This window comes from Scophthalmus maximus, chromosome 16, assembly GCF_022379125.1.
Source record: "Scophthalmus maximus strain ysfricsl-2021 chromosome 16, ASM2237912v1, whole genome shotgun sequence".
Taxonomy (NCBI): domain Eukaryota; kingdom Metazoa; phylum Chordata; class Actinopteri; order Pleuronectiformes; family Scophthalmidae; genus Scophthalmus; species Scophthalmus maximus.
In genome coordinates, this window is record NC_061530.1 from 6,418,367 (window position 1) to 6,560,000 (window position 141,634).

The following is a 141,634-nucleotide window of genomic DNA, read 5'->3' on the forward strand; positions in this document are numbered from 1 at the left end:
ATACAGAGCTTAGACTATTTACTGGCCGCCATTATATGCTCATATGACAGTCCCTTTAGCACACCTAAAGGAAATCTGCACAGTCTCAGGATGTTGACGATTAACCCAACAGGGGTGTGTTCTCTGACGAGGAACCGGTCATTAAAGCAAAGCCAGGCAGATCTCTTTTCATATTGACATGGCATCCACCTAGAATGTTTGGAAATGCCGGCATCTTACGAGGGTGGAATCGCAACTTGCAAAACAAATTTGCACTCTAATCCTCCACGTGCTTCTCCTGCGGGGTGCGGAGGAATCAATTGGCAACGCCAGCGATTCTGAGCAATTTCTTCGCCTGCCCAATCTAAACTTCGGTTTAGATTTCTTCTAGAAAAACGGTACCGTATACGTCCTGTCAGTGGTGCAAGAAGTGCTCTGGTCCTGTAGCACTTTAAGTTCCAGAATGAATACTATAGTGTAAAAGTATCGCATTGCAAGTTCCAGTCAAAGCATTAAATCAGGAAAAAGTAACGGCAATATGTAGTTGATACTGACGCATCAATGTATAAGAGGCGTTTCAATGTTGTAGCGTCTTAGTCCTTTGGTACCTCCTACTGCAAAGAGTCATGGGGTGTTTCATGGAAAACGAAATATTCTTTCTTTATATATATATATATATCTTTGGACATGAAACCATCAAAGACGATCAGCGGTGAAATCAATAGTCGTTGAAACTATTAACGACTCATACGTTTTTTTGGCTTCGAATCAGTTGGATTAACCTTAAATTATGTTTTATAGTAAAGCTTATCATGTTATTTTAATGGAAAATTTTAAGTAGCTAGTAATTGCACCTGTAGAAAAAACACAAGTTGAAGTTTAAAATGCAAGTACTTAAGCTCAAATACCTCAGAATTCTACAGTAGTATTTAAATGTCAATGCTATGGATTCAAACTGATTTCACAGTAGCTCCCCAGTGCTATGAGGTCAGATTCGTAAGAACATAAACACACTGTAGTTATTTATGAGCATCTAAAACTGTCTCGGCCTTAACAACACCTCTGTGTACATAACAAGTCTTTGACAAAGAAGGGAGGAGGAATCATTTAAGGATAAAAAACACGAGCCATTTCCTTCTCCAGACCTTTGAGTCAGACAGAATTGCACGTGATTATGCGTTTTGGGACTTTAAGCAGCTGCCGCAGCTCTGAACCACGGTATACGTTTGGCTTGTTCTTTGACTCGGCTCGTTCCTTCACATGACATCAAAGTCCGTGATACAGCCCACCAGAGTGATTCCTACACACACAAACACACTCCCATACTGTAACTGCTGTCCGTAAACATGTACAGTGTTCACAAACACGTCCGCCTTAAAAAATAAACAAAAGACCGGCTGGATGAGGCCCTCGGATGAAACGTGACGGCTCATTCTGACACGATGAGTGTGACACATCACAAACAGCTCTCCACCTGTCTTCACAGCCGTGATGTCACATGGTCACACCCCCGGATTACAGAGACTATTAACCTCCACCTTCGAAAAACCAGAAGGGATCCATAGTTCACAGCACATGACCTCCGGGCTTTATGTTGCCTCTCACACACAGACGGCAACAGTCAATTCTTTTTTTTTTGCCTGCCTACTTCGACTTGCTCTCATGACACGAGTGGGATGACTCCGAGCATGTGACCGTCACCCTTATCTGCTCCCCAGTGGCAAAGTCTGCGACGGGTTAAATATATAAAAAAAAATTTTTAAAACAAGTAAATAAATAAGTCTGCTATCCACAGATCATGTTCAACTGTAGTTTATTTTATTAAAAAGACCAGGGTGCAAATATGAAATTAAAAAAAATAAAGACAAGCATATAATTTTTAAGCATTTAATACAAACTTAACAATATAAACTATTTCAGTCCCTCTTGACATGTAAGACACTGACTCAAAATACTTTGTTATACCGTATTTTTTATCAAGTATTGCACAATGTAGGTACAAAATTAATATTCATACGATTACATTTTGTCCATAGTATAGCAAAATCCTTTAACCTCTTAAACAGAAAATACAATTCATCTTTCAGAAAAAGCAAATATTCCTACACTTTGAATCCCACCGCTAAGGAATACTCAGTACATAATCTTTAGAATATTTGATGTATTTTTTCTTTTAAAGATGGATTTCATTAACAATTATCTTTAAAAAAAGAAAAAAATAAGGAAAAGCTGCTGCAGCCATCACAGATCACTGGAGTAGTAAAAAGATATAAATGCAACACCATGTCATAGAAACAATATATACTCTGATATCTTACAAACTCTGTACTAAATTAAATTATACCATTAGAAAAAGACCAAGTAACCCCACTTAGTAGTGCCAATTCATAAAAACCAGCCTTGTCTTACCACCTTCAAAATACTCTAAGAGGCCAAAACTTGAAGCTTGTGTTGTCTCTTTTTTTTTTTTCTTCTTTTTTTTTGTATTTTTCTCAACATAGTAAAAAAATTTGTGCTTGGTTGGCAAAAAGGAAAAAGAAAAACAATGATGCATGTTGAATTGAAGTAACCAAGCTTGGATGTGTTTGTACAACAAGCGGTCAGTAGAAACAAACTCAAGGGGGCACGGTGAAAACACCCTTGGGCACATGCGCTTGACGGACTAGCCACTACCCTTGAAAGTCCAGTTTCTAAGTGTGTGCGTTTTGTTTTTCCTTCTCTTTGAGCCACCATCATTCATAAATAACATCGCGAGGACGATGAGTTTAGTTAGCCATGACCGGCTGGAATTGCTGGTTAGAATACTGCATGTTGCTCAGACTGAAGTTGAGGCCGTCCATGAGGGACTTGTCGTTGAGGCTTCCGTAGGCTGCAAACATGTCAAAGGCATTGTTGTACGGCAGAGGGCCGAGCCCAAGGGAGCCCTCCCCGGGGAACACGGCCCCGGGGCTGGCCTGGGCCTGGAGGCTGGGGAACACAAACTCCTTTGCGTTAGGAGAAAGAGCAGAAGCCTTCTGTTGTTGTTGTTGTTGCTGCTGCTGCTGCTGCTGCTGCTGCTGCTGGCCCAGCCCGTACAGTGAGTGCATGGAGGTGGAGATGGCTTTCTGCTTCAGTAGGGTGTTGACATTCAGACCCAGGTTATTGGTAGGGGAGCTGCGGGCCGCCTTGCTGCTGCCACTGTTGCTGTTGTTACAGCGGCCACTGCTCTTCATCTTGGTGGAGCCGAATTTGGTGGCGGCAAAGGTGGCAGTGGTGAAGGTTAAGGGTTGGGTGGAACGTGGCATGAAGGAGGGGCTCACAGCAGCAGACTGCCCGAAGGGAGGGGAGGGGGAGCTCGACTCGGAGGACGCCCCGACAGGGTCACTGATTGGCATGAAGACCTGGGCCTCGGGGTTAAAGCTGTTCTTGATCTCCTTGTCCAGCTCGGACCCATTCTCGTTGTTATCGTCCACATATAGCACCTTGACAGGCCCCTTCTCCCCGATCTGGTAGGAAACTTCGAACGGGTCGATCCACACACTAAGGTCCTGAGGGAGATTATTCCGGACGTCGTCGATGTCCAGTCCGCTCTCTTTGGCTGCCAGCTCCACCACGGGGTCCACCTTCTCCCCTACGTGGATGCACCTGAACCCCGAGCCTTTGTATGGCTTATCCGGATACCAGTGGCCTTCATACTTCTTCTTCAGCTGCCTCTCGAGCTCTTCGCCAAAGATATTCACACGCCGCCGTGGGAGCTTGTTGTACAAGTAGGAAATAATAAAGTTGAGTGCTACTTGAATTTCAAGCTGCATAGCTGCTTCGGTGGCGAGGACGGTTCTTTTTTTTCCCCCTTCACAGAGTCGCTTTTTGTGAGCGCCGCAAAGAGCTCCGAGGCAGCAGCGGTCGGCGCGGCGAAAAGGAACTCCGAGTGTACTTGTCGCCAGAGCGAATATCCTTCCTGCAGCAGGGTCAGAGTCAAGGTCCTGAAACGCAAGAGAGAAAAGAGCACCGTCACTCAGGGGCCTCACACAAAATCAGAAGCAAACACATGAAATGCATCTGTAACAACTCTGTCCGCCGCCCTCCCTGCACACAGCAGGCCTGCATCTCAACTGCACTATATCAACGGCTATAAATAAACACAGGCCACTGACTCAGAGGCGGTGTCAGCGGTGTGTGAGTGTGTGTGTGTGTGCGCGCGCGTGCGTGCGCGCGACAGATAAACGCCACCACGGTTGACCTCTGCGGAGGGCGACGGGTCGGTTAGCGGGGGTCAACGGTCACGAGGATCGCTGATTCGCTCGTTGGCACGGGGACATGTCGAGACAAGCCTCCCGTCGACGTAAGGCGTTGTTGGATGGGGTTTTTTTTGTTTTTTTCTCATCTAACCGAGGCTATTCCCGTGCACCAGCGGAGCTACAAGTTGGGCTCGCGTCGACAGTTGCTGTTACATAGTCACCATTCAAAAGTCTAAACTAAGCAGTTTTCTACGACCATCATAAGACATAAGACACAACAAACGGGAAAACAAGGATCCGCCTTCCTCGGCGCGTCGGGGGTTGACAGCGCCGAGCGACCGGCCGTCAGCTGGCCGAGTCAATGGAGGGTGTGCACGGCCGACGTAGCGAGCTAGCTGTCGCCTAGATTGCCACGCGCCGTTAGAATGTTTAGCCCGACCAGCTGCTCATCGGCGTCGGCCTCACCGTGACATCGTCAACGGACGACGACACACGGGCAACGTCGCTGTCGCCGTTTGAGGGCAACGGGGGGGGGGTAATATCGGACCGACGACCGCGTCGATCGATTGCAAGCTGCGTAGCGTTTTTAATCAGCTAGGTGGCAACGAGCCTGTACATTTCCCACGGCGAGACCGACGTTCGGTGACGCGAAGTCGAGTGTCGCGATTCTGAGATTCGTCTGGCGTGAGAGCGACAGAAGCACGATGCACGGCCGTTTCAGGTCTTCCGAAGACCTGGCGTCGTAGCGACGTTGTCTACTTACATGGGAGTCCGCGGCAGAGGTCCTCCTCGCGCCGACCGGGGTCCGCTCCTGCAAACGCCGCACTTGTCGGGTTTCGAAAGGTAATACAAAATGATGTCCGCCGACGTTGTGCGACTCTCCAGTGCTCCAGGCGACGTTTGCTTCTGTGTGTGTTGGGGGGGGGGGGGTAGTCGAATTACAGGATACCGAGCCGACTCCCCACAGCCTGGGAGTTTTTTACAACTCTGCCCTTTAAAACTTGGACCGGTTTGTTTTTATAGTGGTCCTCCGCCACGGACACGGAGGAGGTGGTGATGCGGCTCGCAGAGGTCAACACCCAGTAGCGTGTTTCCATTGGCCGCGCGCCGCCTCGTCATCGACAACCACCCCGGACCGCCGCTGTGATTGGACCGTTTTGGCCTCAATCAAACCGCAGCGTTCTATTTACGGTAGTGGTTTTTCTTTCATGTGCTTCGGACTATTTTATTCGAGCAGCTTTGAGCTACAGCATCATTTTAGAACCTTGTCTCGGGGAAAGCACGATTCCTGTCATAATAATAATAATAATAATAATAATAATAATAATAATAAAAATAATAATAATAATGAAAAGTTCTAACACCTATATGTTTGAAATGTGAAAGACTGACTTTTGTACATGTATGATTTACACAAAGCCAATAAGCTCCTCTGCATTCAGAGGCTGTGCCTCAATGCCTGAAACCTATGACGACACAAGGAGTCTATTGTCATGACAATGCTCAGGGGTGTGTGCGTAACGATTGTTGCCAACACTGAAATCAACCACGTTCGGCTCAGCCATTCCCACCACATGGTTAAAACTGAGCCAGATAGTCACTGTGGCGGAGGGACACACCTGTCACTGGCTGTGTTTGGTGCTCCCCAGCAATGACATTTTGATGTTCTCCGAGCCAGCTGGAGCTGTGTGTCCAAACCCACCAGCCCTCCCTTACTGACGGTGCTGTTTTATGATACAGCACAATGTCAACCTCTTTTCAACCCACACGAAGGGAAGCTCATAATTTGCCATCTGTGTAGGTGTTGACGCTCTCCTCCCGCTGCGTACCCGCGACGAAATTATTTCCATTATAAGGTCTGTGGACTGTGAAACCGAATAGCCGCAGGATGATCCCTGTAGCTGCTTGCAGATGCCTGTGTGCTGGCTACTTGTTTTCGACAGCTTTACAGTGCAGGGCTTAAGCTCTTCCCTGTCAGGCCTAAGGTCTTTGACTCCACCAGCCTGTTCTTACCTCACATGGGCTCTTGCACAGCGTGTTTGCACAATAAATACAATGCCACATGAATTATACAGTTGGGAGGGAGGCGGCAGGCAGGCTGTACTTTGGAGGAGGGAGGGGGCTTAGACAATTAAGTATTTTTTCCCGACTCAAAAAAAACACTTGAATGCTGTCTGTCATGTCTGTAAATGTAAAATTTGAGAGCTGATTTACAAGAGAGCTCCCAGCTATACGCACAGGCTCTCTAGAAAGAATGGCGAGGAGTCAATATAATTGCGTAGGCACATGTGATTGGTGTGGATCAATAATAATTCATTTAGATAGTCAGTTGTCAGAACTATGGTCTTCACTGAATCATGCAAAAAAAGACACATTGCTCTCTTTCTTCGCTCAGTTAAAAAGAATACTGCTCCATAGCACATTTTTCATTACGGTTAACCTCAGAGTGACAGTTTGTTATATATCCTCTGTGAGAACATTTTCTTTAAAAGGATGTAAGGAGTACAAAGACTATCACAGAGGGAGGCTTTCCTCAATCATTCTTGTCTCTTTCAGTTTGTTTGGTTTATTCAGACGATCACTCCTAAGTCTGCAGATCCCCGAAAAACAAGAGCTGTGGTGTATACATTTCAACCGCCATGTGTACGCATCATGGAGGTTTACTGGGGTTTATCACAATACCTCAGTTGATGTTTAGCTCGGAAGCACATCCCAGTGCCGTAAACAGAGTGCAATAAAATGTAGTCAGATCATAGCTGGAGGGCTGCAGGATGCTGCGGACGCAATGGAGAGCTCTTCCAACGTCCAGATTGAGTCTCAGCAGGCGTGAGAGATGAGTCCCCCCTGCCACCGAGGAGCTTGTGTGATGGATGACCCGTGTACAAACTAAACACACCGTGGGGGCCTTGGAGACATACCAGGGCAGCCAGAGCAGGGCGCCCCCCCCCCTCACAGTGCAGGAAATGTGTGACTATGACCAAATGTTCAGACATGTTTCAGTTTGCACCAGACGGCATCTCTATTAAAGAGGAAATACGTTTTCCCCAGCCCTGTAAGAAATACCACAAGCAGGTCCAGATGCTTTCGGGACTCATTCTCCCATTGTGTATACTTGGTAAGTGAGTATTAGTCTTGGCTGTGGTCAGGTGGAACAATCGGCCCACTCCGCGCCGAACAATGAGCTGTTTGTTATTGTCCACCGCAGTATGGACCCCGGTGCGTGGCGAAAGTTTCCCCTCGCCGTTGTGAGCCTGTCTGTGTGCGACCTGGAGGTAAACACAGCTAATGAAGTGAGATGTTTTAGCATGACTCATGCAAATTTTTCAGTGAAGTCAGTCCACATAGACATTTTTTTTCCCCCTCTCTTCACAAAGCTGTGAAATCCTCTCCTCTTCTAGTCGCACACAAGCGCTGTTAATTCCCAGATGTGCTCTGTGGATTTGAATCTAATATGTGTAGCATCACATGCTCAATACTGGGGAAGAAATGAAATGTAGGAGGAGAGGAGATAATAAGAAAATGTGCCACACTGTGTTTGCCTACCACCAGGAAAAGAATGGGAGGAAAAAGGGCTGCTGATTTATATGGAAACTGGGTTTCCGTACACTGAATTAATAGAACAGGCACAAAAGCCTTGCTTATGTGAACCTGCAGCATAATGAAAGCTGTCACGGGCTGCATTCATTTTATCTGGTTATTTGGCCAACGCCGAGAGAGCTCGGACAGATTTATTAGATCCCATTCTTTCCAGCGGACTTCAAAGCTCAAGCAGCGTTTGGATACAACGACTTCACCCTTTCATTTCTCACCATGTGGCCTTTCTTGGTATCTTGAGCTCCAAATTTTCACCTGAAGGATAAAAGCAAATGCATTTTTTTTTTATTATCCTCTCCAATTTCAGGTTATGGTGACTGTCTGGGCAGGCTGCTCACTGCCTTAGAATTCAAGATAAAGGCCAAAATAAAACAGGCTGCTGTAACAAATTACAGATTCTCAGCTTTCCTGTAATTCTTCATTAAACCCTGGGTCCCTTTGAAGACAGATTGATTATCTTTATTCATTTTATCTCAACATTTTGTGACCTCTAGCCAAGTGCAGTTGCATAAATCTTTATGTACAGTAACAACAACCGGAGCATGTTGGCCGCCATCAATGTTTTCATATTCACAGTGGATCACATGACTGTGCATATGTAAAAGGGGACACTCGCAGAGAATCCTCACCTGTCCTTCCGGTTGCCCTGCAGCTCATTGAAAGACACTATATGTAGTAAATGTTTAGGGTGTATATGAGTGAAAGTAAATGTGAAGATAGTATCTTGCCTTATTTCTATTGACATAACACCTTGTGGGAATTACGGGTGCAACGGTTATCATTCTTTTTTTTCTGTAAAAAGAATTAGGATTAAACCACACATGTATTCCCTTATTCCACTTGATGGCATAATGGGATTATAACCCTGTCAGTCATCTCAGATTCATCTTCAGCAACATGTAGTCCCTGAACTGCAGCATCTGGGGCCACTTCCCCAGGTCGTCCTCTCATTAAGGGAGTTATGCTGCCGAGAACATGTTAATAATGCAGCTCATTTCGTTGGCGCAAACACTGTTTGCTCTAGCGTATCGTTATGTTTCTTATTTTCAGTTTTTCCTCATTATTATTTTCACTTTTGACTCATTCTTTGGTTCGGATTTGAGCAATAAGAAACAACTTCATTAGGTTGCAGAAATCCTACAGGAGCTATCCCATGATTGCCAGATTAAATGGTTATCCACATTTGCCGTCTCTACAAACAATCACATTGCAATCTTTCGCATATTAGTTAGGTCGACTTAAAGGGGCAGTACGCGATTGTAAAGCAATACACGTTTTGTAAAAAATTAGCGAATATTTCCTCACGGGGTGCTGGCTGTCGCTTCTGTGTGAGCGGTGGGGGGAAAAAATCCAGGTTTTCGGGTTGCACCAACAACACTGCGAGAGTAATTTGTAAACATCACGCGTCTATACCTTAAGAAATCTGCTAGCGGGTGGCATTGCAGGGGGGTTTTCAGGGATTTTGTCCAAGGGGTTAGTGTGTCGGTCTCAAATACAGGAGGGTGTGGGTTTGCAGCCCGGCCAGAGCAATGAAATCACAACAACAACGAAGCTTTCTCCAAAATGGCTTACTGCCCCTTTAACATGTTCTTGGTTATGGAAGGTAGAGGCATCATAACATTATCCCCATTGAGGTGTGGCATCTTGTGTTCCCACCTCACTTTTTTTCCTAAAAAGCTCTAAAAAAGCTAGGGGGGGCTCTTTTTCCTGCCTTCGCTCAAGTTAAGCCAGCCCTAAGCACACAATTTATTTTCTGTTCACAAACACAGTGAGTGGAAGATAACATGAAACTCAGCAAGCAATTCTATTAAGTTCTCGCTCCATATCGGTGCAGTTTGTAGAAGTACCGGGGTCTCACAACCCTCTGTCAGCTTTTACAAGATTGATTTATTTTCTATGTAACATTACAGCGAAACACACAAGGTTACTCCTCAGCACAGATATCTGCTGTAACTCCATCCGTAAAAAGAAGTTCTGTGCATCAATCATTTACCAGCCGACTTAATGTGATCCTGCGTGGAACAGAAGTTTTACTGCTGTGTTATTGAAATAGAGTCTTAGCCAGGGGAAGAGGAGGAGGTGCTCAATTAGTATTCATAGCGGCCCTGCAGTGATAGCAATCTAAGATTACTCTGCTCACTGGAATTTATAGCTTCGTGCGCACATGCACAAGCCCCTGCTTTTTACTCCTCCGTCAAATTCCAAGGAATGATGGCCTTTAAACACTTTGCCGTGGCGATGAAAGCGGCAGGAAAGTGAATTATCCGCGGCACGTGTGAACTGCTTACACAAGAAAATAATTTGAAAGTGAAAGAAAAATGAGTCTTTACTCCGGCACACAACCGTCTTCTTGAGCCTGGTGTGCGCGGTATTACGCGCTGCTCCTCTCGAGTTGTTTACAAATGCTGCGGCGGGCAGAGAGAAGCCAGGGGGGCTCTGTTTTTCACACCAGCACAAGGAATGTCATTAAAATAAGCAGTGGTAATATTTACCGCCCCCTCCCCCCCCAACACACGCGCTCATACCTGCATGCACACTCAAACACAGACATTTTCCTGTTAGTTTTGAGCCCGAGCTTTCTTGCCATACATTTACAGAGGGGATGAAGTGGTGTTCATGTGGAATAATGAACGTATTCATGCCGTGTAGCACCCAGCGCCTTCATATTTGAGCGGGGGTTACAGGGCGGTGACCCCTGGAAAGATTCATGTCAAGCAATCTGGTGGAGCAGGAATGTTTGCACAATAGGGGATCAGCTGTGCTCCTCCGTTTTAAAATACCATTCTGCTCTACTGTTTGGATTCATGTTCAATTCAATTCAAGTTTATTTGTCATATGTACAGTACAACACAGGGTTACACTGGGCAATGAAATACTTAGTACGAGGCCCGCAGCAGTTCCGTAGTTCAAACAAAATAAAATAATAATAATAAGGGCAAGCAAGAGAAATAATAAGTGGCATTCAACACAGTAGAAGCACGACAGTGACAGTAGGTAAGGATGTCCCTTGGCATTAATTGAAAATAAAGTTTTGGTGCAAAGCGTCAATAGTATACGTGTCAATAGTATAACGAGTCCAGGGATCAATGTTGTATTGTCTGTGATGAATCTTATCAGTGTCTAGGTGCTGGGTTCAGCTTGCTGGTTGAGAAGCCTGATGGCTTGGGGGTAGAAGCTGTCTTTGAGTCTAGTGGACGGCGCCTGTATGCTGCGGTAGCGTCTCCCAAACGGCAGCAGTGAGAACAGACCAGAGCCTGGGTGGCTGCGGTCCTTGGTGATTTTCCATGCTTTCTTAAGGCATCGTGTGTGATAGATGCCTTGCACGGAGGGGATCTGGCGACCGATGATGCGTCTGCTGTCTTCACCACACTCTGGAGGGCCTTGCGGTCCGCAGCAGTGCAGCTGCCATACCAGGCAGTGATGCAGCCAGAGAGTACACTTTCGATGGTGCATCGATAAAGGTTTGTGAGTGTTCTCACCACCTGGGGGCGTTCCGTCAGGGAGGGGGGTATCCCCAGGACACTGTGCTTGGGGATGAGTATGGCGGGCACGATAGTGTGAATGCTGAGCTGTAGTCTATGAACAGCATTCTAACGGATGAATTCCCTTTCTCCAGGTGAGAGAGGACAGTGTGCGCTGTCAGGGCTATTGCATTGTCGTGGACCTGTTGGGGTGGTATGCAAATTGAAGAGGGTCTATGGTTCCAGGGAGGATGGAGCAGATGTGTGTTTTGACTAGCCGCTCGAAGCTCTTCATAATGATGGAGGTCAGTGCTACGGGGCGATAGTCATTCAGGCAGGTGACAGTGTTTTTCTTGGGCACAGGTATGATTGTGGCCTGTTTGAAGCAGATGGGGACTATTGCTTCTTCCAGTGAGAGGTTGAATATGTAGGTGAAAACCTCCGCTAGCTGGTCGGCGCACCCTCTGAGGACACGGCCTAGAATGCCATCTGGCCCTGGGGACCTCCGTGGGTTTACCTTCTTGAAGGTTCTCCTCACTTCATCTACCATAAGGACTGGGGTGCAGTCGTCCTGGTCCTCAGCTGGTCTCACAGTAGGGGTGTTGTTGCTGTTTACCTCAAACCGTGCGTAGAGGGTGTTCAGCTCCCCCGGAAGAGAAAGGGCAGGCTGGGTGGCTCTGTTGTTTTCCTTTTTAAAGTCTGTGATGGCCTGTAGTCCATTCCACATGCTTCTGGGGTCAGAGTTGTGGTAGTTGGACTCCAGCTTGTCTTTTTAATCCCTCTTTGCATTGTTGATGGCTTTCCGTAGGTCATATCTGGCCTTCCTCAAGTTCTCTGGGTCCCCGGAGTTAAAGGCAGAGGACCTTGCTTTAAGCTTGTCCCTGACACTGCCACTTACCCAGGGCTTTTGATTGGGGAAGGATTTAGCATAGACCGTGGGAACTAACTCCTCAGTGCATTTTGTAATTAGGGAAATCACAGCATTTGTGAGTTTGTTGCAGTCCCCCTCAGCATCATTAATGAGCATTTGCCACTCTACTCCGTCAAAGCAGACTTGTAGATTTGCAATTGCATCATCGTTGCAACGCTGAACTGCCCGTAAAACCGTTTTTTCTTGTTTCAGTCGCTGTCTGTATTGCATTGAGTGTATTGTTGGGGATTATCTTAAGCATGCCGGGTGTGCTGTGTCATGAATCAGCCTACAGAACAGAACTAAGAGTCGAATTAAGCTTCATAACGGGCATGGCATGGAGACAAGATGACTCCCATGTTTTTGCGGTTCTCCCACATTGGATGGCACGCTGCAGGTCAAAAGCTGTGCCCTTGCAGAAATTCAATTATATGCTGAAATGAAGAGCCGGTGCTTGTGGATAGAACAGGTTTGAGCGAAAGCCAGCCATTGCAGTAGGAATGTGTCACATTTCCATTAATACTGAATGCAGTTTGCTACAGTAGGCAGGCTGTCCCTGTCATTGTGATTTGCACCATCCCCCCTACTACACTGCACTTCGATTTTGTCTATAACCTTATAATAACTGGATTTATGTTGTCTCCCCTCGTCTGTGTGGGTGAGATCCATCTCTGGCCAGTGCATCAGATGATATCAGATCATGCAAAACAGCATGCATCATCGTCACACATTAACAGAAACATTAGCACATGCGCGCTCAAAGACGTCCTCAGATAATGGCTTTCTCACATGAACTCCCATCGGAGTGTATGCACAGGCAGAATTTGCCTCTAATAAGGCGCCTTCAATCCCGTTTGCCAGAAATGATGTCAATGTAGTCATGGAAACTGCTCTTACACATTGCCCCATGCTCTTCCACAGTTAGAGTAGCAATTGAGTGCTATTTTTCTGACAAATGTCAGGCCTCATCCCTTAAATTGGAATGAGGTATTTTTTTGGCAGTTGCTAGTTGAAAAAACAGAGGAAGGCAAAGACAAATGTTATGGGGAGGAGAAAGAGGTTAATCCCTTGCTTCCTTGTGCCTTCATAAACAGCTGACCGGGATGGGGAAACAGGATGAGAAGGAATAATGAGCCAGAAGTCATGATCGATCATGTGTGGAGAGAGTAATGATGAGTGCTGCTTGGTAATTCACACTGTATATGTATTTAAAAAACGCCCTAGTGGGAACTCACGAGGCAATTGCTTTGTGTTGAACATTCAGTGAATCACTCAGGTCCAGTGACGCAGAATTTTGATGGAGATGAATGTGCGCGGCGTTTGGCGTGTGCCGTCTGTAGCCTCGCCTCCGCCAGCAGCAGCCGTCAGTGTGCTCGGGTTCAGAGAGCTGACACAGTGCTGTTGGGGTAACAAGAGGAGGTGGAGCCATATTTCGCTGATGGATGTCCTTTGATAGAAAAGGAGAAAGGCGATAGGCTGGTGCAAAAAAAGAGCGTGAGAACACAAAAAAGAGCCGCGGTGCAGAAAAACAAGTGTTCCAGGGGCCGCTGTACTATATGCAACTGCATCAGCAGCTCAATGCTGTAATCTCCAGGGAAGGGGAGAAGGAGAGTAATTGTGACATTGCTCTTTGGCTGGGAATTGCTACTCATTGCAATTCGCCCCAGCAATCAGAAAACGCTGGGGGTGAATAGTCAACACGGTCAATTTCAGTCAATTCAGTCGGTTTGGATGATAAATGGAAGCGGCAACACCGAACTGCAACACACCTGAATAATAAAGGAAAGGATTTCCTCTTGAGTTCCCCCCTGATGTCATTGAGAATGAATTATACGGTTCATACGGCAAACGTGTGTTTGTAGTATAGACAGCATGACTTTGGGTCACAGATGATTTATGTAATGCATGTTTTGTCCCTTTAGTCAAACTGTTATGCAAATGTTTTGCTTATAGAATTAATAGTATATTTTTCCTCTTTGTGGTATCCTGCCATAGGTTTTATTAGCTTAAGTGTTTGAGAAAGATTTTCATCGCAGTCAGTTTCTACTGAGGGAACCGTCTCTGAAAATGGTTTTCTGGAAACTGTTGATGGTGTGTTCTGTCATTCGTCAGTGCTCCCAGCACTGAAGGATAAATGACAGTCACCTCAACTGTACCGGGGAGGTGGCGGATGTGTCAGAGATGGAAATGTCAAAACCTGGATACATACAATTTTAACTATCTGCATGAGTAGATACCAGCACAGGTTGAAGGAAAATATACTATTCTAATATTCTAACATTTCTCACAAACAATAAGTAGGAAGATAAAAAACAGCAACACACCTTGTGTTAGTGTGTGTGTGTGTGTGTGTGTGTGTCTGTGTGTGTGTTTGTGTATGTGTGTGTGTGTGTGAGTGTGTGAGTGTGTGTGTGTACGTGTGTGTGTGTGTGTGCGTGTGTGTGTGCAGTAAATATAGCCGGGGTAGGGACGCGATAAGCCTAGCTTAGACTTAGAAACAAGCAGGAACAGCTCTCTTCCACATTCAAAAATATAAATGCCCAAACCTCCCAAAGCACAGAAATTAACACATTTTATCTTGTTTGTTTATTCTGTTATCAAAAAATGACAGTTTATGGATGGGGTGCAGAGCTACGTGCTACCTAGCTTGTTCACCCAACTTCCAGTGGTTATGCTAATAGGATACCGCCACGTCAGCGCTATAATTTTTCTTCACTAATTCCTGGAAAGAAAAAGAAATCAGTCCACTTCACATGGAGTTATTTGGCAAAAGGCTAAATTTAGAAATTAACCTATGTTATTTGTAGTTTGTGTAGTTTGTAAAGATTTAAAGTGGTTAGCTTGTAATCACTAGCCTACTTACAGCAGGCGGTTTAGATCAAAAAACCTACTTCAATGCTAATCATCAGCCTGATAGCGTGTTATTTTTTGTTAATTATTTCCATTAGTATACTTTATATTATTGTTTCATCACCTTTAGTAAAAAAAATCAATAACAATCCCTCCCCTGTTACAACGCTGTAGTAAAAAGGATTCTGAGGTGGTGGCTTGTTGACCACGTTGCGAACAGTTTGTGAGTGTGATAAGCCTCTATCGATCTGAAGTTTGAAACTTAGTGGGCTGGTTCCCCCTCCTCCTTTATTCCTCACAATCCAAAACCCAACGTTGTTTGTCCCTTTGTTACGCCACCTCCTCTGCGTACAATAGAAAAAGACCACACAAGGCTACAACAATGTGGCTGAGCAGGGTCCGGCCCCACAAAGCTGCTGCTGTTGGGAATTATCCACTGCCTGCTGGGACGCAGAGACATACACTGAGACGTTGGGAAAGTCCTACGTCCTGGGCATTGATGTATGATTTGTAGTAATTACTACTATGCCTTAGAACTCCAATCATTTGTATTTGGTTTTCCCATAAAACTTCTTTAAAATCTGCTATCTAGAGAGCTAAGTGTTGTTTTTCCGTTTATATTCTACTACAAATTACATTGGCCAAAATGTAAATAAAGATTAAAACCCTAATCGTCGACAAGGACGCTACTCATTTCGGCTGTGTAACTGCATATTACAAGTTGTGTCTGTCAAAGACATTCGACGACAGTAAACACAGCGAAGCGAATGTGTAAACTACACGCACATTTGAGTGTTTAGTGGTTGCCTCGGTTTACAGTAAATAAGTGCATTTGTGCCATGTTCAGCCCCGTGCGAATAACCTTCTCCCGTCCTCGCAGGCATTTACCTAACGCAGTGTTTGCCGTCTGCCATGATGCCAGGCGGTGTCTGCGGAGAGACTCCCGCAGCCCCGAACCCAGGATCAGGCCAGGAAAGAGACGACATAATGGGAGGAATGTCACAGGGAAGTGGTGAGTGGTTCCACGTCCGTGTGAAAATCCATTAATCACAAATTTGCCCTGATCAAAATGAGAGGTCAAAGAAAGAACCCAAACAGGCCTCCCCATGGTTCCTCCCCCACCTCCGACCGTTTCTCCTTCCATTCTTTCCCATTTCTTCAAGCTCTTGTGTAAGCTCTTTCTTCTTTGCATTTAGCTCTGTAATGTTTGCCCCTTTCCCCTGGGACAGTTTGCTCTTCTTATCTGTATTATTTTTTTTTTTTTTCTCCATGAAATGTTCTATTTTTTTCTCCTCTCTGCACTCGCAGTGTGAGTGGCTGTAAGTCTGGAGCAACGCCAGTACAAACAGCTTGGGCAAACCTGCTCTCAGAGCAATGTCCATAACAACATTTCTCCCCTGCTAGCTCACATGGGTGTGTGTGTGTGTGTGTGTGTGTGTGTGTGTGCGAGTGCAATGCAGTCACATGACAAAGTCCAGAATTAGTCTATCACATATAAGTCTTCAAATTTATTCGAACAGGGCAGCTTTGAGTGACCATATGAACATAGACACACACATTTTACCTTTTTACTTTGTGTTTCTTGCCACCGGATGAATGCAAGTCCTGTATCGCCTCTCCTTGGCTTGGCCAGGAGTGTATGGAGTTTTTATCAGAGCTTTCTTTTTTAAATACCTTCTGCAGATGGAAGTGAGGTTTATGTATGATCATTAAAGTTGCAAAGCGAACGCAATGTTCTGACAGATGCTTAAATCAAAACTCTTCCTACACTGGTCCCCCTAAACTGAGCTGGATTAAAAGAAAAATCAAAATTCAAACATCTCTAATCTGGATTTTGGTTGATTCATTACTGATACTAGGCCCACTTCACTGGTCAATATTTGGTTAATGCTAGAATAACTAAACAACAATATACAATGGAATGTCTCTTCAAGGGGATATTTGCAGTGTAGTTACAAAAGCTCAGATGTTGGCACACTCAATTCATGGATAGAAATACATGAATGTGGCTCCCCCCCCCCCCCCCACCTCCACCAAGAGTGAGTGATCATGTCAAACTCTCTGACTTGGGAGGCGGAGGAAGGGAGAGAGAAAAGAGGAAGTGAGCCGGACGGTCACATCACACCCTCAACAACACGCAATTTGATTATTATTTTCAATAAGATACTCACAGCTTTCTTCTGCGGCTCTGAAGTCAAGAGCCTGACTTGTGAATTCTGCACCGCTTGACCATAAGTTTTCCTGACGTGCCAAACTGGAGGCAAACTCAACCCACGGGCTGCGAGAAGAAGCTTCCCATGTTACGTCTTGTTCCAAAGCAGCTAAAGCCAACTCTAATCTAATATTCAAAATTAATTTGGGGGAAACTGACCTGACGAACACAACGGCTGCTCCCTGACACTGTCTCATCGGGAACAGTGGGCAGCTTATGCAAGCGGAGCTCCCCTTTCAACGGCAGCTGTTATCGAATGCTAATTCACAATCCATCCTTGTGTTTGTGTATCCATGTATTCACTGTCGGAACGGAGCGTAAAGTGGGCACAGGATCATAACTGTGTGCAGCCACTGGTGCCATGCCTGGGTTCAGGGGGGAGTTGTCCCCTCCAGCCGAGTTGCCACAATGCAGTATTGCCCGTCTGTAGTTGCTGATGCGAGCTTTCCTGTGATCCATTTTCACCTCAGAAATGATCAAATATGGAGGGGTTGCAGAGAGGAATCAATAATGTGTTCCTATTGGGAATCAGTCTGTGATGAGAGAGGGTTTGGATTTCACCGGGCCAGACCAGGGTGAAACTCCAGCCCAGGCCCAGTCTCTGTGGGCATGAGGCTGAATAGGGAGTATTCATGGAAGATGCCCTCTCTTTGTCTTTTCTTCTCTGTGCCACATTAACTCTCTGTTGCCTGGGGCGGATCCCAGAACTAGTTTGAAGTTGAGTGCAGAAATCCTTCGAATTCGTCGCCTCAACTCGGAAATTCGTGAGCCGTTGCACCCAAAAGTGAAGAGGGCCGTTATTTACACGAGAGCCTGAAAAGAGGGATCCAAGTGATTTATCATTTCCTTCAAAACCAAATTTTTCTTATTTTTCCTTTTAACTTCACCAGCTCCTGAGGAAAATATCCCCTTAAATATCTCCCAGCAGCTAAATACACAACCATGTTCACCAGCTAGTACCCAGCTATGACTTATTTCATTATTCACTCACCCCTTTTTCATTGTTAATAAAGAAAAATCTATTAGAGCAGCTTTTACAAAGCAGTCTTAATTGTATGTACTTTATGACCTCAAGTGTTTCACTGAAAGCATATGAAAAAAGGCTCTATAAAAAAAAAACTGTCTTCATAACTGAGTATAGAACGCACACTTATCACGTGTGCGTGAGGGAGCATTTGTGTGTGTGTGTTTGTGTGTGTGTGTGTGTGTGTTTGTGTACAGGACTGTCTGTGTGGGACAGTGGCTACATACTGAGCCCCTGTTTAGTTTCCACCCTGTGCTCAGTTTCACTCTATTTCAGTGTTGGATAATTAATCATGCATTATTGAGAGACAGGACTAGAGTGTAATAGCCTTCACTGCAGTCCTAGCACAGTAAAGAACCAGGTCTAAATGAATGTGCGTGCGTGTGTGTGTGTGTGTGTGTGTGTGTGAGTGTGTGTGTGTGTGTGTGCGTGCGTGCGCGTGCGTGTCGCTCAAGGTCAAGCAAACAGCAACTGTCTGAGCATCTTTGATTTTTCCTGGCTGTGTTCATCTGTTTAAAGACGAGTTCGCCCCAAAACCCCATTTAGATTTTGCGACGTTTCAGCCATCAACCAGTGTCCATCACGCCGCTGCCTGCCTGGCATACTGTGGCTTTTCTATTCCACTCTAACATATTCTATTCGATCCCCAGTGCAATGTGTTTTACAGTCTTCTTGCACACACAGATTTGCTTCTATGTCTGACGTGCACTGACTGAAGACCGAGCTCTCGAATCCTTCCTCGCCGCTATATTCCAGTGGGACTCTGGTTTGTCCACAGTTAACCAGTTAGTTGGGACGAGCAGCCTGGCAGCGCCACGGGTCACCTGCACTTTCCGCTTCACGCGCCTTCCTTCGCCTCCCTTTCGCTCTCTCTGCAGACACCGGGACAGACAGACTGACAGACTGACCATTCCTCGTCTCCCCCTGTAGATGACTTGGGCCAGAGCACACGACCAGACAGAGCTACACCCCTGGCTCCCCTCCCCTCTTCTCTGCCTCACACATAGAAATGCTGCCTCTCTCTTTCGCTTTCTCTCTGCACACACACATACACACACACACACACACACACACATGGGTTCTTGCCAAGATGAAGACCTTGCTTCAAGGGTTTAATCAGAAGCAAAGGGACTCTCGTCTGCAGGCAGTCGCTCTGAGAAATAACACACAAGCCGAGTGGCGGCGAGGTGCAGCAGCCCACTTTGCAATCAGACAGCATTTTGACTACCAATCAAACATGAGGCGGAAAATCGGAATTTAACTGAAGTGATGCTGTGGGGAGCCATCTGCCCATTGATTAGCAGGACACCACGGACATCACCAGTCTCCTCTTGGACACGACATGCACATTACGAACAACACCGGTCCTGATGTAAGACTGCCACAGCATGTTAAGGGTTGCAGAGTTTTTCTTCCCATTTTTGTATCAGAGTAGCAAGTTCACAGTCGGTCCCAGATGCACACTGGCGAGAGTTTCGGTGAGTTTTTCCAGTGAAATAACAAGAGTTTGTTGAAATGATCAAATCATTTCATCACACCTAAAGGTATCAGCGTGCTTCAATGACTGCTCTCCGTGACGAACCCGCACAGTGCTACTGAGCACTTTTTTCGCATCATTGTTTTGATTTTCACTGTGTTTCCCATTTGCTATTTTAACACATTCAAAATTGAGTTTATAAGGTGGACTTACTAAAATAGGTTTAGAGGCAGCAATACAAAGTACATCCAGAGCTCACGTATGACTCTCATATGATCATTCTGGGTTATTATAACTTCTGTCATTCTGATCATATTTCTTAAATCAATCCGTAATAATGAGTTTGTATTCGTTAATTGCTGAGATCTGGGGATGTGGCAGCACCAATACAAAGGCGTTCAATAGAGCAAAGAAACAAGGGCAGGTAAAGGTTGTGCACAAACCTTTACCTGCTTGAAGGAGAAGATGGAGACAGTTAACATCCGTAAACGGTTTGCAGACCAGCTTCCTTGGTAAACATCGCATTTACAATATAGGACAAACACGGTTTCTTAATCAAGCAGTCACAATACCTACCTGTCGTTATTAAATGTCATAACAAGATACGACCCCAACATCTCTGCATTCATGCCGATGCACCACACTGGTCGTACACACCCCTACGCAGCTGTAGTCGCAGTCCGCACTATCAGTCCTCCACAACAAGTTGAAATAATCTGGCTAAACTGTTCTGTCTTGGTTAAAACCTGTCTGCTCGTGTTTCTTGCCCCATCAAACCTAGTCGTTGTAGTCATTTTGCAGAATCCCCACATCTCAGCATTGACTTTGTTGAGCACAATCTTCTCCAAACTGTCACAAATGGAGGCCACGTTGACACATAATTAACCGCAAGTCATCCTAAACCAGCGTTAAACGTTTGCTTTCCGAGCTGTGTTAAATGTCCTCACTGGTCTCACATGGAAAACTTCTCGGTTTGGAAAAAATCCGCTGACCTTTGACCTCCGTGCAGCACATGATATCGTAGCTCTAATCCCAGGCTGGTTTTTCTCCCCCCCCCCCCCCCTTGTGTACATTTTTTCGCCTCTGAATCTGAGGTCAGAATAGTATTTAGAGAAACGTTGTCACCTGACCTGTCAGCATGACGGCCCGTTGAGGGCACGCAGCCCCGCTCAGCTCTGGATAATCTGCATTCAGGAGCCAAAACGGAAAAAAGTCGAGCACTCCCACACACACACAGAGAGCATCTCAGCTCGCCTATAGGTCAGGCTCCAGTTACATGAGAGGTGAGCTCACTCAACGGTATTCCTGCCTCGCTGCTCTTCATCAGAGGAAGTGGTCAAACAGATCACTGACGGAGGGAGTGACCCAGAAAACGTGAGTGGACTAACAAACAAGCGCGTTTGACACGACGCGAGCGTGTAACCCAATACGTGGTTGGTTATTTTGCAGGGGGACTAACTGTCACCTCTGCTCTCAAGCGGAGGAGATCCGTCATTCGAAAGGGAGCTTGTGTAGGCACCGACATATTGCTCAATTCCATTCCAGAGCATGATTGAGATGTTTTCCAATAGCCCCAGAAAGATGGAGAATGCTGATGATGACCAGACTATTCTTGCAAGTGACCACTTGGGTTACAGCGCAAGATACCGTCAACTGACTGCTCACGTGCAAACATCAGGCAGCGCCAACCTCAACCAGTCACTTGAGCTCCTCACGAGACTGTAAAAGATATTTTACAACGACGTGGGCAATAAAGCCGTTCAAGTCGGAGGCCCGACTGGTAATCGTTCCCATAGAGCTGTGGGCAATGCTTCAGACATTAATGAGAATATGATTGATCACATGGGGCGTAATTGAAATTGATTAATCATTTGGGAGTTGGAACTTAATCTCTCCAGTCTCCAGGAGTTATAGAGGTTATGAGCAGACAGCAGTGGGATTCTGCATTATCAATGCGTGCCGTAGGCAGCCAAACGGGCCAAACAGGGCAGACTGTGCTCTGCCCTGGTTTTATGTGGGGGTTTTTTTGTGGTTTTATTAAAAAGGAGCGAGCGCTGAGGTATTCGTCGACATCAGTGAATTGTACCTACAGGGTACATTTCATCCGATGGAGACCATGCACTCTGAGGACAGAGCCGTGGCCATTATTGGAAGTCAAACGTTGCGTGATTCGCCGTCACGTGCCACAACTTGAAGATTTGCGTGATAAATATTAACAGGCAGATATGTAGAAAAAAAACAAAACATCCCATCTGGCACATCTGGCTCAGGCTACACACTCTGACAGGAAGTGGATTAGAGAACCTTTTGGCCCCACAGAGAAAAAATCTGTAATCTGCACATGCACAGATCTCATGGAGACCTCCAGTCACTCGAGGAGAAAGGAAGGAGGCGGCCCGCTGTTGAGGAGACTCAGCCGGAGAGCACGGCTCCGGCAAAGACTTGGGTTTATTTAACACGTTGACTATCAGATACGGGACTCACGTGCAGCAGGTATCGCCCCACAGCAGTTAGCTCCAGTTTCACGACATCAAGTGAGAGCACACCATGACCATATGTCACCTGTGTGCAAAGCGTAATGGCGGGGCGGTGATGTGAAATGTCCTCTCGGATTGTTTGAGCATGCATTTTGCATTTTAGAGTTGCTGCGTTGCCTCGGTCCCAGTCTCCTGGCACAGGATCGCACCGGGGCTAAAATAAACCATTTGAAAGCTCTGAGGCTTATAGCCCTTCTGTCGCGCACATATTAGGTGGGCAGAGGAAGCTCGACTTTTAAAGATAATTCCTTTCCAATTTGGCCGCAGCCAAAACCTCTTACCTAAATGAAAAAAATATTTTGAGGGAGGCTGAGATAGTGAGATAAACTATGGAACAGGCAGAGGCAGGGGGAGGTTATGCAGTTCTTATATTGCGATTTGCAGAGCGGATGTTAAGCATTACTTGTTTGTACTCTTATTGCCCTTTAAGGGGATCATTTGGGTTTATTACAAGTCAGGTTCTATGTCTTATTTTTGTTATTTGAAACATACTCAGAAAAGTAACAAGAAGATGGTGTGAATGCATTTACTTAACAGGCTACCAAACACTTGACTGTTACAGTGGTATCATAGCAGCAGGGGTATGTTTTTACAAACAGTAAGTATTTGGCAAAAACCTTGTTTAAAAATTCCAAAACAGCATGGTTGATGTCATTTTGTAGTTTCTTTTAATAGGCCACAAATGAAATATTAATGTTGAGATCCAGACAGAAATTAGGACCATCATCACCCAACAAGCCCAGGTGCACATCACACAACACAAAGCTGTGGTCTTAGTTTTCCTTCCACACATTATTTTGACATAACTGCAATGGGGCCCACATTTCCGAAATCAACTGTCTCTCTGTCTCTCCCTCTCAAAACTCACTGTGACGCTTATTTTTGTCATTTCCCTGCAGCATGTTCCTCAAAAACAACGAATCCCTCCCCACATCCACCCTCGTGTCCCAGTTTGTCTCTTCTGCTTCGTTTTAGCCCCAGACTTCCGCTTCACACTCTGCACATGCGATCCAAAGATTCACCTGATGGCTCAATGTCCTATAGGGCCCTTTAGTTTTTCAAACCTCCGCTCCCTATACTGTATTTGATCCGTACTTCCAATAGCACACTTAGTCACAAGGAAACTTGACCTTTTTTTATCAACTGGATAAGTTCTGCAGGCCCCAAGGTCAGGAAATGACTTTGAAAACATGCATTTTCAAATAATACTGTGCCCAGTCTTGGTTATTATTACAAATTTCATTTCAATGCAATACTGCTGTCCCTATTAAAAAAAACACCCTCCTACAATCACGCAGCATGAGCAGTCAAGCATGGGGCTCATTAGCTCCTCAGGTAATAAAATTAGCAGGAATGATTATCCTTTTCAGTTACTTCAAGTCTCCTGGAAACAAGCTTCACAGTCTCAACATCTATTAATTGCGCGACAACAGCAACACCGTTCATGAGCTAGTATAGTTTTTTCCGTGTCTTCCGTATGCCAACCGTGCAAATTGGGCCGTATGCTTCGAATGCAGCACTTGTCAGATGATTAAATAGTCTGAACGCGGGCCCCCTTCCACCCACACCTCTTTTTTTACGGAGCTGTGTTGAATGTCTCTCTCTGGCTATCTTTTTCCTCAACTCATTTTTGTCACTTTTCATTTGTCCAACCAAGTTCTTTGGACGTATGTGCGGTTATCCCAATTTTTAAAACAGTAATAACCGAGTCCTTCTCTGTGATGTAGACATTTGGAACGGCTAGAAAACCGCTTTTGCCTGGCCGTACACTTTGTGTGACCCAACTATTTTCCAGCAGCCCCAGGCCTTATCACTGAATCCGCCCTAATGGCATGAAGTGTATTTTTATGCTTCGGGTTTATTTTCTTCGGTCTTAACATTTATAAAGACTATAATTGTATTATAGTATATAATAATTGCATTGCGTCATCGAGTATGTTGTTTTTGAGTCTCCAAAGTTGACGAAATCCGCAGTTCAGTCGTGACGTGCAGAAGTTTTGTCAGACTTTCTCGAAGCTGCACACATCAGCGATGTTGAAAGTGCGCAGCCTCTGCCGAGTCTGTTTTCATCAATCATTTTTGCGAGGTTTCCAATTTCAAGTTTCATCCGCTGGTGCCGAAAAAGGGTATCGAGACAGGGCGAGGCGGGCGGAGAGGGAGGAGGCGGGAGAGCGGGAGCAGCTGTAGATACGCAGGGTGAGCTGAGGTTTGTTTGCAATATATGGTGTGGCTTCGGGACGAGCAAGGCGAGTAAGCAGCACTCGTCCAGTTCGAGACATCAATTAAAATGGAAGCATTATCGCTCCCTTAAATAAACAACAGCGTTCTGTCCCGTGAATTAGGATGGAATATTGCCCATTTAAATGCATCTTATTATTTACTGCTATGAACAGGCTAATCGTCTCTATGACTTCAAGCCTTGGCACCAACCATTTCTTTCATTTTTTGTGGGTGTGGCATGCCCATGTCTTGTTGATATTTAAGGTCGGGCCTACGTCCATTGTTTGGACATATGTGCATGGGCATTGAGTATAATTCTGGGAGCTTTTTCTTTTAGGTAACTGGCGATAGCTAGGTACAGATGAGTTCGCTTGTCACTCTTGCCCTTGAGTCAGCTTCCACCGGTCTGATTGTAATAGTCAATCTATTGCATGCATTATCATGCACAAAGGCAGATGCATGTTGAAACTGTACTTGAGATTATCTCCTTGAATCGGTATGAGTCGTCTTTCTAATCACTAAATGTGTGATGAGGAAGGGTGAGGTTGTAAGGAAAGCTGTCCCACATATTTATTCAGGCAGCACAAAATCGTGGAGCAGTACAAGAACAGATTTGCTTCTGCTGCTGTCGTGAAAAGGAAAAGTTTTAGTTTGGTCTTTGCCTGTCTGTAAATGTCACCGCACGCCATTGGTTTACAACGTTCTGACATTTCTGTTTCAATGACATTTCTTTTTTTAAATGTGGAATTTCCCTCCGACCATATATGTAATTTTGAAAAGCTGCTTGAATTAAAAGACGCAGGCGGCGGCTTTGTTGCAGGATGTTGGAGGAACATCGGAGAGCACAGAAAGAGACAACACGCAGCCCAGTGTATTCCAGGCACAGCCGTCAGAATTACTCTTCAACCCTCCGTGGTTTTACCTACAGTGTCGCTAATTAAATCCAGTCAGTCTCTCATTGCCACCTCCAAATGCCAGAAGTAGATATTTGCTGGTTAATGGTTTGAGAAGCAAAGCGCTACCGGGCTCCCTGGAAGCTGTAGGTGAAAGTCTGTCTCATCCCGGATGGTTCGCAACACAGCCTGATTCGGGCTGACAGCCTTCCGTGGAAGTGGTCTGGGGGAAGAAGAAAAAAAAAGAGTGCAGCATCAAGGTGAATCGCAAATGTGACATGGCCCTGTAAAGATAAGTAAATGATAAAATGGCAATATTCCCTTTTCCCCCAGCCTGTCTGTGAAGGCCACACTGTAATTGGACGAGCAGGAGGCATTTGAAGAAACTTCAAGTGGAAATGTGCAGGGTGACTTCAGGGAGACGTCGACTGTCGTTTTATGTCTGTCAGCAACAGACAGAACAAAGGCTGCTCATTTAAAGCATTGGAAATTTTGTGCGGCAGTTCTGTCGTCACCTGTCAAAAGAAATGAAACCAGCTTCTGTACACAGTATGTAAACAGTTTTAATGCACAATGGGAACACTGACCCATTCGTCAAGTCTTAATGAGGAGCATTGTGTGTTTTCAGGATCATTCCCACTATTCACATTACTGCTTAGTCCAAAAAAAAAAGAGAATTTTAGCTTCAGTAACGTCACATTTCAAACTACAGATACTAAACCAAAGCTTTTGTCCAGGGACCGTTAAAATCAGTCATCAGTTCCCCACTCGATTTTAAAAACCTGATTTATCTGATTTCGGGAAAGTAAAGTGTCATGCAGAAGTTAATAAAGCAAGGGACCAGCTCGGTACCAACAAGCTCTGGACTAACAAGAGAGTCCAGCAGAGCAGACCGGCAGCAGCTGATGCTAACTAAAGTTGAGCGCCCCGAGAAGAATGACCTGCTCAAAGAGCAAAAGGTGAAACGGATGACATCCAAGAGGAAATCGCCAGTAATGGCCTACAAACACAAAGGGGGAAAAAAAAAAGAATCACTGCGTCCTCCACTGCAGTTACACGCTCAGCAAAGTGCAACAAGCAATAGTTACAGCCAAAAGGAAACACTCCAGTGTTATGAAAGGAAACACAATTTTCCCCACTAAGGAAACAGGAATCCGCAGTTGCTCTGATTGATGAAGTGCACCTCATTTTGTAAAGCTTTTATTCAATTCCAGGATATCCATAATGGGCAACGTCCACCCTTCATTCTTGCCTTTGTATCACGCTCTGTGATCAAGCAACCAACGTGCTCGGATCAGAAGTCACTTTGATTTGACCATGGGGTCAAAAATTTTGTCTTCAAGGTTCCATATTTTAAAACTAACATCCGTACCATTTATGTGCATCTTACCACTTCTGTAATGGGGCTAACGGTTGATCGGATTTTGCCTCAGTTTTCTGAGGAGGTCACCTGGATTTTGCTATATTTATCTATATGCATAGATATATACACCAAGCAACAGTGACTCAGGTGACATCACTCAATTCCATCATTCTTTGGTTCTTCTTCCAAGACCTGTTTTTACAATTTATCCTAAGAGGAACGTGACCGCCTGTACCAAATGTCTTAGCAATCTATCAAATAGTTTTCAAGACATTTCAGGACATGTAGATACGCCCTCTAGCACGAGTGAAGGGGGAATTAATAACATTTTACTGAACCCAGGTTTGAATAAATAGCTAAAGATTTAAAATGAGTCAGTAGCAGGACATTTATTCTTTAAATCACAAGCCTAACACCATCCAGATTGCGCAGTTTGGGAGGAATGACCCAGTAATTCCTCACCTCGCTGACGCAGTATCTTGGAAGATCCCTAAAAGTGGGTCACGGTCATTTTTAGAGTCACAGATGTTCGCCTGACGTCTGACCTTGGGGTGTATGTCCCAGTCACTCTGATCTCTACCAAGCCATAAATCACATTATGTTGGAAACACGAAACGCCGACCGCACAGTGGGCTCTCTCTGCATGCGCACATTCGTTCACACACACACACACACACACACACACACACACACTCAAGAAAAAAAACGTGTGAACCTGGATAGGTGACCCTTTCACGTTTGCCCGTGAACTCTCCGAAAATGGAAAACATACCACTTGAGCGGCCACGGGTGGAAAAAAGCACGTTGCGGAGAAGAAAAAAAAATGGTGATGACTGTCGAGCACGGTAACTCTCTGCCGAACCAATTCACAGAACAAGGACTCCCACACAAACAAACACGAGTGTTCAGCCTCTCGCGAATCCCCTCGCGCTCAAATGGATAAATGGGTAAATGGAGCCCAGCCGTGCTTTCAACGTGTCCTCTGCCTTCCATCCCTCCCCGGCCTCCCCCTGCTTCTCTCTTTCTTGTAATATTAGGGGAGGAAAGCAACCTGGATGAAGGGCAAAAAAGAAAACTGTTGCTAGTCTCAATGAGGAGAGCGTGTGCATCACAGGCGTTTGTGCTCTGGTGACGTGGCCGTGCGAGGACACGATTTGACAACGTTCTGCTCCCACTCTCAACAATGCTGAGAGCATTTATTTGGCGTAAACCTCTCAGGGATCGGTGGAGCGAGGGGGGGGGGGGGGGGGTGCAAGGGAAAAAAGAGGTAGCTCTGTAAATGAGTACATAAATCATCTGAATGAGACACGAGTCAGTAAGCAGAATTATGCTCTGAATATTACCATCAGCAATTTAGCATGGTCACTGGTTGCGGGGCCTCTACTGTACTGTACATGAGTTAGAGAGATGGAGAAAGAAGTCGATTTTTTTATATCGCCCTGTGGCCAAATTACCTCTTAAATGGTAATACTGCTGACATATTTGTCATTAGCGTGGCTTTAAGACGGAGCCAGTGGGGGTTTATAGCAACATTGCAGCTGAAATGAAAGTCTGTACATAGTTTTAGAAAATCTCTAAGTGTATGATTCAACTTATGTCCATGGTCTTGTGGTAAAAATCCCACAAATCACATGTGTAAGCAGTATTGAATCGCAATACTTATAGAGGTGCAAAACTTCAGATTGTGTAAAGGACCACGTGACTTGGGTGTCATGGGCGTAGCTATGGTAGGAAAAGCCATTGTGGATGAAGGAGTAGTAATTGTTGCTCTGTAATTTCTGCCATCAACGATCTCTGAGTTATGTTGCTGGGTCACCATATCTCAGCCAATTTGTTAATGGTTATCACAACCAAAGTGATGGACGAAGTCAAGAAAATGAGATCCACGTTACCAATAAACGTGGTCCAATAAACCTGAGTTATCCTTTAGAGAACATCAGATAAAGACGCAAGGAAGAGGGATCAGTGAAATGAAGAGCAGATCGAGGCAGAATATGTGTGCCTGTGCAGTCTGCTTTTCTGTGTGGAAGGGTTATTCAGTCAACCATGTCTGACCCTGAGCAACTGTCCACACCAGATACAAGTCCTCTCCCCCTGTCAGCCAGTGTAATCCTCAGCCAGTGGGGAGAGTAGGATACCAGGCTCGCCCCGGCGTCATAACTTTGTGACCTGGAACTTTTTGATTGACCTCGGGGGATTTGGGATTAAAGTGGGGGGATAATGTGTGCTGGGAGGGCTGAGGAGGAGGTGTGTGTGTGTTGTGTGTGTGTGTGTGGGGGGGGGGGGGGGGGGGGGGGGGGGTGATGTGGGTGTTAAGGTAATCCTGCTGGAATCTGTATTTAAAGCCCGGGTGGATTCGCGATCATGGCCAAGCAGTGATGGACAGACAGAGAGAGATGATTGCGGCCATGTGAAAATATTAAGTCAGAAGTTATGTAAGAGATGCACGGACATGCACGCCATCCCACTATCACTGTCTCTCGCTCACTTTTTCTCCCTCCCTCTCTCTCTCTCACACTCCTACATGTGCAGGGTATGCAGGACCTGAAGCGCAGAGGGAGGTTAATATATTATGACCGATCACCATTCCAACCTACACGTAGACCTCAAATAGATGCAGGACTTCGGGCATGTGAATGTTCCAAGAAACACTGCCGAGTGGATGCTATGAACCCTGGAAAGTTTTTATCGCATGGCCACGCTGTGCATAAAATCTTTGCGGAAATATCGAACGAATTATTGTCTTGCCACGTGTAAATGATTTGATCAGTACACCTCAATGAAAACTGGGACTGGAACGGTGTGCATTATAAAAAGCAAGGACGAGTAAGGCTGCAGCTCTAGAATCTCTATTTTTGGCCATAACTCGCACTGTCCATTGTGACCTGCACCAATAGATTATTTACAAGGAGTGCAAACAAACAGATGAGTGTCCTGCAAAACAAGTCGGTTCAAGAAAGTCACAAGGTTTTCTTTTTGAATGCGAAAGTCTTTTTTTATTATTATTATTAACCCAATTACAAGTCTCGTCAACCCCTATTTAGATAAGGTTATTAATCTTGTTTGAAGGTAAATCAAGGTGGCCTTCTAATAAGGAAATGAAATCAGTTTTTCAGTCGGAGCTCCTAGGAAACAGGTCTGAAGAGTGGACATTTTGTTTGTCCCACTATTATTCCCGAAGATTTGTGAAGAGAAAACTTGTTCCAATAATCATCAAAGCTGCTCCTATCAGCAGTCTTATATCGTAAACATGAGTTGCACAGCAATGTCTACGTGACTGATCTCTTCTAACATTAGCAGGCATTAGCCACCATAATACATTTTGGTCTTAACTCATTGTTTTCACTACATTTATGCCCGTCGTCCACACAAGTTTCCAAGCATTAGCGTGGATTGTTGTCAGTCCGCTCCAGCTCCCTAGACACAAACAGCTTAGCAAGCATGAGGGGAGACAAAATAGATCGGTGGAAACGGCTTCCTAGTTGTTTGTAGGGGCCCACCATCTCTCCCATAATCTAATCTAACTCAAACTAACTACAAGGTACTCACGGCTTTAAGTTGGACTACTGACTACTGTACATGTGAGATAGTGCTCGTCAGCAGCCTAGTGTAGGGGAGAGGGGGTTACATGCCACTTAGCATGGCGGCCTAGTGACGCTCTGAGCCGCTTACACAAGTCTATAAGCGAGCTTGTGAGGACGGACACGGACACACACACACACACACACACCCAAGGATTAGGTGTCGTCACATCAATTGGCAACCGTCACGCTGGCTAGAATGTGGACAGAGTTTCCTGTGGCTCAAATTAGGCAAGGAAATGATGAAGGGAGGTCGGGTAGGGCCGGCTGAAAGGTCAACGCTGCGAGAGAGGACCTCACAAATAGACATCATACACACACACTCATACTTTCTCTCTCTCTCTCTCACACACACACACACACAGAGAGAGAGAGACTGTGCATTCTAAACAAGTAGGCTATCTGTTCTTCCCTTGCTTTCACCCCTGTGGGGTCAAATCAAAATAAGGGGGCGACACGCACACACAAGCTGTCTAATCTTATCTTTGGTTTTTCAATCATGGGCTTCAATGATGTCACCACGTTAATAAACTTTGCAAAGAAAGGCCCCTGTCTGAGCTGATAGGAGATTGATTGCAGCCTTTGTCCCGCGTCTCTTTACAATACTCACAATATCCGCTTGTGTATTCAGCAGCAGCGCCCCTTTCTTCACTCTCTGTCTTTGACCAAGGTGAAACATGACTTGATGGGATTTTCGGTCCGTTTTCAGTGTCCAGTGTCGATGGAGGGACACTCGGCACTACGAATGCTGTGCAAGCTGGTGGAATTCAGCCTCAAACTCCATATCAGGAGAAAAAGGGGAAATCGACGCTGCACTTTCCACATCTCTGTGATTTACTGCATTCACCTTTGGGTGCTACTGTAGAGTCATTATGTCATTGGCTAAGAACCTGCTCAAGAAATAGCTCACGTCACCCTCTTTTTGCAGAAAAATGACTCTTGTCTATTCACTCCACTTTTCCCCTCTCACATAAATCTCCATCATCTGTCTCGTCTCACGCATAGTTCTGTCATGATCGTTCTCATGGAAATGTTTTCGAGCGCTCAAGCCACGACCCGTGCCGTTTCCTTGTAAGGTTGCTGCACTTGGAATTAAATCCCATTCAATGTTGCATTCAATCCAAGCATAATAGAATTAGCTTATCAGTTTGAATTTGCTTTTTTTCACAGTTGTTTGTTCATGGGAAAGGGAGGGGGGGGGGGGGGGGGTTGTCTGGGTTTAGCTGTACCGAAGAGTCAGATTATGAACCTCAAACTGGGCAAAGTGGGCAATTGCCCCATGATTCAAGAACCTCAGTGGCTTGAAGGCCCCAGGGTCATAGTCTGGAAATATGTTCGTGGTAATTTAGTGCAGATGTGTTTCATAAGTGTGTATAGATCACTAAAGCACAATAGGAAATGGTGGCAGCCTTACAGGAAGACATCTTCTTCAGGCCCTGTATTGTAGACGGGCCAGAGTAAAAATGTTGTGCTTGGTCATTGCGAGGTGGAAATCTGGATTCTGGAACAAAGAATGTCAGGGGACAAACAGGGGACAAACTCCCATAGAACATTTATTTTTAAATTCTTTTTTTAATCACGGTTGAGATAGAGGAAGGAAAGGCAGATAGTGATGGATATGATAGGTCCCTGTCAAGTTCACCTCTCTCTGTAAAAGAAGAACTCTTCTCCCATAACTGTTTTAGGGCAGTGATGGACAGATGGTTCATCCAATCACCTGTCAGTAATTCTTTGAAAGCACCTGACCTTTTGAAAAAAAATTGCAACAAACTATTCCCAGATGGTTGTGTGCAAACCATCTGGCGTATCATGAGCTACCAGGATAAGCCCAAATCAATCTTTTAATGCAGTTTTGATTGTTTTTGAAAGATCAGATGCAAGATGGCAGTGACTTCTTACAGTATAAGACGTGTAACTAACAGCACTGCCATCAAATCAGGCCAATCATGATGGATTATGCATATGGCAGAATGTGAAGGTTCACCGTGGAAAAACCTGATAGCTCCGCTAGAAACAACATGAACTGTGGCTGACTGCGCGGTCTGTTTTGCCCCTGTTTTCTCTGACCTGCAATATAAACAGAGCGGTTGTCGGAGGCGGGGCGCCTCCCCGGTGCCAGAGGGCGGGAGGTAGGGATGCGGCAGCAGTCTGCCGACTCCTGGAGGACCAGTGTGGGTCCATCTCCTCTCTTAATTAATGCCATCCCTGAGACCCAGCCGGCTAATAACTGACCCCGCGATCGCCGCGGACTGGAGACGCCGCTGAGCACGAGCAGATGGAGGGGGAGTGGGAACCCCTCTGCTCCGCAGCCAGGCAGAACAGCCAGCGCTCAACTAGGCCTCTTTTGACCATCTGGACTCGTAGGCAAAGCGCAGATCATTCACACACACACACACACATTTTATTTTTGCAATAACACAGGTCATGCTACACCCTGTTTCCAGTCACAGCTGATTTGCAAGAAAATCTATCATCATCATCATCACCACCTCCATTAGAGACGCACAGTAAATATGCTGCTGTGTACTCAACAAAACAAAGGGCCGGTATCAGTGTCAGACCTTTTGGTCCGCTGTGCCGTACATGGCCGTTCAGATAAAATGGCATCCAAGTACTGCAAATAGCAGTGCACTACTGTAAATACACACAGCTTTATCCTCGCGAGTCCACGTAACTGCTTTGGCGTTTCCCTTTCTGCGAACATATGGGCCGATTAGGATCAATGGCAGATATGGGCCAGTATTAGCACAGACACTAACACGGCTAATCGCTCTAACTTTCTAAGATGTTCCCGTCTCTACTGTGGACAGACACCACACACACACACACACACACACACACACACACACACACACACACAAGCTGACCTCAATCCTCCATCTCTAGGCCTGTGGATCCAAGGGCACAGGTTTTCATTTCAAGGTGCTCTTGATCAAAGTCTGGCGAGCACATCGCAACCGACACAAGGTGGGTTTTATGGTCGACCGGTGCCCTTTCCAGCCCTTCGGGTCTTTGGCAAGATTGAGACAAAAAGAGAGACATTTCGTCGAGGAGAGTCTGCGTTCAGGTGAAATGCGAAATGCTGCAAGGTTTCTGAAACCCTGCTCCGAAGGTTTCTCGTCTCCGTCAAAGCACGCTGTTCAGAATATTTTACAAAATATAAAGTGTGGGAGGCAAAAATGTCTTCTTAGCCTGTACATTTTAAATGTACATCTACATCTGAAATTATTTTTGTAATATGTTAATATTATGAATAAACACAGGACACAAGTAGTCTTATTTTAAATTGTTCCTCAAATTTGCCCTCCCACACATATGTACGTATGTACTCACAAAATACGTGAAATAGATACAAGGATAAACTGGTTGATACTAGTTCCACATGCCTTTAATCACAATAACAGCAGCAATGGAGTTTACAAATGGCGTATACTATGTTAAAAGATTTTCACCTGGATTTTTGGTCACTTTCACCATTTGTATTCACACCAAAGTAACAACAGTGTAACTTCTCCGAGCGGGACTTCAAAACTCTGTGTTTAATCCCCTGCTTGTCGTGCTTAACCTTTGATCAAACTGTCAAAATGATTCATGGGAACCTGCCGATCGGAGACAAGATTTTTATTCGCCGTTCATCACACCCGAGGAATCCGCGCTTCGCCATTTCGATCTGACGGTCAAGGTGGCACAAATCCTCCAATTCACCATGTTCACCTGTCAACCCTCAAACTGTGGATGTGCTGGGCGTTGCAGGCAGGGTTGAGCGTATTTGTAATATGTTGGGGTTTCCCCCCCCCCCTCTAGTCTCCGTGGAAACTGCCAGAACTCATCTGCATGCACGTGGTTATGCCATTAGACTCCGCAAACACATTGACCATCGGCAGACACTTGCGCGGCTCCGAATACGCTCATGAAAGTGCAAAAACATGCAGGCGGCAGCTGCGCGGCACTGACAACAACAACGGAAAAAAAGCGCGGCCGCCATCTCTCCGTTGCATCGCACTGAGCAGCCGCTGCAGACTGGACAGAACAACATGGAACAGCAGCTCAGAGTCAATGCAGATAAGTCCCATTAACCTTTGTAGGCTCTCTGTCTCTGCCTCTCTTTCTGTATCCCCGGGTCCACGCCGTCCTTCGCAGTCTTTCCATCCCTCTCGTGAATGTTTGATGGAGCTGCCAGCTGCTCTCTAAGTCTGAGGGCAGCACGTGTTCTTGTTCACAAACACAGGCCCCGGCATTGTTGTTTTTTTATTTTTTTCTTTAGCCCTCAGCAGACTTGAAAAACAACAGCGGCACGCATGTGTCTCTGTGATGGTGAAAGAAAAGGAAATGGAAGAAGGCACTTCAATGATAAGGGTGCTGTTGGGGCTTGGGAGCGCGAGGCAGCCAATGACAGTGCTGTTTTAGATGTATAGGAAAGTCATTGTTTTTAGGCCAAATGCAGCAAACAGCAGCATCTCAGCCATTTCAAAAATCTTTCCGCAGATGAAAGTGTGGGCGACTCTCCCTCCCACACGAAATGCCCTGACTTTTTTTGTGTACGGACATTTTCTGCAGCCTTTCTCTCCTATTGTTGGAGGGTTTTTTGTCTGCGTGCTGCATTCTTGATCATAAATTCCTGAGTGGCTTTTTTCCAATACAAGTCAAGTGAGGAGGTGGACACACACACACACACATACACACGCACAAACATTTCTAATGTGCGTCAGGGAGCTCGGATACATAAAAAAAAAAGACCAAAACAGTTCTCTCACTCTTTTTTTCAAACCCGGCACACGCACGCACACTCCGCGAGGGCTCCCACCTATCCGGACACCCTGAGGTTTCTCTCGAAGAGCCATATGTCTCCTCGGCGTCGCCACAGCAACAATCTCACGACCATCGTGCACTTCTCTCTTTACATGCAAATGAGGCCGAGATCTAGAGTGCTGGCCTTCAGACGGACAGGAGAGACCGACCAGCTGCCTGATGGGTGCACGCTTATACGGGTTAACAATTGAGCAGATTGAGAAGTGCCCAATACTTCTATACTTTTTATTTGAAAGATTTATATCATTTAGAATAGAATTATACCCTTACACAGTCAGTTATTGTACTTTGCAAATTATATGTATGCGTTTTTATGGATCGGTTTATTATTAGCAAGTTCAATGAAATGATAATTAATTAAAAATATGGCAGAATGGAGATCTTATCAGCCACCAATTCAAAATTTCAATTGTATGATTGTATCAACTGAAGAGGCTAGATGTGGTCGGAATCTAAAATAAAAATGGAGGTATTTGACCTCTGGGACCTTTGCAAACCACTGACCTATTAAATTTTGCCTATTAAATTCAGCAAATAGCCATTTTTTTGATAGTAAGTGTCGGGGATTCTCACACCATGATTAGTACAAACTGACAAAATAGTTCCACTTTTGGACAGATATATAATCATATCATCTGCAAACATTTGAAAACAAGCTCCGTGACATAAGTCATTCGCATATATAAATCAAAGAAAACCAACCCTGCGTGTTTCTTGTTTTAGTCTCTAAGAAAGACAATTTCTCATCTGACTGATCACGGTTAGAAAAGAAGGAAATTTGTAAGACTTTACCATTTGTCCCTAAAGCTGCTCTCTGCACCCATGGACATTGAGCTATATAAATGTAACATATCTCATTGTTCCGTTTAGTTCTCTCACACGAGCTGCTTCAGAAATGTATAAATGCTGAAAAATCTCCAGCATGGAAAAAGGCTCCTCGATTTCATTTACATAAAGGGTCATTGGACACTGACATCAGCTCCCTGATCAGTACAGGAGGTCAGTTATTCTCATTTTTTGAAAGCAAGACAGGGGCCGTTGCCAAAATGCGGAGCCAAGACGAAAAGTGATGCAATGACTGCTTCAACAAATAATATTGCTTTTGAAAGGATTAAACTAGTCCAAGGTTAGGTATTACTTTTACAAGTAATACAACTCAAGCTTGTATGAATTCAGCTCTCAGGTTCAATGGACTCTCTGCTCACCCAGGAGCTTTTGTCTGCTCTTCTGTCCTCCTCATGTGAACCAACACTGACCAACATGCAGACAGAACTGGGTCACGGTGAACCCGAGGTTGGTGTCTCTCATTACTTTACCTCCAGAGTCAAGGCCTCGAGGCCTCGGATGAGGTTTGAAACTTCAAACTTTGGCTCCGGTGGCTATCAATCACTGTCAGGAGAGCTGGTTGTCAGAGTGGCTCCGGACCAAATGCTGAATTTGAGTCCAGTGTCCTTATTGTGGGCTATACACGTTCTGTCAGTGATGGAACCTACTTGTGTTTCAATGCCTCAAAACTAGTACTGGAGGTTATTGGTTTCACTACTTTCACCTCTAACAAAGTGAAGCAGAGCTGTTCCCACTCACCTCACAGTTACTGATCCAACAAATACAGTAAAGGTACATTCTCAGAGCCTCAGTGACTGGGAAGGGAAGTTGCCATAAAAACGGAGCGGAACCGCAAAAGTCCGTAGGTTCAACTTTCAAGAGGAGTGTTGAGGAATTTTTGTCTATCCTCCCTGAGAAACTCTTCAGATGATCAGTCTTCTCAGGCACCAAGCAAGGTCATCTCATCTGTGTCAAGCCCAAACAATCATTGAGCAGCGGAAGTCTCTCTCAAGGTGTCATCGTTGCGGGGAGATGACGACATTGCTCAAAACTAAATACACTACAGAGACCGGAGATGGGCAGACCATCTTGGGACGCCGAACACTGTGAACCTGTTGATCTGTGTAGAGAACCGGAAGTCTCCTCAATATTGAGCTCTCGTGACAAATACTTCTGCTCAATACAACCACGCTTTCCGTCTTCCTGAATCAGCATCCACTCCATCAATTATTCCATTTCAAGGAGAACATGCAGTTTGCCTACACTGCAGCACGTACCTGCCCTAACATTCCTTGAAAGTGAGGATCAATTCAATTCACGAACTATCCCAGGAAGAAATCCTTCGCCCGCACAACAACAGACGTCCATTCTTGGTGACCAATATCCGGGTCGCAACACAGTGTATATTTAGAACGTTTTATTTTTGCTTCCACTTTGGTCCAGTATTGTCACTGGCACAGCCAGTCGGTTCATTTTGGACAGTTTTTTCCACCAAGCATGTAATATCCCGTGCGTCACCGTCGATTCATCTCACATGATCTCCCAAAACGGGGATCGAATTGGATTCGTCAGTTCTTTGAGAAAGTTCCCCCATTGTTGTCCTGATGTAATCTTTCAAACGGATCCCGAGTGCCACATTCCTCTCTGCCAGAAGACTAAATAATACTGATGAAGCGAACGAGAACGCGTCTCTCCAGAAATTCTTTTCCACCTCCACGACATTTCATAAACAAATTTGAAAGATGGAAAGCGAAATCCTTCCATTCCACCATGTTGTTGCAAGGATCGGGCCTGTTTTCATGCCGTTTCAGTGGTGCACCTATAGTACTGACCCAATGTCCCCCTGTCACCAGCTTTGTAGACTTTGTGGAAAGAAAGCAACACACACATCCTTTCATTTTGAATAGCCTACTTTAGCCACCTACACTTGATTTCTTCCCCACATCTCTGCTGTTAACCTGAATAATGTCAGGCTATTATTCATACCCGTTTAATGGAACAAGAAGTTGATCTTCATTACAGGAAAATAGGGATGTGTCTCCTTAGCCACTGAATGTATATTGTACAATACTGTATGTCATGCAAACATATACTGTTTTCTTTTTTCCCCTCGCCTTTCTCTTCTTTTGGCCTTTTCATCGATATTTACCTTTTTTTGCTGCCTTTTCCATTGAAACGAGAGAGAGAGGAAGCTGGCGTTAGTCTGACTGACTCTGCCGGCATCGAAATGCAGCTTACGCACGTTGCAAGAGTGAAGGTGACACCTGTTCTGACGGGAGCACGGGGAGTTGATCAAACTGAAAGTGTTTGCTAGACAGTCCATTTGATAATGAGTGTTTTTGTATTATTACCATTGCCATGACATCATAAATCACAGACGACATTTCAAGCTCTCTCGGGGCAGCTGAGGCCCTCTTTGGGCCCCCCTCCCGAGCAGATGCCAAATTCGCTCGTGTGTTCGGTCGGCTCTGGTTAATCCAGTTGTCAGCAGGACTCCACGCTGTACTTCAAGTACGAGCTTCCCCTGTTGAATCGGAGGCGGCTCGCGGTGACTAGCCTCGCACTGTCCCTGCCTCCGCTCATTCTCTCACAGATTCGGAGACGGCCTCTCGCTCGGCTCCCTGCAGCTACACTCAACATCACATTTCAAGCACCTTTTCCCCGTCCAACAACAGACATTCATGGAGGACAGAGACTGCACACTTGGCCTTTCGCGAGGCCAGACGTTGGGCCGTGCCGAAAGGTTACCTCATATCACCTTTCAAAATGCCGCGCACAAGATGACGCGCACAGAAGATTTATCCAAAAGGTTTCACGTTTTCATTTTTTCTCAGGAAAAACACATTTCTTTTGACCTTGCGACTGCAGCTGCCGATGCAGTTGTAAATGGGAACAAATGGGAAACTGTTAGTTTGGCAGTAATCCCAAACTCACATAGCTCAAATAGTATCTGAGGGGGTTAATTCCAAATGTAACATAACTTGTGTGACAAAGCACACAGGCCTGTCTCACATGATATCTCAAAGCCAGTTTAAGCCGTTTCACGCCACGTGCTCGGAGATTAGATGGATTTGATTCAAAACAAATAGACAGGGAGTTTAGATGTACTGGACAGGAATTTGGTTTTAGTTTGAAATGATCACTTTGACCTGCTGATGATCGACGACCCTGCCCTCTCGGTAAATCGTTGTTTGGTTCTGTCGAGCTATGTCTGGCACAGCTCATAATGCAGCCCAATAACAGTGGCAGATTGACCTGAATTTACTTCAGTAATGAAATAAATGATTCCTATGAAGAGGCAGACCAGAAGAAAATGGCTTCTCATTCCTGGTGGTCAACAAGTTGTTGGAGTTGAACACCATCCTCCAAACTCTAACTGTAACTGCCGAGGATCTCTCTTACTAGAGCAACACCTCAGCATACGGAGACGTCCATTGCTTTACAGGCCTGCGGTGATAACGGAGGCTACGGTTGGATGATTGACACTTGTGGGAGGGGCTTAGAAATCAGTACTGATCTTCTGATTGACCGATCAAATGTCTACCCCAATATTCTATGAGCCACCGAAGGAGAATCAACAAGGACACGGGAAGCAGTGGGCAGGAGGGCAAAGGGCCAGACGCACGCACACGCACACACACACACACACAAACTCACACACACACACACACACACACACACACACACACTGGATGGGAGGACAGGATCCAGGCTCTACAGGGCCGAGGTAAGGAGAGAGCTTGTTTTCCTTCTCTTCTTTCCCACCTTCCTGCACGGCAGTGCTCCCTGCAGGCCACCGCCGCGCCTCAGTGTGAGGGCAACGACCATGAACGCCACACACCACACTCGGAGGGCCCCTCAAGGCGCTGCGCGCCATACAAAGCAGGAAGTGGAGCAGCGGATTTCATTTTTTTTCACCGTGAAGTCATAAGTGCTCCAAAGCTGGGGCGTTATGAAGGGCATCCGCCATGGGTTCGCCGCAAACCAGGCCGCTGCCTCGGCTGTGTGGCTCTGGGACAGCCCTGCATCAGAGAACAGCTCGGCACGGGGGACGGCATGAGGGGTTTCAAATGAGTGGATGTATCAGGGGCTGTGTGCTGCACTAGTCAGCCCAAGGCCCTGCAGTGTTCAGTGCATCTGTCACCGTACAAACGCATATGATGTGATAATACTGACTTTGGTAGATTCATACAGAAGTGCTGAGCGACGGTTGTGTTCGCCCTCTGTGTGTGTGTGTGTGTGTGTGTGTTATAACTTGCAGCCAAAAATTCTCCCCAAGGATTAGACTCAATAGAATGATATTCATGGTCTAATGTGGCAGAAAATGAAAACGAGAGTGGGAGAAGCTCATTTTTGCTAATCAAAGTAACTTGGGCGGATGTAATATTTTTGTGTTTCACAGTGATGGGCCACATCACCACGAGACGCCACGATAGCACTTTGTGCAGCTGAGGGGTTTAGTGCAGCTCTTGTGCATTGAGGATGTGTGCGTGAAAGTTAGAAAGAGTGGAAAAAAGTGCGTGGGAGAGGCTGTAAATCATAACATTTTAAGGTTAACTATTAGGCAAGTAGTTCTAGGTATGGTAGATAAGTCTCCAGGAAATGAGTGTATGTCATTGAATTGTCCTCTAAAGTCATGGAAGCAAGGCTGTGTGTGTGTGTGTGTGTGTCTGCAGGCTGTGTTAGACCCCATTGAGCCCAGTGCTTTTGGGAGGGATGAGGTGACTCAGCTCACCCACCGGCTCTGCTTCTCAAAATATATCTCTTTCTCTTTCCCTTTCTCACCTTTCTTCCTGTCTGGTCATCCCGTCTCATCAGCAGAATTTCCACATGGCGTCACCACAGTTCCATCTCATAACGATAACTGTCTGTACTTCCTGAGAAGGCTGGGGTCCTTCAACATCTGCAAAAAACTGTTGCAGATGTTTTACCAGTCTGTGGTGGCACAGCGTCCTCTTTTATGCCGTGGCCTGCTGGCGAGGAAGCAGCAAGAAGAGGCACGCCGGTCGACTGGACAGACTGGTGAGGAGGGCTGGCTCAGTGGTGACCGTGGCAGAAAGAAAGGACCCCGGACAAACTGCTGTCCATACTGGACAACGCCAACCACCCACTGCACAACACCGTCACCAGGCAGAGGAGTGTGTTCGGTGGCCGACTGCTGTCCCAGTCCAGCTCCACCAACAGTCCCCCTGGCCATCAGACTGTACAACAGCTCCTAGTCAAGGCAGGGAGGACAATAGAATAGGAGACTTTGTTTCTACCTCCATTTGCACTGTTCCCGCTAGTGTTTTTTTTAGTTTAATATTTAATTTTGTTTTTTTTATTTCATGTAGGATTGACGTATGTTTAATGTATGTATGTTCTTAAATGCTGTTGGATGCCTGAATTTCCCTCGGGATGAATAAAGTATCTCTCTATCTCTCTATCTTGTGTGTGATGGACAGTGAGAGAGACAACAGGCCGACAGACGAGCAGCAGCGAGGGCAGAGGATGGAGCGAATGCTAAGACTCATTCATCCTGACAGTGTACATGGAACCAGTCAGGGGAGCGAAAAGACAGAGGGGGGACAGACTCCACCACACACACACACACACACACACACACACACACACACACACACACACACACACACACACACACACACACACACACACACACACACACACACACACACACACACACACACACACACACACACACACCGGGGGGTGTTACAGGTAGCCATTTAGCCGTCTCTTGTAGCCACAATACTGGCCGTTTAACCAGGACACCAGATGAGCCAATGCGGAGGTGCCTAAAGCCAGTATTCTCTGGAATGACCAGCAGAGGGCGACTCCACTTGTTCCAAAAAGAAGTCAGGTTCTATAGAAGTCTATGACAAAATGACTCTACTTCTCATTTGATTTATAACGTCAGTAAACATTTGACTGTGGGGTTTATGGTTCAGTCTCTAGTTTCAAGTCTTATTCAATACAGCAAGATGTTCATTTTGTAAATGATGTTGTCATTTAGAGTAAAATAGATGATAAAGCACCGTATGCATTGAGGGCATGGATATAGCGTGATTGACAGCTAGTACCATCCAATCGGCGCTTGGTTCCTATGTCTGGTTCCAAAATAAAAGCAGACAAGATGGCACTGGTCTAAATGTTAAACTCAAGGCTTCAAAACGGCACTCCGTGAAACCAACGGGTGACGTCGCGTCGGGTTGCCGCTTGGTCTCTGAAGGGAGGATTGGGCTGCGGTCGAATTGTCCTTCCTATCTACTATTCCCATCTGCTATTCCTTGACCTCAGTGGAAAACGTCATGAGGTCAAGGAAACGTGTAAAAGAGGACTGAGAGGACTTAGGAAAAGCCGACAGCGCTGCCCAAAGAATCCGACTCGACTTTCACTGAACGACGTCATCACGCGACGGCGGATGATGTTGATGTGCGTCTGCGGTGGCGAAACTGGTGAAGATGGACCACAAAAAAACGCGGCGGCTCCATCCACCATGTTTCAACCTGCAGAGGTCTGATCACACAACCTGAGTGCAGGGCGTTAACCCCGAGGCTCCTCATTTCCGCAGGACATATCCCCCTTGTCACGCAGTGGGTTCTATTAATTACACAGGGAAGATCTATAATGAAAAAGTCTGTCATTAAAGAAAATACCATCTGGCATTAATCCTGATTTAACGGGGCCTTCCGTCTCCGTCTCCGTCTCTCATGGGATTTACAATATGTTGTTGTTGTTGATTCCTCTCTAACAATTCTTTCATTTACCTCTCCGCTCCTTTGTCTTTTCCGGCATGCTGTCACATCCGAGCACTGTGTTGCAGTCACCATATTTTGCCGTTTCTTGGTCATTTATATACGTCATGTTCATATTTTTAAGTTTATATATGTTTTGTACATTTTTTAATTTATATGTTTATTTGTTTGTTTATAGAATAATAAAGGATCTATCTATCGATATTTGTACTTTTTCATTCCCTTTCATTTGTTAATTGTTTTAATTCCGCTAACGTATGATGAGATGCTAAAACTGTGCATTTTCTTTTGTTCTCTTAATCTCATGTGTTCCAATTTACAGTTTCCTATTAGATGTCCTTGACATAAGAGGACCTTACTGAAGCTCTTATTATTGACTATAATGAAAAAAAACATCCATATGTGCACCTAATCTGCCTAATCTGCCATTTCAATAATATATAGAAGTACATGAATGTCTGTCCATTATCTTGTCTGTGACAAATATATTTCATTTCTTTTAGTTTGGCAGAAAATATTTCTGCTGCCACCGTGTGATTCGTCCTCCAGCATTATCTTCCTGTTTTCATCAGAGACACTTACAGTATCTTGTGGAAAAGAGCTGCAGGGCATTCAGACCAAAATCCATTCATTGACAACATATTAACATTTACAGCTTTAGATCCACATGCTCAGAGAAACTGCGGGGGACCTTAATGAAGAGAATACAATATTAACTCGCCGATATGGGTTAGTCATTCATTTCCGTGAACTAAAGGACAATTTCAGAGTTTATGTCTCTGTCCTTGGTTTAACTGCTTGAGATCGCCGGATTAGATTTTGTGCTTTTAACGAACTATTTCGACATAAAAACATTTGGTTCCTTGCAGCGAGTTACATGTGAAAAACAACTGTATACTGTATATAAATAGGTTTTTGAGCTGCCTCCAATTATCAAGACATATTGTAAAGTTCAACAAACTGCCCTGCCCCGCAGTGCTAAGCACATGAGCTACTGAACAGTCAAAATGTGCTTCTTGTGTTTGTGTTATGGATTTGTTTGCGAAAGTGCATTGCTAACAGTTTTTCGGAGGAGGTGTTAAAAACCAAGTGGGAGCCATCATCCCCGCCAGGAATCCTTAATATTACAAGTCGGAGAGCAACATGTACAGTTTATCCCTCTAGTGATGTGATGTAGACGCAACATGAGTGACTCATTTGACAAGCGAAATTTGAGTGTATTTAAAAAAAAAAAAACTTGCATGTGTAAGACGGATAAAATTTCTGTTCATATTTCGCTGTTAATATTGTTAGAAGGTACAATGGCAAACAAGAAAATTGAAAAGAAATGGTGGTGAATTCATATTAAATCGTTCAACGGTCGGGGAATAAACGGCAAACTGTAATGTTTTGCTATAGCAGCCAACATGGCCGCTTAGAATGAAGGAGACTTACCAATATGAAATGCTGCAAAATGCCGTGACAGGAAAGGAGAGAAAAGGTACATTTGAAAAATGACAAAGCGCTTGAGAGATTCTCCCCTTTGTCTTTGCCTCTGGCTCTTGGCTGATAAAGGAGAAATGAGCGTGCATAGTCAGTGTCTCTGTATGCATATGCAATGAGAGAGAGAGAGAGAGAGTGTGTGTGTGTGTGTGTGTGTGTGTGTGTGTGTGTGTGTGTGTGTGTGTGTGTGTGTGTGTGTGTGTGTGTGTGTGTGTGTGTGTGTGTGTGTGTGTGTGTAGGCCTGACGAAGCACCACGAAGGACCATATGTGCCCACACAACATACAAAAAAAATATGCATTTGTTTGATATTGGAGGTTAATGGAGGCAAACTGGAGAATTTTATGATTCTTGAAAGGCTTCTAATACTCCGTCAACTCAAGTCTGAGTGTTCTAAGACACACGCACACATGTACACACATAAAAGACAAAGAGAGAGAGAAACATTTGGTGACAATGACTGTCAAAGGAAGGGAGATCTCACATCATGTGATGAAGACATGAAATGACAAAAAGGAAAGGGGGGGGGGCGGCAAAGGGATGAGAAATGATTAGAGGACAGAAAATAGATGATGTGTGTGTGTGTGTGTGTCAGAAGGGCGTGCACCAGGGAAGACGGTGTCAAGCCAGCTGAGATGACAACAGAGTAGACGAGGGCTGTGACATGGAACACAGATGAGAGGCTGCAAAAACACAAACTCAAAGGTGTGCGTTACTTTCCTCCTCTAGAGAGACTGTGTGTGTGTGTGTGTGTGTGTGTGTGTGTTACTCATGATTCATGCTGAAATAGTTGGACCATAACAAATACGAGGGGAGGGTGAATTCCAGTGAATGCATTTACCGTCTTGTGGTGAAAACGAGGAATTGAGCAGAGTCAGCATCCACCTCATTACACACACGCCCCCCCCCCCCCCCCCACACACACACACACACACTTTCAGCATGTTCTTTGCACGATGTTACTGTAAACAGACATTTGCTGTGGTATTAGTGGATGAACCCTCTCACAACCCCGGAGCCCCCATCTGGCAGTCTTACACAACTGCAGAGCACACTGTAAAGTGCTACTGTTAGTTTGATTATGCAAAAAGTAGAGAGAACCCCCCCCCCAGTATAATCACCTTTTCTCAGATTACACACAACAGTTTGGTTTACCAAAAGGAGTTCAGATTCAGAAGTTGAAGCCGCGCACACAGGGAAATGTAGAAAGTTTGATGTATAACAAACGAAAGTTACAGCGGGGGGGGGGGGGGGGGGGGGGGGGGTTCTTGGTGAGGAGCAGTGACCTCCATAAAACCACATCTCTTTCCTTCGTATGAATTAAAACAAACGAGATACATGTTTAGTAGACAAATGTAGCTGCAGGCTAGAATGCAGCGCAACCCTCTGCAGCCCTGTTGCATTGTGGGTGATGTAAAAACATGTTTTTGTCAAGGAAGAAAGAAGAATGTATCTCATTTGTTTTAACAGCTGGTACAGCTTAGTGGGTTACACCGCCGACTCTGGTACAGAGGGTCGGGGATTGGATTCCAGGTCGTCTCAGCGTGGGCCCTTAGGCAAGGCCCTCAATGCTACCTGCCTCGATGTCTGTAAGTCTCTATGTAAGTCAAAAGAAACGACAAAATGAATTCAATGTGATGTATTTCCATAAAGAATAATTAGAATTTAAAAACCAAAAAACAATAACCCCGTTTCTGATGCACTGCTTTTGGTGTGGTTTTGATTTGCTTTGAATGTCCAAATCTGACAAATGTTACAGAAGTGCCAGTAGGTCGTGACTGGTATCACTGAGGGGGCCCTTTACTTGTATTTGTGCTAGTGTTCACTTTCTTTTACCACTTGAAAACTATATATCTTATGGGACAGCTGGGCCCTAATCCTGTTGGTTAAAACTTGAAAAATGTCATCTCTTGGAAAAACCCTCTACTGAGAGATGCACAGTTGTCAACTGACACCATCCCCGCTGTCGTGCAGATTGCCACCACAATCACCAGGCATGAAGTTCCTGTGTTCACTAGTTATTACTTAACCTCCTACTCCACCGCCGAGGCTGTGATCCATGACAGCCAGGCGTCCTCCTAAGAGCCTGAGAGGCGATTACAGCCTCTCCATCCGTCTCTCAGCCCGCTGAGCACCGGTCCAGCCTCATTCAGAGGGCTGAGACCGAGGCCTTGAATAGAACGGACGGACCAATGGCGTGCAGGGGAGTGCCCGTGTCCTTCCAATGAAGTCCCCAGGACAAAAACAGTAGAACGTTGTAGTTCAAGTACGCCACCTAGTGTTGGTAGCGTAATGAAACCAGTTATTCCATAGCAAAAGAACAAATAAAACAAGCTGTAACAACTTGTGAACAGTTCAAATATTGTTCAACTACCTTTATATTGGCTGCCTGACCTTGTTGAATCTTTAATTTATGAGATTTATGAGCAAACAAATGGCGAAAGTGCGATGCATTTAAATCCACGTGTTGACTGCAATACTGTGCAGACACTTTGACACAAATAACATTTTAAAACTACGTCAAATTTGATGTAGTGGTTAGCACTGCTGCTTCACTACAAAAGGATTGTGGGTCTGAACCTGCCCAGCCCCCGGGACAGGGGCCTGTCTGTGTGGATGTTTGCCTGTTCTCCCTGAGCCTGTGCGGACGTCTTCCCCCGGTCCAAACACGTGGTCGATCATCATAGACAGATTGAGTTTTAACACTGATGAAACCGGAGGTAAAAGTTAACTAGTCTACCCGGAACCAAACGGCTCTGGAGGTTGGCGACACATTGCCATGGTAACTTGAGGCAAACCTGGTTTAACTGGTAAAGTTGCTTTATGAAACACACATGGGCAGAGGTAGCACCTTAACCCATAGGACATTTTATGTCCCAGCAGGAAAATCACAGGTGTAAATAAAATGAGTGATGTTTGAGATGCTTCAGTTTTTTTTCTTCCTGTGATGACAAGTCAAATTATCCTGTGAAAAAAAAGTCCCATTTGTTTTACTGAATTTCATATCAACCATGAAGGCCACCGTGCTTTACGTGTTTCCACAGAGGTTCACCTCCAGAAGTGCATCACAAATTTACCACGCCGACAAAAAAAGTAGCCCACAAAAAGTTGCTTTAATTGAATGTTAAAAAATAAGTAAGGCTATAGATGCTGTAGAAGTACAAGATGGTGTGTGTGTGTGTGTGTGTGTGTACCTGCCAAGTCAAAGACGAGCGGAAGCAGATGAGACACGACACAGAGCTGCAGTCGCCCGCATGTTGTGATGGGGTGAAGTTACCATTTCATCGCCTAAGAGTTCAGTTTGTTCTTGTCCTGCACTGGGGAGGGAAACTGACTCTGTCCATGTCTGTGGTACAGACTGCAGGGTGGAACCCCCCACACTCCTCTGTGCTCACAGATGTAGTGCATAGCTGAGTACGGGCTGAGTACGTCACCCCTTACAAAACAAATTCATCATTCCAACAGCATCAACAACTGTTGTCAAAACAATAAACCCAAGCCATTTTTCATGGTTCGTACATATATAATCATATATATATATATTCTCATATTCAATGTACAAAGATACATTCTGAATTGCAAAGGCTCAATCATTGTAAATAAATACTGAAATGGCTAAACTGCAATTAATATTTCTCCTCTCCTGGAGAGAAAAGACACACATGCATGCATGCATGCGCACACACACACACACACACACACACACACACACACACACACACACACACACACACACACACACACACACACACACACACACACACACACACACACACACACACACACACACACACACACACACACACACACACACACACACACACACACACACACGATGAGGACGGGCCTCGATGTTACTGTCCAATACAAAGAGGACAAAACAACGGACATACCAGTGCAGTGTGCTGGTACACAAAAGCCAGAAATACAGTCTCAAATGAAAAGGGACAGTCTAAAAGATGGGGGGAAAAAATAAAATAACATAAAAATAGAATTAAAACAGTTTGCCATTAGGAGGGGGTATTACCGAGAGTTTCAGACAAACATTGTCATCAAAAGAGAGGGCAGAGGGTCATGTCAAAAACTAAAATGTTTGAGATTTGACCTCTAAATGGGGGGGGGGGGGGGTGTTATGTAACCGTCAGTGTGACTGCTCGTTTTATCCGCTCATAGCAACAGGTGCAACACATTCTCTTCTCACGCCCTGAAAATATTTTAATTTCCCCAATAAGAAAGTCTTAAAAAATATATCTCATCTATACACTGGGATTTCGGTTACAAAAACAATCTTGCATCCTTTTATCTACATGGACAGACAGGCGACGATGCTGGAAGGCGGACTTCCTGAGCAGACACCGTTATCGTTTCAGCGTGTGGCGATCTGTTGATCTCCGGTTCTTTAACCTTTGGTAGCAAACGTTACATTCTTTCAAGAAAAATAAATACTTTTGTCACACCTGAAAAACGCCCGTGATCTCAGGCCTTTCAAACCCTCCACACCTGAGGCATGATTTAAGGAGCTGCTGGGTAGACAGAGAGCAGAGGGGCGATAGCATCCTAATGTGTAATATTGGATTACATATTAACATATATGAAGGGGGGGGGGGGGGGGGTAGAGTCTGTAGTGGTTAACAAATATGATACAGCAGCAGCCGCCTTTCCTTTCAGAATTAAGGATTTTGTCAATGGAGATGATGTTACGGGAAAAGTCAGGGGACCACGATGGGGATGAGATTGTACGTATTTTTTCCGTAAAAGCGACAGTCCGCTCTGTGACTCAAACGCAATGGTGATCCACGAGAGGCTTCCAAGATTACAACATCTTGGATATTGAGCTAAATACTCGTCCATCCAAAGATGTCTGGCGATTGATAAAATTTCTTGTCTTGCATACAATCAAAAGCCAAGTGCTCAAAGGATTAAAAAAACAAAAATCAACATGATATAATGATCAGAGATGAGATTCACCAACAATCCCAGATGATTGGCTTCCACAGACGATTGCCCCAGTCTTACATTATTAAAGGGCAACAAGTGAACTGATGGGTGATTAACTTTTGTTTTGAACAACTGAGTCCAGCATCAGCTCGCAGTAACTGGAGGGAACCTGGAAATGTCAGCCAGAAAAACTGGGTAAATGTCATGATCAAATGCAACAAAAGCAAAGTATTGGTTGTATAGTCAAAAACGGATTTACCCTAAAATAATATTAAAAGACAGATTGATATTTAAATCCTTAAAAAAACAAAAAACAGAAAGCAAGTAATAATAAAACCCATGACATGCAGTTTGTGTGAAAATATTTGCACTGCTCCACTCTCCACTCTGGTTTACCAAGCAGTTTTTGATTGTTTCATACTTATTGTTCAGGTCTGAGGAGGAGAAAAACAAAAGTGCTGATTAAACCCGCGGCTGCAGAGGTCGGTCGTCCCCCCGAGCCCCTCCTCCTTGGCTGTAGGTTCAAGACGAAAAGGCAAGTTGGGTCTCAGGGTTCAAAGGTCAGACTTTTAGTCCTCATTGACTTGCCACACGATGAGGTGGCTGCGCTCGGCCTTAGCCACCAGTTTCCTAGGGGGCTCCTCTCCTTCCTCTGCCTCGCCGTCCTCGTCACCTGAAGACACACGGAGACGGCACGTTCTCTCAATCTACTGCAGCAACAAAGACTTTCTTTTCCTTTTTTTCATGTCATAAACTCACCCATTCTAAAGTCTATGTAACCTTCTCCTCCACTCATCACCAACATAGACTTGGTGCCGTCCTGACATGAGGCATCTGTTGCCCTGTCTGCTCCTGCCTCCTCTCCACAGGATGCAGATGGAACTGAATGACCTGCGTGCACAGAGACACAAACTGTGAAGAACACCAAACCAAGTCTGCACACTGAATCTCAATTGAGCTGTTAGGCTCACTAGTTTTTAATCTACAGTCAACATTAGGAGGAGCACAGCAGGGCGAGTGTAAATCTTTTTAATAATGTCACATTACATTACATTCGTTCCATGTTCAGTAGAGGATGGATTTGATGTGTTGAAATGTCTTATGTCACATCCGGAGAGTTTGAAAGCAGAGTAAGCACATGACATTGGAGGGCATTTATCAACAAGCAGTGTTTTTAGTTTACCTGGGACAGCTGTGAAGAACTTGACTGCATCCCGGTGACCATGGAAACAGAGTTGAGCGTGAGCCATGGAGCAGTACGGGACAAATGTGCCGGCCGTCACTTTGTCACCACTGTCGTCACCGTAGACGCGGACTACACTTCCTGGATGGCTTCCTGCTGCCTTGGCTGCCTTGTTGGCTGCTGATGGAACAGTGAGCGAGAGCGAGACAAGAGTCTTCACCTCAAAAACAATGTGACGTACACAAGATGATTCGCTTTCATGAATTATACTGTTATTGTTTCACATGTGTGATATTATGTTGAAAATATTAGATTTCAATGACATTTCCACTCACTAACACAATAGATTATAGACTATTTTATTAGAATTACAATTGTTTACCTCCCTACCAACGAAAAACGTTTTTAAATGTCATTCACATAAAAAAGATTTACAGAGGTTTTTCATTCAGGGCTCAGGACTAAAGGGGTAAAAAACTAAAAACTAAAAAAATACACACACACACACACACACACACATATATATATATATATATAAAAAGACCAAAACGAATGCATTACCAAGGACTGTGTCCCCTTAATAGTAATAACTCAATGTAATAAATGTCCCAGCTCTTGAACTTACTCTCTGTTAGGGGGATGGAGATGATGACTCCGTTTCCAGTGCCGATCCATAGACGATTACACGACACCGTGAGAGCTGTGATCCGCACAAACGAGAAGCCGAGTTTTCCCGTACCTGAGAATCACATTCCAAAAAACAAATCTGAATAAGACACAGTCTAAACCCCAGAGGAGAGATGATTGCAGACGCCTCGGTAACGGACAGAGTGAACTGACCGAGCATCTTGCTGACGTAGGGCTCGATGTCGACGTCCTGGAGGTGCTGGTTGGTGTGAGCGTGGAACAGCCGGAGAGTGGAGTCCAGCCTGATGGACACCCAGATCCCATCGCCTTCCCAGGCCAGCTGACGTACCTGACTATCCTTACGAGGGTGGGCATCGAAAGACTTCTGCAGAGGACAGAAAACAGATGCGCGCAGTGTTCAGGAAAAGTAAAAGAAGGACTCCTGACGTCATGCAGCTTAAGCCAAGTTCAGACACAACACGGCTTTCAAAGTGGTCGGATCGCTGTGGGGGAATCTCGCTTTCATACCGCACAACAGACTGGCAACAGGGAGTCACACACTACACGTTCTTTCACCGGGAGAAATCCCTGACTAGTATGTCTGGTCTGCAAAAAACAGAGAAAAGCCTCGTTGTCTGACCTCCCCTTGAGCTTGACTCTCCTTGCAGCTGATTTGGAAATTTCTGTATGTATTAGAAGGACACATTTGCAGATTCTTTCACGTATCCACAAATCTGATTATGCGCACACACGGACTGAGATAGAGTTACACAACTCTCCACGCACACATTAACGTTACAATATGCGACAATATTGGCTCGATATGTGAACGTTCTAATGTGTCCGAATGATCCTCCTCTGTGTCATCCTACTCACAGATGACGCCTTTTTTCAGATCTCACCACATCCTGCTCTGTGATCGGCTGGAGTTGTCGCCAAATCAGACTAGATTTCCAGCCGGCGGCGAGCCTCTCAAATCACGTCTTTGAAGAGTTCACACATAGCGACTGCCGATTGAGCGCCGATTTGGGGCTTTTGTCAGCGAGTTGCAGAGAGTGGAAAATCGGGTCATGTGAACTAAGCTTAGAATTTTAAACAGTAGACATTTTTCATGGCAGACATTATATGAAAGCAGGAACAGCACACGTGTAATCAACAGCATTGATGACGGCCGTACTCCAGTTGGGCCAGAAAGTTTCCTGACAGGTTTCCTGCAAGCTCTTCATGGAACAGTGCTATTGTTAATGTTGGTAGTTGCAGTTGTGTTTTCCTGCGGTCACACAAAATGTCTGCTGTGAAAGAGTTTGATAAAGTTCTATATGACAAAATTAGTTTTAGTTTTTTATCTTTTCTACTTAGCCTTAGTGTATAAAACACATCAAACATCAACCCTTAAAGTAAGGGAGACATCTGACTTTACCTCAATCTTCATGGCTTTGGGCTGCACCACATAGATCTTGTTCCTGTAGCCACACCACACCTTGTCGTGCACCACAGTCATGCAGCGGATGGAGTGGTGTGGTCTTCCCAAGTCTAACAGGTGGTAGTTGGTCAGGTCCCACTGGCCATCTGATGGAAACAAACAGGGTTATACTGATGGATTTATCTCACATGAGTTTATTTTATACACTCACGTCCACTCACCCACTCCTCTGTGGAATATGGCTAAAGTGCCATCCGCGAGGCCGACCAGAACGCGCCCTTTCACGTGTCTGTGGGACAGAAACAAGTGTTATTAGAAATCAGAGGTTGATAATGAAGTAATGGCCCACATGTATAAAGCGCAGTGTACTCACACTATTCCGAGCACAGAGTCCTTCAGCTTTATGGAGTGGAGACACTTTTTCCACTGGGCCACAGAGGAGTGAACGTATAAGCTAGAATCAGAAAAAAAAACTTTCTCAGTCATCAGAATTCTTGAATGGCCAGTTACAGAAATGTGTTGTGCAAAAAAAAAAGATATATATCACACTCACCATCCATTCTGTGACCCCAGCCACATGGTGGGCAGCACACTGCTCATCTTCTGAGCCTCCTCCCTCATCAGGTCCTGCTCCTCTACAGTGGGGTTCGAACTGACTCCATCTTTCAACAGATCGCTCTCCCTGGTCAGAGGCAACATCATATCTATTACTATTAGTTTGATTCGTCTCTTCAGTACTGCTTTATACGCACAGTCAATTGAAGTTTTTTCCCCAAGGAAACATTTTGTACCCCCCGCGGATAAAAATAATTCAGCAGGGGTGGGGATATGAAGACTAGAAGGGGGGAAATCCCACGCAGACACCTGAGAATCGGAGGAGAAATCTGGTCTAGAACCTTGGTCGGTACAGGTTTTTGGCCCAGATAATCCAGTACTGTGAGAGATTTACAGAGCCTTTCTTAAACCTACTGCCCACAGACTCATCAGGGTTACCCTGATGATTATCAACCATGTTTGATATGTGGGATTTAAAATAAGGATGATCATGTCAGTACTTTCCGAGCGAAACCAATGAGAGAGACAAGTCGAGCAGGTTGCTAGTTATACTTATTTTTTGCTATTTTCCACCACAGACACTAGAGTTTTTCTTTTGTTCTGTACCGGATTCAGTGCTGTAGCACAAAAGTCTGGCTTGAAGGTTTAACGCAGTGAAGTAATATTCTATTACCACAAACATTTACATGTGCTTCATGAACAAACAGTAGATGGTTTAACTATTATTTGATGGTGATACTCAGTGGATATTATAGTTGGACAGACTGAACTGTGTTGACATGGTGCTGGACACTGGGTCTCCTGATGTTACCTCTGAGAGTAGTTGGCCGGCGCCTCTGCTGTCGGCTGGGCTCCCAGTGGATCGGTGAAGACATGCTCGGTGTAGACTCCCTTCAGGGCTTCTCTGTGGTCGGAGGGCCCTGCGCTGGCCTCCGTTGCCTCGGTGGCTTCCTCTGCCGCTCTGGATTCTGCAGAGAAGATCATCTCTCAGCAAACTGGGTCGACTCGTATTTGTGTTTGATTTTACGGCTCGTTTTGTCACTGTGGGTGCGAACATCTTACCAGCTTCTCCATCGTTTCCAGGACTGTCTGCTCTCTGTGGAACAGCTGCTGATCCTTCGGCTGCACAGCCCACGACGGTGATGCCTCCGAGGACGCCGTCGCCACCTGCGGAGCTGCTGTCGGTTGCCGATGAGCTGCCATCTCCCACTGGTCCTGCCTCAGAGTTTGTCGGTACTTCCTCCCCAGCTGGGTAGTCAGTCTCTCTTGCACCTTGATAAAAACATTCAAAAAAGCAAATTAAAAAAAAGAGAGCAAACCATCTCTTCTTCTATGTGGACTTGGTAGCACGCCTCGCATGCACATGCTGAATATCCATCCATTAACCTGGCACACTGGCGATGCAGAGGACGTGGGAGTCACAAACAAAAAAGCTCTCCAGGATGTTTCCAGGTTGGTTGGCATCAATGACAACAGCTTTAGTGTTGGACTGGGTGCTGGTACAGATCCACACCAGCGACGATAACTCCTCCTGCTGCCGCAACTCCTTCTGCTGCTCCTGCAACAAAAATTATATGTGGGGGGAGGGGGGGACTTTTGTTAACTCGTTGACGTGAAAGAATTAGAAAGTACGTCAATGTGTGTTTTCAATGTTCCAGTATGATGGATTCATTTCGGTCACGATGTAAACGCTGTAGTGAAATGAGCTGGAGCTGTGTGTGCATACCTTCAGGTCTTGATCTAGTTGGTCCAGGCTGCTCTGAGACCCCGTCTTCTTTTTAGGGCTCTCGGGTCCAGACACGTCACTGTAGAACACACTGGCTCCTACGATCGAACCTCCGTCTCTGGTTTTACCTCCGGAGAGATTCACACCGGCAGCACACCACAGCTGAAGCACAGACACCAAGCAGTCAAGAGATACGCAACATAGCTGAGACATATTCGCAGCTAAGACAAAAAAAATAACTATTATTACATGCAACTCAATTATTAGGATTGTTAAAAAACTGGCAATTTAAAAATATTAATTTAGTAATAACGCTGGCAAGATATTTTGTATGGAGCGGAATTACCTTCATAGAAGCATCTTTCTCATCCAGCGGTCTGAGGTAGACGGGAACAGGCAGATTCTTCATCTTACTCTCTGCCTGGCCTCCATTGGCCTGCACAGTCAAACCACAGCACCACAGTATGACATCTTATTTCTCTCACAGCTCTCATGACACTGCAATTCTACAATAATAGCATCATGTCCTTACCTTGTACTTCTTGGGCAGGCTCCAGCCGTACGCCTGCACTCTGCCGTCCTCCTTCTGGACGTGGGCCTTGACCTGCTGGTACTGCGCCCTCTTCTGCTCCCGCCTGGACACCACGTTATCAGCTGCCACTCTGCGGGACAGAACCACAGCTTGTTGACAAAAGAGGTCTCTTCTAGGGAAGCTAAGGTTACCATAGAAACCTTCGAGAGTTGAAAACTGTCATAAAAACAAAGCTCAATTCAGGTGTCTGGTGGTAATTATCATGCAGTGACTACTTTCATCAAAGGTTATGTCAACATTGTTCTAGATTCCAGGAAATAATTTCAATTAAACAACCAACTCAAACCTGGTGATACAGATTGAGTTACTGAATCTGCTTTCACTCCTGTAGTTTGGTTCATTCGGTCCAGACCACGGAAAAGAATAATAACAAAAGGATAGTGTTGCCTTTTAGTTCAGGTCGAACATCCTCACTGCTTCTAATGTTGTCCAGAGTCACAAACAAATAACTTTACAGGAGCATTACTTGTCAAGTCACTGTAACTGGACCTTGTACAACATGTCATATTCAAACAGGGACAAACTGAAAAATGTATTGTGCACCATAATATTATAATAACTGTATGGCCAATGTGTTTTACTCGCTTTTTAAGGGGGAACTGCTCAAAATGCACAGAATAGAACATGAGCTCAACACAGATCAGTTTTGACTTCCAGCAATCATGTGCTGACCTGCATACTTGTGACCATATTCACCAGATGATAAGCATAAATATTAGTGAGGCTGTAGAGGCATTACTGGTCATGAGACTGCCTTCTTAACAAATGGATTTAACAGTAACAGACTTTGGATTTATGCTAAAACCACATGTCTGGACTGATATGCGCTGGACAGTTCCAGACTCTGAGAAAGTACAGCAGTCGGATTTAAAACATTGAAGCATTAATATGTGTTTACATCAAGCCCTGTTCATTTATCAGTTTAGTATATTTAATTGGAAGAAACAATTAAAAGATATTAAATCTAAATGAAAATCCTAACTTCTGTTAAGAAGTCTGATGCCCAGATAGTTGATGAGGGCTTTTATTCCATTTTCAGATGTTTTTGATCTTCTTCGCAAAAAAGAATGGAAAGTGCTACAGTGTACACCGGTGATGACGTGACATATTCCCATCATCATCTCCGCTGCGTGACTTACTCCTCGTTGAGGAAATCGAAGGCCTTGCTTTTGTCGCTGGGCAGCTGCTGCAGGGTGCTGCTCCTCTTCTTGACGGACGGCTGAATCTGAGAGGTGGGCGCATTGTACTTGACGTTCACCGGGGCCTCGGTCGCCGGCTTCTTGGCGGCGGCGCCCGACGAGCTGAACAAACGGCTGAAACTGGAGGTGTAAGGGCGGGGAAGTGGGAAGGAAGAGGACAAAGAAGCACACACACAGAACGTATAGAGGGGTGGACACAAGCAGTAGCTCCAGCAGCAAAAGGCAGAGTCTAACATTTACGGGGTGAAAAGACTCATTCCCCCAATCTAACACGCCATGCCAGCTTTCATACAGGTAGCACACTCGTATGCATTTTCACATTAACTCGTCAACCTCATTGACCCGTCACCAGCACCAAAGCATCAGGGCAGGGTATGCAGGGGTTAATGTTGTACACCGACCAGGACATTAGTCAACAACAAAGAGCAAAAATATCCTGGCAAAAAACCCCACTGTCATTTCTTTCAAACTGTCTTTGTACAGTGAGAAAAAGTTTTACAAGTAGCAACAGATGTTTACCATAATTCTCTTAAATACTACTAAACAGCAGAGAGAGAGAATTATTATAGAAGTTGCTGTATTTCACCCGCCCCATTTGCCTTCTCTCCCATTACTAAAGCAACCCTGCCAACACACCTCCTGCGCACAGAAATCACAACGCCAGGCAGAATATAGAGGGACACACAGACACAGGGCAGAGGAGACAGTGGATTTATCAGATTGTGTTTCTTCGATGTGTAAATCAACTTCTTTACCAAATAATTGTCCTCTGAACCAAAACCAAAGTCATTCCTGGTGAAACTCAACAGAGGAGAGCCTGGATTTAATGAAAAAATCGTGCACTGTCCCAACCTCCGCTCCCTCAAGATTTCCTTTTAACATTTAAAAAAGATTCAAAGAATACTGAGGCAGCAAAGCAGCTCAGATCTGAGATCAGAGCCACCGTTTTCCCGACTGGCTCTCCTCTGTTGTGAGTTTGTTGTCAGACGCAGTGTCTATCACTGTTAATGTGTCAGAGATTTACCTACATCCCGGAGAACACTGTAATCACTCTGAGGTCGATAGTAACGGAGGAAAAGAAAAGAGGAGCTTACAACTGCCAGAGGCTGGACTTCTTCTTCTCCGGAAGAGCTGGATTCTCCTTGGAAGCCCTGAGAGACAAAACTCAGTTTGAATCACATGTAGTGTTTAAGCCGGGGTTTCATAGTCAACTCCTCCACTTCTACTTAAAGCCTCACACGGCCTCTTAAATTTGGGGGAATTTGTGATCAGTTTACAAACCTCCACTTCTCTGGGTTTCTTCTGTCTTACCGGATCATTTCTGTCCATCTGACCGCCTCCTGCAGCTCCATCAGCCGCTCCTTGTACTGGTTCCTCTCCATCAGGACCCTGGCCATCTCCACCCGGGTGAAGCGCTTCTTCTGCGCGGTGGGCACATCGCTCTGTGGGCACAACGCGACAGCACGCCCCCCGTGAGTGTGCAGACAATACATGACACATACTATATCGGCTATGAGTATAAGCAGACAAGAAATATCAAGGACTCACATCATCCTCATTGTCATTCTTCACTTTCTGTTTGGCTTCCTCCAGCTCTGCTCGAATCCTGCAAGAGAGCACGTCACAGCATATTTTCAACATGCACGTCGACGAAGCAAATCCAATATTCAAGAGCAGAGGGTGAAGAGTTCGGTGCGCTCACTTCTTGAGTTCTTCCTCCAGGTCTTTGTTCTTCTCCTCAAGTTTGGCCTTGGCCTGAGTGACGGCGTCCAGCTCTCCTCGAAGGACGTCCTTCTCACAGGACAGCTCGTCCACGTGCGCTATCAGGTCATTTTTTACCACGTTCAAAGCATTTCTGGATATACATACACACATGCAGGTCAACATGTATTCAAACAGAGGGTGGCAGCACCATTCCTGTTTGTCAGACATGGAACAGAAATTTATTTGTTGTTCACTTTAGCTCATTATCAGAATCAATCTTTAGAATTAAAGGGGCAGTAAGCGATTTTGGAGAGAGCTTGTTTCTCTCTTTGTTGTTGTTGTGATCTTCCTGCTCCGGCAGAGCCGCGAAGTTGCAGCGCCACCCGCTAGCACGTCTTTTAAAGTGTCGACGAATAATGTTTACAAACTGTACTCGCAGTGTTGTGTGTTGCCGTCCGCACCATTTTTGGGGTTTTGATTCACAAAACCGGATTTTTTTTGACGCCGCACACACAAGAGCCACAGCTAGTGTACAGTGAGGAAATATTCGCAGATTTTTACAAAACGTGTATTGCTTTTGAATCGCTTACTGCCCCTTTCATGTGCACATTTATCAATCAAATCAGGAAAACAGACAACAAGTGCAAACTGACTGAACGTGACAATAAGTGTATCATCAAAAATACAGCAAATCAAGTTTATATGTTATTAATAGAAGAGGCAACTGCTGGTTTTTGCAATGCAACCTGATACGAACCGCTAATGTGGCAATGATGATGTAGTAACTTATTTTCCATCAACTGTCTTCGTCTCTTTACACACACATGGGACAGAGATTGTTTTAGAAAAAAAAGAAGAGGAAAGTCTTGACTAACTTGGTCTCCATCAGCTGGGTGTTCTCATGGATAAGATGTTCCACTTCCCGACCCATACCTGCGAAATGGTCATGAAATCACAATTAATCGTGTGAATAGAAAAAAAAAAATCACGTCTACACAGAAGTGTTAGCTTTTCCACACACTAACATACTGGTCTTTCATTCTTACCTAGAAAGTTGTAATCTGAGAGTGATGCAAAGGGTGATGCAAACGAGAAGGAGGTTTATGAGACTCAATAAAACATTCAGTGTTCCTGTGTGTTGAATAGTTTCAGTAGAACACCTCTAGCCTATGGCAACACTGCCCTCACAGCACTAATCACCGTCTAAGCTGTTCTATCCACCAGAAAGGTCACAGAGGCACAGAGACGGAAACAAACTACGAGAACAAGGAGCTGGTGAATCTGAAGACATTAAACTGATACACACCCGAAAACTCATCTGCAAGGAAGGTGAAGTCGGACAGCCAAAGAAAAGACAATTCAGAGAATACGACAGGAGGGAGAAGATGATTTGTAAAAGAAGACAATAGGATCATGAGAAGTTGTGAGAGAGTTGATGGTCTTACCCAGCAGGTCGGCTCCTTCGTCCATGTCGCCTATGAGGTCGTTTCCTGCAGATGACAGTTCCTCGAACAGAGAGTCGGTGTTACGGTCGAATGCCAGATTCTCCACGCCGCCTTTATTTGGTGTGCTGCATGGACACATGAGGCAGGAGGTGGCGAGAGAGAGGAATAACGTTTACCATGGTGAAAAAGGTGGCACTAATCATTTTGGCTTTTTTAGGGGTTGTCAATAAAACTTTAAAGATTTGCATTGACAGTAGTAATGAATGGACACAGAAGGATGAGACAGGTCAGAAAGAATTAAGTGACTCTAAAAGCAGTGACGTCCCTGGAATGGAGAGAGGCAAGACGATATTTGTTCAAATCAGAGAAGAGCACCGATTCAGAGAGTCTTTCCTGGAAGGCTAGATCATTTTCTACACTTGTGTAAAGAACAAAAAGTTTGGACCCTTTCCTTCCCAATATGTCACACAAAGTGGCCCGTGCTAGGTACAGTATGCCAATGGCTCTGTGCGACATGTAAACACAATACCCTGTGTATGAATAAGACGTACAGACTGAAAAAAAAAACACATTTCACCTGCATTAGATTTAACTAGATTTTGCTGCAGTGGTCTTAATATAACAATCAACAAAGGAAGGTTGTAGGAGGAGAATGCATCAGATCTTTATGGGATTTGTTGAGGAATACCTGCCTGCCTCTGTCCTTCAACAATAACTTCAGATCTAATCACCGGTCATTTACCTTGTTCCTCTGCAGCCATCAAGATCCATGTCTAGTTCAGGGGTGGACTCTATGATAGCCTGCACCTCAGACTTCTCCAGGTTGTCTGCTCCATCTGGTACAACCAACACAGATCAAGAGATTTGTTTCAAATGGAGGAAAAAAAGCAAAACCTTGGTACAAAATGATTTGATTACAATGAGGTCTTAACATGATGGACAAGGTGTTGCAGTACTGACCTTCACCATCCAGAGATGTAACCGCTGCCTCCTGACTGTCATGTCCGCGCTGACCCTGCTGTCCGTCCTGCACCTCTGCGATGTTTTTGTTGCCGTCTGGCTTTCCAGTGCTCCAATCAAGGTTCTTGTTGAGTCCGTCCGAAGGAGTGTTTACAGACTCCGTGGCCACATCTGAAGCAGCAGTAATCAGAGGCGTGGCAGAGGCCGAGCCACCAGCCTGACTAGATGCAGGACTCATGCTGGTGGACGCGATGTCGCGAGGAGATAGTGGTGTGTGTCTGGAGGTGGGGGTGTTTGACTTAGAGGTGCCATCCTGAGAGGATCCTCCGCCTTGTGAAGCTGCTGGAGCTCCACTTCTGGAGACACTTCCTTGGCTGCTTGGGGAATTGGGTTTGGAGCCTCGTCGGTTCACACCGCCCAATTCATCCTTGGGATGAAGGAAGAGGTGGGGAGGGAGGAGAGAGTCGGGGCAACAAATGAAATAAAAGCATATAGCTATGATCTTCATGATGTCACATTTGTGTATTATATGTTTGTATAATTTAAAGCTGTAAAACTAGCTTTAAGTATACTGCACACACACTAAACACAGTTTAATCAAGTCAAAAAATGAGCACAAAACACACAATTGAATTTCCTTAAATAAAATTAGGAAAGATTAACAGACGTGTGCACCTTGCCATGCAGCTCGATCCTAAACAAACAAAAACACAAAGTGCAAAGTGGAAAGTCAACCTGCTCCGCATTCAGACAATCAGATGTGTCAGGAGCGAGTTCATAACTAGTGGCTCGCCATAATCTAATTTTGTCCCGCCACAGGTTCTCTCTCTCTCCAATATGCTCTACTTCTCTTCAAGACCCAATTTGACTTTAACCATCTTTACGTAGATCATATTCCAGTCCGGTGATTATATTGTATACTTCCCTTCAGTGAAAACATTTTTGCTGCTGCAATGATCAAATGTCCACTCATGTTTTTTTTCCGGTCACATTTACTTGGCCAAGAAATCCACCTTTGTAATAAATGTATCAGCAAGTCCAGAGTTAACTGGGCCAAATGAAAACCAGCTTGTTGGTTCTCACTGGTCAAAGTTAGGCCCATTGAAACCAAACTTACATCTTGATGCAGGTACCATGATGCTCCAGCCTCTTCACAAGTCATACTATACTCATTCTGGCAATGTGCATCAACATTTAAAACAACTGACTTCAGTTTTCAGACTTACTGTTCAGGAGAAGCTAAGAGAGCCACTGGCCCGTCTCTCTCTGTAAAAACTGCCATTTTAAAATACGAGGGCAGCTGAAGTAACGGAGATGGCAGGTCAGCTGCATGCAGTTTCACTGACAGTGTGTTAGCATCATTTCACATAATCACACAAACCAAAATCTGCACCACAACGACTACAGACGGTAGAGCACAAAACTGTGTTAGTTTGGTGCACAGCAGCGTAACAGTTTCCTCGTGGGAGACGGGTCTACCTGTTGCTGATTGGCCTCCTCGTCAGGCAGTTTCTCCTGCGAACTTTCACCTTCCACTCTGATTGGGGAGAACTGTTCCTCAAAACGAGGGATGTTAAAGACCTTGCTGAATAATGTTTCTTAATTTTCCATTCATTGAGTCAGTTATGAGAAAATAATAAATCCAAGCAAGTGGATGTGCTGTAGATTACTTAGGTATGTAGGTGAAAATAATAACACTAAAAGGCAATTCTGAGACTTTTAAAATAGCAAGGACATGTTGTTTTCCATTAAAACTGACAAAAACAAAGCTGTGAGAATGGTCCGTTAAGTAGTGAGCAGTACGTATGGCTTCCTCTGTCCTTAGGCAGAACAGCCTGATTCTCCAACCTTGTATTGTTTTGGTCTGTTAACACCAGTGGCATCACTCTTGTAAATAGCAGAGAGACTAATACATATAATCAGTGAGGAGAACACAACAGCTTCCACAGAGATCTTCTGTCATCTTGAAAAACAGACGGGGAGGGGGGGGGGTTATACTGAAGCATTCAAAGACACCATTACATTACAGAATGGCTCCTTCTCGTCGGTGTTGTTTGTTCCTCAGATGTATTCCCTGTTCCCTCTCTGAGCCGACCTCGTCTCCCCTCTCTGCACCGATGGGAGTATTCCCTTTCTCTCCTTTTGTCTGCGTGCTACCGTCACCCTATTGTTGCTATAGTAGCACTGAGCAGCCAATTGGGGCTAAGCTTCCCTCCTCTGCTACTCTTTTATTCTGTCTCTTCTCTAACCAATCCAAAAAACATCCACACACATACACATGCTCCCCCACATGGTGCGAGGGTGGGAATAGCCAACTGTAAATCTTTGGAAACTGTCAAGTCAGAGGACAAAACACAAAGGCACTGCTGTGTGTCTGTACCGAGGGTGTCTGGTGAAACTGTGCGTTTGTGTAGAAGCTGAGTGAGAAGGGTGCTCCGAACTGCCACACCTTTATTTTACCCCAGTAGTGTGTGACGTCGAAGAAACCACCACTACTTTGACAACCAGTCAGAAAACAATACCACAAAAGTTTTAATAATGTGGGTTCAGATAAACCTGACACCATACTAGTGTAACAACAAATGAATCCTAATCAGTGTGATCATTAATATTCATGATGGAGCCTTGCTTGCAGCATGGTTTCCAACAGCAACAAAGTGAAGAGCCTCTGTGCTTTCCACCAACCCTCGAGGTTAAAGCCAGGCCCCAGAATGGTACCACTTCCCCTGCTTCCTGGGCTCCAAGCCACCCAACACACACACACACTCACACTCACACACTCACACACTCACACACACACACACACACAGACACACACACACACACACCTAAAATTCTTGACACACTGAACAATCCTTTCTCTCTGAATAGAAATGTACTCTATCTTTTGTGTTTGCTGGCATGGAGATTTGTATTTTGTTTCCACAACTTCTTTTTAGTGAACTGGGGATGATGTCACCCATCTGATCCGTGGGAAATTCTACAAGCCAACTTCTGACAGTAACTTTACAATTTGTCACTGCTGACAAAGAGAGGCCGTTCTTTCAAAAGTACTAGTTGTGTGTCATACCTTGAGGCTGGTGTTGGACCGTGGGTGGCTGAGGTTGTTGAATCTCCACGGTTCGGACGGGGTGTCCACGGGTACCCTCTGGAGGTCAGGGGTCATACCTTCAGTGCCAGGAAGTTGGAATATTCCCATGGAGATGGGACGCTCCTTCCTGGAAACAGAAAGAAAAAGGAGGTATGGGTCAAACAAAAACAATTGTGGATTTCGATAGGAAGGAACATTAGTGTTTGGGAGACGGACTCATTGGTCACAGAGCAAAATTACCCATGAGTACCCAGACATTGAAATGAGGGTTGTAGGTAAGGGTCTAAATAGCGTCATCAAAGTAGTGTAAGGTATGGACACGTTTCACACTATATAATGCATGTTGGACATTTTGTCATAATGTAACCAAGTGGCAAACCACCATGACGTCACCCACTGGTTTGTACACTGCCGTTTTGAAGCCTCGAGTTTGGTATTTTGACCAGTGCCATCTTGTTTCTTTGAAACCAGAAGTAAGCATATTTGGAGGAGGGGGTGGGAAAACAAATGAAACTAGCGACTGAGACCATAAACTCCTCAGGAAAATGTTGAGAGAAGTAACAGTTGTGGTCTCCGTTTTAGAACCGTTACACCCCTAGTGAGATGATGGAGCTTTTGCTGACACCTACTTCACTAAGCCTGAAGTCAGTTACATAAACAAGACTTCAGGCTACAGGTTCTAAATTTTAATTTTGCTTTTGCTAAATTAAATGGCTGTTGTCAATCTTTTTTAGGTGCCATTTTCCAGCGCAGTGGTCAGCATCATGAAATCAGTTAAACAAAGCAGAACAAATAGTGAGACAAGAGTCTTCACTGAAAGGTGTCGACTCCCTTGAGACACTGTTTGGCACTGAGGTGGTGGGAAGAGAAATAAAGCTGGTTGCCTCATAAACTCCATTACCTCCCACTTATTATTAGCTTAGCCAATACCAAATCCATCTAGAGACGGATTCTGTGATGTTCGTTATTAGAGGGAGGTCATTTGAAGGACATCACACAGAGGTGGGTGAGAATAAAGACCTGTTGCCATCTCCAGCTCATGTATGAAAACTCACTTGATGGCTCGCTGTATCGTGGAGGTGATTAAATTCACACGTCCATTCAACATCAACTATGAGCATCGAAAGAGCATTAATATCCACAAACACAACAACGACACCTTGTAATAAAAACACTGCACCCTCCACTGCACCAGAGCGGGTACACAGCAGCAGTTACTCTCACTACATTGATTAGGGATGACAAAAATATTGTACAGTGCAAGAAGAACATGGCCGCCACAGTGAAAACCGCAGGTGGCAGGCACTGATGAAAAGCAGCCGGCCCGAACAAAAAACAATGGACACACCACCATGTTGAGTGGCAAGGGTCAAATGCAGGCCACTGATGCTGACCAATGCTGCCTTCTGGCTCTGCAGAGAGGCACAATAGGAGGCTCAGAGTTAAGTTTGCCATGAAAAGATTATTTCTATTGTATATATGATCATCAGCAGTAATACACTTTGTTGGAATGGACACATCGCGAGCAGTGTGGTCTAGATGTGCCAACAACACCAGTATCTCTTGACCTACATTTAGTGTGCAGTCTCATACTGTCTGACTATATCACACCCACATGGCAGCAGACTGCATGGCTACAAATTGGCAGCGGATACAAAGAAAGTAAAAAATAAAAAATGAAGCTACACCCATTTCACACACCTACGCACGAAAAAATAAGACACTCACACACACAAACACACACACGTTGTACCTGCTTGGTCTGGGTAAGGAGGGTAAGGAGGGCAGGGCAGGTAAGCCGCCGGTAGAGACAGAGTAGTGAACCAGCAGCAGCACTGACAGAGAGACCAGTACAGCAGAGTTGATGACCACCGCTCCGCCAACAAAGCCAAAAACAAACAGCAGCATACGCCCGGGGCTCATGGCCCCCCCAGATGATGTCCCAGTGTGCCTCGCCGGGGTCCAGGAGGTTGGGGAGGGGGGGCGGCACAGATGATGAAAACAGATTGGGTGGGCGGTCACTGCCAAGCACCGATATTCACTCTGCTGTTTTTGGTTAGACCATTAACCCACCACACCTACAGATGAGATGACCCTATATCCTTCTGGCTGGGAAGTCAGTACTTTATAGTGCAGCTCAGTTGTGAATCCCACAGAGAGAGAGAGAGAGAGATAGAGAGAGTGAGCGCAGGCCAAATGCAGAACGATCTGCCGGCAGCAGTCCCCAGCTACAGAATTCCTGGTGGCTTCAGCAGCAGCAGTGATTGATACGAGCAGACGAGCAGCAGCAGCAGACGCAGCAGCATGGGATCCTCCGCAGAGAGCAGAGAAAGGCTGGAAGTAGTAACAGCTCCTCTTTTCCTTCCTCCTCCACTCCTATCGTCTGCCGAGATGCGACACGGATGCCGCTGTGCAGTCTAGAACACTCCGACGCGCTGCCTCTCTCACTGCAAGTAGAACCCACCACCCCTCCCTCGCTATCTCTCTCTCTCTCTCTGTCCATCTCCCTCACTCTTTTGGATGCTGAGGCAGCTCGTTCCATATGCCTCCTCTCAGGCAACAGCCCATTGGCTGCGGAACGGAGAGACTGATCAGACAAAAATGTGTTTGTGTGTGTAAGAGAGAGAGGGAGGGAGATGGGCAGTGTGTCTACATCAACTGGAGGGATAGTGAGGGGCTCGGGGAATGTTTTTGATAAAGTGAGGTTTTTGCCAATTAAAAGGGATTGTGTCATATTATTGAGGACAAACTTACTTTTTCACTGGTGCAGCCAAATGATGCCTCAAGCTAAATGAAGATTTTGTGTGTGCGTGTGTGTGTGTGTGTATGTGTGTGTGTGTGTGTGTGTGTGTGTGTGTGTGCGTGTAATAAAGGTGTGGTAACACCACCACCTGTAAGTGGAACACCTGTTGGCTGTTCACTTTTTCAGTCTATATTTGCACTAAATGCTTACATCAGCATGCTAACATGTTCACGGTAACAATGCTAGCACACTGATGCATAAACTGTATATAAAAACAAACACTGTCACTGGGTCCAGAAAGTGGGGCTAATGTGCCTAATCTTGCCTACAACCTGTATTCTCTGGAATCACCAGCAGAGGGCGACTCCAGTGGTTGCAAAAAGAAGCCTGTTTCTATAGAAGTCTATGAGAAAATGACTTGATTTATAAGGTCAGTAAACAATTTCCTGAAGAGTTCATGGTCTCTTCAATACAGCATGATGTTCATTTGTAAGTTATGGTCTCATTTAGAGTAACATGGACGATAAAGCACCGTATTCATTGGGGCATGGATACGGAGTGATTGACGGCTGGTACCATTCAATTGGCTCATGGTTGCAGGTGTTGGTGGTCATGCAGTGGACAAGCTCTCAGTCAGGCCACACCCTCTGCTCCTTCAAATATGGTTACGTCTTTCAAAAAACAAAACTAAATGGCGCTGGACAAAATAATAAACTTGAGGCTTGAAAACAGAAGTTGACAACCCAATGGGTCATGTCACGGTGGTGTGCTGATGTTTACCATGTTAACCATCTTCCTTTATGGCATTGATATTTTAATATCAGCTAATTACACACCACACCAAGGTATCCAGCTGAGGCTGAAGGAAATGTCCATAGTTTTGATTATTCATTTTAGTGGTGAAGGTGAATACTCTGGTACCAAAATGGAGCAATTTAAATGACATAAGGGGCTTAATGTATGTAATGAGGCATGATGAAGACTTTGAGACTATTATGGTTTATGATGAGACCACGATGGAGCCTGTTGATCATCATACTGACTGAGAAAGAAACCAGCAGCATCATACTGTGATGACGCCTTGCAGCATGGTTTGCCCTGGAGGGCTAGTGATGGTAGACAGTAACATGAATTAATCAAAATACTGAAAACGCGAGGAGAAAAAACAGCTTTAACACTTAACATTGTTGGCATTCATAGCAGTAAAATGAAATGTGATCAATTGTTTATAAAATAATTTAATGTAATTGTGACAAGAGGTGTTTATCATAACCATCATTACAAAATGCTTTACTATATTGTTACTGATGATTTGTTTAAACAGCAACCTTCACCTATGGGACGCAGGAGGAGTTGCTGAATACAATTAACACTTAAACACACATTTGCTCACATCTACGATACATTGTGCAATAACCCAGTTATTAAATGTTATATATTGCATATACATGCTTAATAGGGGCAACTACAGAACAGTGCTGAACACATTTGATATAAAACAAAAATCTATAGACCCAATGACAAAGGAAATGAATGATGATATGATGTAAGAGGGTCTGCTGACCTCCTGGCTCTCTGCAGCCTGGTGCTCAGTCATAATCTGCTCTGCAAATGAGCAATGAAGCACAAATCTCATCATCCCATCGAAGCAGATTAATCTGACAACAGCCAAACTACTGCCTGGATTCACACAACATCCACAGCGTCCTCTATCTGCCCCACATTTCTCCAGTTTCTCCTCCACCTGCTGTAGTTTCGAATTACAGTCTATCTTGTGTATGGGCTGCAGTTATAACAATTTATGTCAAAACACTCTTGTGACAGTCACCTCTACCAACAATCACCCAGTTATTTTATTCATAAACATTTGCTGCCTTCCACTTCCTGCCACTTTCCTGCATTCATTGAGTTTATGTGCTGATACAGGTCTGACCTCTTTCTTTCTCTTGCCTGTGGGGAGGATAGCTGTGTGTGTGTGTGTGTGGGAATAAACCTTGCAGTGGTTAAAACTGATCCACTTGCCAACCGTGATACATACCAAGTACATGGAGTTTCAATGACTGGGCTCATAATGGTGCAACTGCTTATAGAACTTTATCCACACATAAATTGATGTCTAACATCTGAAAACATCATGAATATGCAACGGAATACACAACTGTCTAAGTAATAGGAGAAAGAATGGGGTGACATTTGGGAAAGTCAGGCTAAGACTACCAATATTCAAGGTCCCGGAGAGAAAATAACGTGCTACTTTGTGACTCCACGGTTGAATTTGAATCACTGGGGTTATCAGAGACGGGACACATAACAACGAAGCTAACTTCACAGAGATATTTGAACACAGTGGTTTTGAACACAAACAGTAAAGCGCAGTGTGGTCGTTCTCACCGTGTTCTGGCTTGTGTGCCTGTGCCGGTGTCTGAGGCCTCTGCTGGTGTCATGGCATGTTGGTGTTTGGTTCGCTCTAGATGCTCCATGTAGCTGTGGATCATCTGGAAAGTATCGGACAAACGCCAAGTCAGGGGATCAGCAGTGATACAAGACAGTCGCTTTGCGAGCTGAATGACATACAGCAGAGCGTGCACGCGTTTATATACACATCTTTTACATATTCACATTTTTGGGTTCTACTAAGTTGTTACCAGACTACAGCATGTTTGATTATAAATGGTCATGAGAACATCTTAAACTGTCTGGTTACTATGGTCACTCACATATTAAGTCTATGTTGTCCAGGCACAGCTGTGACAGTCAGATTCACAATAAACAATGCAAATGTATTAATGGGGTGTGTGTGTGTGTGTGTGTGTGTGTGTGTGTGTGTGTGTGTGTGTGTGTGTGTGTGTGTGTGTGTGTGTGTGTGTGTGTGTGTGTGTGTGTGTGTGTGTGTGTGTGTGTGTGTGTGTGTGTGTGTGTGTGTGAGACAGTTTTTATTTGACTCGCAGCAGTTGGCTGCTGAAGCCTGACAGGGTTGTTTGGCCGCCGAGGCATCTGTTAGTGATACAGAATGGATAACGCGGAACGAAGGCTCAGCAGAAACATAGCTCATGTTCAGATACTTCATGTTTAATCATCTAAACCTCAACTAAACATCCCTTTATAAATATTGTGACATTGTGTGCAAACTGAGTAAAGAGGCAACAAGTGATTCATTCTCATTTCATTTATACCTCCCTCGACTCCACTTCAGAGGTATTTGAAAAGCTCTTTGGGAGAATTATTGACCACAATCAAAGTTACCAGGTAATAAACTGTGCCCAGGTAAGTTCATTCTGAGCTGACGTCCTACTGGTCACTATAATACAAGTTCTTTATACCTTTCCACAGATATGCCTTGCTTTGGCTTCAGTTTCTTCCTTTATCTGCAGTGTGAAGACCTCCCTCGCTTCACCTCGTTTTTATTTTCCTATCCCAACCCAGCTCACCTCAGTGTGTCTCTGATGAAGAGTATTATACTCCTTTTTGAGCTCCGCTTCTCTCTCGTCAAGTCTGCTAACTGGATGAGAAAGGACATCAATTACTCACAAGTTCGCACGACAGTCAAGCAACAGGATTGCATTTCAGATTAACTTATAAGAAACTTTGTCTTAAAAATACACACATATGTTATATGAATCAACGTGATGAATAATTTATCAAAACACGTTTATGGCTTTTCATGTGCTGATAGAGGAATTACATGGTGTAATTACATATTAGTGCCAGGAGAGGGCCAGTATGCATCGGCACGGCCCCCAACGCTCCCCCCACCCACACCAGCACCAAATGAAGCCTGGGCGAAATTATTAGATCATTATTTAAATGACTTTATCACATTTCAGTCCATGTGCTTTGTAATCATAAAACTCCCAAAGTCACGTCAAGAGGAAGAATGGTCTTCTTTAAAACTTTCGATATTAGTCAAACTAATTTAAGCTGCATAAAGTAAATTTTTATGTTTACAACCAAAGTGAATAAAAAAAAAAGGAGATCAACAGACCTAACTACGGAGCAATCGTCGGTCTCATATCCAGCCAGTAGACGGCACATTGCTGATTCCATTGTTTGTGACTCTCAGGTGGTCATTTGTATTCAAGAGTCCGCAGAGTGCTATTCAAATACCAGCCATGAAAATTTCACTCTCACTAAACATTCTTTGCGATCCGCAAACAGTTGATGCAGCTAATGCACACAACCTTCCATTCTTCATGCTTAATGCATGGCAGCACAGGTCCAAGTCAAAATTAGCGCTTTCCTCTGGTGTTAACAAGACTCACTTACAGAACATGAAAGAAAGTCACCACCTACGTGGAGAACAACATTTCCCCCGGCAGCTGCATGGAATGATTGGAACTGTTAGTCAGAGTGCTTATGAGGGGGCTGACAGAGGAACTAGAAGTAACAGAGTGGAGCAGAAATAACTCAGGTCAGATATAGAGGTGTGTAGAGTACAAGGAAGTGATGCTGAAGTAAACGGTCCCACATTAAAAGCCTGAACATTGATGTGAAAAAAAATATCACATTACATTGAAGTGCTTGTTCTGGAAGGAGTGCTAAACCTGGGTTAGATTCAAACCATCATTTGAGGTGGACTAGTGATAGTTTGGGCGTCGCCACGCTGATTCAACACTAAACAGCGCTGAAATTTGATAAGGAGTATTTCTGTGTATCGGAGATCCCAGAACCCAAGGTGACTTGTTTCGTCTTACCCAAAATTTATGATGGAAAGATAGTTTATAAGATATCTGAGAAACTGTGGCCTTTTTTTCCAATCTTTATCTGCTGCTCGGCTAATCAATTAATCAGTTAATAATGTCATCTCTATGCCCAAGCTCAAGTTGCTTTTTACCACCCACATCCCCCTAAATGGTATCATTCTGTACAGTCAGATATCTAATAAGAAAAAAGCATAAACACAAAAAGATGATGTTTATAGGGCTGGACTGTGTGTGTGTGTGTGTGTGTGTGTGTGTGTGTGTGTGAGTGTGCATGTGTTGCACTAACATGATTAAACACAGCTTTGTGAGGCCAATTCAGTCCACAAACATAATTACAGATAAAGAAAACTAACAAATAGAAAAAAGGGGAAGTGTCACATTGAAATTAAATAAAAAAGACATTTTGTTTTCAAAATTTGCCTTAGTATGCCCGAGGTGAATGTTGAGGCTGTGCGGTGGAACAATGAAAAAAAAAAAATCAGACACACACTGTCAACAGTGCAGTCATGTACACATCATGAGGGTTTTTGATGCCCTGGAAAGACAGCCAAACTTCAAAGAAGACTATACTGTCCCATTACATTTCAAACTTGTTTCCTACTTTCGAAAAACAAATACGGGCCAGAGTATCTTTTAGGTGTTTAGTTATTTGTATAATCTTGAAACATACAAAAAAAAAATTACAGGTCAACCCTGTGCTCCCCCCTGTTACTCCTTGACCTTTTTCTCAGCTCGGGACCCGTTTGGTCTTTTTCCACTACAGCTCATTTATCAGACTTGGCAGGCAAACACCCAAAGTGTTGTACTAATGGCATTTATTCAGTGGGGAAGTGGAAGTCCATCTGGCCTCTGGCACATCAGGCTAACAAACAGTCACAAGACATGCAAAATGTCGATGCTGCTCACAGGGTCTGGTCTGTGTGTGTGCATGTGTGTGTGTGCGAGACTTATTATAATAAATTATAATTATAGCGTCAGTACAGTGAACCTTGTCACGGACGTACAATGTGATGGACTTACTCTGTTCTGCATAGTTTTTAGTTTTATGTTCTAGTTGGCGCGTGTGAGACTCCAACGTCACCAGTCGGCGCTGGAGGTCTTTCTTCTCGCCCTCCTGGGAATCTTCAAAGACGATGTACCTCTGCAGACAAAGATGGAGGAGAAACAGACATTTACTATCCATGCACTGACATGAGGACTGTAAGTGAAGGGCTGAGGATGTGTTTATGGCAGCAACAGGAGGCAGCATTGACACACCGACACCAGCATGCAAGCAGCCACTTCACATCAGCTGCGAATAGCCTTAGAAAAACATCACAATCTATGAAACAAAACTGTTAAAAGTGTGCATGAAAAAAAGAGTCTGGGCTGAAATGGATATGCGAGAGATGTCTCAAGCCACTAACCCACCTTGCTGCCCAAACTTAATCCATTTAATGTTGCGTCAACCACTGCTCCCTGATGTCAAATCATCCTTGGTGAATAGATTCATTCAGAAGAATCTTTAATAAGTTCAGGAAAGTGGGTCAAATAACAAGATAATGTGAGGAGAACTGGTAAACAAGGTCAAATGGGTTTAATATTGCTGGAACACTTTAGGGGGAGGGCGATTATCGGCACTACATTCACCATTGTTATGGTTATCGGTATCTGCCATTTTCAAGCCGATCTGCCTATTTGCCGATAAGATAATTTCCTGTTTGGCTCCAATGCAGCCGCAGTCACCAATTTCTGAACTTCAACGACATAATAATGCTGCTGATAGCTCCCCGCTATTTTTTTGTTAAGGTCATGTTGAAAGGTTCTATGAATTAAACATATACTTTAAGGCATTACAACAAAGTTTTGTATCAACAGTTTGTGTTATTCTAAATTTTTGACACCTTTTGACCCTTTTTTTAATGCAGACCAATATTGGATTCAAATATCGGTTATGGGTCCCTTCGATTAGTAATAACCAATATCAGTATCAGCCCTGAAAAAGACATATCGGTCAACCCCTACTCAAAATACAGAATGAAAAAGTGAAAGTCGTGTGACTTATCAGAGACTGAATATGCCACATTCTGTAGATATGACTTGAACATCTTTTATCATTTGTAATAATGTTAATATATATTCAGTATTGAAAAGAAAATGTGAACTGGGGTGAAACAACTTTTTTCATTCCTGACTAATCTGGTCATGATTTTCTTGAGAAGTCAAGGTCTAAGGTCAACCAGTAAGCATTCTATTTTTTTGCTTTAAGCATATTTAGCACTTTCTAATTAGCTGGAGGATGGCACTCAAAGTCAGGGGATTGCCAAAGTTAAGGCAATTCCTCCTGAGGGGGAGCTTTAATGTCTGTACCAGATTTAATGTCAGTTCATGCAAAATACCCCTGGACCAAATGTTTATGTCCTGGTGAATGTTTCAGGGGAGAGGTCAGGGCTGCGTATAGTATATGTTAGTTAAAATTAGGCCACGGATTCAATATACTTAAATTTAACTTTATTTATCCCTATAATGGCAACTGACATGAGTTGGCATGAGTGAATACAACTGAAAGTGGAAACGCTGAATCTTTATGACACTAATAAAAACAGAGTACGTATGTGGATCTGTCACATCATGGCTGATTGCTTACTATTTCGGCTTAACACAAGGTCCGTATGAGCACATAGCGATTCCACTGACACTGTCATCCATGAACTGTTAGCATGTCTACAAATGCCAAGATTTCACTAGTGCCTTCTTACATGTGAATATTTTCTGGTTTTCTAGGATAGTTTAACTTCAGATTTTGTTGAAGACAAAACAAGACATTACACAACACATAAGCTTGAACTCAGCAGACCAATATTGGTGCAAAAGAAAAAAGAAACAGTTAGATGCATGCCCCTATTCCCTGACCTGACAGTATATGTATCAGCTGACTTTTGACAACGTGAAAGGCTTTAACCTAGATTTATGAAAATAACAATGAATGCGTCTTTGTTGCTGTCTTGGTTGGTTTGATTGTGTTTTTTATGAGCCCCATCGTTGATACCTCAGCTGATCAGCTGACTCAAGTGTCTCATAACAGGCGGAGCGTTTTTATCCCTGTAAACATTCAGTCTTGTGACGTGGGTGCACACTGTGGATAGAGGCCATGTGGTCAGGCCCTGGGCGGGCTATAGAAGTCATCTACAGGGAGATGGGGATCACCTGAGCGCCGCGTTACAAGCAACCTCTTCTTTATACGTGAGTCACATTGAGATTAAAAAAGGTGTCTAACAAAAGGGGTTTCTACAAGATGCCTTTGTGAACTCTGCCTAAAAACTAAGCCTGTTTTGTTGCTGTTGCCCCCCCACATTTTATTTTAAGCACAATCCACTCATTGACTGGTTAAGATGTTTTTTCTCCCACTTTGGGCTCAATGTATTTCAGTGTAGACCATTGTGACATTAATCATCCTTCATTGTTGTTCAATAAGGAGCATCCTACCAACTGAGGAATTGGTAGTGAAGCAGCATTTCCCGTGTAAATCTTCTAAGCACGTAGCATTGGCCGCTACTACCAATGGCTGGGCTCATGGCACACATGAATTGCAGTAACACAAAGACAAAATAAATGAAGTTACAGGTAGAGCTGCAACAGTTAATGGATCACTAAATTAATCGCAAACTATTAACTGAATCAATTAATCGGTTGAAGTATCTTTTATGGGAAAAAAAGTCAAAATTCTCTGATTTCAGCTTCTTAAATGTGAATATTTTCTGGTTTCTTTGCTCCTCTGTGACAGTAAACAGAACATATTTGGTGTGTGGACAAAACAAAACATCATCTTTGCGTTTGGGAAAAACAATCAACATTTTTCACCATTTTATGACATTTTATGGACCCAAAAACTAATCGATTAATCGAGAAAATAACGAACAGATTAATCAATTATGAAAATAATCGTTAGTTGCAGCCCTAGTTACAGGCCTCGGTTTCTGATCATTTTAAAATGCTAACTACACATTTAGGTGGAGAAGTTGGAGAAACTCCTTAGACCATTAACCGTAAAAGATACACTACTTAACACCATGAAAGACTGGGCTATAGTGTTATGGATGACACATGCCTGCAGCCCCTCCTACAATATCAACGCATTCTTGAGAACAGCTCCCAACATCTTCCCTTCTCGTCCTGCAGCTCATCATATGACCCAGGAGGGAGGCTTGTGCATATGACAATGCTGGAGAGAATAAATGTTGCAGCGTTTTAACGTCCACCTCTTCCCCCTGCGCTGCACACACAAGGCTCCCTTTGTGAGTGCCAGCACACATTCTCATACACACAAACTCATGTGGCTGCAGCACAAGTGCGAGAGAGAGACACACACAAACGCTGACACACAGATCCACTGTATTAGCACTCAACTGACAGAGTGAAATCCACTCCTTTTGAGTGTTTTTGGCTGTGGGTTGCTACTGGGATATTTGAGGAAACCAGGGTGTGTATGGTCATGGTCACCAGACAAAGTAGACTGACTGAAGAACCCTTGCAGTGTGTCTTGTAGGATAGGAACATTATAATGACATGGTTAATAAGATGGATGTAATAAGGCCACAGCCATTTTGATGAGATTTTATAAGCCTGCTGCAATCAAGAGACTTACTATTAGTGATTGGCTGGAGGCTTGGTTTATCACAAACTTGCAGCTGCGGATAAACATGGTGGCTGTTGCAGTGGTCAAATAAAAAAGATACTCTGGCGGCATCCACACTACTACGTTTTAATTTCAAAAAGCAACATTGTTGCTACTGTGATGGAAAAATTGACGTGAGTGCCTTAGGTGTCTTAAGCAGAAGTATTTATTACAGGAGGAGCTCAATATTCAGGGGATTTCTGGTTCGTACAAAGATTAAAAAAGTGTCAGTGCGTGATGCCCAAAAACCCTCCCGTTCCCGGTCAGTGTGGTGTATTCAACTCTCAGAATCATTACGTCATTATACAGATAGAATGGCTTCTTAGAATCAGGATCTCTAAACTATAATCTAAGACTATGCCGCTCAGAGGCAGTGACCTGACCTGCCAAAGATAAGATGGCCTCGCACAGTGGACTAAGCACAGTCTTTTACACAGGAGAAGAGAAAATTAGCTACGTTCAGGCCTGCTGTCAACACTATTCCGTTATTACCATGCAGAGTTCAACGTACGTAACATCAAATGTAAAGAGGAAAGTGAGTGTGCTGGTATAGCAGGCCTTTTCTCATCATGTATTTGACAAATAGGGTCTATTATTATTATTATTATTACTATCATTACCATAATAAATATCATGACACAGCAGTGACAAGGAAATTAGATGATGAGATGATTGAATAAAATATTGAACTATAAATGAGATTAGGCATGTTTTGAACAGGCAATGTACTAATGATGAGATAAGTGAAAACTCTGCAGACGTGATGGTGGTGCTACAGGAAATGTCAGGGGATCCCCAAAGCCTTAGGATACATCCTCATGGAATCATGAATGTCTCCTGGCTATGCTGCAGTGTGTAACCATGACACTATCTTCTAACAGATTTATTAAATGGTAATTATTGATGATGATCAATTAGCCGGCACTCTATCTGAGAGGCCTGTTGTCCTCTGCAGGTCAGCAGATAACCATCAATGGACAAGAACTGAGTGAAGGGCCGCCCCCCCCCCCCCACAAGAATTTCCTGCCTTGCCTTTTCCTCTCCACTGCTCATACTACGAGGAGGTATTCCGCTGGACTTGGAGCAGTGAAAAGCAGGGCTCATGCAATGTTTTTGTTTGGTAAGTCCAAATGAGAAGCTTAATAACCAAGTTTGTGCCAGGCTACTCATTTGCCTCCTTTGAGCTGCTTTGGTATTGGGGGAAACTTTCAATTTAAGCAGTCCCAGCTTGTTGTGACTTCCTTTCATTTATGTGACAGTTGAACCATGTGATTTGCAACAGCAGGCCTTTTCTCATCATGTATTTGACAAATAGGGTCTATTATTATTAGTATTATTATTATTATTTTTAGTATCATTACCATAATAAATATCATGACACATATCTCTCATAATTTATCCACCATTCATATTTTAATAACTGATTATTATTTCCTTTAGCTCCTTTAGTGCTACTTTGTTTGTATTTTAAATGAATGTCTTACATTGGGAAGCTCACCTGACAAGCCCCTATGGGTATTTTTGGCTTCCCCTGCACATTTCAGTTATTAGGGTCCAAGCGCCGACCAGCAGGAGGCTGGCGAAGGCCCTCTTTGTTTTATTTTTTATATTTCACTTTATACTGTATGTATCTTGTTCCTCTTTTTACTGATCTATTATGTATTTTCTTATGTGCAATAAAATAAAAATATGTGTGAGTGGGCCTTCCAAGCAGCAATGAGGATATAGCCACACTTGAATCTGATGATAGTTTTGGGTTCTTTGAGTCAGACCTGATCAAACCACACCATCAATCAAAAACAGAGAGTTTTCTAGTATTAAACTATACTAACTAAGTGTGCTTTTCCGTTTTCACTAAATGATGTTCTTTTTTTATTCACCCTTTCTGTTTATGCATTTGATTGTTAGGTAATTGCCGTGTTGTATTTGTTTGAATAAATTGTATTTAATGAATGTGTGGATGACTTCTTAAAACCATTATCAAAATTAAACGTTAACATGCCCCTCATCATTATCGAGTGCTTGGTCTGATGTCTGAGCTTGTTCACTTATTCTTTGATCAAATATTTACTGATATACACCAAAAAAAAATAAAGTCACACCCTGCGCATTTATCAGGGTCCCTCTGGTACAGTCACATCTAACTATAGCCATAAATGTCAAATCCTGAACTGGGACGGTTCACTCAAGTTCCTCCGCTGACATGCAGAGACGCTGACCTCTCCTTTAAAGAGGATGTGGAGTCAAGGGACTCGACCTAATGACATCATCTGGCAGACAATACAACTGATCGCACCAGTACGAAAGCGGAGTGGCTTCCTGACTGAGGTATTTAACACACACTAACCAGAGGGAGGAAGACTACTGAGCCCATAACATGCCAATGGAAACTCCCATGTGCACTGCTCTACCAAAAGCTGTAGCAACATGTCATGACATGACATCAATTATTAACACTCTGCTTTGTGACCTGTTGCGCTTGTCATTCAACATTTAAGTGTCAAGTCGAATGTCAACAACCAGGAGAATACGGAGGAGCGGCTAAAAAAGTCCATGTGCACAAATATCATACTCTGTGATGTTTAAAACTTGATATTTATTGGCTTGTTTATTCGTTTGAACTTTGAAAATGTATGCTGCTACAAGGTTTTGGTCTGTAATATTTTAATCCTGTTTCCAGTCTAAACAACGTTGGCCACCACTGATTTAGCTGGGATTACAAGCGTAACAGGGCTGGAAAAAATAATAAGGCAGATTAAGTGCAAACCCCCTGCAGCCGTTCAGGTTGTTAATGATTGAAAGAGTGTGTGTGTGTGTGTGTGTGTGTGTGTGTGTGTGTGTGTGTGTGTGTGTGTGTGTGTGTGTGTGTGTGTGTGTGTGTGTGTGTGTGTGTGTGTGTGTGTGTGTGTGTGTGTGTGTGTGTGTGGTGGTGGGGGGGGGGGGTTTAACGCCCCAATATAAGGACCAGGGAGGATTAAGAGAAGGGGTGCTGTGTGTTAGAGCTCTAAAAGCAGAATAACACGACTAAATTAATTTTCCTATTGGAATCTTGGATCTCAAATTCCGTTTGGTTTTATTCTGTTCGAGGTGCAGTTAATATTTTGTGCTTTCTTATAAAAGTCTGAAGTGAGCAGAAAAGAACAATGCATAGACGCAAGGTTTTCTACATGAACCTGACATAATACATGTCACAGACCAACAGCGGTGACTTGCTTCAGATTTTAACCTTGACAACTGTAATCAAAGGATGTTTGGAACAGTGACCAAGCAGCCAGACCTTAAACTGACGCAGCATCAGTCATCCAAACCACATCCAACATAGTACTTTCAAAACAAAAGCATACAAATACAAGAACCTGAATAAAGTTTGGTCAGGTCAATATATGAACTTGCCAGTACAGGACAGAGAGTTCATTAACTAACTTGGCTCCTGTCAGTTCATTTCTTTCAAGGAGCTCCTCAGGATGTCTTGATGTGAATTTATTTTTACACCTTAGCCACTGTCTTCTAGTTTAACTATAACTGAAACCCTGTTTTGAAAATCTGTGTTGAAAGACTAAAAGACCATTTGTATTGAGAATGTGTTATTTAATGATTCCTCTGAGAGTTGCATAAGTAACTACGCACTCTTATTATGCGTGTCAGTTCATTTCTATTTGTTTGTTTGTTTTAACCTTGTCATTCTAAAGATGTCCTTTCCTTTTGATTTATACAACCAGTCCTTTGTATCGGAGATCAACAGTTTGTCTTTATCACTTGTATCATCATCTTCTTTCGTATGTGAGAACCTACTTGGCAGTAAACATGATTCTGATCTATCCTAGCCTTGTCACTGCGGGGAAGTTTTTGTTATGGTTATGGCACTGTGCTGGAGTCACTCTTACGTCTGTGGACAAGAGGGAAGTCATTACTCAGTAACATACTCACTCATAGCCAACAATAGCTATCGAAGGGTGTGAGGGGAAAAGTGGAGGCATGCGTGTGCAGGAGCACAGCTGAGTACTGATAGTCCAGCAGGAGATAAAAACAACAACATCCATCTCATCGGTGTGCCTGTTGCGGGCCATGGATTTAGCACATGCCTAGTGTCTGTGAATCCAAGATTTATGGCACAGTGAGGAGAAAAGTTGACGACACGACTGTGAAGAGGAGGAATTAAGCGGGAAAGTCACAAAACAGGGGTGTTGAGGAATTTTCGTCTTTCCTCCCAGAGAAACTCTAAAGATGAGTCTTCTCAGACACTAAGCAAGGTCGTCTCATCTGTGTCAAGCCCAAACAATCATTGAGCAGCGGAAGTCTCTCTCTCTCGAGGTCTCATAGTCGCGGGGCGATGACCACATAACTCTAAACTAAATACACTACAGAGACCGGGGAATGGCAGACTATCTTGGGACGCCGAACACTGTGAACCTGTTGATCTGTGTAGCGAACCGGAAGTCTCCTCAATGTTGAGCCCTAACAACAAATACTTCTTTTCAAGACATCCGCGGTTTCCGTCTTTTGCTGATTCAGCATCCACTCCATCAATTATTCCATTTCAAGGGGCATCAAAATTAAGTTATCACAAAATCTAATTTTGCAAACGCTCCCAATTTAAAAAAAGAAAAAGAAAAGGAGAGACAGTAAAGCCTTGAAGACAACTCAGTGCTGTCATGTTTTTGGACAGTGGCACTTCTGCTACTGATATGACGGAAATTTAAAAAGGTGACTTTTATTCAGCGTCTCGACAATTTTTAAAGCAGCGCGGTGAAGTTTCATCTCAGATCAGTTGTCCTGCACTGTACAATAACGGACTTATGGTGGGCATCGTGCCACTGGAGCATCTCGCTGGGCTGCAGCGAGGGACAGGAGGCAGGTCACTACTGGGCAGGAGGCTGGATCCGATCACTGGGAGTCAGATGGGAGAGACACCGCCTCACAAACGAATCAGTAGCTGAGGCTTTCACACTGGGAGTCACCGATGAGTTACTGCAAGGTGAACCGCGACCGTGACTCCCGGAGATCAGCGTCCAAGGCGACGTGAAGGTCTGAGCCACGACACGTGGTCGTTCTTCAGCATTGTTGACATGTACGCTCCTCAGCTTTTCCTTTCTTTTTCCAAACTCAAAGAGACTCAACGCAGAAGAAGAAAACACACACACACACACACACACACACACACACACACACACACACACACACTGATTCTTTTTAACTACATTTCAAGTTTGCACATGGGGGGGGGGTTGATCCTTCTCTCAGCTGTTTCAAGAGTCTACAAGCAGTTTGTAAGGTGTATATTGATCTTCGAATGTGTGCTTCTGTGGAGTTTGCAAGCATGCCGAATGAAATAATAGGCTGTACGTTTCATATATATGCATTTGAATATCAGTTAACGAGGCCTGGCGTGAAGTTGTGGGCGACGCGACGCGGAATTCCGAGGTCTGGGAACGGGGTTCGGAGTTCGAAGCGCCGCGATGCGTTTTTTAATCTGCAATCCCGGGGGGGGGGGGGGGAGAGAACCAACCTCCTCTACGTGTCTCCGCAGAGCCTTCTCCCGCTCGTACTGGGTGACCAGCTGCTCGTTGTCCTCCTTCAGCAGCTCCAGCTCCACTTCGTGCTCCTGGTTGACGGAGAACACCGCGTCCAGGTTCTCCAGCACGGCGACGACGAGCGGCATCAGCTCCTTCACCACGTCCTCGTCGTACTTCTCGATGAGCCGCTCGAACTCGCGGTAGATGGAGCTGGCCAGGCCGGAGACGCGCTCGGACATCATGGCAGAGTTGCCCGAGTCGTCCTGGTACAACACGACGTCGTCCAGCTCCATTTTTCGACTCTCGCCGCCGCCTGCGCCCCTTCTCCTCCCGGCTAACGTCGACGAGCTAGCCGCGAGCCCTCAGCTGGCCGGAGGCTTGGTCCGCCCCGGTTACTTTAGGCGCACACAAAACTGTGTTTTCCTAACACATTGCTCGAGCGTTGTTCGTCGTACAGATGAGACACTGTACTTTACTTCAGCAGAAGAAGAAAACAACGTCTGTATTCCCGAGTCGTGTGGACGGCTGACTTTAGAGGGCAGGCTAGCCTCGCAGCTAGCAATAGTGAAAAGTCTTTACTTGGCTCCTGATTAGTTTCCCCTGTCCAACAGATGATCTCCCGCTGCTGCCTTCAAGTGCTGTCGGAAAGCTGGACGCGAACGCAGTTCAGCAACGAGTCCCCCGAAGTAAGTTAACGCCGCAGGAGTCACCTGATTCGTAATTCTGGTGGCATTAGAAGCGCGACTGTACACTAATGTAGCGGGTGGTACTGAAAAAAAACAGAATCGTTTCATCTGACCTGTTGCTCTCATAGTTTCTGCTGTGTGACGTTCAAGGGGGCGGAGAACAGCGTACACCAAGTGATTACATGGAAGTAATTTGCTGCTTCATATTCATTTAGCCCTACAGACGTTAAATATTAGTGGTGGTTCTTTAGCAGTTATATGTAAGGTCACAGGCAAACGTAGAAATATGTTTTTTGAGCCGTCTCTAAACGCTGCTGCGAACAATATCCGCACTGGAATTCACCGTGTCCGCGCTTTGACACAGGAGCGTACGAGCGTCACTTGAACATGTCATGTGTTTTTAGTGACGGGACGTCGCGGTTACGTCACATGCCAAAGGGGGCTGGAGAGAAAGAACTCTAACTAATCCATAGAGATCCATTCATTGGAAACATTTCAGAATTATTTACACCCCCTCCCTTCGGCCACGAGATGAATTCCGTTGTTTAGACTTACAACTATTTTACTTTTTTTTTTTTCACTGGTTCAACAGGTTGCATTCATTGAGATCATTAATAAACGGATGAGGAGTGCTTCAGAGGAAGCTTTTATTTGCAGCAGGGAGCCCAATGCATTCCATTGAGGATGTGAAATAGTTATGCAGGCATAAGTTTGTTCAAACTTAAATCTATTACCGGAAGAAAAACAAAAAATGTTATATTCATGGCAAGTAACCCGGTTCCCACAAAATGGTAACCATCTTTCTAGCACTTACATCTATCGTGTTTATGTCAAACACCATGCACTGTTCGAACTGCATTGGTGAAAATGCAGGACAGCTTACTGTAAACACACATGGCACTCTTCAGTCTTTCCTGTGAAGCAATTCTGCCAACTATTTTTTTTTGTCTTTCTGTGATGCATAGGCACTGTTCACCCTGATGTCTCAAGACATTAAAACACAAGACAGACTAACCACAAGTCACGATACAACGGAGACGTAAAAGCTCAAGTCCACGTCTGGAGGTCGACGTCACCTCTACATCCTCACACACATGACGAGGCTGCTCCTCAGTCATCGACACATACAAGGAAGTCCAGAGAGGACACAAAAAATAAGATGTAGAACAGCGACGTTACACTATAACAGCAGCACAGTCAAATATTGTTCACAACGCACATTCAAATGATAATGGCATTATTTGCTCCTTGCTCTTGAACAATCACAGCGAGCTTAAATGAAACAAATCGTTCAAATTAAATAATTAAAAGTGCAACTTAAAAAGCAGGTCCTTTTGCTCCGGCGGTGTTTTTTCCATTTCCATTACAATCAAGTCCAAATGTACATGCTTTAGAAAAGCGCAACAATAATAAGGCCTGGGACCAACATGTTTTGGATTATAGGCCAAGTGGAGTACTTGAAACGATCCTGGATCAGGCGTGGAGAAACACAAATGGCTGACGTGAACAGAAGTGGGCTTTCGCAGACAGGATAAGGAGTCAAGTCTGTGCGGTGCGATCTCAGATCGTATTGTGCTGGCTGTCGTTCAGGGACGACGGGCAGAGGGAGAAGGGCCTCTCACTGGTCAGGCTGTTGAGCGCCCGGAGCACGGCGTCAGGCATGTGATCGGCGAGCATCCTGGGGCTGATCAGAATACTCCTGAATGCCATTTCGTTGGACCACTCCGCCCGGTACCTGGCCTGGGAAAAACAGGATCTGAAGAAAGAGGCAGAGAAAGAATAAAGAAAAAAACATTGGTGGAAAGTTCTCCGCATCTAAAAACATATATTGTTGTTATCAAATAATCGGCCAATACTTCATCTAATTGATTGGTTAATCATTTGGTCAAAATAAGTGTCAGACAAATTGTGAGAAAGTTCCCACAGTATAAGGGGGCGTCTTCAAATGTCTTGTTTTGTTCCACCAACAGCCCCAAAAGATATTCAGTTTAGTTTCATAGATGAATAAGAGGAAGGATCTGCGACACTTAAAAAAATTAAAGTGTTCCACCAAAACAAGTTCCCCCTGACACTATTTCGCCAACAGCAGAATGATGATAAGCACAGCAAGACCTAAGCAAGACAAAAAAAATTAATCAATCAATTAGCCATTTGTAGACGCACCTCCGTGACGGCCCATCTTCTGTGATATGCAGAACGCGTCCAGGTAGGAACAGGGGCAAGTGGGCCGCCTTGTGGGCAGGCGAGTCGTCCGATGCCAGGCTCTGATAGGACGACGAGTGGCGAATAATCAGCGACTCCTCCCCCAGCAGCGGCTGGCTGAGCTCCTCCTCCCTCCTGTTGTCCATCTCAGTGGGGAAGTCATCAGGGTCTCCACCGAACAGCTCGTACCAACACCCTCGCAGCAGGATGCGATACTGCAACAGAGAAAACACATCTTCAATGACAGTGTTTGTGAAAGATCGTGTTTGCTGTTATGAGTTGTAAAAAAGAAAATGGTTCTTACTTTAGGCTTATTGCAATTTGAAACAATCTTAAGAATCTTTCTCTTCAGATCCTCCATGTTAGGAATACTCAGTCTGAAGAAACAAACAAAAAGAAGAAGAAAAAAAACAGATGAATTGTAACAAGGAGGGAATAGTTTGAAAGTTGAACTCATATTGTCCTTCCACAGCCTGTAATAACAGGGCTGAGCTAAACATAGAGTCTCCATCACACGCAGTCTATAATAATCTTTACACCACGGCACAGTCATATTGGCCTTTTTTTGGCAGGCCTGCTGACAGCCAAACATGTATTCACCTTCAGTGACGCACAGCAATTAATGTCACAATAAACCACAGCAAACTGCCCCAAGAAATAGAAGGTATCAACATTCATCATTTATTCAATATTCATTTGAACACACTTGCATATCTAAAAATTATGTGAGGTGTAAAAGGAATTAACCTTACCTGGGAACCAGATCCTTTCCCAGCACGACGGACACCACAAAGTCCTTGGAGTAATCAGCTAAGGCCTTACTGCACAGGCAGCGAATACACGACAGAGAACACAGCATATCGGAAGGAGAGTTCAATTTTAACAGCATAAAGAACATTTGTGTATACGGTGCATTTTAATTCCAACATGCAACATTGCACAGATTTTAAAAAATTACAATAAAACATGAGACAACTTGAATTGAGAAAGGTCCCCGCCCAGACGAAACTGGGGACACGTGTTATAACTATGTTGTCACTATACAGGCACATTACTCGTATGTCTAAGAGTGAAATGTTTTCAAACCAACTGAACCTCATATAATTTTATGTTTACATACAACAAGCTATCTGACTGTTAAATCACACCTGTACATATTACTATATATTATATTATACGGTATATATATATTAATGGTATATTATACCAAATGTCCCCTAAGGAAAAATATTTTTAGAATTTTCGTAAAGTATTTCTGATTCAGATTTTGATGTTTGTGATTTTCTTTATTCTCTTTTTTACAGTTTTTACGGGATTGCTACGTAATTTCATTGTAATCATTGTATGCAATGACCATAAAAAAGGAATTATATGCTAAATCTAAAAATAAATTCGTATAACCCTTTACAACAAACATGTATATGGTTCCGACCTGCTACCGCAGCTCTCGTCCTTACCTCAGGAGTCCCCCTGGTGGAGAGAAGGAGTAGCACTGCAGGGTGGGGAAGGAAGGGCGCAAAAGTATGGCCAGCAGTGAAGCTGTGCCGGCGCCCAGACTGTGACCAGTGATCACCAGTTTATATTCCTACAATCACAAGAACGCGGCAAACACAGAGCACACGTATTTAGAACATTGTTCATAATCCATTTCATGTAATGTCTTGACAATAAATGGTAAATATCACAATTTATTAATGAGCCTGTCAGCCAGGGCTGAAAATACAGTCCAGTTTTCTTTGTGCTTCAGCACATTCAATTTGAAATAAAACATAAAATTAAGGAGGACTGATTTACGGTTTATTATTTATAGTATATTCTTCTGGTTGATTAATGCTTGAAAACTAAACTGAAGCACGGTTTTCCAGCCATCCCATAGATCACATGTGATTCCCTCCAAACAGGATTTGCCAGCAGGGGTCCAACTGAAATAAAACACAACGGCCTCCCCTGTGGCTGCAATGCAACACCTGACCTCATTTTCACTTCTTACCGGTGCAACAGAAAAGGCCTGGTTCAGGATGCCATCGTTGACCAGCTTCCTGTAGATGTAACCGGCCGCCTGGCACATGCCCTACATTAGTCAGAGGCACAGCAGCGTTAATCTCTACTGAAACACACACAAACATTGCACACTCGGACATGTCTAAAGAGACAGATGGTGTGTGTGTTTAAATGGACATTTACCTTGTGAGCATAGCAGGCTCCTGTCACTCCTTCTATAGGCAGGTTCTCACATTCAGCAGACAGGTCTGTCAGGACATCCTGCAGGACACACACACACACACACACACACACACACACACACACACACACACACACACACACACACACACACACACACACACACACACACACACACACACACACACACACACACACACACACACACACACACACACACACACACACACACGCACACACGCACACGCACACACACACAGAGTGAGACAAAATACACTGGGAAAGTGATGACCCACACAACACACCCCATGTCACACCGCACAGTTTCTTTCCTGAGGCCACCCACACTCTAAACCTACACACATAATTAGGCATGTCGTGATAATTATGTTATCGACTTATCGTGCGTTACATGAATATGAGCTCAATCATTTTTATTGACCTCAATAACTATGACATAGGAATCAATGTCAACAACAGTCCAACAAATCTCGCTGCTTCTATCCTCTCGTCTGTTTTCTCCGTATGATTAATCAATTACTGGTTTGGTCTATAAAATGTAAGAAAATATGGGTTTCTTATTATTTTTCTAAAGCCACCTTGTCTTCAAATTGCTTGTTTTGTCTGAGGCCTGAATGCAAAGACTAAACTTTGGATAATATTTCTCCAAGCAGCAACACATTTTGTGTAGGACTCGCACTATACTGCACGCTCACATGATTCAGCAATAAAAAATGGTCTTAAAATTACATATATCATATTTTTATCACATCATTTCTGGGACAATATATCGTGAAACAAAAGTAATTATCGTGACAGGCCTACACATAATGACTCTGCACCCCATATTTTCACCCTTTATTATTACATTTTATAATTTTTTAAATGTTAATTTTATGGATCTGTGCAATACTATATTATTAAGGTCTCTGCAATATTTTTTTTTATTACAACCTACCTGCACTTGTTTTATGATGAATGTTGGTATATGACGTGATATGTGGTTGACTGTGTGTGTGGTTGTGTGTGTGTTTATGTTATGTACAGAAGTGTGTTTCTTTTAAGCACCACTGGGATTCTGAATATAAGGATATAAAGGGCTTCTTATCTCCTTATCTTATCTTATGTTAGGGTAATCACAAGGCTTCATTTTTTGGTATCAAATGAAATCCTTTTTTCAACATTGAGACAAATTGTAGACAAACATAAGCAGAAAGGTATTTTTTAACCACATCTAAACTTTTACCTTCATGGTTTAGATGTGTATAAAGACACACTCACAGATGTCCTCACTTATCCACCATACTCTCACTTCCCTGTTACTCCTCTATGTCTCACATGAGTGCTACTTTAATTTCTCTCAAGGGGTAGGACACCTAAAGGGCACCTATATTTATTTAGTCTTTTTATAAACTATTCTCTCTGGTCGTCTTTACAAACAGGGATGTGATACTGAACATTGGGAGGAAATAGGACAGACCACTGATGACTCAACTGCGAAAGGATAATTATCTATTTTTCATGTATTCACTTGACAGAACCCAGTTCATGGTTCTAACAACATGAACCATTTAAAAAATCAAAAGAAGAGATACAAAAACATAGATAGTAACATAACTAACCTTTAGTGACAGTGTTCCTCTGACAGCCACCAGAACAGCCTCTCGCTTATGGTCCAGAGCCACGAAAAAGGGGATCTCGTAGATCTACGACAAACGCAGCTTGCTTAGATGATCAACAGACCGTGAACCCACAGTTTAAATCACCAAAACTGCCACACTGGTCTTGATGACCAACTAAAACTGAAGCTGCTTTCAGACGTTGTCCCGAACTTTTCCATTTTACGTGAGAGCGCAGATGTCCACAGATGTTGCTCGGGACCTTTTTAGAGTTTCTCTTGCCACGGCCCCTTGTATAATCTCTGGAGAATGTCAGAGTGTGCATATGTGAGAATACAGCAGGAGAATCTCTGGAGGATTCACAGCGGGCGATTGGGCACGTTGATGAATGTGGATTTATCGGAGCCTCCTGCTACTTCTACACATCAAGAGATTTTCCTGCTGTTGTGAATGAGTCTGACTCGCACAATCCCCTGCTGCGTTCGTCATATGTCCACTGCAAAACTCCAGAGAAATGCCCAAACGCAATTCCTGTCTGAAAAAAGCTTCAGGGGAAACTATGAACACAGAGAGGTGCTCCTGATGGGGAGGGGGTAGTAAAGTTCTAACTACCTGGTTGTGGAAGCTGACGTGGATGAAGTCTCTGTACTGCAAACCAGTGCTCTGCAGGATGGATGAGAAGTGACAGCCGAGGTGGTCTCCTCCTACAATGTCATACTCCGCTGCACGACTCCTACAGCTGAGACACACACACACAGCAGTATTATGCGAAAACGACTGAACAGATTTCCACGATACATGGTTGAAGGATGGAACAGGAGTCAGGAGAGAATCCATTACATTTGGCGTGGATCCGGACAAAGAGCCGATCCAGGAATATTTTTATCATTTCTTTTACAATGCAAGAGAGGACATTATTTTTACAGTTCCTAAGATGTACCAGGGGATAATGAGGGAATCTTGAAGAAAAATAATCAGGCATAGTAGACTAATATCTAATATCTAATAGAATGTTGGCCCTTGGCAAAGGGATGCACTATACTGAGTGGCATTCAAGTTTGAAATGTTAAGCAATTACACAAAACATGAAACTATATAATGTTTCTTAATGAGTGATTGAAGTGTGGTTACATATTTAACCCTTTGGGCTCTCAATATTGGATTTGCAGAAAATTCATTGAGTGTAAATGTCTAAAAATGTTGTTTCTAATTCCGTTATTTTTCCTCTGACCTTAAAATTAACATTAAAGGGTAAACGATCTGCCCTCACATGAACCCTTGGCTTTGGTTCTCTCTGACACAACTGTAGTCAGCGGTTTTCTCTCTAAGGCCTGTTGCAGCTAGTTCGTAAGACCCGCTGTCCAACGGCGTCGGAAATCAAAAGTGTTTACATCTGATCTGAACGAGTGAAAAGTCAGCAGTCACGCAAGGCGGGAGACAGTGTTGTTTAAAAATTGGGGATAATGGTGCACAGTCTCCTTGTGGAGACATTCACAGTGTTGCTCTGTTGTCACAAATTGTAATTAATTAAAAAAGAGAGCTAGAGGGAGGAGTTCAATATTTGGCTGCTGTCTGTCTCCTTGTGGAGACATTCACAGTGTTGCTCTAGTTGTCACAAATTGTAATAAATGAAAAAGAGAGCTCGAGGGAGGAGTTCAATATTTGGCTGCTGTCTGTCCTCATCACGGGCGGCAAATCCCTGTGTAAAGAGGGTGTCGAAGAGTGAAAAAGATTATTACGATAAAGCGGGCTTAACAAATCTGCGGCTTTGACTTGTTTGGTCCCATTGACTCTAATAAACAGAGAGTACAACTTACCAGTCTCCACTAAGTTTGCAGGGCCCAGTAAGGAGGTTGGAGTAAATGTAGAGGGGCCAGCCATAGGCGGCTGCAGCAAACTGCATACAGTGAGAGGCTTTCTCTAGCTCGGCCTCCAAATCTTCTCCCTTCAAACAATAAAAAGATACGCGAGCAAGAGGAAATTGTGAGGAAAGAGGAAACATTACAAGTCAGAGTAAAAACTGTTACGAAGATTCTTGTCAGGTCAGGGGCCGACTTCAGCCACATGACAGACGGGCTCCAGTACTTACTATGGGAGAGGACGGACTGTGAGTCACTATGTCGTCCGGGTCTCTGCTTTGCTCCATCTTGTCCTGCTCCTGGTGCAGCAAAGCCAAACCAGCAGCTATGTCACTGGGGACCAGATCTGTGTCCTGCCACACACACAGACCGAGAAAAGGGTAATTTTATATTTCACACTTCTTCAGAGTCTTTCTCTGTGTTGTTTTACTAAATCTGACTTCACTCAGTTCGCAAACAAAGGGACAAACAGACTAAAAAGATCGGCGAGCCCTTACGGAGAAGAATCTGCTGACGAGCTGCGCGATGCTGGAGAACGCTGCCCGGTGGCTTTCGTCCTGCGGCAGACAACAGCACAGGAGGCGCAGCCTGCTCTCCCACACTTTGACGGCCAGGGAGCGAGCCGTGGAGAAGAACTGGGTGCCCTCGGTGCTCTGCAGGTCCCGCACTCCCAGGGGCTCCATGGCGGCGGGCTGAGTACGGGGGTTGCCCAGAGGGTCAAACACAAACACCACGCCCACCCCCGTGAAGAGCAGGATGATCCAGCTGTTGTGGCAGAGAAAGAGGGACTCTGGTTCGAAAACACTTCTTCTTTTCGACCAATTCTAGATTGATAAGCTAATAAGACATAACTCTCAGCAGCCCACCTGGCAATCACTGCTGCGACGACAGCGCCCACTGTGGCAAGATCGCAGCCTTTGCTATCATCAGACACCCAGAACGCTCCCAGACAGGCCCACACCAGCTCAGGAATGTACAGGAGAGCGCGCAGGTACACCAGAGCGGGGATAGAGCGGCGCGGGCCGGGGTTCGTGATGGTACCTGGGAAACGATCACGGACAACACTGAGACGACGAAAAAACATTACTCGTGTTTTTGTACCTGTGGCAGCTGGATGGACTGGACTGGACTAATGGTTAAAATTTGACTAATCAATGTTCTTTCAGAATACCATTCAAAAATGTGCATTTTTACTATCCAAACAATGCCAACAAAGTTTTAATTTATGATAGATACATAAAAATGCATAGCCATCTTGTCCGTCATCATTCGGACACTGGATATACAGTACTCTCTAGGCCTGTCACAATAATTACGTTATTGACTTATCGTAACAATACAATAACAATAATATTTATTGACCTCAATTAAAGCCATTGTGTTAACATGCACATTTGTTGATATAAGAATGAATGTCAACAACATTCCAGCCAGTTGCGCTGCTTCTTTCCTCACACCTGCTCTGTGTCTGAGACCGCAGCTCACTAACTGTGGTGTTACCATCTGCTTGAAGACTTGCATTATTTAAAAAACTTTGCATAACATTTCTCTCAGCAGTGAAACAAATCGAGTGAGAAAAGAGTGTTCACATGATTCAGTAATGAATTGGTCTTAAAATGACAACAATATCGTTTATCGCAATTATTTCTAGGACAATATATCGTCCAACAAAAAGAAGATATTGTGACACTCCAAATACTCTAATTCATCTTTACATTTTCAGCTGCTTCAATGTGAAGGATGGCACTTGTGTAAATGATACTGTGCGTGCAATAAAAAGACCGTGAACCTTTCTCAAAAAGTTGTGTTGCGCAAAGGACAAACCGTTTTCTCGCATTGCACAACGGGGCGAAGATCTCCACCCGTAGACAAAAGGGTTTGCTCGTGTCTACTCGTCTTCCTCCGTTAGGTGTCGAGGGAGAAAGAAAAGTGATTTTACCTTGGGCACTGACGTAGACGATGGACCACAGTGACAGGATGATGAGCGCAAGCACAACCAGCAGTCCGACCAGGTAAGTGTGGAGAACTCCTTTACCGTTGCAATCAAAGTGACCCCTGTGGTGAGTGTACAGGATCAAAGTGCCAATCCACCTGAGGAGAGCAGAGTCAAAGAGTATTGATTCAAATTATTGAACCTAACCAGTTGGACTAACGCTGCAAAGGCTCCTTAGAGAATCGTGTACATTTATGATTGCAGGCAACATACCAAAGTACACGGACGAACAGCTCAAAGGAGCCGGGGAAAACAAGGTCGTCGCTGGCGATCCCCCACCGCCGACCGAACACCACCATTCCGGGCATTTCGCAGCCGAACGAGCCCAAGTCCCCCCACTGGCGATCTGAGCGACCTCTTCGCCACTTATGAAGCGGGCAGGATGCTCTTGAGCAACGCACAGCTCACGTCACGCATGACCTCACTGCCAAAGGCGGCAGCTACGATGGCTGGATGAGAGCCGTACCCATTGTTGTCACATTCTCCTTTCCAGTGTTGCTCAATGTGTCCCGCCTTGCAAGCGTAGGCTAGCTACAACGAGCTAGCGTCAGAGTGTTCTGGCAGAGGCGTGCGCGTCCGCTAACGTTATCTGCTATCTTCCTTTTAGGGTGTCGGGAGTATACACTGTGGCGGGTTGGGACCTGCCAACAAGTAGCTAGCTTGACTGACGTTGGATCACGTCGCTAATGCGGTAACAACAGCTAGCGGGATGCTATACCGTTCTCGTGACTAGCTTCTAACGTTTAGCTATCTCGCTAAAAAAAAAAAAAGGAAGAATACTCCTCCGAGAAATTGATTGCTAATCCAGTTCGACAAACACGACTTTGTTTAGCTGTTAATATTCCAACGCCTAACGTTACATATCCATTAAAGAGGTTTAGGTGACATCAAATGTAGCAAAATGTAGAATGCAGCTGGTTTGTTTTTGTTTTACTCGACAGGTGTCTGTCCGTCGGTGAGACCCGATTGCAACAGCAGCCATCCAACGATAGTTCCTTTTTTACTTTCGTTCCGCGTGTCAACACGTATTAAGAGCGCCCCCTCCTGTCGGACGGCAAGTTGTGCACAAGAAGGTGCAAATTTGTTTCTATTAAAACCTGTCTGTGTCGATTGTGTCAATGATCCATCCTTCTAACAGCGTAAGTATATATTCAAATGTGGGGGAACAAATGTATACATTTTTAGACTTTGAGTTTTATTTTTCAGGTACATACACCATGTGAAGGTATACACCCACTGGAATTCTTGGGTTAAATCGCCATCTTCTTTGACTCCAGTAACGCCCAGTTCGTCAAAATAAACCGATCCATTTTAATTCATCCACCAGTACACTGCTGCACTGGGCTGATTTCGTGTCTGCAATACGTCCAACGTATTCAAACTGCTGCCAGGCAATCGTTAGCCAAGTCGGGATATTACTACACCTACTGGGATATATGTGTCTTTTTTCTCAACAGCTCATTGTGTACGTCAGCTAGCTAACTATTGTGCTCATTCAGTCAACGCAAAGGTGCGTCTAACAGCTTCATAATCATAACTGATTTCTGCAGGAGACGTGTGGTTCCATGGTGTAATGGTTAGCACTCTGGACTCTGAATCCAGCGATCCGAGTTCAAATCTCGGTGGAACCTGCATATGTATTTTTGCTCCTGCTAGCGATAGCGGGGTGCTGTTGTAAGTCGTTGGTCACACTTGGCCATTTGATATGACGTCAGACCAACATGGCGGCACACATAGTGCGACGCTGTTATTTATTTAGTCGCCCGGCAGCGGCGGTGAACGTGAATGCACTTCGGCGGATAAAGCCGCACCGTGTTTTGGTAGCAGACGTTAACGCATCGCAGCCGAGTGTTGGCTACGGGACCCGAGACTCGGACCTCGCACAGGTTAGTGGAACGCAGCCAATCGTTAGTGTGGTACGAAGAATGTCAGTGGATCGACCGCGGTGAAGTTAGTTTCAAGCTGGACATTCGACGGATATTCAACTCCGGGTCCCAGCCGCGACTTCTCACCCAGTGTGGGCTGCGGGAGGGCGGCGAGCTCACCTCCCAGAGCCCCGCGCGAAATCGCCGGAAGCTTATTCCGTCAATAAATTACTGTTTGATTGAGCAGTGATTTGTCATGCTGACTCAAACATATTAGTAGTTATGCGGGAAAAAATGAACTAAACTGATTTCATGTAGCATATTTATTTGAATTGCTTATTTATTTTACATAAATATAGTAATACAAAATTATCTTCCATGTAATGTGGCCCAAAGACTCCAGTATCAAATGATATTGTTGTTGTGCTGCCTCTTTTTATATGAATATTAATATGGAAAAAAAATATTTTCTTTCAATAGCGTCCATGTCATGTGACCCAGTGACTCCAAACCAGCATATTATTGTATTACTAAACTGGACTAATAAAACACACCTCCTTTATTGTTGTTTTTTAGTGCTGCCTCTATTTTAAATCAATATTAATATGGAAAAATTATGATTTTCTTTCAAAAGCTACCATGTCATGTGACCCAGTGACTCCAAACCGTCCTTTTTAATAGTATTCTAGTGCTCAATTTCAGCCATATAGGAAACACAACTTTTTTTGTCTTCGGCAAAGGTCTCAGCAACCTCGCAATCCAGACTTACATGTAACAGAATGGGGGGCATAGATAATGCAGGGATGAAAATAACAGCACATCATTTTGTTTCCTTCACAAAACTTCAAGGGCCTAGTGGTGTAAGAAAATATCGATAAACGTTTGAGTATCGCGATGTTATGTCGAAGATTCTGGACAGTTAATATTGTGTTGTGTTTAAACCCCTGGACGCTAGAGAGAGCAGGGTTGCAATCCATCTTCAACTCCAACTTAGCAATGTATTTTTTGCATGTAAGTGGTGTGTTTTTTTATCCTATGTATATTGTAATGTTTTTAATCGCAATCCTTGTATCGTGATACGTGATGTATCGGCAGATTCTTGCCAATGCACAGCACGACGGAGAGCGAGGGAAAATCAATAAATGAAAATTCATGAATTTTTTTTTTCATTTTCAGGATTCCCAAGTGCACATTCCTGTGGGTAAATAATTAAAAAATATATACATATGTACAATATATTTTAACTAGAACAGAACAAGGCAATATTATCATTCTCTTTCTGTTTTAACCGTATTTTTCACTCTCCTTCTTGCTGTCAGACCGGCTGACAGTATCTTACAGCAGAAGCAGTGGTCCTGGTGGTCAGAATGTCAATAAAGGTTGTCAAAAGTTTAATAACTTTATGATACATTTTTTTATTGCTCCTTGGTCATAATAATAGTATTTATAGCCACATTGACAAATGACTTCTGACCATCTATACAAGACCTTGGATCTTGAATGTGTTTTTTCATATATTCCTTGAATGTGTATGTGTAACACAAATGCTGTGCAATGGCGTCTCACTCCACAGTCAGCACAAAAGCCGAGGTCCGATTCCATGTGCACACAGCGGACTGGATCCCGGAAGATGTCCGACAGAAGATCTTTGAAAAGGTTTGTTTTGTTGATTGTTGTAGCATCAGGAAAATGTCGCAATCACTGGTGACAATCGCTTTGTTGTTTTTGTTCAAGTCGCCCCTGTGCATCACCGTTGACTTAAAAATAAATATATGTGGAAAATAAAAACGGTTATTAGAAGATACTGGACCTCCCCCAAAAAAGTTTTGTGCATTCTTCAGTTTGTCTTTAGCTGAAAGTTTTCACTGATTTCTGTACTTTTTAAACCATCAAGAGTAAAAATACAAATTATCTGTCGTCGCGGCACAGAATAAAAGCCGCATCAATAAGGCCGGACAGCTGCTGGTGACCTCGGAGCTGAGCAGGAGTCAACATAGAAACCTTTCTGACTGTATACAGAAGATTTCTGCCATCATAGCTGATGCCAGCAAGAAGCCACATGAACCGTCAGCGGAAGACGTCGCTCTTAGGGCAGAGAGGTATTTACATGGTATCGGGGCACGTTGTTGTTTTTTTCTGTCAACTTTGATTGTCAATGTTTCTCACGTGTGCCTTTGGTGTGAAATGTGGTGTGCAGGTTAGACAAGAGGAACAAGGAGCGACTGAAACAGAAGAAGATCCACTCGACAATGAAGCAGAGCAGACGAGTGGATTTTGATTGACTGTTGTTCCTACCGCCCATAATTAAATTGTCAATAATAACGCATAAATTATGTGTATGTGTGGATGTTTTGTCAGTCGTTTTGTGTAAGAATATGAAGGCGTTGTTGTCTCCTCTGCAAGTAACATAATTATCCAGATCAATAAAAGGTGCTTTAAAGGGATAGTTCAGTGATTTCTAAGTGGGTTTGTATGAATTACTTATGCATAGTTATTATGCTGCCGCATGGACATGGTGATCAGCGAAGTCATGTCACTTGTGGCGAATAAAAAAAATATTCGTCCAATTGCAAGTTAATGGGTTGTATTTTTTCACTGCTTTAATTTGCCGGCAGAAAGCCATTTATTTTTGCACTCTTTTTTTCAAGCGTATTTGTACTAGGCCATACACTAACGGTGGTCCCCTCTGCAAGGCAGGCTACTTCCACTTCTCCAAACTCCGTAAAATGACAGCGCTGATCACCATCTCCAGGTAACACATTTACTATGCCTAAGTAACCCATTCAACCCCACTTCAAAATCACTGAACTGTCCCTTTAAAGTGCAGTCGGTTTAAGCAACAATAGATACGAGAATGTTACAAGCAGCTGGAGTTATAACGCGTATTGAACCCAGAAACGTGTAACTATTCATGTTCAATCCAGATCGAATAATGTTAAAAGATAGCAGAGGATGGTTTCGATCCATCGACCTCTGGGTTATGGGCCCAGCACGCTTCCGCTGCGCCACTCTGCTGTTACGTGATTCTGCAGATCATAACTCATTATATACTTTTTACAACACGTGACATTGTATGGTTTGTAGTAAATGCGCGTTGTTGAAGTGTCTCACGTCTATTTTTTTTGTTTTTTTACGTTAACTGAGGCGCTCTTTCTAATTAATTGAACAGGATGTTGTCTTAACAAGTTAGGTTAACATTACCGAGTTCCAAACAGCTGTTATATGTAAAAAAAATGTTACTGTTGATTATTGGTTACGTTGAGCGCCTTTTAAAAATAATCTCCCTCAACGGTGCTGGTGACGTGGTTTGCCAGGAAACGTATTTTAAACTATTTCACCGACACAGTCCCTAAAAAGGCCCTTTGAGACGCAACGGACACAAAAAGCGACCACGAAGGGACTCGAACCCTCAATCTTCTGATCCGAAGTCAGACGCCTTATCCATTAGGCCACGCGGTCGGATTGACTTCTACAAATACATATACCGTATATATACATTGTCATCATGTCAGTTGTTTTCAACAACTGAGGACGTTATTTCAGATTCATAATTGATAATCGTTCTAACCAGGGTTATTTTTTTTTTTTTTGACCATGATTTTAAATCGCCGGTGCCCTAGCTGGCTGAGACTAAGCCCAGACCCTTGAATCCTTATCTTCAGGTTATTGTTTTATTTTTAAATCAAGCACGACTTAAACATATGTGGAACGCAATCAACGCTTGGTGTGGTTAGAGGAAAACCTTCAAGGATGCGGTTGTCTCCTTATTTTTTCCCTCTTTCTACACATTTCGAGGGCCTATAGGTATTTATCGAGTGTTACTTTTAAAATAATGAAATGAAAAATAAATTGCGATGTGCTGTAGGCCACTCCATGTTGTCCTTTCATTTCTCCACTCGGTGTGTAGACATACAAGTGAATAAAACAAGACAGGGTGCATTATAACATCAATGCTTTATTTCAAAGGGGAAAAGTGGGTCTCAGTCAATGATGACATGAACTCACACCAGCCAAGACTAATGACAATATGTTATTAACTAATAATGTACAAAGGAGTAAAGCAAATGCAATTTGTTTATTCTGACAGTATGTTAGTGACATTCATATGTAGGCACTGAAAAAGTTTTTTCAACTTATTAAGAAACATTCACACATAAAATAAATACACAGGCACAATTATGTATTAGCTATTCTAAATATGCAAGTGCAGAAACCTTGTGAGCCTTTGAAGAGATGATAACAGGCTCTGGTTTGGCATCTGGTTTCTCTACACGAACACACATTCCCCCCTCCTCCTTACACTTGCATCATCCTAACACACATGAGCACTGACCTCAAATGACCTCAAATGCACACCACAGTCACCCAGGGGAACTACTGTACATCGCTGCAACTGTAAATTCGCCTTGACTTCATCAGGAGGCGACAGGACTCCCTCGTTTCTTCAGTACCAGGTGTCAGAAAAAAGCATCCATCCGCCAAACTCTCTTTACACCCATTGCCTCAAAACACCCATGCACCCTTCAGATGTCGGCTGTGCCGCACGTGAAACGGTTTCAAGCTTTAATTGTTTTGTCTAAAATTGTACAGAAGTTTTAGTTATGAAATATAAGCTGTAAACAACATTCATCATAACAAAGGATTATACACACCGCAGGTACGCCACCTAGAAAAAAAAGGCATAGGTATTGTGTCCGTGAAAAATAGGTGCAATATATTTGCAGGTTAGTTTTCTAGTTTGGTAAGACTGCGAGGTGACAAAGCCCTGGTTCGAAGCCTTGTGGTGGTTACAGTTCTCCCACACAGCGTGTCTGTCCATGTGTTGTTAAAGGAAAATAGTCCCAACGCTCTCCTGGAGATTAAGTTTTAACCTCTGTATCACTTTACCAAAGAGAAAATCTTTTCATTTTTATATTTTCTGTATGTTGAGTGTCCTTAATGCCCAGAAAATAGCGGAAAAAACAACAACCTGCCCAAATTGTCCATTGCAACTTCTCTCCAAGAGAGCAGCTTTCTGGCATTTAGTGGCAGCATCACTCCAACAACTAAAAACAAGCTTGCAGCATATACCGTTGATATTACTCAGTATAGTGAATAAATAGCAGCGCTTCTTGAATTTCACTGGACAAATTTATTTATGACCACATGGCTTGTCGTAGTCCATATGAAGAGACACCTCAGTGCTCATAAGAGAATTGAAGTGACTTAAAAACAGTGGCGGGGGAAGATGTTTAATTTCAAATGTGGGGTTTTGTGGGGGGGAGTTTCACAGTAAATGACCTCTAATGGCGTCTTTGAACGAAGGGAGAATGAGCATGTGTCGAAAAAAAACAGCAACACTGTTGTCAGAAATATGTCTGTTTGCTTTCTCGCAGGCAAGTTTGAGGAGTTTGAGGAGAGGCTGCTACTTTTAGGCCTGTATCCTAAACATGAAGCTATAGCCCACAGCCGGTGAGCTTAGCACAAGGAATAGACACAGGGTGAAACGGATGTAGCCAGACATGACAGTCGTATTCATCTTCTCATCAAAGTCCCGTTCGCAAAGCAAATAAATGCATTTCCCAAAACTACTCTCAAGACAAAAGGCAGAGGCCGAGGCACCACCGATTTTAAAGAAGCAGCAGACACGTTCTCACGCGCACGCACACACACGGCAAATGGTGCATGATAGTAGCGATGTCATCCAGACCTAAGGCCTATTTCAATTTTGAGCAGTGTTAATTTGTATAGTGATGTACAGTACTCAACGGCAGAGGAGTTATCAGCACCTCAAACAGCGCTGTGGCCTGAGAGGTTCACTCTTTATCTTTCTCGATGCAATTATACAAATGTTAGTCCACTATAATAAACTTACCAGACATAGTAAGTGTGAATTATAGATTTCCCAAGTTGAGCCTCAATGTTTAGTGCACGTGTGAGGTTCAAGACTGTATATTGCTATTATTGTGTTATTGTGGTATATATGCCGAAGGTTATTAAGACAAGGAAGCCAGGATATATTTAGGAGAAACACTGAATATGAAGGGAGTGATCTATAGTTCTTAACAGACTCATTAATGTAACATTGTATATGACTCAATTAGGCAATGTTTTAAAGTTGATCACATGCAAATCTGATTCTTGTGTGTGCTGCAAGGTTTATCAATTCTGGATTAAAGCCATGCAGTCACATTTGACCCCAGATACAGTGAACTGTCATTGAATTTATCAGTTTCCGCAGTAGCACCCTCTATAAGAACGTTCACGCTAAACACCCGTTCTCAGACTCAAGCACTGAACAGTGCAATAGCACATAACCACCCTCTTTGCAGGCAATCAGTGTTTACTGGATTTGCCAGATTTGCCAGATTTGCTAGTTTTAGCAGCTTTGGTAGCTTTGATGTCCATCTTGGTCTTCTGGATACGAGAGAAGATCTCCTTAAAAAGGGCCTTGTACTCTGGCGTGTTTTGTCCCAGCCGTTTATCCACCGCCTCCACCTGCTTGCTGATGCTCTCAATGGCTTCGGGCGTGGATGGCGACTGGGTGGGGGTAGGGGGTGGCACCGGGGTGGGGCCCATGGCACAGTCTTTCATGGACGGGTCTCGAGAGACGGGTCGGGAAGTCTGAACCTCAGCGTGACACAGGCTCTCCTCGTGGCGCCTGCACTTCCCCAACAACTCCTCGTACTTCTCCAGTAAGGCGTGGTACTGCTCGTCCACCTCCCTGAGGATGGACATGCCCCTCTTCCTCACACTGTTGGCGTGGAGTGCGTAGCTGCCTCTCCTGCGGCCGGACGCATCCCGGGCCACGATGGCGTTGAGCGCAGTGTCGCTGCAGCTCTTCCTCACGGGGCTGGACTCGGGCAAGGCCGCACCTCCGACACCGCCTCCGCCTTCACTCTCCTCCCTCACCCCTCCCCCCGTCTCCCCGACCTCCACCTCCAGGAAGGTGTCGGTCTCCGGTGTGTTATTGAGGACGGTCTGGGTGAGGGCCAGGCCGTCGTCCTCGCCGCTCAGCAGGAAAGTGCGAGCACGACGCAGCTGCTGCAGCTCCAGGAGCTCCACCTCCAACTCCCGTACCCTCGCCTGGCAGCCCTCAGCATCCTGAGAGCAAAGACAAACACATTTTTACTTGGGAGATGAACAGGTTCTGGCCTGAATCTAAGTCAGTGATGTAACCCACCAAAGCATGAACATGTGGCAGCCTTTTGAGACAATAATAGTTTTTGAGTTTGTCACTGTGTACACGTATCCTGCTCTTTTGTTTGAACACTTGGTCGCCAGATGAAACGAGCTGTAAAACACCACACACAAACACACGATCACTGTTTAAGTACAGTGAACCTGGTAGAAAACAGCCGTCTCAGAGCGAAGGGGTTGATTTGTGCTTGAGAGGTGTCCATCCGGGCAGCGACACTGTCTGAAGCTGTGGGAGCCGTCGTCGGGAGCAGTTGATGTTTTTCACGTTGATCGAAGAAAAATGCTGATTAAAGTGTTGCATCGTATTCTGTCTTTCCTCGCTGCATGTTTTCCAGCCAGCAAAACGGACATCACAGACAACAACACCCCGACTTTTGTGAAACCACCGCTCAGTTAGCCATTCCTACAAATATAAGTGTCTCCAGCGCGAGCGCCAAAGGTGTGCCGGCGGGGATGTCGTGCGTGACTCTTCGCCGTACCTGCACCCGTGTCTGCAGCCGCGAATACTCCCCGAGTAGGAGGTTGCACTCCCTCTCCACCCCCTCTCTGCGCCCCCTCTCAGTCCGCACAGCCGCTCGCAGGGCCGACACCGCCTCCCTCAGGTGCTGGTTCTCTTCTTCGAACGGCGGAGGCTTTGCAACCACGGTGAAGCTCTCGGCCCTGCCCACGACAAACTCATCCTCGTACCTGAAAAGGAGACACAAACATTAAGATGACTTGCCCACTGAGCTCGTCTTTTATAGACTGCGGGGGGGGGAGGGGGGGGGCAGCAAGTACCTGGGCGCTGTGCAAAGCTCCCTCAGGCAAGGGAACGAGTGGATGGTCTTGCGTCGTTCCCTCTTCTCCCGCCTGACGCGGAGCTGCTCCATGGAGCGAAGCTGCTCCACCTGGCCCGAGAGACACTCCACCTGGTTCTGCAGTGCCTCGGTGGTCCCTGTTAATCTGACCCAGCAGGAAGAGCGAATGTTTAGGAACGCAGGGAGGAGGAGGGTGAGGCGGAAGAGAAAAAGGAGGTCGCTCTCACCTCTCTATCTTTTGCTGCGAGGCCTTGCTGTCCGTCACCAGCGTGTGGTTGGTGCGCTCAAGCTCTCGAGCAGTTCCGTCCAGCTGCTCGTACACTTTGGCATGCTGCTCGTTCATGTCCCGCAGAACCTCCAGCTGCTTCGACAGGTACTGTTGCACAAACGCACACACACACACCCGCAGGCGTTGTAAAAACAACGGTTCAGCACGCAGTGGACACAAAATCCACAGAGAAGCAACATTGTTGAGATGTAGAAGAAGAGCCCGAGGGGGGCTCTAGCAAAATGAGAGATTTTACTGGCTGTCCCAATTATATGTAATATATTATGTATACGTTATTTAACAATTATTGAGTAGGATTTTTGGCCAATGTCATTTGCCATTTAATTTAGCAATTTCTTATTTAGCCCTCTTTTTATTTAACAAAACATTCTCACCTCAGGGACCATTTAGTAGGTTCTTGAATGTTCAGTCTTTAGCACATGATTTTCATCTGCAGATGGAGTTGGCAGGTACATACTGTATGTTTACATTTTCCTTTGTCTTTTTATGAAGATTTTGTTTCTGAAGATCGTGTGACGTGATTGAAAGTCCCACAAAAAGCTATTAAGTTGCCCTCGAGATTTAGGTGTGGTTCAGCTACTTGTTCATACCTCAATCTCCTGCACTTGCTCTTCATTGGTGATGTACATCTGCTGCAGGGAGTCCTCCAGCTCCTTGTTCCTCTCCAGCAGAGTCTTTCCCAGCTCCGCTGCCAAGTGGAGGTCTGGACATTGGAGAGAAGTGGAGAAAGAGTTGAAGAAATCCGTCGCAAGTGCAGGAAGAAAGAGTTGCAGATGGGGGGCAGACGGTGACAGAGAGTGAAAGCAGAGGGGGAACGAAGGTCGGGGAGAGATGGGTAAAAGAGGAACAGATGACGACGAAAGGCGGGAGTATTTGAGGCATCTTTCCGTTTCACAAATGTGTAAAAGGAAATGGGGACAGAGGACAATCAAAAAGAGAGAGGCTAATCTCACAGAAGAAGGCATACTGCCGCTTTAGATTACCTGCTATCAGGATTATTAGAGCACATAGTTCAAGGTTATAAGAGGGTCTGGGACAGAGTGCTCAAAGGGGACCATCGTGCCATCTGGGCCTGCACCGGATTGGTTCAATTATAGAGTTGGGAGAGCAGGAAGAGGGAGAGACTGAATATGAAGGTCAGAAACGGGTGCCAAGATTATTTGAGACATCTCTCCACTGAGACGCGGAGGCAGGAATGGGCTGAGATTCAACACATCGGAACGCTGGTGATGAATCTACATTCACTGTGTGAAATGTGTCAAAAGTATGTTGTTGACAGCGAATATCTGCTCTCGTGTTGGACACCAGCCGCGTTGGACACCAGTCATCGCTGCCAGACAAATGCACCTCCGTAGTAAGATGAGTCCCTATCATCTGTCTTTGTTCGAACGGTGCTCTGACTCAGCAGCATTGCAATGGCCTACATCGTTGGGTCTGCGACGGAAAGAAATGTGGTTATGTGACCTCGCAAAAAAGAAAGCGAGGGACAAGGCCGGACAAGCTGATGAAGTCAACCTCTCATACAGTCCCGGCTCTGTCTTTAAAGATTAATAGTGAGCACTTGGGATGGATGCCAGACCCAAAAGCCCCTTGCAGCAACTCCTGGCCTGTATCAGTGCAACATTTACCCTGAGCTGTACAGACTGCTTTGAGCCAGTGGCTTTGAGTTTGCGGCCGGTAATGTTATGTATAATGTCATGTATGAATGCACAGACAGCTCCACATCAGCTGGTTGTGGAAAAAGACAACATTGCTAACAAGTAAGCTCTATTAACTTAAAAGTTTTTTAAAAAAAAGAAAAAGCTGACAAAAAAACTGTTAATCCGGGTGTCAAGGTCTTCTGATTTTTGCAGAAAAAGCCAGACTAAAGAATCATGTGGCCATATTATTACAGATAATGTATTGTTATCCGTTTATATGTTGGCTAATGTGTACCAGGAAATTGGAGTCCAGAAATCAAATATGTATGTATATATATGTATATATATATATATACATATATATACATATATATACTTTAGAATTTCTGAACTCTGACTATATGAAATAATATATGAAATATAATATAACTATATGAAAGAAACATAATTTATTTTACATAAAATGTAAATACAAATGCGCATCTTTTCCACATTACTCTGTAAGATAAAAGTTTTCACATCGGCCAACATGAATCCAGATATCGATATGTCTGTGGAATCAATATACAATATAAAATCTGCCAATGTGCATCGACCACTCGATAAGTCGGTCAGGCGCTAGTTGCTAGTGGCCTCCAAAATCCAACATCAGTCAGACTCTTTTTCAGTCTGAAGCGATGATCCTGTTCTGTCCTCACCTCCTTCAATTAGACTAATGAGGAGAAAGCTCGACAGCTCCACGTGGACCAATTCACACGCTGTGGTGATGGTATAATGAATTCCTGCGGGGGCCCTGGTGTCAGCAGCTCAGGTACAACTGAATGGATCCCTGCTCCATGCTGGAGTGAGTCCAGCCGGCCCTCTCCCTGTCAGGACAAGTTCAATAGAAATGCAATGTACAGTTCAAAGCAGGGGATTAACATCTCACGGGCTCCACATGGGCAGCCCGTGAAATGTTATTTCCATAACCGTGAAGCGGTCAGAGGTGATGATAAATTGCGTTCTTTCAGAATTTTTTTTTTTTTGTTTCTTCTCATGCATCTCATCTACAGTATTTTAGCCTTGTCATTAGATCAACTCTTTCACACAGCACACCAGAGATGATTAACCTAGCGTCCACATTCGCATCTGGATTTCTTCTTTGGCTGCCAAAGGGAGCGCTTCACTGTCAAAGGCATCAGTGACAAGAGAATAATGGAAGAAGGAGGAGGGGGGAGGAGAGAGGAAGACAAGGAGGATAACAAAGTGCTGGTGGGATAGGGGAGGAGAGCCGGTCGATACAGCTCACTGCACAGGCAAACAACTTAGCAAGTCAATACGCGCCACAGACAACTATCTGTATCTGTTTGCTCCAGGCTGACCTGCATGGTGAGAAATTAAGACTCAAAATGCGTATTGCGTGGTATTTTTGTGTCGATTGGGAACCCAAAATTTGTCAGAACCCAAAATTACACACGGATCCTTGTATGCGTTTGTAGAATTGTTTTGTTTTTTCATTGGTAGATCACATCATACACATTTGTGGCCATTTTGAGGTTATTTCCTCTCGGGTCTGAGGCCTGACCCACGCAGGATGACAACAGCGAGGCCGGAATGCGGACGCACACACATCACGTATGGAGGATACGTTTCCTGCATGATCCAGAAAAGCAGCTGCAACCAGCCGGGAGTGTGTCAACACTCGGTGAAAACAAGGATTTTTTAAGAATCAGTGGATACGTGTGCATGCCTAGGCAGGCACATTCATTAATGTACTGCACGCGGTGAACTCTTCCACAGACGGAGTTGTTTTGGAAGGTGCATATCCCCCATGAGTTTCATTGGAATGTGGAAAACAAGGCGTCTTCTCTTCCCCTTTTCCTGCGTCGCAGACTAGACTTCCAAACAGAAACGGTTCTGCAGAGATTCAGTGGCACTGAAATGAATTATTTACTGCTGTGGCAGTAAACTGCCCTGGTGCACAAATGATGCACTCCAATGCAGCAATATCTTCATGGTCCCACACTGACAGCCTTGCTCTTCAATACTCTGTCCTTGGGTGACATGAGCACTTACTAAGCTGCAACAGGATGTTTGAAATAGTTCTGGTAGAGCTGACTTGCTGCGTTTGTTTCTCTTACATGAGCCGGCAGCGTCTCCGGCTAACGCACAGTAGGTCCAAACAAAGAAGCATCCTAATTACATGTCTGCACTCGGCACCCCTCTTCTTTGGCTATGACACTTGCATTCCAGATTCCAGAGGAGGACTTCCATCAGGTGTGTTTCCACAGGCCCTGTAAAACTGCCATCACCAAGCCTCTCCTGGAGAAGAATTAATCTGTGCACATCGCTTATTAAAAAGCAGCCCTGGGGCATCCACTTAAACACAAGACAGTGTTAGAATTTCAGTCCTTGTATTATTGGATCTCAGTGCAGAATTTGACCTCAACATGTTCCTAGACCAATTGGAAAGCTGGGTAGGACTTCCAGGCAGAAGCACTTAACTGGTTTAAATCTTACTTGAAGGACAGGAATTACTTTGTGTCTACAGGTAATTACACATTTGAGTGGACAAAAACTGAAATTGAAACTGAAATGCGGAGTTCCCCTAGGCTCCATTATGGGGCTACTTCTGTTGGACATCTACCTGCTCCCACAAACTCAGATTATGGGAAATAACAAAATATGTTACCATAATTAGGCAGATGACACACACATTTACATAATGATATCACCAGGGGATTATAATCCCATAAATATTGAGCAAGTGCATGAGTGCATTGAAGTATCCCCACTATCACATTTTGAGGATTAAAGCTCTTACATTTCGGCAGGATTTGGAAAAACGTGTGTGTTTACAAGTCTCTCTAAAAAAACGACCTGAAAACTGCAGCTGATCCAGTCCTCACCAAGAAACTGCATCACATCACTCCAGTTCTAAGAGCTTTAAACTGACTTCCTGTCCTTCAAACAACTGATTTCAAAATACTGCTGTGGGTTAATAAAGCACTGAACAGTATTGGGCCAAAAAGTCATTTCTGCCCTTCCGCTACGTTACGACCTCTGATCGTGAAGAAGCGGTGTTCAGCTTTTGTGCTCCACATATCTGGAGGTCTGCTGCTTTACTCTTGTATGTCTTACATTTCATTTTATATTTACTTATTTATAATTTGTACCTAAATGTTTTTTATGTTGTCTTATGTTGGTTTTCACTTTTTGCCTATAGATGCCATTTATATTTTTGTGCATAGCACTTGGCTCTACAAATAAACTTTCCCTGTCTCGGAACTTGGACTGATCAGCCTGTCAGTGATTGCTGCATGAAAACGAGGTACAGTGAGGTGCCGTCTCTCTCCGAATGACTTCCTGAGATGTCACACCGTGAAAGATGAGCTCAGGTAGTCAGCACTCTGAAGCTCTGAGAGGTCTGACATCCCCTCTGCTCCATCACACACACACACACACACACACACAAACACACACACACAGCTCTGCGTGGACGCACACATGACGACACTGATAATTTCAACACCAGCCATTTTGACTTCAGACCCCTGTGCTGCTTTCTTTTCCTTTTTCCCCATCTCCCAAAAAAAGACTACTGGAGATCTAGTTTTATCCCCAGGTGCACCAACGTGGGACACTGACTGTGCACAGGAAAGAAGATGTCCAACAAATCCAGGACATCATGGCCGTAGACGGACACACGCGTATGTTTGTGTGCGCATGTGTCTTTCCAGTCGAGTAAAATCTCTGCATCAGCACCAAGCCACCCGTAGCCAACGGAAATGTACCATGAGAATTACTTGGCAGGAGGGCAAGTGGATGGGAGATGAAGGGAGACAGGAAATGGAGTAAGTGATGCAGAGGACAGCACAGAGTCCTTGGGTGACTTTGATTAGTGATGAGTCATTTTTGGATATCATAAAAATGCCCTCTATGCAATTTAAGACAACATCGTGTCGACTGACTTTATTTAACCAGCTCTTTAAGACTGCAAGTCATGCAATGCGTTATATTTTACTTGGTGATTCAAATTGCCATATTAAATTTGGCCAGTTAATATCTATGCAGATGTGGCAATACACAAAAACATGACCTCATTCAAAGTGTAGTTTGGAATGTGACTGGTTGCCATTAGTTCCCTTCAACTGGAACATTAAAATGCTCATTCATATGGAAATTGGCTGATACAAAGTCCACCTGGCACAAGAGAAATGTGATGAAATGCACTTTGTATCAATTATGACATACGGGAAAACTTTGTAAGGTTTGCCTGTATTCTAAAAGTGAACGTGGGTTTTTTTTTCCTTTAGTTTTCTCAAAGCAGATATTAGGGACCATGGATGACAAAGATGAATGTAGATCAGTCAATTGTGATAGAGTCACGTACAGTGTAAGGCCACTGTACAGAGCAGGCGGTCCTGGGTGAATTGATGAATGAACCCTCCCTCGATTGCTTTTCCTGTGCAAAAGTTAACTGAAGCAGAACTGTTTGCACTTGAGCTTCAATTAATCAGTCAATTAATCAATTGATCAACTGACAAGAAATTTAACCTACAGCTATTTTAATGGTTTGTGAATCATTTTTTCCCGGAGCAAAACATTACATTTGATGGTTCCGGCAGCTTCATAGTGTGTTTTTCATAGACTGTACATCGATCTATTCGCTCACTCACAAAGCATTCTGCAGATTAATCAGCGATGACGACACTCTTTCGGTGCGGTTCTAACCTGCTTGGTGCCAAAATAAAATGAAGGGTAAGTGCCCTTGAAAGAATCAATACACTCTGCCGAAGTGCACAACTGCACAGAGGCCCCTGTCAGGAAATTGTGAACAAGGCACAAAGTAGCATATTCAACAGTGAAATAAAGCAGATTAAAAAATTGCTCGACATTCAATCGACTAATCGGTTAATCGACTGATAGTTGCAGCACAACAAAATCTAAATGACACTTCTTCGTCTCTCTCTTTTATATATATATATATATATATATTATAAATGTTTTGCATTGTTTACTCTTCCATAAACTACAGCTGATTTACAGCCTGACATGTCTCGGCCTCCCCAGGCCCTGCTTGGCACGCTGTCAATGCATTGTTGTCAAACAAGCAGCGCCGTGCACAGTGTTAGAAAAAAACTGAAAACCGAGGAAAAGGCTCGTGAAGGACATATTTATGTATATATATATATATGTATATATATATATATATATATATATATTTCCCATCTTCCCAGATGACAGAGAGCCTTTGTTGGACCGGCCGGCGCCGGCAGCTGACGGCGGTGGGGATGATGTGGGGATGATGTGGGGATGCTGCGTACAGGGGGAGGACGGATGTTGCGCCTGCGTCTTACCCTGCTCCAGGTCCTGCTGGTCGTACCAGGGCTCTTCCTCTTCGGTCACGAATTCCTCCATTATCCCCGAGCTCAGCATCGGGCGAGCCCCCTCGTCCTGAACCGGGGGTATAAAAAAAAAAAACCCCGCTAGACACAGTTCCTCTGCGTGAACAATGGAGCTCCACCAGTCACGGTCCTCCAGAAGGCAGCGGACGCCCCTTGACGACGCTGGAGCTGCGCGCAGCCTCTCTCTCTCTCTCTCTCTCTCTCTTCTCTCTCTCTCTCTCTCCCTTCGGTCACTCCCAGCTCTGCCTCTCAGCCCCCCCACCGGCCCATCCCCGGTGCGCTCAGACCCCGCTGCGGATCCTCTCAGACGTGGCAGCGATGTCGCAACCGCGGCGCTTCCCCCCCCCCCCCCCCCCCCCCCCCCAGCTCTCAGCCGCGCGCCCGTGACGCCTTCACGTGCTGCTCCGTACATTTGAGTCCGGCCCGTCTAGCGCCCCTCCGGACATCTTGCGCGCGCAAAGGTCATTTTGGAATAATAATAAGTTATAAGGACACGTCGGGTTAGGTTAAAGGCAAACCGGATGATATGTGATTAAAAATGCATTTGCTCACGGGCTACATCATTGGAGAGTGTGCACTCCACTGATGCCTGCAACATGGAGAAGAAATACACGAGAGGCTCATCAATCTGAGCAGATGTTGAATCAGGAGTGTTTTTTAAGGGACTTTGGGGGCCCCAGGTAAAAGGGACCTGGGGGGGGGGGGACCCTACATCAAACCATAAACCCCCACCCTTTATATCAAAATTATTTTTAAAAAGTGCTATACTGCCTGTGCGTGCAAATATTAGTAAAGTTGTAAAGTTTAAGCACAAAATCTCCACTACCACTCTAGAAAACATGTCACACACACATTTAGACGTTCTAGCCTTCAACCAAACGTCTAAAATCACAAACGCTTACGGCAGAACGCTATGGTGGCATGATTGGGCCTTGGTGTCATCGAGTCTCCTAGACATGGTTATTGCTGTGGAGTAACGTAATCATCCGTTTCTGGGAGCCCTCTCTAAACTTGCGGCCCCAGGCAGTTGCTTGTTTTGCCTATATGTTGTTGCAACGGCCCTGTATTTAATCCATAATGAAGGTATATAGAGTATCTAAATGCACAGAATGTAGCACCCCAACAGTGATGCCCTGCAGGCTAGTAGAGACACAGCTCAAACACCATTGAAGACAACTTGTACAGCCGTATACAAAGCACTAGCTGCAGCACTAGTGATATGGTTTGCCCGACAAAGAGTTTATGCCACAAAGTGAAAAAGGGAATGTAAACACAATTACATTAAGTTATAAAATCAATGCCATGAGGCCTGATAATGTGCAATACATCGGCCCGTTGCAGTGACGCAATTAGGTGCTGACAGTTGGTGTAAACCTAAATAGGTGGAAACAAAATTCAAAATGTCACACTCATGCATTAGTATGATGTACATTTGTAACATTACATCTGTGTCACAACCAGAACCAAAACACATGGGATTGGAAAACAGGTGGAGTTTAAGATCTTTACTTGCAAAAAAGGTTTGGTTCACAGGCAGGCAGGCAGATGAGGGCAGACAACTCCAAAGGGGGAACAAGGCAAGGAAATAACTGTTATACAAGCAGTGTTATACGGTGTTTACCCCACTAGATGGCGAGCTGGTGTTTTGTAGTTGTACTGCAACAATGTCGTCAGAGATTTTCTTATCCCTAAAGTTTGAATTAATGCAGTATCACTCACAATACACACTACAGGATTCCCCCGATTCATCCGTCAATATGATTTGGAAGATTTTTATTACAATTGTTAAGCGGATGGAGCCTTCAACTGCTCGGCTGAATAACATATATTCTGCCCTGGGTCAATTACAATCCAAATAAATGTAAATAACAGTACAACACAACAATAAAATTGTTTAACCAGACACTTCCTTGGTTTAACATTATGGACTCCTCAGTTCCCTCCGTGAAGAACCATGAAGTACACATTCTTTATTGAAAGTGTCATGGCACAGTGGGTGGGAGACAAACAGTATGTTTGTGTTTTGCACAGTAAACTTTGCACAGTGAACCTCCACATGAGCCCCATTAGTGCTGTCACGGATTTACTGATCTGTTTAAAATCCACACGTCTACAAACGCCCATTTGCGTAACACAGTGATATCTATATCCTCGATGACACACTGGGGCTGTTTTTCACTCCCCCCGACAGCAGGGCAGTCGGCGGTATCGCAGGGACCGATGGCTGTGAGCCAACCATGTCCTCTGATGATTGTGTTTGAATAATTTGAAACGCACACACACACACACACACGCACGTACGCACACAAACACTGAAATAGCTGCCTTATCAATACCAGCTGTTGTTATTGTGACTAGACTGAGGCCTTTTTAGGGTGCAGCATGGGTGGAGCTGACCGCAGTTCTTTTATTGATTATTTTTCAGTATGATTTTCTGTATGTTACATCCATCCACACACACACACACACACACACACACACACACACTTGAACAGTCACCTTGCCAAACTCTTACACTGAATAAAGACCTTTGGAGAACAAGTTGGACAAAGAGTTAAATGGGAAATGTGATTCCAACCAGACATCTGCTCAGAATTCCCGGACATCTTTGTCTTTAGTTCAAGGAGGGGAGGGATGAGGAGTTTTGCAATTCAGATGGATGTTTCATGTGATGAAAGCATTGTGTGCTATTCACCTCTATGCATATGCATCATCAGTGGGTATTCAATGGATGCGAGTTTACAAGTGAATGGCCCCCACTGGACAAGTGTTGTCAAAGAAAACCTACAAAATAAAGAATATGGGCTGCTGCTGACCATTATGAATGTGATTATTTTTTACAATTATACTGCTCACACTGAGTTCTTTCTTTCTCTCTCCCTCACACACATATACACTACTATACATCATAACAGATCTTTTTTGTCTGTTAATTAATATGTATTTTTCTCATTTTGTCAATTCTTAAGAAAGAAAGACCTACAAGCCCTCCGCACCCCAACACAAACAGCAGTTAAGTTATGAATGGCATTGTTCCAGTTCAGATCAAGGAGAGCAGAAAAGACAAAGAGGGAAACTCTTTGTGTGTTGCACATAAAAAAGGGAGAAAAGAAAGCTCATTGTCGGTATTTCAGTACGAGGCTGGTACAGGGCTGAATGCAGTGAATGTGTTTACTTGATAAGACCACATTTTAAAAGTTCAGCGTCCACTTCATTTCTTAGAAAATACCAATGCAACAGTGAGGAGTTTGTGCAGGGTCTTTATTAAGACAGTGGAATTGTGAACATTTGCATGCGGTTACTTCATAAGAAAATATTTTGCCCTGTATCCAGAAACATGACTTTATATCCTTATTTCTTATTTCTCCCTCTGATTTATGCACAACGGGAATAGCATGCTTGAATTCTTTACTTAGCATAACTAGTTCCAAGTGACACATTGTGTCACACAGAAAAGCTTAGAATTTGAAAAAGATATATATGCATACTCTTCCAACAAACAACATTAACACATGGAAATGTGAAGTAAAGGAGTAGAGGAATGATTTCAGCCAGTATTGCCAGGAAATAAGCATGTAGCCCCTGGAATAACAAGAAGATTCTGAGGCGGTTTGTAGACAGTAAGTATATTTTAGCAATTTAATTTTCTTTCCTGGCTTTTCTGTGGGTACTCCGGGTGGTTCCTCCCACAGTCCAAAGACATGCAAATTTGGTTTAGGTTAATCGGAAACTCTAAATTGTCCATAGGTGTGAACGTGGGTGTGAATGGTTTGTCTCTGTATGTTGGCCCCGCGATTACATGTCCAGGGTGTACCCCGCCTATCGCCCATTGTCAGTTGATATTGGTTCCAGCCCCCCTGCGATCCTTAAATGATAAAGGTGATGGATATATATGATGGATTGATAACCATATGTCATTGCACAGATATGCGGACAGGTGATATGTGTGCTCTTATTAACAATAGTCAAGTGCAGTTTTGTGAATTAAATGAATGAATGAAGGTATTTCTCTGCATCCATGTGCCACAAGACGCCCCTTATTTTTGATACACGTAATTATTTTAGATAGCATTGTGACTCCACCAGGGTTTCTCATCTGTGAGGGACTTTTTCGCAAATTCTTCTGGCAAAGTGGTAGAAAATGAAAACACAGTGGACCAAGAAGTGAATCGTGTGGGACTCCACATAAGATGTTGACACAATGTTGGAGAGAGAAACAGAAAAAAAATTGCCTACATAGCATTATAACAAAACTAGCATTGAGCCATTAGACTTTACCGCCCACAGAGTTTTTGAATTGAAACTTTGGAAGTTTACATTTAAACGCTGTGATTAATCCTCTGTTTACAGAACAGAAATGCCTCCGTTGTTGCTATTCACCGATGTATCATTGATTACCTTGAAAAGGGCTGTCTCCGCACTGTTCATGTGAAGTAGTGCTGGAATGAATTTGATGAAATCATTATGATTTAAGTTGAGGTCATTTATCAGGCAGAATTGCAAACATTTGCAGTTTCCACCTCTTCAAATAGTAAGACCTTGCTTTAAGGATTGTTTTGAACTCGAGCAATGTGAGCTTGGTGAAACTGATGGCATTTTCAATATATGAACTAAATATTAAGTGTTCAATCTGCAAATACATGGTGGCATACTAATAATATAATGATGGTGTGACTTATTAGTGTAGTAGTTTATGATTCCTTTACATGTGCGTCAGGATGAAATCAACATGACAATAAAGCTCTGGGGTAACTTATTCGTACTAAAGGTCAGGGAGTAAAGGCTGCTCTGTGTCTGACAGCATCAGGGGTCGTAGGGTTAAATTGCTATCGTACTCATCCTCTCAGATGGGGGTCTATGCAAATTAGCCCTATTGTTGCATGACATGCTCCCTACTTGCCCATGAACCGCTGACCCTTACCCGCAATGACAATGACATTCCCACAAACTCATTAATCTTCATTCCGGGGGGGCCAACAGCAATTGCTTGATTAGAATTGGGACGTGATCCACTGTATATTTACATTAAGGGAGGAGTTTCATGTGTTGAAAGCTGAATTTTGAATTTAAGAGTACTATTTTTCACATTGTAAAGAATGACAAAAGTTGGTTTTGTTCTTGACAAGTTGATAGCTGTGAGAAATGTTTGGCTGCTCAGTGATGACTATGCTGAGGAGTCAATGAGCAATAAGCCTGAATAGTGTGAATAGAGTTGGTAATGGACTACAATTTAAAAAAACGAATAAACAATGAGATTTATGATGTCACACGAGAAAAGATTATGAGCACCCATATTATATATGTTGCTTGTAGTGACCACTGAGAATTATCATTTGACTCTGCAGCCTTTCAGCATCTTTCAGCTCATTGTTTTGGTCTTTCAGCCCACAACTTTAGGATTTCGGTTCACCCTGGCTCTGTTGTTTTTGACCGCAAACAGAAAAGAATCTCTTAGAAACCCACCGTGCCATATCTGACAAGCAAAGGATACCAGCTTATAAGTGAATATAGCTCATGAGCATCATGCAGCTGCAGAGCCAGACATTTACCTCAGGAGGTGGTGTAGACTAAAACAGGGCATTTTTGTTGCAAACACACTTTTCGTACCAACTTTCTGAAGTTACGAAGTGGTCAGTGGTGTGTTTACAACTCGTGGAATGCTGCATGTAACATTTGGTCACCGAGCTGCTGTATCTGCTGGATGTGTTTATTAGGCAAGTAGGAACTCTGTGTTTTGTTCCGATAAAGTTTTAGGAAATGAGTAATGGCCAATCTGTGGATGAATGGACTAAGCCTGGAAAGTCCGAAACAGCCTTCAAGGCACACAGTTGGTTTTGATCAAAGCCAACTCTCCAGTAGTGCCCATTGTTCACCAACTCCTCCAGGAGAACACACACTTCTTCGGACAATAAACAACTACAAAATTGAAAGAAACAACCTCGGTGAACTTTCTGAGGCCATTTTCTGTGACACAGGAAGCCCTCGCCCTTCATCTATACAGTCGACGGACGAGGAACGCACAGGGGGAAATCCCCCTCTAATAAATGTATCTGTAATTCCCTCCATCACTCAAAATCTCAACTCCCCATACGGAGGAAATAAGAATAGCAAATGCAAGCGTACATGCTCTAGTATGGGATACCAGATGGACGCGTGCGCACGCACACGCACGCACACACACACACACACACACACACACACACACACAAACGACCAGCTCCTTTTAGTAGGATCCTTGTCTCCACGGTGACTAAAGACAAAAAAAGGGGCCCAGGCACAGCTGGTCTGTAGCAACAGAAAGAGAGAGAGAAAAGGAGTTGAGGGGGGTGAGGAGAGAAAGCTGAATGAGTAGATGTACAGACAGCACAGAGGGTGAGGGGGAGTGAGAGACGCAGAAGAAGAAGCAGTGAGGGAGTGAATTTTGCTTGGAGGTGGTTGGACAGGGCAGGGGCTGGGAGGAGGGAGAGAGAGAGAGGAAGGGGAGGTGCACAGACTCCCTGAGAACTGGAGTCAGTAGTCAGGGAAAGTGAGTGCACACCGCAGGGGGAGCAGTTGCTGAGAGAGTCATGTTACTTCCACACAGCCCGTTTGCTGGTCTCTCAGCCTGAACTGGAGCAGGCTAATTGGATGAAGAGCCTGAGACCAGCAGGCACCGCCACAGACAAACTGAAGACAAGCGAATGAGACCCTGTCAGAAAGAAGGGGAGGCTGAAAACGGGAAAGACTGGAGGGGGGGGGCGGGCGTCTGTGAAAGCTCCACTGGAGACACTTTTATGTTCTCCTTCCAGACAACAGTCAACAAGTGGAAACGGTGACACTCAGAAGTGCAGTTGCACGTGTTTACGACAGAGGTAAGAGCTTGTTTTTTGTTTTGCTTTTCATATGTGAGAACACTGCACTTTATTCCATATTTATACATTTTTGCATTGAAAGACCAAGCTGTGATTTTCAGTGCATTAAGAGAATGTGCTCAATTTCCAATATTGTAGTCCAACTAAGTGGGTTTATTGAGTTCTAAAGATCATAACATAAGTTATTATATAGTTATAGTATAGCCATAAGACATAAGACATTAGAGGCTTTATTGTCATTGTAAGTGAACAATCACATTTAGAGTGGTAGCTCTCGGAGACACCAGCAGCAATGTAAAAAGCAAACAAAGCAAGGAAGAGAAAACAGAATATGTTCAAAACTAAAAGAAAAATAAGTGCAAAAAATAAGAATTTTGTGCAGTCAGTGCAGTCCAAAAAGTGGTTCAGTGCGTTAGCAGCGGTAATGGGAGGGGAGGGGGGTATCTAGCTATTGCATATTAAAGATTTTAACTTTTTAATTGAGATTAAGCAGCATGTTTTGGTCTGTGGCTGTGTTGTGCTACTTACGAAACATGATGTGGGAGTGCGAGCTGGAGAAGATTGCAGAGCTGAGCTCAGGCATTCCTCAGACTAAATCTAGCAGGTGGCTGAGATTTTCACCATCAGCTGGGGGGGGGGGGGGCTTTCAGAAAACCTAACGGCAATGTATCCACCCGTGAACAAAAGCAAATGCATCTGTATGCACATAGAGCTTCGAATGCAATATTGAGGAAAGATTGGAAAAGTATTAAGTGAATTGAGATTCAAGAATTGAGCATAGGCGATATCCTCTGGGCCAGGCTCTGCACTACAAATAGTGACTTGTGAATTTGTTTCCGCCTGTAAGAGCTGCAGACTGCAGTTTGATTTCAAAAACCAAAACATTGTCAGTATGTCCACCGCAAAAAAAAGAAAAGAAAAAAAAGGTGTGAGGCGGCAGTTTGTCTGCTGTTACAAACACACTTCCTGAGATCATAAACAGCATCGACGAATGAATCATCTAAAGGGGGTTGTTGTTCTTGCTTTTTGAATAATTGTTCTCTTATTTATGTATTAATTGGAATTCTCCTTATTTTTCTCTCTGTCACCTACTTTTGGCATGCACTGAGTGTTGCGTGTTGTACAGTTGGACACACAGTTTGAGACAAGTGTAGTATAGCATAATATTTTATGTAGGTCTTTAGATTATTGTTCATTTATACCGTCCCATCAGGCTGTAGTGACCACACACTGTGGTCGCCTATAAAGCCCCAGGGGAACACATGGAGGAAGTTAAGATCTACAGTAGCAAAAGGTGGAGATGAAAACTCACAGCAGCTTTACATGAGACCGTGAAACACCCATTACATCCAATATCATCTTGTCTTTTTCAGGCGCAGCAGTGTGAGGTCTTCAAAGGCCTGTTACTGTATATATATATATATATCTTATCTCCATCCTTGTGTGATCTGCATCTGAGCATCAGCATGGACGTGAAAGAGGAGGTGCTGGATATTCTTGAGAAGCTGTCGACAAAACTGCGGGGTCTCCCTCAAGCCAGTCCTCTGGAGCTGGGAGCCTTCATTGTGCTCATCCTGTTTTTTGGTGAGTTTGATCTTCTGAGTCTAAGATACAGACCTCGTGTTGGATTTTAGAAATTTGCGAATATATTCATATATTATTTTTCTATCTTTTCTCAATTACGTGTTCAATTTAACTTAAAATGAACATACTGTAGATTCAATTCTTCATCATGAAGGTCCATAATGGCTGTGTTGATGTATTGACTGATCTTTTTGACCACATGGGGGCAGCAATATATTATCACATTGAGTTTACATGACAACCATGTTAGCAAACACATTTATTTATTCAGCCAGTGTATACGAAGCAGCAATATAAATTATTTAAGTCAAGTTTCTGTCTCAATTAAGTAGTTGCTATTTCTTCTTACGTACCATTTGATATTGAAGAGGTAGTGAACAGTGGGTTTATCAGAGTTTTTTTTTTTTTTTTACAACCAAAACCAATTGCTCAAAGATGCCAAAGTTTTCCACAGAGCTGAGGGAACTGCATAGTTGGGTGACATTTCTCATCTGGTCTCTCGCTATGAGCAGTATTTTTACGACCATGATCATTCCATGACTGCAATACGGCGGTCATGCAACGCCATGGCAGACCATTTTTACCACTTTTTTGGGCTGGTGAAATTTACCAAAGTGTATGTGTGTATATGAAATAATCACTGCAGTTGGAGTTGGACTTTAATTTGCATGTCCAGAACATACTAACCCCCGCGTTTTCTTTCTGCCCATGGTCCCCTGCCTCTCCCTTCAGCCACGTTTCTCTTCATGATCGTGCTGTCCTGTGTCCACTGCTGCTGCTGTGGAAAGCCAAAATACCAGGCCTCCAGAGTTCAGCCTCTACAGCCCCTCTGAAGGGGAGACTGAGAACAGACTCCATGAGTGAACACTGCCTCCATCCTCCATGTAACCATCCACATGATATGTGGCCTCTATTTCACAGTCATTGGTTTTCTTGCTGGAAAAATCGAAGGAAGTTAATCGAGGGAAGGTTGGTGACATATTTCCACGATATGTTTCCAGTTCTGGGATGAAGAGCCAACGCCGCAGGTGCCATGTAGATCAACACAGTGGCGTCAACGACTCATCAAGAGTCATTAAAGACAAAGACAATGAAACTCTGTGCGACCGCTCTTTCCAACAACAGAAACCTTACAGTGCAGTGGATGAAAAGATACAGTAAGAAAGCTGATGTGTGTGTCACAGTGACTCTGTTATTCATCAGGAATGTGACAAACAAAATGGAAATAAAGAGACATTTTGCGCATAGTGGACAGAGTGCCATCTGTTGGTCAAAGAGAATTTGATCTTTATAAAAATGTTCAAATGGAGAATGTAACCTGTTCCTATCTTGACGTACAATTATCAATGTGTTCTTGTTATATTGTTACATAGAAGTGTTTCGCATTTTTGTTTTTGAAGCAATGTTTACTTTACTTTACTTGTGTACATGTAATAAACGTAAAATATGTTAAAAGAAAAAAAATGTCTTTCTCTCGGATCAAATGTAAACATATTGCCACCTGTTAAAGCATGTACGATCTCCCGTCCAAATATTGCATGACTTCTTTCAATAAGTGAATCCACGTAAAAGTGAACTTTTATCTAAATTGCATTAACACTGCATTATTGTATGCAAACATACTTACTGATTGTTGCAGTTGCATTTTGTGTGCAGGCGTAAACCATATGAATCTGCTTTATTCTAGCACACATAGCTTGAAATATGTGTAGTAAACTATCATAAAGGACGGCAATGAGATACTGTATTGTGTCAGTGTTGTGTATATGTAGTGTTATATAAAAGTGATAAAGAAGTTGTTGTTTAGATCCATGTTTTACATTTACATTGTTCTTACTGCGTGAATCTGCTCAGAAAACCTTGAAACGTGAAATCTATGTCATGTTTAAGAAGATGTTGCTCAGAAATTTGGAAAATAGTGTGACTTTTGATACTTATAGACTATATTAAAAGGTACAGTAGCCAAAATATTAATAAGTTGTTGATTAAGCAAACAATTCGGGTATTTTTATATTAATCACATGTGGTATTCGGTTCATGTGCGGGCGAGCAATGGAGAGTTAACCTAATTGTTATCAAGTGAAAGCTGGCATAGCTGGTGAGAGAGCCAAGATTATAGCTTTAACTTAAACCTATTTTACTTATTAATTTTCGGTGAGCTGACATCTTGGTGCATTAATGTGTTGCTAGATAAACTTAGCTTGCATTAAATGCCATCTCAGCTTTTCTTTAGAGTTTTCATGACGGCTAATGTTTATGCAGGCTTCATAGAACATATCTGAATCTATCACACACAACTATCTGTAACCATCATTTTTTTTGGGGGTACTGTCTGTACATCTCGGTAACACCTGGGGGAATTTCTACGAAACCTCGCTTGCAAAAAACCTCAAGGCAATCGGATTTCTCAATTTCCTTGATCGAGATCAACTCGTCAGATTGGACAGTGATGCATGCAAACCGGCTGTTCTTCACCCTGTGGTTTGTATGTGAGGTAGACCCGCTTTAGCTGCGGGTCTACCTCAGTAATAGTCTGAAAGCCATTCCCTTTCAGACTATTACCATTACTGGGCACAAATTAATCCAATCATTTTCTGTGTTTGTCATTAAGACACACACGTCCATTCAATATGTATCTCTGGCCACTGAGTGCCTTTCGGTGTGGAGTTCTGTTGCCATCGCACAGCCCTGTGCCTGCCTCCTGCACAGCCAGTCTAGTATCACGGGATCTCGTCCACACACAGCTGCGCCCGTGATGGTGACAGGCCCCGCTCTTGAAATGCCAGGGCCTGAAATAGTTCGGCCTTGTTTATAATTAAGCTGAACACGTGGGCCGGTGCTTCTTGTGAATGGATAAAAAAAATTAGCCCGGGCAAGGCGTCAGATACATGATCCATCCACACATTAAGAGTGGTAATCAGTATAAGGGGTGCTGGTATATAGAATAAAATACATAGATTATTTCTGGATTACGAGTGAATATGCAATTATACCGTGCAGTACTGTAAGCAGTGCAACTGGGCTTGAGGGGTAATTGCAGGGTGGACGTAGTGAAGGGTGGGGCTGTAGATGAAAATAAGATTTTCTACAGTCCAAGTGGCTTTGCTTGAGACAGTGAACACACACATTCATTCAGTATCATTTCAGGTGAAGCAGTGTGAGGTGTCCAAAGGCCTGTTTCCTTATTCACCGCTTATCTCCTTCCTTGTGTGATCTGCGTCCGAGCGTCAGCATGGACGTGAAAGAGGAGATGATGGAGATTCTGGAGAAGTTGTCGACAAAACTGCGGGGTCTCCTGCAAGCCAGTGCTCTGGATCTGGGAGCCTTCTTTGTCATCATCCTCTTTGTTGGTGAGTTTGATCTCTGAAAAAAGTATTTTAAAAAAAACAGAACTGATGTTACAGTTCCCCCAATCTCTCTCTCACACCACCCATCAAAGAATGTAATGGCTAGGTATTGTATTTCTATGCAATTAGATTATATTCATAAATAAATGACATGTTTTAAGTAGGTAGCTGCTAATTCCGCCTGCCTTCCATTTGGTATTGAAGAGGTACAGGAAAGCTGTGGGCCATAAAACCAAAACAATTAGCTGAAAGATGACAAAGTGCTCCGCAGAGCTGAGGGGAACTGCACGGGTGATATTTCTCTTTGGGTTATACAAGCTAATTTGATCAGGTGGTGCATCTTAAAATATGATATAATGCTCTCTCGCCTTGTACATACTAACTCCAAACTGTGTTTTCTGTCTCCCCTTTCAGCCATGTTGCTCTTCATGATCGTGCTGTCCTGCATCCACTGCTTCGGTTGTGTAAAGCCAAAACACCAGGCCTCCAGAGTTCAGCCTCTACAGCCCCTCTGAAGAGGAAACAGACTCCACGAGTAAATACAGCCTCCGTCCTCCACGTGACCATCCGCATGATACGATGCCTTCATTTCACCAGAAAAAAAAGGAAATGTTTCTCTTCAAAGTCATTGGTTTCTTGGAGGAAATCGAAGAAAATTCTCATCAAAGCTGGGGACCCATTTCCATGATATTTTTCCAGTTCTGGGATGAAGAGCCAAGCCGATTGTGCCATGTACATCAACACAGTGGCACGACTCATCAAGATGCATTACTGAAAAAAAACAATGAGCCTCACAGTGAAGTGAATGAAAAGATACAGTAAAAAAGCCGATGTGTGTCAATGTGACTCACTCTGCTATGACAGAGTCGGTGGCCTGGTATCCTGTCGATATTAATAAGGAATCTGACAAACAAAATTGAAAATATGCAGAACTTCAAACTTGTACATGTATAGTGTGGACTTTTTGACAATTCCATGTTTTCAAAAGAAACTTGCTGGTGAACAATAACAGCACCCCCTTCTGGTCCAGTGAGGAGAATTAAATCTTGAATGAATGTGACCTTTTCATTGTTTGACATACAACAATTATTAATCTGTTCTTATTATATTGTTATTGTTAAGTGTTACATCTTCTAAGGTAATGTTTTGTTCTTGTGCAAATGTAATAATTGTTTAATATCTAATAGTTGAACTGCTGAAAGCAGATTTTGTTGGTAGAGGCTGCGTATTTAGGTAGTGTGTAGTATTATTAGGGTTCTATGGCAAAGATTTAATAATTGGCATTAAATAAGACATCGCAACCTTTTAAAATGCAGTTTGCCAACTTACCTGAAAACTTAGAAAACTGCTTTCTGTTTTTGTTGAGCGGTATTGCATTGAAGAGAGTACAGTATTATTATGCCTATGTCTTCTGGTTTACTTCTGTAAACCAGAAGTAAGTATTCTACTGACCTTTGTGTCATTTTATTTTTATTTTAAGATGTAAAATAATTGGTCAGAAAAGAGAAACAGGAGAGCTTAAATTCAATCACATCAGTAAAACATTGCACTCTTGTCTGCGTGCCCTATTATCAGAGCTCTCCGTTCACCAACGACGGTCAATATTTTAAGTAAACATTAACCAGGAGCGGTTTGCTTTTACTTTGCAAGGTGTTGCCGGGAAAGCAGGAAGGAAGCCGTTTGAGTTTTGACTCTATGTACACTGACTTTAAACTAGTTTGGACTATACTCAAATACAGTAGCCGAAGCCATCTGTTCTCCCACACTACATTCAGTCTCTGTTAGGAGTCAGTGATCCGTGAGAGGGTCGTTCAGCGGGACATGGCCGTGGATAGGTGAGTTTTTGAGCAGGAATGTGTCGTGTGACAATAGCTTTTAATATCAGCAGTTTTCTATGGAGCACTGCTGATAAAAACATGCTAGCTTTTATAATGTTTTATGGCTTTTAGAGACATTTTCTCATCAAATGATGTGGCCGTTTGGACTCCACTCAGTATTATTAGTGGCAACAAATGGTATCACGTCACTATCTCACCCGGATTCTTCTTCCATTTGAGCTTTTATGTGGTTTTTATTACTCCCTGTGCAGTGCATCTGAGCAGCAGAATCCCACAGGGTTGCCTGAGGACTGGGTGGAGTGGTTCGTCTATCGGCTGCATCAGGAGCCATGGGCGCTGGGTGGTGTTGTGGTCATGGGGGTGTTTGTGCTGGGAACTCTGTGTTTGGTCGTCTTCGCTCTGCTGTATGGATGCTGCTGCGGGAAAGCAGGAGAGAACCAGAAGAAGAAGAAGAAGAAGCAGAAGAAGTCAAAGCAAGATGGAGTGATCTAGACTGTACACAGTAAAATGATTGCTGACAAGATGGAGAATCTGAACTTACCTGTTTGCTGCTATATAAGTACAAAGTATGCGTTATGTATAGCCTACATAGGTATATACGTACTGTACAGAATATACATTTTGTATATCAATTCCACCAAAATAAATTTCAACTAAATCAAAAATTAGTTTGCTATCTCTTTACAGTTTGCACTGGGTTACATCACAAAAAGTGAGTGACCTCATCATTGATCAAAATTTGATCATATCTTTCAATGCTTCAGATTCAATCAATTTGGCTAAGGGCTGTATTTAGTATTGACAACCAAATGATGATAAGGGACATTTCACTTTTCAACAAGGCACATCACTTCCTTTTAAAATGTGTCTCTGTATTATTTAACATGATTTTTAAATACCGATTATTTTCCGTAAAATCTAGGTCTAAGTAGTTTTTTAAAAATTAGATAATAAATAAAAAACACTGGTCTGATTATGATTTGTGGATCAAAACACCAGCAACATCGTTGTTGCAAAAATTCATAGACTATGATTGAATGTGTATGTGGGTCCTGCTTCCTTCATATAGAGTTATTCACTCCAGTTCTGGTCAAGCATCCAGGTGTCTTTTGGCCTTCAAGTCAGTAAATGACTGCCTGCTCAGGAACTGGAGGTAAAAGTCAGGAGGTCAACTTAAATGTTCATATAATATAAGGTATCAAAGCCTATGATATTAAGAAGTGCAATAAGCAAAGATGATGGGAGTGGATGGCTGATCATCTTGGCCAAGGGTTGCAGCTGTATTTCCACAAGGGTCCTCGCTAGCCAACCTGCCACCCCCATCCACGAAAAAAACTATACCATTTGTCAACATTATATTTCTTGTTCAAATAATTTTGTTCCATGACATTAATATACATAAAAATTAGGAGCAAAAATTTCACAAATAACAGACAGAACATAAGAACCGAGGGGGATTACTTAATAAAGCACACTTACAAATGGAAAAAAAAATAACTCCTGGCATTGGATACAACTAAAGAATTTTCTATAGACTTTTTAGAGCAATCAAAGTTGTTGCCTTTTTGATAAATGTACTTTTCTTAATTCTTGCACTTCATTGGGTTATACATGTATGGTTGAATGCAGTTATGTAAATCGCGTCTGCTAAATGAATGTAATAAAACAAACCTTTGTATTAATCCGTTTCATTCCTGAAGAAAATGAAACACACACACAATAAAAACAACATTGATAACTTGGGGTGTGCCATGTATAAAATGGCCTCCACGGCTCCATGTTGAACACTGAAGAAACAAACTCTTAAACTCATACTGTCTATGGTTAAATTCTTATATAACGGCTGCTGCTGTTCACCCCTTTATTTGGGCGTTCGGCACATTGGAGAACCACCGAACAGAAGAACTACATTCCCCAGCGCGAACTGGCGCTTGCGCAGTAGAGTACAACTGCGTGACGTCGTTACTCTGCGACTAGAAGTTTATGCGACATCATACGGCGATGGCGGGCGCAAAAAAGAGTGTTATACTTTCCTCTTTGGCAGACTATGGAGACGACTCAGAGCCCGACTCTGAACCCGAAGCAGAAGAGACAGGTACATGATTACACTTTTTACCGCCCCAAAAAAACACCCCGCCACGTAGTACTTGTCGAATGTTCCCCCGGAGCTTCGTGTGGTAGCTAACGTTAGCCAGTAGCTTTGTCGTCTGTCGTGTTGGTCATGCTAACTGGCATCTAATGTCTGTAAGACCGTGAAGGTCTCGTGTTCCAGCGGTGTCCATGGTGTCTGATGGTCTTCATATCTGTCAGTGCTCACGGTTTAGCCCTTTCTTAAATAAACCCCAGATGTTAACAGTCGCAGGTTCACCATGCGCATGCAAACGACAGTAGCCAAAACCGACGTTAAAAAGGACAGAAGTTCAAAAACACAATTACTCAGTTCTCCGTATGATACATTTTCCTTTTACACGGTATGATTCGTTAGCAATAATGTTGTTGTTGTTGTTGTTGTTTTAAAGTAAAGCAATCAAAATGGATTTGAACTCGCTGGTCATCTTGCTTTCAGCCCATAATGGTGAGAAACAAGCGACCCTGAGTGATACAAACTCTTTTTGACACATTCCTGGTGTTGCCAATACAATTTATATGTATAGGCTCAAGGTGTAGCACGTCAAACCAGAGATAACATCCCGTCCAAGCAATCTGGTAACACTTGTATCTGAAAAACAAGTTGTATACCATGTTTCCTCACTGAGCTGTGGTGTTGTTTCCATTCCCACATGGCTGATCCCCAGCTCATCAGATAAAATACGCTACCATGAAAATCATGTCTGCCAACTCTAAGTCGCTTATTTTACAAACATAACACATATAAGGTTACACCTATGTGCAAATGTTTGCAAAAAACAGGAGCAATTTGCCATGCGTGTGTGGGTTCTACTGGGCCCTATGTGAGACAGTCAATTGTTTTTGAGGCTTGCTATTAAGTGGGCAGTGCCACCAGACAGGTGTCACAGTAACAAAGGTGCTGTGACACCTGTCAGTGAAGCACATCGTTGCAAATCCCATCACAGGACTCATAAATATTTATATCCAAGCTTCTGATGCTTGTAGTTGAAATTGACACAGATATTTTACACTAACTGGTGATATTAGTTTCGTTTTTTTCAGCGAGGCCTCAATATCTCATCACACTTCACAGACACACAGGTTGGCTGCTGTTTGTGAAAATGACAGACCAGCAATGATGACACCTGGAGCACAGGAAGTGGAATATGTAACACAGATCACTGGTCAATATTTAACACCAGGTGCATCTCTTGAGTCTCGGTCTTACAAGTGTTTGCTGGAAAAAATTTATTGCCAGATTTTTTGAGTGTGGCCTTGCGGTGTCTCCATGTGGGACTGGCATAAATTAAAGCGTCTTTATACTGAACCAAGACTTTGATCCTGTCTTATTTCAGTGCAAGCTGCCATTGTTTTTCCTCTTGTATTTATCTGTCCTCTTCTTCTTTTTCTCTTGTGTCCCTGTGCCCTTGCTGTCCCTGTGCCCCAATTCGTCCTGTTCTTCTCCAGGGGGCCTTAGTGGGGGTCTGGTGTACGGCTATGGTGAGGATGATCTGAACCGAACTGAGGACATAGATGACAAGGTGTCTGGAGATGAAGACAGCAGAGAGAGTAACTCGGTCAGTATTGTGAGTTGTGAATTCTCTTCTCCAGGTTTTATCTTTGCTGACCACTCAGCTGGAGTCCACTGACATTTGGGTGTTTATTTTAAGTGATAGAAAGCGACAATGTGGATGTGGTGTTAGAGACTAGGGGGCCTTTTCACATGATGGGGTTTTATGTGATCTTTTGGGCTCCTGGCTAATAAATTCACACCAATGCTTGTGGCAGTAGCTGAATCGTATTTGAGTTCAGAGGTATAATAACAATTTTTTTTAAGCACAAAAACAGTTGTAGAGTGACTGACTACTTCTATTCCCTTTATATTAAATTGAATAAAATCAAACAATTTCTACCTATTGGGATTTCTTTTTGATTGTATAAGATCTTGATTTATAATTACAGTTATTAATCTGGCATTCATCCATCCAATCAAATCATTTTAATTTATCCTTCGTATCACGTTGTGCTCTCACTTTGATGTTTCATTACATTTTTTTAGCTGACACTTTTATAAAAGTGTAATAAACATGAAAGGGGTTGAACACTTGCAGTCCATCACTGGGTGCTGGTTGTCATATGGTATGTGCTGCTGCTTGCCCCCCCCCTCCTGGTCTCCTCCTCTTGGTCCTTTTCAGTTTTAACATCTGCATTTTTTGTTTTTATAGGAAATGGAAGAATCTGACGAGGGGAGGGACCCAGATGATGTTGAGGTATTTGAAAACACCCACCTGGTGATGGACTGGATTTGGAAATGGATCAAGCCTGAATAATGTTGTCATTTGTTTTGTGACTAACCAAAAGAAGAAAAAAAACACAATGGGGTGCTACTGTAAAAGCTTTCACCACAAGCAGTGAAGGAGTATGTGCACTAGATGGTGCTGTGGTCTAACGGATGGCTGATAAAAATTTAACTAACAAAACCAGGAACTTCATGTCGATGAGACCAAGATCAGTGACTTGTACTTTTGATCCAAGTTGCTTGACTCCTCTCCATGTGTCTTAAACCTCTTCTGAAGAGTAGAGCCAGACCGACAGTGTTGTTGGTCAGGGCATAGCGCTTGCACCTGCACAGTTGTACCATACTAACCCCACCCTGTGTGTGTGTGCGCGCGTGTGTGTCTAAAGCAGTGTGAGCCAGACAGCATGCCAGCTTCCTGCTGTGTTATCTGGCTCCAGTCACCGAGGTGAAAGTGAGTCACAAACCTACAAGTCGGAGGATGCCTGCTCTGCCTGTGGCTCTGTTAATCTTGTGTACAGTGCTGGCAAGGTCAAGGGCCCTTGTGATATGGCAATTGTTACAATGTGCGTCAGGTAGGATGCATTTATCGGCATGTGCAGTATTATTCCCATGGAGGAGAAGCACCATTTCCAGGAAAGTTGTTCCCCCTAATAGAATACAATTGGATATTTACTATGTTCATGAAAATTTATTTTTGGCGTGTACTGTCGTTTAGCCTTGTGTTGACATTTTTGCTTCAGTTTCGGATTTATCAGAGTGATAATTAGAGTATGCTCTCACTCTGTCTTTACACTTATTCTCATCATCATCATCATCATTATTATTATTATTATTATTATTATTCCTTGTAGTTATCTTCATCTATTGACTGTGAATGGCAATTGTTAGTTGGTGTTTTGATACAGTTCTTACCTGTATTTAATGAGGTCACAGGAGTCTGGCCTTATTTAACTGGATCAGTTGATAGCTCAGTTCATCTGTGCAGGTCTGTTGATGAGTGTGTTTACCAGCTGGTCTGTCCACCACTTTGGTTTAGACTGAAATATCTCAACAGCTATTGGATGTTTTGCTATGAAATGTTGCACAGACGTTAATGGTTGGTAGAAGTAATATTCACACCACTGTGGTGAGTTTGACCTTGAAGTTGTGTGGTTCAGACTAATCCAGTGTTCATCTGGCAGCTACGGGCGTGTCTAAAGTGTGAGGACAGTGAGAAGCAACTGTTAATTTATAACAACGCCGGCTCCTGAAGAGGTTAGTGTAGATGCTGCCATAAGCACCAGTTGTATCAGAACATGGAGAGTATTTCTGAAGAGCAAAGATCGACACTGACTGAATGCTTTTCTCCATGGAAATTTAGTTTTTGTCTTCGCTCCTGATTTAAGGTCTGGCAAGTGTGATACACAGATATTTCATCCAATCACCTGCCAACTCATCTTTTGAAAGCACCTGCCCTTTTCTGAACAGTTTCCAACAAAGCCTTCTCAGATGGTCCTGTATAACAAACCCGTTAGGCATGTCAGTTCAGATTACCATGAAATCAGGTAAAGCTTAGTGGGTTACACCGCTCACGTTGGCACAGAGCGTCGGCATTCGATTCCCGGTCACGGCATGGTTAAAATCCAAGGCCCTCAATGCTATCTGCCTCCCTCTGATACGAGTCAAATATAAATAAGTTGTATGTCACTTTGAACAAAAACGTCAGCAAAATGAATGTAATGTCAAAATCTGATACAGATGTTCAAGGTCCCTGGAGAATAAGTGCTAATAAGTTGGGGGTTCCCTGATCCTGTTCTTGAGCCATCATCAGGTCACAATTTGACACATTCCCATTATGTTAGCTTATGACCCAGGTACTAGCTGTACTTTGTGTTTGCCACTGATTATTAGCACGCTAATACGGTAAGCTAAGATTGGGAAGATGGAAAACAAAAGCATGTTTGGATGTTAAGGTTAGCATTGTCAGCTTAAAGCACTGCTGTGTTCATCCACAAAGATACACCTTCATCATGATCTGAATAAGAATAGACTCAAAATAATAAAAAAACATCCTAAGGTGCATAAGGGACCTCCACGTAGAACACATAAGAGAGTTGAATGGCCCTCAAAGGTCTGTGATTAGAAATGTAACAGCATCGAGCTCCAAAAATATCACATATCGCAACGTGACAGCATCTTTCATAAGAGCCTCTCTGCCTACAATGTGACTAATTCTTTTAAACCTCCTTCTTTTTTTAGTCAGACTCTTGCAAGCTCCCACCAGAGCCACAGATGGCACTCTGTTTATTCTGTAGTCCAACAGTAAATGCACTAAGAAAAGAAAAGACATCTAATCTGCCAGCCAGAAGGGTCTTTTTTTTGTCTCGTATGTCCATAGAACAGTGCACTGAAATACCAGAAAAACAGGATCGGCTGTGCAGTCCAGTACAACACACCTGCAGCAATCCTACTGAGCTGGAGCTGAAGTTTTGTGTTATTGTTCAGTCTGTGTTGGAGGTTCTTATAGATCTAGTTGTTGGGAGGCTGCAACCTGTTACAGTGGTTTTGCATTCAGCTGGATTTACACTGAAAGGTTTAATATAAAACACAAAGAGAATGACCTGTTGCATACTTTAGTAGTTGCTAGGACGCGGCACGAATAATTTGCGTCCTGTGTGAAGACACCATAACACAAGACGGATGGCTAGATGATCTGGATAATATGCATAGTTTCTATAGTGTAGTATCAGATCCCAGGATACAGTTTTTGTCATTGTCTGAAAGCTTGGTGTTGGTGATACACTTTCATTCAAATCTAATCCCCTAAAAGATAATCGGATTGTTTTGGGTTTTATTCATATGTCATCACAATCAGGAGTAAATCTGCAGTTCACAGTGGCACTAGTTGATCCCTTACACTAACACCAGTTTCCAAAAAAGTGATTTTTGTGATGTTGCTGGGTTTCGCTAAATGCAGATTTGACTTTAATCTCTTGGGCAAAATTTAAATTCTCTATTCACAAAAACCTTGGAAGACACTGCTCCAGTGCTGCAGTCCCCCCCCCCCCCCCCCCCAGCCCACATTGACCTCTGTCCTGTGAAGGGCGGCCAAACGGGGAAGAAACTTCAGATGTGGGATCATTGAAATTATTGAAGTATTCATTGGCTCCGTCTCAAAAGCAGGTGACATCTATTTATTTTCTTGTCATGGATTTTTGCCAACAGCCTCCACCGTGCTTCCACAACTTTTTGTCATCCCCCCTCCTCCTCCTTGCGATTTGGCCAATTTCAGTACAATTCTTTGATGTGCCCGTGCGGTTGCTAGGTGACGACATGATTCCTGTGAATAACAGCACTGTTTGTGTGTGCTGGACCTGTGTTATGCCCACAGTGCTGGCACAAGGGGCGGCATATTTTAGAGGTTGTACAAGACTCCTCCCCCTGCTGAGCCAGGGCATTCACTGGAAACTGCCTAGATTTACTTTTCTGCTTTCTATACTTCTGAGAAACGATTCTCCCATCTGCACCTGTTCACTGCTGACTGCTTTATTCACATTTTGCGATTTGCAGGATTAAGGAGTGGAATAAAAGTTAGTTTCCCCGCTCAGCAGTTTTCACCTGAACTGCTGTTACCTCATTAACGCACTTTTAACTAACACGACCTAAGCTGAGCACGTGTTTGAAAATAATATCCACCACTAGTGCTGTTCACATTACCCTCCACTGAGGGTTAATGGTTAGATTCTCCTGTCTAAAGGAGACCTAAATATCATGTTTATCTCTCTTTCTTCCTCCTCCTCCTCATCATCCCCCTTCTTCTGTTTTTTTTTTTTTACAGATCCCAGAAGCAGAAAGAAAGGACCCCAATGAGCTAGTTGGTGAGTTCATGCACACACACTTAAAAAAACTCTAAAAGGATAAAGCTGGAACTTTGATCCTTATAACAAGAATCATGTTTGTATCAAAGGTATCCCATCCTTAGTAGGAAACAGCGGGCCGGAGGCTAAGTGTCAAAGGAAGTAGTGTCAGAATCAGGCTTTGACTAGTCATTGTGTCGGCTGGGTGTTGGTGCAGTGTCTAAAAAGCCCCAGGTGACTTATCCGAGGCCACCATCTGACTGACAGAGGGGTTATGAAGCTTCAACCAGTGGTTAATGAGTAATGAGTGACCTGTACAGGTGTGTGTGTGTGTGTGTGTGTGTGTGTGTGTGTGTGTGTGTGTGTGTGTGTGTGTGTGTGTGTGTGTGTGTGTGTGTGTGTGTGTGTGTGTGTGTGTGTGTGTGTGTGTGTGTGTGTGTGTGTGTGTGTGTGTGTGTGTGTGCGCGCGCGCATCCATCAGACAGGAAATGAGTGATACAGGGAGTGGAGTTTATACACCAGTCTGTTGGACCATAAACCTTTTGTACACTGAACGGGCCTGTAGCTGTTTGCAGATAACGGCACAGATTACACAAAGCAGCGCTCATCCCCATTCATCATAAGACCCCAAAAGTAAAAGAGCAATGTGAGGGTGGAGAAAATATTCTTTTACTTAAAATGACTTGGTTTCTTCATGATCCTCGTCGATGAATCATTCGATCATATTTCCTTTAGCAGTGGCTGAGTGAACTTGGCCATCAGCACCATCGGTGTACTACAGTGGCAAAGTGTGACTCAAAGCTTGGGCCTGTACACTTGACATTCCTGCAGCGGAGCTCGTCCCCTCTGTACAGCCTGTCGGTAAATGTCACAGTGCTTCTGGGCAAAAGGCCTCGTGTCAGCAGGCAGAAGACAGCCCTTTGTGTTCCACTGAAGGGATTGACTGTCTGTCCCAAAAGACCCCGGGGGCACAGTCTGTGACTTTCTGTCTTATTTTCCAGGAAAGTCAGATGGTAATTTTGAAGCCGGATATAATCTTTTTCTCTGTCTCTTGTTCCAATGTCCTTCGCAAATGTGCTGCTGTTGTATGAGAATAGTCCTCACACACTGAGCTGAATGACAAACGGGGATATTTATTACACATTCAGTGATTTATTCACTGACACTGTGGAGGCCACAGGGATTTTTATTTTGCGTTTTAAATTAGAGTTTGTCCAACAAGGCGACAAAACTGCCAAGTGAATCTCCCTTCGTCTTGGGCGGATTAGCGGCCTTCCACAATGCTAAACCCTTCTTGTAGCTGCTGTGTGTAATGGCCTGTGACAGTGTGTGTCTGTGAGAGAGTTAAATGAAATACTAAGCTACCACCTCAAGCATGTGACTCATCAGACTTGTCTTGTCAGGTTTTTGTTTTAATTGACGTAGCTGCTGCAGGATTTTCTGTGTTCCAACTAGTTACATGACCATTTATTGTTCATGTTACTGTAGAGCTGCTTATTTTTTCTCTGCCTGTGAGTTGGTGTGAGCCCGGATGGAGTGGACATGTGTATAGGTGACAAAGGAAGAGCATAGCGCTTTCATTGGGGTGGTAAACCATAACCATATCAGCTGGCCCAACTTTCCAGGTCTATCAGTGACAAGTTTGTATCCACACATGTGAATCTGTGGTCCCACATGGACCAAGGAAACTGCAAAGATACTGAAGGGTGGAAAGATTGGTCAGTATATGACACACACACCCAGACAATGTGTCTAAATTTAGTCAAAACTGCAATTTCTGTAACTGTCTGCTTAAAACCTTAGAGATCATTGCCTCAAGTGAAAGTAGTTGAAGAATATGTGACTGTGGAATTTTCCTTTTTATGTTTTGAAAGATAAAGAGTATCAGCAAATCCAAGACAGCTCTGCTAGTCCTGTCAAGTTTTTACTTGTAGACGATCTGCACAGAACTTCGACACGGAGGGATTAACACATACACACACACACACGCACACATGCAGAGCTTGCAGCACTTATTCAGAGTATGACTGACAATGCTGCATGACTCTGAGGACTATCAGACTATCTGTCTGATTGGGTTATAGAGTGACACAGAAGAATTCCTGGCCTGAAGTCAGAGAAAGCACAGAAAGCCAAGTCAAGCAGGGAGCGCAAAAGAAGGGAGGATCCAGAGGCAGGGATGGAGGGGAGAGGAGCCTCCCTACTCCTCACAAACCCCAACAGCAGCCACTCCCTGCCCTGCCCGGAACATGCACTCCTCATACCACTCTGCCCTATAAAACCAGCTGGCAGACACTGTGATGAACAAGATGCACTTGTAGGAATTCACCCAAAATGTTTGTCTAACGCACAGGGAACATTTGTCTCATTACCTGAACTTGTTCTCCGGTGCATATCCATACTGTACCATACCCTTCCTTCTAATCTGTTAATTCAAACACACACAAAGTGTCTTTGTACAACAGAGTTACTTGCTCAAACCTTGTTCTGCAGGTAAAGACATGCAAGATGGACTGAAACGAGAAACGTAAAAGGGTCTAATGTTTTCTGTTTCTGTTTCTGTCTTCTTGCCAGCTCTTTTCTCAGAGAAGGTGAGGAACATGTCACCTGATGAGATCAGGATCCCCCCCGAGCCCCCAGGACGCTGCTCCAGCCAACTGCAGGTATATACATTCATCCACTGTCATGGGATAATTTACTCAAATAACTTGCACTGCAAAGCTTTTCTCGTAGCACACTGTTCATTTCAACACAATGCACTGCTGCGATCATATTGTGTGAGCAGTTTTGATATCACCACAATTACATCTGCTAATCAGACCAGTGGAGAGTGTGTGAGGACAACAGTACAATAGCGTTGTTTAACGCGCGGTATAAACACTTCCCAGGTTGTAAATGTATCTCCAACCCCCCGGGCTTCGAAAATAAATTCCATTGGATGCATAAATCCTGAGACAACCCCCTGTAATTAAAGCAGCACACACAGTTCTATCTTCTGTTGGTTTAGTCTCACCAGCACTTCTCTCTTTCGGGCCTGCTGCTGTGCATGTGGTGCGGTTAACTGCAATGAAGTTTGTACTGTGAGGAGCCGAGGCAGGTCGGGGCAAACAGCTGACTTAGTAAGCGAACAGCTCAGCAGTCCCCCCCCTTCAGCCCCACCTATCAGATGAACAACTTATGATTCACCCTCACCAGAGGTGCCTGGATATCCCTGCCCTCTGGTTATGGAGGTGCAGCCTTTTTGCTTTTTATTTGCTTTTTTCTGACATTTCACTGTCAACAGTTTCCAAGTAGCTTTCGCAATCAAGTTATGACCTCGAGATTAAAATATCCACCCGAGCTGTTAAGTCATTGAGCTCAGGCTGAACCTTAGATTTGTGCGCAGGAGACTGGACAAGAAAACCAACTGCATTGGCCGTTTTTTTGAATGATGCAGTCTTTCCTTGACTCGTGAACTGAGCTTGGTATGTAGAATCAATGACAGGTTCCGTTTAACTGATTGATCAATGAACTCGTTCAGTCATTTATCAACAGAAACGACAAACATTTGCAGGTTTCATCTTCTTGGATTTGGCCTCTTATCTCTTAATATCAATGAAGTGAAGAGGATGAATGGAGCAAGTAAACATGGATGTAAACCGTGCTGGATTTAAGTTATTAAAAAATAAAACATCTTTTGAGAGACAGTGAATGCACTTTTTTCAGACCTCAGTAAGACATACTGAGGTCTTTTGGTAATAAACACTAAATCCACACATAACTTATATTTCAGGACTCCATAGGGTAACATGAACCAAGTTGTTCTTGTTAATTAAACTTAATAAAACGTTTAACAGTGGCTCAGAAATAGCTTGTGAATAGTAATTTTGCAGAGCAGTGACAAAGGACTCGGAGCAGAGATAATGAGAAGACATTACTACGAACAAATAATATCATTTTTGGCAGCATTTCCTTCTTTTATCTTGGTCCATGTTAGGACTCATTTATCACTCGCCCGGGGGCTGCATCTGCCAGCTCCCTGTGGCTTTGTTGAGCCTGGCTGTCAAAAATTCCCCAGATGTTTCAGAAACTTAATATACAATGGCCCCTTTCACATGCAACACTTGCTTGTGCAGAGCTGATTGTATAGACTGTGTGTATATGTAAATATATAGGTTTTGTTTACTTGATGACACTGACGTTCGTGTCCTGCCAAATGTGGAGTGTGGAGGAGGCTGAGTCGATGCGGAGGTGTTCGTCTCATCGCATCAAGAGCTGACCCGCCTCCATTGATTTTTTTGTGTCGTAACAGGAGAAGATCCACAAGCTGTACGAGAGGAAGCTCCATGGAGACTTTGACACAAACAACCACATCCAGAAAAAGAAAGAATTCAGAAACCCAAGGTACGCCTCTCAGCCAAAGGTTGCACCCAAACCGAACCAACAAACACATGCTCACGCTGAGTGAGATTTTACACATGATACCAGATGTACGTTGTGATGTAAACCAAACAAGTTTTTTTAAATTTTTTCTCTCGCCCACAAACAAAAATGAGCAGCAATCATCTAATTTGCTTTTGTTTGCTTGTTTTCAGTATTTACGAGAAGCTCATTCAGTTCTGCAGTATAGATGAACTGGGAACCAACTACCCTAAAGACATGTTTGATCCTCATGGCTGGTCAGAAGACTCTTACTACGAAGCTCTAGGTACACCAGTGAATTTTTTTCTTCTTCTTCTTCTTCTTCTTCTTCTCAGTTCTGTCAGATTACAGCTTCACACTCATGCACACCCATGTCTTTTTTCTTTCTTTCTTTCAGCTAAAGCCCAGAAAGTGGAGATGGACAAACTGGAGAAAGCCAAGAAGGAGCGGACCAGGGTGAGACAAACGGCAAAGAAAATGGATTGTTCTGCTGACTGTTTTCTTCTTTCTCTGTGTCAGGGAGGCAAGTCTCCACCAGCTGCACTTGTTTTCTGCTCCACGTCCGTCATCCGACACACGCAAAATACAGCGTTGCCAAGTCCTGCTCTCGTAACAGCAGTGCAGGCTGAGCCCAGTGCAGCTTCACGGCTAGGCCATGCCCATTTGTTTTTAATTGTGTTTTTGTTCCAGGCCCAGTAGAAGGGTGCTGTGAGCCTGTGAGTGAATCTTTCTTTGCAGGCTATCTTTACTTTTGCCATTTCCTTTTGAAAAACAATACTTTAGAGGTAAATAACATGTCGGTGTCGGGACTGAAAGATGATCAGAAAACAGCATGACATGCTGCTGTAATCAGAAGCAGCATCACTGCCGCAGCATGTAGCCTACAGGAGCTGTTCTGTTCTTCTCCACTGTGAAGTGTAGTCAGTGGTAGGCGAGCTACAGTAATGGAGAAGATGTGAGGATGATTTATATAAAACTGTCTAATGTTCTGTGTGTTTCATAGATTGAGTTTATCACGGGGACTAAGAAGGGCACAAACCCATCCAACACAGCAGCGTCCACCACCAGCAACACCACCACCACCACAGCCACAGGTAAACATCCATCACCAGGACTTAGATTGCTTTCAGACATGGTCACTTTGCATGCCAGTTGTGTGTTTAGATAAGTGCCAGAAGCATTTTCTTATAAAAGTCAATGTTACTGGGTCAGGCCCAGTAACCTTGGAATCATGTAGCGCATCTTGTGCATGCATGTGTGTGTATGTACAAGACAGATAAAATGGGGGAGCACTCCTGAAACCATGACAACTAGTGGTCAAAATCTCCACTGTGCAACTCAAATAAGGCCAGGGGGCCTTTCCTGAGCTCGCTGGTGGTCTCACTCACTTGTCCCCTGTGTTTACTCTCGTCAGCAGAGGCCCAGAAGAGGAAAAGCAAGTGGGACTCGGCGATCCCTGTGACACTGGCCCAGCCCACCCTCATCACCACCACCGCCACCCTCCCTGCTGTCGTCTCCGTGACAACCACTGCTAGTGGCACCAAAACCACTGTCATCTCTGCAGTTGGCACCATCTTGAAAAAAGCAAAGCAGTGAACGTGACATCCTGGTAGAAACACGTTTATCTGTGAGAGTGAGTGACTGTCTTGAAGCTGGAAGACGTGTGTTATCCTTCCCTCATTATATATCTGAGAAAGATGCAGAGTGAGGACAATGGGACTGATGAAGTTTTAAAACCAACCTACAAAAGCGCTCTGGACAAAGACTAAGGTTTAGCTTCCTTCAATCTCTGGGATTGTATCTGCACCATTACATCATGAAGCCAAATTCACAGTTTGGTGAGAGTACTCAAAGACCTTCTTGGAAATCTGAGACCGAGATGCGTGCAGATCTTATGCTGATGAATCATGTCTGTTATTCTTTCTTTTTTTTATATTTCGGCAACATTTGTTAGTACGAACATGACCATGGCCCCAAACAGACCTGGTAGAGATAGCTGAAATGTTATTTTTATTTTTATAGCCATAGTTCTGGTGCAGTATTTTCATACCACCTTTAGCAATTGGCGCAGAATGCTCATTGTTTTTCGGCTTTATGTTTTTTTCTTTTTTCATCAGCATATTCTCTTGGCTCTGATGTAAGATTTTTTACACTTGTACATATGGTATGTGTTGATGATAAGGTGAATAAATAGATCAGATCTTGCCTTTTCAAAAGGATGATGGTGTATTTTTAACAACGTGTATTGAACTCAGTCTCCATACTGAAAGCAAAGTCTTGCTCTCTTGATAGGATCAGAATCAGGTCGGCATCCAGCTGCTATTAAAACAAACCTTTCCATTTGTTTACTCTACCCACCTTAAGGCGATCATTTTTTTAAGAACCTTTCACACTGCAGGATAGTAATGTTGCTGTGACTTGAGCAATCCAGACTGATGTTGCTGTTTTTGTAGCTTAAAATTGGTAAGTTGAAACAAGAAATTGGCAAGAGAGATGGAAACTTTATTTATGTTTTTTGTAATATATCTGTTTATTTAGAGGATGAGGAAGCTCGCAAAAAGGAATCCAGATCACCAGTGAGACCTGGGTGTGATGCTGGCCCCGGCAGAGGGCCAGGTCTCTGCTACAGCAGAGACCTGAGTCATTCAGTTGAATCATACCCACATTGGGACACAAGCCACTCCAGTCATGCATTTTTTGGTACATTCAATGTCCATTTCCTTCTTGAATCGCTGCGTGTTTCTACAGAGCCTGGAATTCAGAAACGCTACTCAGGAGGGGAAAAAAATCCCTCTTCCAGACATCTGTCTGACGTGTTATTATTAGGTGGTATTCACACTTGGTTGCAGGAATTGTCCATTGTATGGACTTGTATGGTGTATATTGCACCTATATGCTATTTATTAATCTGTACATTAGCCTATTCAACTGTATGCAACTGTAAAATCATAGTAAATAGTTGATTATTGATTTGTCTGAACTGTGGCGAATACACCTTTTTCACGGCAGCCAGTTTGAAATAGGAAATGAGACCTGTGAGTGTTACTTAATGTGATTACCTCCTACTTCATGTCTATATGGCTTCTGTGAAAAATATATGGTTTATATTAGCTTTTTGTTTGTTTTTCTTTTCCAGTCCTCCACAGTTAGTAGCTGACGAATGAGCACAATGGGAATATCAAGTTTATGGTGAAATCCGATCGGAAATGTGCCAAAGAAACCATGATGACGACTCTGAATGTACTTCTGTGATATTGATGGAATTCGCCGAGATGACGTCCCCAACTCTGTGGGATTTATCTGATAATGCCCACCACGAGCCACACCCGACATACACAACTTTGGTGAACAGGTTACAACACCTCCCCCCTGAACAAACTCCCCGTCCTTCCGCTGTCGTCACGCACATTTGACTCAAAGGTGTTTGCGTAAAACTTTTTTTGGCGAAACATGAAAAAAACAAACAAACCTGCAGCCGCTTTTTGAATCCGTATTGTAACTCTTGGTAGGTCAACTTGATAAAAACCTATTGACCATGTTATTATTCATGACATATCCCTAAAACCCTGTCTCAGCGTAAAATATGTTACTATTGTGTTATCATACAAGACTCCCAACATGTTCAACTGCCCCACATTGAAATGTCGCCAGTTGTCCTCTGTGCTGTTCACCCAGGGCAGCAGATTTATTGGTGAGGAGAAAAGAAAGAGAAGGGGGACGCCATTATAGGCAGTGAATGAACTCAGTGATCCAAAAAGCGCAGTTTTTTTTGTCATGTAAATTGAGAGAGTTGGACGCAGAGCGGAGAGCGGACACATTCTTGTCGGACTCTTTTCTCCGAATCCAGACTCCAGTCCAGTGGGAGTGAGAGCAGCCCACCGGTCGTCTGCTGCTGATGAGTCCAGCTCACCTCGACAGCATCTTGTTCTCCGTAAGAAACCTCTTTGAGTCTTCATATTGCATGTTTGCAGAGGATTTAAAAAAATTCAAAGTATGCTACAGCTGTTATTGTGATGCTGGTGTGTACAGTAGGTGTCTGGCGGTCAGTGAACTAACACATTAGACCTTCTGCCTTAGATGGAGTTTCTCCTGAGTGTTGACAAGAAGTTGTGTTGAGAAAATAAAATAGGCATGGCTTACTTTTTTGAATTGGGTTATTTAATTGTCGTATTAATGAGGTCAATGTAAGGGATGCCTGTAGTCTTCTGGATGTTTTCTGGTAACCCCCTGCAATATGATGCATGATATGATTATAAAGTGCAGGACGCTTTATTGCCATTTCCAGCACTCTGCAGCTTCCCATGTATTTCACCATAACGGCTGGGAGTCATCACTTCCTGAAACCTCAAATCAAGCATGAAGAAGATTCCTTACTTCTTGCACTCTGATAACCCATGCACCAAAAAAACAAAAAAAACAACCTCTATAGTACAATGGGTGGGCACCTCTTCCAGCTCCTCCTTTCACACTGCTGAAGTGTCAGCCAAGAAAAAGCCAGAGAGGAGAGAAGAAGAATAGTTTCTTCAGAATATATATATAGTTTTATTCCCCCGACTACGCTCCTGTTCAGATTACGCAATGTGGCATGCACACTGCAGAATAAGCATGTTCTTCCTTCTGAGTCAACTCATTGTATCCTGGAGGATCTGAGTCACAAGTGCAGGATGGGTCCTGTCCGTTTGCAAGGGAGTAATAAGGTGTAGTGGCAGTGATTGAGGACGACCTTTAACCAGATGAAAAAGGCCTTTCAACAGAAATAATAATAAGATCCCTCGCAGGGACACTGGCCCTAGCTGGTACTACTTCCTCCTAAGCATTATTGTACTGCTTGATCGAATTCTATCGAAGTACCCTGTCAAGCAAGAATACAACAGCAGTATATTTATCAAAAATAAAATTGATTAATTTTGGTTTGGCTGTTGTGATTTTTGCTAATCCTGACTCAAGCTAAACTAGTTTAATCTTCTGGAAACAATTCAAACTCCAATTTTGTATGAATTGTGGGATATATTGTAACTATATAATACTAAGCTGTTAAGTGAATAGGAGACCAAAAAAGAAAAGTTAATAGTTCATGTTCACCCTTAATTTTTCATCGTCGCTATCAATTATTTCTTTAACTGAAGCCTGTTGAAACAAATGTGATCAAGAAGAATTTTGTTTATTTTCCTGTCTCAGCATTACCCTACAATAGCAAGCGGTGTGTAGGCACTGGACACTGGAATTTGTTGTATTTGAGCCGTGAGAAAAACTACGAGAAAGATTTGAAGTTGAAATGTGAGGAAATATTTCTTGCCATCTCTCCAGTATAATCTTAATAGAAATCACTATCAAAACCAAATTACGGCATTTGGTCGTTTGATCAAACAATTACAACTGGCCCATGATGAATGAGTCTTCATGTTGTGTGAATAATCTGTGAATCAGAAGATCAGGACATGGTGTGACGTTGTTATTTTTGTCACAAGACGTTTTAAACGCTTCACTTGCCCTCTGCTCCAGAGCACGTGAGCATCTTTTAACTAATTACTATGTTTTTATGGTCGGCAACTCTTTTGATTCCCTCCCAACGCTGTTGTTCCCATGGACTGTATTTAATGGACGACCTGACAGCTCTCCAAAAAGGGAGGTCAAATTCTCTTCATTGCCCCCTGGTGGCTGGCTGAGGTACATGTCTTAAACCACACCTCCTCCATGTTAATTGGGACATGGACCAAACTAAAAAGTACACGTGAAATACTTTTCTCTCAAAGATGATTCCTGTCATTTTAGTTAGTTTTCATGCCACTGATGAATGTTCAAGTGTCCTTTTTTCCAGTAAGTTTGGTATTGGCCAGTTATTTGTGGCTACAAAAACGGGGTCAAACGTAATGATTGGCACCCGAGCTCTGACTCGTGGTTGGTCGAGTGCGTGTGTCGTCAGGCCCCTCGATGCCGCGGCTCTCCGCTCCTGCGCACACTCTGGCTCCAGATGGCGGCAAACCTTTTCGGGGATATTGTATCTCTGGAAACCCGCTGTTCTCTAGCATCCCACCAAACAGCAACTACATAATTTGATTCCCTGAGAAGTTGATGGAGACCAAAAAAGAGAAATAAGATGAGCGACTCACATGGTCATATTGACTGAGACGCAACGGACAATCGTCCACCGATGTTGCTCCGTGCATATCTGGCGGATATGAAAATTACAACTGAATATCTTGTAGCTTACGACTGTTGGCCCTTGTCCACATCCTATCTCCTAATTACAGTCAGTATTTCTTTTTTCCAGAAATCACAGTCTCCTCCCTAAGTGTTTGAGTTGCCCAAATGTAACCAGAACCTTCACGATAGAGGTGGCGGGCCAGATTTCCTTTGTAGTGGTTATCGTTCTGGCAGACGATGACAAATGGCCTGCTTTGCTTCAAGGGATGGAGGACATGATGAGAGAA

The 141,634-nt window shown here is 43.8% G+C and overlaps 7 protein-coding genes, 1 long non-coding RNA gene and 3 other non-coding genes across 23 annotated transcripts in view; 5 read left to right on the plus strand and 6 right to left on the minus strand.

Annotated features, from left to right (window-relative positions):
• Positions 1 to 1,775: 1,775 nt before the first annotated feature.
• On the minus strand, positions 1,776 to 5,170 carry tob1b (transducer of ERBB2, 1b). Its single transcript, XM_035613278.2, has 2 exons — positions 4,960 to 5,170; positions 1,776 to 3,941 (listed from the first exon to the last, which is right to left on the minus strand). The coding sequence occupies exon 2, from the start codon at positions 3,768 to 3,770 to the stop codon at positions 2,745 to 2,747; it is 1,026 nt and encodes a 341-aa protein (XP_035469171.2). The 5' UTR covers positions 3,771 to 3,941; positions 4,960 to 5,170; the 3' UTR covers positions 1,776 to 2,744.
• A 42,112-nt stretch (positions 5,171 to 47,282) lies between these two features.
• Positions 47,283 to 82,055, minus strand: spag9b (sperm associated antigen 9b). Of its 4 annotated transcripts, none has more exons than XM_035611718.2 (29): positions 81,235 to 82,055; positions 72,095 to 72,215; positions 69,803 to 69,873; positions 68,766 to 68,869; positions 63,611 to 63,758; positions 60,541 to 60,967; positions 60,323 to 60,416; positions 59,581 to 59,705; positions 59,011 to 59,068; positions 58,134 to 58,286; positions 57,980 to 58,037; positions 57,743 to 57,873; positions 57,526 to 57,582; positions 56,372 to 56,551; positions 55,173 to 55,302; positions 54,987 to 55,076; positions 54,641 to 54,802; positions 54,301 to 54,472; positions 53,977 to 54,186; positions 53,726 to 53,882; positions 52,913 to 53,041; positions 52,733 to 52,813; positions 52,581 to 52,648; positions 52,357 to 52,505; positions 51,150 to 51,321; positions 50,935 to 51,048; positions 50,310 to 50,486; positions 49,886 to 50,017; positions 47,283 to 49,799 (listed from the first exon to the last, which is right to left on the minus strand). In XM_035611718.2, exons 1-29 carry the CDS (start codon positions 81,532 to 81,534, stop codon positions 49,696 to 49,698), a joined length of 4,074 nt encoding a protein of 1,357 aa, XP_035467611.2. In that variant the 5' UTR covers positions 81,535 to 82,055; the 3' UTR covers positions 47,283 to 49,695. The 4 variants fall into 4 exon arrangements, with proteins under 4 accessions (XP_035467611.2, XP_035467609.2, XP_035467610.2 ...); XM_035611716.2 differs by having other exon boundaries at positions 50,310 to 50,489; positions 81,235 to 82,052; XM_035611717.2 differs by having other exon boundaries at positions 50,310 to 50,489; positions 56,372 to 56,547; positions 57,525 to 57,582; positions 81,235 to 82,052.
• A 505-nt stretch (positions 82,056 to 82,560) lies between these two features.
• On the minus strand, positions 82,561 to 92,765 carry daglb (diacylglycerol lipase, beta). 5 transcript variants are annotated; one of them, XR_004785561.2, is made up of 17 exons: positions 91,995 to 92,765; positions 91,824 to 91,879; positions 91,613 to 91,688; positions 90,655 to 90,852; positions 90,286 to 90,553; positions 90,019 to 90,141; positions 89,747 to 89,874; positions 88,542 to 88,668; positions 87,933 to 88,016; positions 86,314 to 86,391; positions 86,120 to 86,200; positions 85,587 to 85,714; positions 84,882 to 84,950; positions 84,434 to 84,506; positions 84,091 to 84,344; positions 83,415 to 83,683; positions 82,561 to 83,353 (listed from the first exon to the last, which is right to left on the minus strand). XR_004785561.2 is itself a non-coding variant. In XM_035611720.2 (16 exons), exons 1-16 carry the CDS (start codon positions 92,087 to 92,089, stop codon positions 83,488 to 83,490), a joined length of 2,034 nt encoding a protein of 677 aa, XP_035467613.1. In that variant the 5' UTR covers positions 92,090 to 92,765; the 3' UTR covers positions 82,561 to 83,487. The 5 variants fall into 5 exon arrangements, 4 of the variants coding, with proteins under 4 accessions (XP_035467613.1, XP_035467615.1, XP_035467614.1 ...); XM_035611720.2 differs by having other exon boundaries at positions 82,561 to 83,683; XM_035611722.2 differs by having other exon boundaries at positions 82,561 to 83,683; positions 90,655 to 90,829; positions 91,613 to 91,684; positions 91,995 to 92,058.
• A 575-nt stretch (positions 92,766 to 93,340) lies between these two features.
• Positions 93,341 to 93,412, plus strand: trnaq-cug. Its single transcript has one exon. It is a non-coding gene; the product is annotated as a tRNA-Gln (tRNA).
• Positions 93,398 to 95,976, plus strand: mrpl58 (mitochondrial ribosomal protein L58). Of its 2 annotated transcripts, none has more exons than XM_035611726.2 (6): positions 93,398 to 93,667; positions 94,823 to 94,847; positions 94,966 to 95,025; positions 95,220 to 95,302; positions 95,666 to 95,745; positions 95,844 to 95,976. In XM_035611726.2, exons 1-6 carry the CDS (start codon positions 93,503 to 93,505, stop codon positions 95,926 to 95,928), a joined length of 498 nt encoding a protein of 165 aa, XP_035467619.2. In that variant the 5' UTR covers positions 93,398 to 93,502; the 3' UTR covers positions 95,929 to 95,976. The 2 variants fall into 2 exon arrangements, with proteins under 2 accessions (XP_035467619.2, XP_035467617.2); XM_035611724.2 differs by having other exon boundaries at positions 93,417 to 93,667; positions 95,576 to 95,745.
• Positions 95,977 to 96,589: 613 nt separating this feature from the next.
• trnam-cau lies at positions 96,590 to 96,661 on the minus strand. Its single transcript has one exon. It is a non-coding gene; the product is annotated as a tRNA-Met (tRNA).
• A 371-nt stretch (positions 96,662 to 97,032) lies between these two features.
• On the minus strand, positions 97,033 to 97,105 carry trnar-ucg. Its single transcript has one exon. It is a non-coding gene; the product is annotated as a tRNA-Arg (tRNA).
• Positions 97,106 to 97,581: 476 nt separating this feature from the next.
• LOC118287863 (cerebellar degeneration-related protein 2-like) lies at positions 97,582 to 109,182 on the minus strand. Of its 2 annotated transcripts, none has more exons than XM_035613448.2 (6): positions 108,891 to 109,182; positions 102,502 to 102,614; positions 101,850 to 101,998; positions 101,603 to 101,767; positions 101,305 to 101,512; positions 97,582 to 100,729 (listed from the first exon to the last, which is right to left on the minus strand). In XM_035613448.2, exons 1-6 carry the CDS (start codon positions 108,967 to 108,969, stop codon positions 99,962 to 99,964), a joined length of 1,482 nt encoding a protein of 493 aa, XP_035469341.1. In that variant the 5' UTR covers positions 108,970 to 109,182; the 3' UTR covers positions 97,582 to 99,961. The 2 variants fall into 2 exon arrangements, with proteins under 2 accessions (XP_035469341.1, XP_035469342.1); XM_035613449.2 differs by lacking the exon at positions 108,891 to 109,182 and adding an exon at positions 104,250 to 104,409.
• A 6,219-nt stretch (positions 109,183 to 115,401) lies between these two features.
• Positions 115,402 to 119,168, plus strand: LOC118288043. The gene is made up of 3 exons (XR_004785790.2): positions 115,402 to 115,789; positions 117,163 to 117,373; positions 118,106 to 119,168. It is a non-coding gene; the product is annotated as an uncharacterized LOC118288043 (long non-coding RNA).
• Positions 119,169 to 124,510: 5,342 nt separating this feature from the next.
• On the plus strand, positions 124,511 to 137,422 carry LOC118287430 (SAP30 binding protein). 4 transcript variants are annotated; one of them, XM_035612586.1, is made up of 10 exons: positions 124,511 to 124,653; positions 126,135 to 126,253; positions 126,893 to 126,937; positions 130,784 to 130,823; positions 133,377 to 133,465; positions 135,094 to 135,185; positions 135,377 to 135,489; positions 135,601 to 135,659; positions 136,207 to 136,297; positions 136,618 to 137,422. In XM_035612586.1, the coding sequence occupies exons 1-10, from the start codon at positions 124,542 to 124,544 to the stop codon at positions 136,797 to 136,799; spliced, it is 942 nt and encodes a 313-aa protein (XP_035468479.1). In that variant the 5' UTR covers positions 124,511 to 124,541; the 3' UTR covers positions 136,800 to 137,422. The 4 variants fall into 4 exon arrangements, with proteins under 4 accessions (XP_035468479.1, XP_035468480.1, XP_035468481.1 ...); XM_035612587.1 differs by having other exon boundaries at positions 136,621 to 137,422; XM_035612588.1 differs by having other exon boundaries at positions 126,135 to 126,244.
• Positions 137,423 to 138,658: 1,236 nt separating this feature from the next.
• Positions 138,659 to 141,634, plus strand: part of itgb4 (integrin, beta 4) — a 25,395-nt gene continuing 22,419 nt past the window's right edge. The window contains exon 1 of the mRNA XM_035612574.2: positions 138,659 to 139,134. The gene's annotated coding sequence lies outside the window, so the exon portion shown is untranslated. The remainder of the gene's footprint in view (positions 139,135 to 141,634) is intronic.

Bases quoted from the DNA above. Each gene is read 5' to 3' on its own strand.
- mrpl58 (XM_035611724.2), top strand. From the start codon at position 93,503: ATGGCGGCACACATAGTGCGACGCTGTTATTTATTTAGTCGCCCGGCA. The intron at 93,668-94,822 runs GTTAGTGGAACG...TTTCATTTTCAG, and splicing joins GAGACTCGGACCTCGCACAG to GATTCCCAAGTGCACATTCC. The intron at 95,303-95,575 runs GTTTGTTTTGTT...GTCGCGGCACAG, and splicing joins GACAGAAGATCTTTGAAAAG to AATAAAAGCCGCATCAATAA.
- tob1b (XM_035613278.2), bottom strand. From the start codon at position 3,770: ATGCAGCTTGAAATTCAAGTAGCACTCAACTTTATTATTTCCTACTTG.
- LOC118287863 (XM_035613448.2), bottom strand. From the start codon at position 108,969: ATGCTGAGCTCGGGGATAATGGAGGAATTCGTGACCGAAGAGGAAGAG. The intron at 101,999-102,501 runs GTATGAACAAGT...TTTGTGCAACAG, and splicing joins AGCAAGTGCAGGAGATTGAG to TACCTGTCGAAGCAGCTGGA. The intron at 100,730-101,304 runs GTACGGCGAAGA...CTTTGCTCTCAG, and splicing joins GGCTGCAGACACGGGTGCAG to GATGCTGAGGGCTGCCAGGC.
- LOC118287430 (XM_035612586.1), top strand. From the start codon at position 124,542: ATGCGACATCATACGGCGATGGCGGGCGCAAAAAAGAGTGTTATACTT. The intron at 133,466-135,093 runs GTATATACATTC...GTGTCGTAACAG, and splicing joins GCTGCTCCAGCCAACTGCAG to GAGAAGATCCACAAGCTGTA. The intron at 135,186-135,376 runs GTACGCCTCTCA...GCTTGTTTTCAG, and splicing joins AAAGAATTCAGAAACCCAAG to TATTTACGAGAAGCTCATTC.
- spag9b (XM_035611716.2), bottom strand. From the start codon at position 81,534: ATGGAGCTGGACGACGTCGTGTTGTACCAGGACGACTCGGGCAACTCT. The intron at 54,803-54,986 runs GTAATTCCGCTC...TCTGTGCTTCAG, and splicing joins AGAAAGATGCTTCTATGAAG to CTGTGGTGTGCTGCCGGTGT. The intron at 50,018-50,309 runs GTAAACTAAAAA...CTGTGCACGCAG, and splicing joins GTTCTTCACAGCTGTCCCAG to GTCATTCAGTTCCATCTGCA.
- daglb (XM_035611720.2), bottom strand. From the start codon at position 92,089: ATGCCCGGAATGGTGGTGTTCGGTCGGCGGTGGGGGATCGCCAGCGAC. The intron at 86,392-87,932 runs GTTAGTTATGTT...TGTGTCCTGCAG, and splicing joins GAGGAACACTGTCACTAAAG to GATGTCCTGACAGACCTGTC. The intron at 83,684-84,090 runs GTGCGTCTACAA...CTCTTTCTTCAG, and splicing joins GAAGATGGGCCGTCACGGAG to ATCCTGTTTTTCCCAGGCCA.